At 40.8% G+C, this 144179-nt stretch overlaps 5 protein-coding genes across 15 annotated transcripts in view; all 5 read left to right on the top strand.

Moving 5' to 3' along the window:
• The first annotated feature begins 45384 nt into the window (after window positions 1-45384).
• colec10 (collectin sub-family member 10 (C-type lectin)) lies at window positions 45385-59404 on the top strand. Its single transcript, XM_030392718.1, has 7 exons — window positions 45385-45624; window positions 49569-49640; window positions 54433-54504; window positions 58187-58240; window positions 58334-58429; window positions 58675-58886; window positions 59047-59404. Exons 1-7 carry the CDS (start codon window positions 45525-45527, stop codon window positions 59278-59280), a joined length of 840 nt encoding a protein of 279 aa, XP_030248578.1. The 5' UTR covers window positions 45385-45524; the 3' UTR covers window positions 59281-59404.
• A 796-nt stretch (window positions 59405-60200) lies between these two features.
• Window positions 60201-64367, top strand: LOC115566750 (CD209 antigen-like protein D). 2 transcript variants are annotated; one of them, XM_030392720.1, is made up of 5 exons: window positions 60201-60557; window positions 61430-61515; window positions 61706-61774; window positions 61887-62105; window positions 63664-64367. In XM_030392720.1, exons 1-5 carry the CDS (start codon window positions 60535-60537, stop codon window positions 63957-63959), a joined length of 693 nt encoding a protein of 230 aa, XP_030248580.1. In that variant the 5' UTR covers window positions 60201-60534; the 3' UTR covers window positions 63960-64367. The 2 variants fall into 2 exon arrangements, with proteins under 2 accessions (XP_030248580.1, XP_030248579.1); XM_030392719.1 differs by having other exon boundaries at window positions 63580-64367.
• Window positions 64368-68163: 3796 nt separating this feature from the next.
• mal2 (mal, T cell differentiation protein 2) lies at window positions 68164-76258 on the top strand. The gene is made up of 4 exons (XM_030395061.1): window positions 68164-68529; window positions 70315-70485; window positions 72965-73165; window positions 74368-76258. The coding sequence occupies exons 1-4, from the start codon at window positions 68413-68415 to the stop codon at window positions 74437-74439; spliced, it is 561 nt and encodes a 186-aa protein (XP_030250921.1). The 5' UTR covers window positions 68164-68412; the 3' UTR covers window positions 74440-76258.
• Window positions 76259-80010: 3752 nt separating this feature from the next.
• On the top strand, window positions 80011-133936 carry LOC115567557 (protein MTSS 1-like). Of its 9 annotated transcripts, none has more exons than XM_030394263.1 (17): window positions 80011-80572; window positions 82538-82599; window positions 87585-87658; window positions 115288-115372; window positions 116934-117025; window positions 117241-117315; window positions 119022-119033; window positions 123646-123803; window positions 124078-124185; window positions 124406-124503; window positions 126153-126282; window positions 127707-127820; window positions 128192-128434; window positions 128684-128896; window positions 129660-129819; window positions 129908-130165; window positions 130349-133936. In XM_030394263.1, the coding sequence occupies exons 1-17, from the start codon at window positions 80501-80503 to the stop codon at window positions 130891-130893; spliced, it is 2499 nt and encodes an 832-aa protein (XP_030250123.1). In that variant the 5' UTR covers window positions 80011-80500; the 3' UTR covers window positions 130894-133936. The 9 variants fall into 9 exon arrangements, with proteins under 9 accessions (XP_030250123.1, XP_030250119.1, XP_030250116.1 ...); XM_030394259.1 differs by having other exon boundaries at window positions 126021-126282; XM_030394256.1 differs by having other exon boundaries at window positions 126018-126282.
• Window positions 133937-135733: 1797 nt separating this feature from the next.
• The window catches only part of LOC115567676 (transmembrane protein 65-like), a 44412-nt gene continuing 35966 nt past the window's right edge, over window positions 135734-144179 (top strand). The window contains exons 1-2 of one of the 2 annotated variants that reach the window (XM_030394496.1): window positions 135734-136144; window positions 136367-136702. In XM_030394496.1, the coding sequence (XP_030250356.1) occupies window positions 136408-136702 (295 nt within the window). In that variant the 5' untranslated portion in view covers window positions 135734-136144; window positions 136367-136407. The remainder of the gene's footprint in view (window positions 136145-136366; window positions 136703-144179) is intronic. The other variant, XM_030394495.1, reaches the window with a different exon arrangement.

Genomic DNA, 144179 nt, shown 5'->3' with positions numbered 1-144179 from the left:
TCCAGGCTGTTGGACCTGGCTGCCTCAATTATTATTGGCAAATGTTAGCCTGCTAAGCTAAAATGGTAAACATGGTAAACATTATATTTGCTAAGCATCAGCATGTTAATATAGCCCTTTCTAATCACAGATCTAGCAGATAATAGCCTACTGTTGTAAAGACAACCTATCATCATCGTAAAAGGCTTCCCCAGTGTGTGTTTTCAGATATCACATGTGTTTTGAAAGGTGTGATGTAACAGCGTCTACCTCCCTGCCGGCTCCATTATTTAACACATACGTAGATTTGACTGTTATCGCCTTCACTGACAGCTGAAAGGCGGAACAACGATGGCCTCCCATTCTGTGTTCGTAAGTTTTATACAGAACAGCGAGGCGGAACAACAGCAACGTTCCCACTTTGAACTGGCTGTATCAAAGAAAATAGCCTTATTTTACGGATGTTACGGTCCCTCATTAGCAGCTAGCTAGCAGCTGTGCAGTACAGCCTCACAGAGCTGCTCGCATGGCTGTTAAATCCTCGAGTTTTTTTTGCAGGAAGTCCAATTTATTCATCCTTACGCAGTGCTGTAACGTTTATGTAGTCCACACTGTTGCAGCTGCTACCAGGAAATCCAACTGTCTGTAACTGTTCTGTTTACTGTTATTTTCATGTTAGAAACACACCTACTCTCCAGCAGTGGCTTTCCACTACATGCATGCATACCATATATTCAAATTAATGGACTTCAGTTCAGTGTTTGTCCCGTTTCCAGTTGACCTTGACACTTTCTGGCACGCACTGCCTCACTGAAGTAATGCACCGAACAAGATATATATTCACATTCCTGCCACTGGTTGACAACCTAATAGGGGGCTTTTCTGGCGGCACAATATATTAAACAATCTGAAAGCCAGCAGCGTGTTTCAGAATCAAGTCTCATCAGGCGAAAGATAAGAGAAGAGAGAGAGAAAAGGAGATTGCGTAATTAAAGGAAATCGGAGTTGATGTCAGAACAACACATGTATTGTTTTGAATGGGAAATGGGATATTTATGTTGCCCGGCCATTATAAACTTTGGTGTGCACTAGACCGTGGACTATGCACTAATAGGAATTTAGATTCAAGTTAAAAGCAGCATTATTTATGAGGCCCATAAAGTCAGGTGCACTGTAGCATTGCAGGCCTCACAGGACAGAGGACTGAAGTGTACTCATTTTTAAGAATGAGCCGTTTTTTACAGACAATTTTACATCTTTGCTGGGAAACTCCCCGATACTGTTATATGCATCTCAAATAAAACTACCAGTCGGATTACAAGGACATTCTACAGTGCTTTAATTATTTTGCCGCCAGCAGGGGAAAAGTGACGGTCAGGGAAAGTCAACAGACAAGAGGCAGCGGCCCGCTTCCCTGTTTGTCTAGTTCCTCTCATGAAAGGAGCGCTGAATGTGTGTGTTTGTGCGGAATGTTTACTGTCCCAAACGAGCGCGTGGCAAAGAACTTCTTACTCACCGGCCACAATCTACAGTGGCGCTGAACCAAAGTAAAGATGGCCTTACTGGGCAGCTACTGTACTTACAGTGTGCGCTACAAGGCCTCACCCCTGGCGACCTCAGTTACACCTCCACAAAGTAAACCCAGTAAAAATACAACACATACCATAAAGAAAGAGGAAGTCTATTTTGGCAGCTGGCCTCTAATGTGACACATCATTTTGGAATATTACTGTTTCAAGAAGGAATAGTTCATGTTTTACACAAACCAAAACAGATATGCAAGATTTGTGCCATGATAAGCTGTAAGTCCGCTTTTGTAGGTGACAAGATGATGAAGTACCTATCTCAACATCGAGGTTACGCCATACTTTAGGTCCCTGAATTCAGTTTGACATCTAAAAAGAACATCTGACTATCGAGGAATTAAACAGCTGCCTATGTAATCTTAACATTGCTACATGAACCTGGTAATGGCCCACAAATGAACTACCTTCAGTTTCTGGGAAATTTACGTCACATCATGTTACTCATCAGAGCCACGCCAATACTTGTGATTAAAATGTAGATGTACGGAGGTGCCCGTGGTTTTGCAACAGTTTGGTGCTGATTGCATAAAATTTGACAAGCGGATCAGCTGCACGCAACATCGCGCCAATTAGGGACCGGCTGTAAGAGATGAGTAAAAGAGAAGGCTGTTAGTAGTAGCTACTTACTAAATTCTGTGGATTACAGAGCCGGTAAGAATCACTCCATCTTTCTCTTTGATGCCATATACGGGATACAACCTTCATTTCTGTGCAATTACACGTCAGCTGCACCAAGATTGCAACGTGCAGCTAAATTGGCATCACCACACCCGAGGAAAATGCCTGTTGGCTGGTGCAACGCTGCATTCTGTCACCAAAATAGCCAGCATGAGTAAACTCCAAAAATGGACTCACACAAGGACAGCTGTGAACATCAAGGACATGCAGTGGTTCTGCCCCTGCCACTTTCTGTAGCTTGCTGTAGCGTAGTGGCACAACAAATCGGAGGCATGTTGTGAATTTCCGCACAGAGCCTACGTGTACTTTCGCCGCCGACAAAATTCACGTCACGTTGAGCCTCGCCCTTTCACGGAAGTATAATTGTGGTAACAGCCACAGAGGCTTTGCGAGTCTTGTACTTCTGGTGGTTAGAGTTAAATGAATGCTTACATTAACATGCTAACAAGCCCACAATTGCATTGCTAACATGCTGATGTTTAGCAGATATAATGTTTACCATGTTCTTAGTTTTGCATGTTAGCATGCTGATTGGCAACAGAAAGCTGAGACCTTTGGAATGTATTGAGTTTTGCAGTCATTTCACCGTAAACTAAAGTATTGGAGAAAAAAGACATGAAGTCAGGAGACTGACATAGGGGCATGGATGCTATAACCAAATCTCATGGCAGTCCATCTAGTAGTTGAGATATTTCTGTCCAGACCAAAGTGGTGAACCGACTGACCAACTGACCAGCACTGTCATCGTTAAAGCCATGCCGCTAACATGTCTGACAAATTGGTCAAAACCAAATTGAAGGATTATCAAATAAAAATATTTGTTTCCCCCCATTGAGAATAAGTTTAAAGATATTGAAAAGCCTGCAGGGCTTACAGCTAACCTGAGAACCTCTGACAAGCTTTTGAAAGGACTCCGAGACCACAGTTTGGCCAATGCCTTCAGCCAAATCGCAATGTAATGGTTATCACAAAAATATTTTGTTTGTTTGTTTCTGAGAAATGTAACCGCATGAATCAATTGGGCTACAAGTGCAGCTGTCCTGGGCAGGCAGGGGGATTATCATGCTCTGATAAATGGAACAAAAGTAGTTTGAAAACTTCATTAATGCTGTTTGATTCTTAAGACCAATTACAGAAACCGCACCCAACACTTACTTGGGTTTTCTTGCTCTTCTTTTTTTTGCCATGCTCTTCATGTCTGGGGATCCAAGACCTACTAACATCCCATTATTTCAAATTTAATGTGAAGTGCTTATTCAAAAATTACATAATCAAGACTTGACAACAGGGTTTCCACTTGAGCTGAACATTTTCGCTTTGTTGTCTTTTTCCGTCATTATCTCTGTGAGTATTTTCCACTGGGTTAATCTCCTGCCGCCTCTGGTTACCTTGGAAAGGATGACAAACAGCCTCTGAAACAGCAGCATGTTTTCCTGCTCTCTCACCAGGATGCCACTGGCATGTCGGGGCCACCGGGCCTTCCCAGCACTGGGCTCTTAGGTCTGCGCACAGGAACGGCCTGTCTGCATGCAAGTGGGTGTCGGGGAGTGTGTGGGTGGGCGTGTGTGCTGTACATGCAGTCAGCGGGTAAGAAGTGATGCAGACGGTTACCAGAGAAGGTAATAATGTGTGTGGAGAAGAAACAGGCGACATTTGTCAGGTGCTGAACTTCTGGAATACATTTTTGACCCTCACTTTTGTTGTCTTGCCCACTTCACCTCTTGGCATTCTAAACATTGACATACAGGCCTGTTTCACTGAGTGAACAGAGCCAACATCTCTGCATCCTTTGACATCCCTTCCCAATCCCGTAATAAAAATGACAGGATAATGACATTGCGCCATGCTGAAAGCAATCCCAAGCTTAATATTCCTGTAATTACTGTGATTATGATTATGACAGGAAGAGGGATGGTGGGGTGTAGACTGCTGAATAATACTTTAATGTTATGTCAGCAGGAGTTTTTCAGTTAGTTTAGCTACGAGAAAGCAACAAGAAAAGCAACCAAAACTGTGTTTAAAAAGATTTAGCTGATTTTGTTGAATAAAATTGAGCACATGACTAAAAGCAATGTTATCTATTCCTAATGGGTGGGTATGGTACTGTAAACTGGCCAAAGACAATGCAGACAGACTTTCTGATATTTAAAGGAGGCATAAATGATTTGATAAATGATCATTTTCAGGTTCATAATTTTATTTTGGGTTACCACTAGAAGAGGTTTCTATGATTTAAAGCACAAAATAAACAACATCAGTTTTCCCATACTATCCACTGTTGCAGCACTGTACTCTTCTCTTCCCCCCCCCCCCCGTTCTTAAAGGCTCTGTTTTGGCTTCTCTTGTTTTTTGTTTTCTTAATTTTGATGTGGGGTTGTAACAGGTACTTATCCCTAGTCAGTGTATTTACCTGCAGAAGATGACTGTCAGCTCTCTCCCCGTGTGGAGAAGCAGCGCGTAGGAACAACAGGGAGGCAGAGCATTGCACTGCTAAACGACATGACGGAAGATCGCACTGTGTTTTAGCTGCCTAAAAGAAGGCGCCCCTAAAAAAGTTTTGTATGTGCTGGTGTGGCGCATGGTCATCTAATGCAGGTAATGCACTGACTAGGGATAAGTACCTCACACAACCCCACATCAAAAAGGCTGAACTATGACTTTATAGGCAGGACTACTGATTGACGTGTTTCAGGAGCAGATTCATGAAGAAGAGAGGAGCTTCTGTTTGAGAGGACTTTGACCTATTTAACTTCCAAGATCATGTGCATGCACAAGAACCTTTTTAAAATACTAAAGGAAAGGGGGAAAATAAACTAAAAAAGCTTAATCGGTCTCCTTTAATAGAATAATGAGGTGCAATGTTTGCAACAGGAATTCCAACAGGAGCATTAACAGTACATGCACAGTTTCATTTAAGTGAGTCACACACCTAATAAAAAAAAAACTGTGGAAAATGTGATGACCTCCAAGTTATCCCACTCACCCTGTAGGAATCACCTGACTCTGAAAAAAAAAGAGTCACATGTCAATGAATATCGACTGCACTTATCTTACTGACTAAACGTCCGTATACTGCCTGAAGACATACACATCGTTTATTAATCCAGCCACCCTGACATATCTTCCAAATCTGAGTCTTATTAGATAATAAGAGACTTATTTTGTGAAGCAGAAGAATGCTAAAAATCTGGAAAATGCGAAATCAATGATTTTTGGTTTTGTTTTATTATTTCTAAAGGCTCAGCTAAAACAGGTCTGAAGCCAGAAGCACTCCTCTGAGACCAGGCCGCTAAAATATAGAGTTCAAGTTCACTTGAGGTCGAACACAGGCCGGCGGGGTAGATGAGGCAAACGTATCCGACACTGGCCAAAAAGTCCCAGCAGGCTGGCAGGGGGTCATAACAGGCATGGAAAGGAATGCAAAAACAAAGCACAATAGGTGATCTTACAGGGAATCAGTGGAAGTGGGAACATATACAGTACAGCACTGTATAAGCTGGGCAGATGAAAGTGGAAACAGGTGTGCAGGTGGGCAGTTAGGGACAGGTGATGGGGAATAGCGGGAACACCGGTTACTGCAGGGCACGAGGGAGTGGCAGGATGTAAAAACATCAGGAGAGTTATTACGTGACGGGGGGGGAAAACCTGGGAGGGAAAATATGACACCAAGCTGACTTTGTGCCAACCATCAATTTTACATTCATAGAAATGTTCATTATGAGAAGCCATTTTACTGTCTTCAATGTTTTTGTATGTTAATTGTTTTTTTGTTTAGTTTTTTTTTTTTTTGTTCAGTCCGACCTGCTATGATGACATTTTTACCCACCAAGTTGATTTCTCAAAGCTGGGAAGACAGCAACATCTCATCACGGATACAGGTCGTCATTTCTCCTGCGATTGGTTGCCTGTTAAGGAGGTGGGTCTTATCAAATACAAGGCAGGCAAGAGAGAGGGGAAGGACGAAAACACAAATGGAAGAATGTTGCCGTGGTGGAGATAAACATGTAGCCAGGAACTTCCTTTCGATGAAAAGTTATTTTTCTAAGTGGCGCAGCGGGAGAACGGGCCGAGCTCTGCAGTACCTTCCATGCCGGGACAAACAATAATTAGGTCCAGTCAGGCAACTAAGGTAAGGGTAGAGGTTAGGGTTATAAATGAACTCTGTTTTCTCTCCAAAACAAGGAACAATAGAAGGGTTGTTAGCCGTGCGTTTGATTGTCTGGATTGTCTTGTTGGACTCCCCTCTAGAGATGTCGTCACCTCCCCCAAATCTCTGCAGTTAAGTTGGTGAGTAAAACATTATCGCAACTGTTAGGGAAATAAAGGTCGTAAAAAGAAAATCCCTAAATTATGGGCCCTTCCTGATTTCATTTGCTCATTCAGACAAGTATATATGAATTTTTAAGGAGGCCCAGGGGCCGACACAGGACTTCCAGTCAACCTCTCTCTGTCGTTTACAACCAATTATTCTTGTTTGCTTTTCTAATGAGACTTAAATATGCTCAGGGTAATTTTACACAAACGTACTGAAATGCATAAACATACAGTTGGATAGACACGCGCTTTTCACATGTTCAACTGCCAGCAAGGACCGTGAGCTAAATCCACAGATGGGTTCATTACCAGTAAACGGGCGTTGAAAACTATATTTGTCAGAACTGGGGTCTGACTGACTGGAAATGGCACGGAGGAAACCGTTGAATCCTGCAGGAGAGAGAAATTGATAGGTGCACTGATGGAAGAGTGCCACAAATATGAAAGACAGAGAGGGGAAAAAAAGAGTGGCAGTGAAGGAATTCCAGGAAAATAAATACAAGAAAAGTTAATCTGATATATAGATCTCAACTCAGAGATGACAAATAAGGAAAAGGAGATCAGTGGAGATGGGGAATGAATAAATATCAATGAATGTGTTCCTTTGGGCTTTCACCACACCGTGCCATGTTTGTTTAACAGAGGTTGTCAGGAGGAGAATTTTGTTAGACTGCGCCCCATCCATCCACGGGAGGTTTTCTTTTCAGCAAGGTCTCCCTCTCCGACCACAGCAGTGGTCTACTGACGGTCACACCGCGGCCAAACCCTCGGGCCGCTCGACTTTCTTGGAAGCGTCATCACGACCACATGAAGGGAAAGAGGGAATACCGTATTGTTCTGTTATAAGAAGAGGAGGACCTGTAGGCATGTGTGCATGGCAAGCAGGCAGGAAACATTTACACACTGCACACACACAAAAACTGTGTGGACAAATGACCTCTTACGCTCACAGAAAGAGGTGGGATGGGAATCGTCACCAGAACAGCTGCCTGCCAGGAATAGTATCACCACTGTGTGTGTGTGTTTGTGTGTGTTGGTGCACGTGTGAATGATAGAAAGAGAAAAGGAAGGGAAGCATGTGATCCTGTCTCCGGATTGTTATATTGTCAGTGTTTGTCTGATTGCTGTTATTTACTTTAATTACTGTGGATGCTGTTGCTAATGTGTTTAAGCGACAGCAGATGTGCCCTCCACCTGTTGTCAAGTGGGAGGAAGAACAGAGACGCGGCTCACACCAACCCTCATCATAAGACACGAGGACGCAAACGTAAACAGCTCCACTGTTTCTTTCCTTTGATACTAAAATTGGGATTCAACATCCAAGTCAAGAGCAAGACCACTCAGCCACAGCTCTTTTTATGCAGTGTACGTTGTCATGAAGTGACATTGTGTGACAGAAGTTACAATGTAAAGAGAAGCCACAATTTATCCAACTTCAGGTTTCAAATCATTTCTGAAAGACCAGTGGTCCTGACATCAGAGGCGTGCTGTGAAGGGTGCAAGTGAAACTGCACAGATCATAATAAATACAATTGATTATTAAAAAAAAAACATATATATATTTCAGTCACCTGGTCTGAGCAGCTCCTTTCAGTGCGTTGTAGACCAGGTATGATGTGTGGCTGCCAGGTTAAGATTGCTCCTAGAAACACATCCCACTTCTGGTTTGCATCCTGATGATCCCGAGCGTAGCAGCTCTTGATCCAGCTCCAATCCTGGTGATGCTTTCTAGAGGGACCAGTTACATTCAACCATCTTGTCAGTCCAGGTCTGTGGTCAGTGTGATGTCTTTGACAGATGCTAACTGTTGTGCACAACCTTGTGTGTTTAACGAGGCACTCAACTAGCTACCTGGAGACTGGGACAGGAACAGTTTTATGGAAAGTACACCTAAACCTGGGTATCCCAGACACCCTAGGAGCAGGGGGTGCTGTTTGGATTGTGTTTTGTGGTTTAGGCCAGGTCGGTTCAGGTATTTAAGATTTTTTTTCTACCTTTTCTCATTTATAGACTTGGCACAAGCTCTTTTTAAGAATCTTCTTTTGGTCACACTTTTCTATTTTATTCCAGCAGCACCCACAGGTCCTTCTCATTCTCCTGTGCTTCGTGACATTTGACATTTGTAATCTGAGTAACTTGTAATGAATTACTGTATTTTACCAAATCCATCTGTTTTAATGTTGTTTTCCCTTCCCTTAGAGAGCTGCATTGTAATATGGCTTATATTACAATGCAGCTATGAGAAGCATTTAAAAAATGTCCGACCTCGGCGACTCCCATTGTTAGTATAATAAAGGCAGCGGCTGGTGGCAGTCTATGCCTATACACCCTCTCTTCACCCCCTGTATTTATCTTTTGGACATTGACAGTGAGGGACTCAAAGCAGTGCATCAGATTTAATCAAGATGTTCTAATTTCTTTCTACAAACTCTGGTTTTATTGTTTTTGTACATAGTTGAGTCACGGGCCTCACGTCTCTCTCAGCTCTCACTGGATGAAGTTAGATTTGATGACTTTTGGTTTCTGTAATGTTCATCTTGGAGCAGGTAGTAGGTCGTAAAACTGTCTTAACTTTTGTGTCAAGCGTCTGACACAGTTACTGCACATAGTCATTATCCAAATCATTGCTTGGATTGAAAAAGTCCTTCAAGATTCACATCTCTGCTAAGTTGTATTTTGAGCTGAGAGCGTGGCGTAATGAGACAGCTGTTAAAGCTGTAATGTATTATTTAGGCGGTGCAATGTTTTCAACGTTGTTTATTTCCAGAGCTTCCAGACAGACTCGTTTAATTAATTAATTAATTTTAGAGCACACGTTTCAGATTATTTGTCACATGCTTAATGAAAGGAATAATCTGAAACACGTGTCTGATTTGAGTGAAGGCGGTGTATTCCTACAGTACTGTATGTAGAATTTCAATAACAATTCAATCTTAATTTTAAACAACCAAAGACATACATTTTCTGGTCACACTGATGAACAACACTTGTTGACGTCAGGATTGAACCTCCCTGTATTTCATTGTATAGACTTTAACAGAAGACGTGTTGACATGTCGCAGTGGGAAAAGTGATTTATAATTAATTACGTAAATCGAGGATGGTTGAATTCCATTTGACTGCTCCAGTTTGAGGGTCCTGGTATTGTGCATGTTGGCTCACTGCCATACTGATAAGACTTACTGGGACACTTGAATACAACAGAGGTGGACAACTGTACATTTTCATCCAGTAAAACTAAATAGTCTTAAGTTTCTTCTCACAAGAAATAGACTAAACTGTCACAAATGTCAAAAATGTGATGATAGCATAATTTAACTTTTTTTGGCCAAATGATTGAGATTAAAACGAAATCCCATGTCATGATGAACACAGCTCCTCTTTGAGTTGCGACAACAAAAAACAATGTGAACGTGATTATTAGTCAAACATGTGCGTTGCATCTCCAAATTAAGAGCCTCTGCTGTCACAAACACGTAAACAGCCGTCACCTAAGATTATCCAGATTTTATGTTTTTCATTAAACTGGATGCGTTCAAAGGGTGGGATGTTTGGATTACTCCTATTTATTTTTGCTAATTTCCTGTAAGTTTCTCTGTGACCTTGGTTGTTAAAGTAAAAATATGTCTCCATAATTAGAGAACATTGTTAGCAGCCACGACAGCGTCAGCTGGTAATGTTTTCAGTGTGTGTCTTTGTGTGTGTGTGTGTGTGTGTGTGTGTGTGTGTGTGTGTGTCAGTGAAAGCGATAACTCATGCACGTGTCATTTAAGCTCCAATGGTATTCCTATTTGGGATGGTAGCCACCATTGAGTGCACTGAGATCATGTCCTCTGTATTTTTTTCTGTCTTTGATATGTAGTTGTGTATATATGGGAACACTTTCTAAAATTTGTCACATCATTAAAATAAACACATTTATGTAAAAAAAATGTATAGCAAATGAAAGTTAAGTTAACAGCAATGGAATGCTTTATTAAAAAAAACATTTATTATAAAGGGTTACCCATGTCAATAAGTTCTTTTTAGCAAATAAATAAGTTAAATACATTTAAGTCAAAATTGGACATATTTGTTACTTACTTAACTTAGCTAATAGTCTCTTCTCCTCCTGTCTTCTTGGCCTCGCAGCACCTCAGCTGTGACATATCTCTCTCCTTCTCCGGCTGTCTCTCCTTATGTTTCTTTCCCCCCTTTCAGCTCTCTCCAAATGGGTACAGAAAATCATCTAGGGTCACTGGGTCCTCATCTCACACTCCAAATTTGAAATGAGGTTGGAGTATGAGCTACAAGACAATTTGACACATCAAAAGAAGCCGCTTAAAACAATAGGTGTAGTATGATACCACATGTCAGATGCTGTCAGCGCTTTTGGCCCTTGAGTATTTTGCCAGGTGTTGTCTATGGACAGATTTTAGTCACAACCATCCACGATGCCGTTAAAAAACTTGACAGGAGTGTAGTTCAGATCAAAAAGCCCACAATTGAAAATGGGCATGAACTTAGCAAGGGGGCAGTAACTGGGGAGGTAGGAGGTACCATGAAGACACATGAGTACTTGGAACGTGAAAATCTTGACGGGTGCCGTAGCTTTTATCAGCTTGTACAGTACTTATAAAGTAATCCCATATGTCCATGTCAATCCAGAAAATTCAACTTCGTAGTGGGAATGACACAATTTGAAACTTAATTCTTGAGTTTTAAGTTGTGAGATGCATATCACCAGTAAAAAGATATTTTGGAAAAAGTACAAGATAATCATTTCAGTATTTTGTCTGAGTGCTGCATCCACACCAGTCAAACAGCTGTTCTTCCCTTTCTCAAGGTTTGGATTAATATGAAGGTCTCGAATTACAGACAGCTATTTGGGGTATTTCCCTTGAATTTGCCTCTCTGTAAAATATAACCAGTCTGACCTGCTCGAGAGAATAACTCAACATCCTTTCTCAACATACAGTAGGTCGGACACTTCATTTTGTGGAGGCTTAGGACAGCTTGAGGTCATTCGATGCATTCCTATTGCGGTAAAGCAGTGTAATCTTATTGTTTTACCATCTATCCTGTCATCTCCATGAACTGCAAGCACAGGAGGAATGACACAGGGAAAATACATAGCATTATGTAGAAGTGTAATATGAGCTGGATATGAAATTCCACTTTGCATTTGTCATCAATTTAGTGTATGTGCTTAGAGTTCATAGACTGATTATTTTGTTTTTCCTCTTTGTTGCCCAGAAGTGATGTCGAAACAGGACTTGGTGTTGAAACAAGGAAATGAGCCTCCATCAGGATTGATTATAAGGAGGTATCCTCTCGGAGAACACGTCCGCACTGTAAACAGTTAAACATTGTAAATGCAGCCTTGGAGGCCATAATCAGCAACGCTCTGGTGATGCCCCTAAAAACAGTTTAGCGAACCCTGTCTGGTCGGAAACTATTTATTTCCACATTCAAAGGCAATGGGAAACATAAATGAATGCTCTCCCGTGGAATCACACAGTGGCTCGGTGCTGGGAAGCCAGTGTGGGCCAGCCAGGAGAACAGTCTGGTCAGGAATTGGTGTGTGGGCCAACCAGTGCTACTGCTGGTAATGCAAAGCAACGGGTGGTGGAGCGGAGGAGAAGACTTACAGTATGTGTCAGAGGTGAATAAACAGCGAGGTCTGCTGCTGTAATGGTTGGCAGAGATTTCTCATCGCCTTTATTAGCTGCATCACAGGTAATTAAGAATAACCACAGAAAGAAGCGTTCTTTTCTCTTCTGGTGGCAAAGCGGTTTTAACGTTCGTCCAGCACGGAAAATAAGCTACTGCAAAATGATTATATACTGGAGACACAAAATCTTTATTCTGTTAGTCTGTTTGGTTGACATCTTGTCCTCGCTGTGGTATGTTTTAAGCCACGCTTATTCTGTGACTTTGCGGATATCACGGGTGCGTTCCTATATCAAATCTGACTGCTCTACATTACCATAAGAGTGTGGTGGTTCAAAGAAGTATATTGTGCTCTTAAGTTACAGGTCATTGTTAGTGCAGGTTAGTGTTTAACCATAAGTTAACCCATAAGTCAGCTCAAAAAAGATTTGCTCATTGACGTTAGCATTTCACCACAACACCTGGACAATGACCGATACCACTAAGCTGACTTGAGGAAAACAAAATAACTTCTTTGAATCGTATTCAAGACTGTGTTGAATTATTCACTGTCAGTCCACAGTTGCTTCACTTTGGCTTGCACTGTCAGCTGTTCGTAAAGTGTTAACTGCCAACAATGCAATTTGCCACATGAAGTCAGACCATCTCCGTTTGTGATCAGGGGCTGCCAAAACATGGCATTTTACGCCAAACCATAATGTTTTCCTTGCACTTAGCAAGTGCTTCATGTGCCGAAACCTAAAAAGAGTATCAGGACAGCATTGACGAGAGAAAAAAAAAATTTACAGTTGTAAAGTTGCAACATAAAGAAACACTCAGTTTTAAAGCTCCTGTTTGTAAGATGGTAAAACTGACGCTTTGGGTTTCCCAACTCGTCAGATACTGACGCTTTAGGATTGTAGGTCGGGTCGGCCACCATCTGAAACCGTCAGTATCTGACGAGTTGGGAAACCCAAAGCGTCAGTTTTACCATCTTACAAACAGGAGCTTTAACTTATCTGTGCTTAGAGACTCAGTTAGCTAACATATATTTGGGCGGTTGGGTTGACATTTCACGTTCTCAATTTGTTGATTTAAGAAGGTAAATGCAAGAAACATTCCCATCGGCCTCAGCTGGACGCTACTTTGTGTTTAGTAGAAATAAGCAAAAGCTAGCATGCTAACATTCCAGGGTCGAGTTTGACTGTGGTAAAGAATTCTGCCAAACATGAGCATGTTAGCATATTTTACGTGAGCGTAGCATTAGCATTAAGCTAAGTGCAATTGTTTCTAGCTCATAGGTTGTATATAATTATCTATATGGCCTACAATCTATGGTACAGCCTCACAGAACTGTCTTCTTACACTGCATTATAACACAAACATTATAGAGTAGGAGAGTAACTACAATTATTTTAGTTCAGCTTACCAGAAATCATTCTCACAGGTCTGAAATGTCTTCAACTTGTGCTCCCCTCTTCCTCTTTTCAGCCATGTTTCTGCTCAACTACTCTACAAGCATGTCCAGAGACAAACAACGGACACCACACTGTTATTCAGAGAAACAGCTTGCTGCTACTGATGCTGTCTTATGATAATGTTTAAGCAGAATGCCTTGGCCTTAATAATAGGCAGTTCAGATTGGGCCCATAAAGCACAGTGTGGGCACTAGCTGGCATGATAGCTTGTAACTTACAATAACAGCAGTAGAGTTAGCTTGTATAATTGGTGATTAAACATGGGTTTGCTACTGTAAAGGCTGGCAGATCCGTGTGGCCTGGAACACATAATGGCTGGTGTGTGTGTGTGTGTTACACAGTACTCCAAACCAATAAAACTACACCACAGAGCATTAGTTTGTACCCCAGCAGAAGACTAGCTGAAGCGTTGTTTCCTCGGGCAGGACTTTCAAACTCAGTAAGTTCAATGGCTGCTGAAGGCCTCATGCGGAGCTCTTAAGCTGATTTTTTTCCCCCAAATGTTCTCCAGACTGTGAGTTTGATTAAATTGAGGTTTGGCCTTTGGCGAGATTGGACTCATGGTGGACAGATGAAACAGATGTAGAACAGTGTTTTTGCATTGCTGACAAGGAAATGACATCACTAAATCTAGTACAAGGTTAGACGAAAGCTCAATTAACAACAGCATCACCTACTTGAAGAATCAATGTCAGACTGCACTTAACAAAAACTTCTTAGCCTCCAGCAGTAGCTAATAATGGTGCAAAAATCTTGACGGTGAGAAAAGTGTGCAAGCTTAGTAAAGGTTAAATAGAGGACTGAATGTAATACTGGGATACATTAACATTGGCAGTGTATGGAGAGGCAGAATTGCTGAATTTGATCAAAAGTGACAGGGTACAAATGATGAAATGTTTTGATTTCCTTTCATTTCACAAGCAATCTGTGCTTAACAAAAACACATGCAAGTAAAGGTTCATTATAAACACTTTAGGGGGGAGGGTTCTGCTACTTTCCCAAGTTGTTCAATGCAAACTCACAAATACTGTCTCTGTGTGCACTTCGAAGGTATGTTATAAGTTGAGTTTAATATCCGGATGTAGCAATAACAAGGCTGAGAAAGAAACGGCTGTAAAACAGTGGATACATTTCTTTGAGCATCACAACCCCCGCCAAATGTCTCGTTTTACATTCGGTCCAATAACTGAGCCTGCAGACAAGCAACTATGAGGCAGTTGGCCAAGAATTTGACCATTTCCTTGCTCAGTTCATCAGTTCTGTCCCTGAAGCTGATACATGTAAACAGGAAGTAGAGTACATTGAACTATCCTATGAAGGCTGCTCAATGGCACATGAAGCCGAAAAAGCTTGACTTCCCAGCTTAATAATTACCCTGATTGTCCACATCGTCAGGCCAATGGACCTTGCGCACTAGCGACTTCCACCAGTGGAGCCGGCTCACTTCCTGTTTGGCCCCTTCATTTTGGGATCGGGATAGACTGTTTTTTTATCGTTTTAGTACCACTAGACTTCCCAAATGTTAATGGACCAAATTCAACAATTTGTGATGGCAAAACAAGTCATTTGGCGGGGCTTGTGATGCTAAAAGGAATGTATACACTGCTTTACAGCCACTTCTTTCCCGACTAAAATCAGCCTGGCCCTCTTCCACCTCACAGCACTAAGTGCGTCACTTGACATTGTTTGGTTGTGTTGTATCAGCCCTCATCACATTGTGTTTATTGTTGTAAGTCAGCTCTTTCATAGACTTGTACATGTGCGTCCCAGCGACACCTCACTCGGGCCGAAGCAATCTTCTAATCTACGGTGTCTTAAACTGATTCAACTGTTGGGTGCTATAACAAATTATTGTTTATGTGTTTTCACAGAGTATCACAACTCATTGCTGTGTGGTTTGCCAGAAACGGGGGTTACTGTTTGTTTTGGAAAACGGGCCCTCTGTATGCCTTCAAGGGCTGTTCCCAGTCAATCACTGTTGACAAGCTTACTTTTCACTTACAAAATGTTCTGCTTAGTACATTTCTAAAAAGCTATCGCATAAATGTTAATTATCTCTGTTGAAATCACTGGGCATGGCATCCTCTCACACCTGGCTGTTGTGAAATCTTTGCAAAATGTGCAAAATGTTATTGAACGTTGTGTGATCACAGCAAGGTCTCATGCAGGAGCGTGCTTTGGCATAGCTACAATAGTCATGAGGGCACACCTTCAACAGATCTTCTGACAACTACTAAATTAAGCCCCAGCCCCCTTTTCATAACACAATCCTACTCTTAATGTACACAATCTGAGTCACGACTGATCTTTTCACACTGTTGCACACTTTCTGCCATGTTTGTCCTAATTACTGCCATGCTTGTATATGTTTGCAGTTGGAGAACGCCTCAAATTGGAGTTTTTCCCCTCACGTTTCCCTCATATCTGTCGTAAACATGACCAAATGCATTTTCCCAATTTTGTTAACAGCCAAGGTGTGTTTACGATGCTAATGCCAGCCAACAAGGGTTTTCACTCAGTTTTATGCAGACGGCGCTTGCTGTCATACATCGTGCCCTCTGCAGCTCACCTCCAACCAAGGAGAGCTTGATTCACAGCACTTCTGCCAGATTCTTAAAACAGAAGTGATACAGCATTATAACGGATCAGCCTTTCCATCTATTTCATCTCTTATCTAGTTCATCTATCGGAATTAGGTTGGATTCAAGACAACTGTCGGTGTCTCATTTAAAAAAAGAATCTAGCAAGGACAGATCTGATTACTCAAAGGCAAACAATTCATGTTCTGTATAGTTAAAGTATGTCCAGCTCATAGTTTTGGTTCATTAGGTTTAGTGATACAGACAACAAACAATCATCAACCAAGAGACAATGTGAGAATGTGTGTTTTTACCTAATACCCATTAACACACACAGCCACACATACAGGAACATACACTTATCATCAGACAGTACATTTGAGACTCTTGAAGCAGGAGACAGAGCTATGCGTTCAACTGGGGCGATCGCACAGAGACACATCGCCAGGAACACAATTGTTTTCTTATGGCACAGCGTGACTGGTAGGCAGCAAATAGGTCTAGTGAAAGTAATACAACTTCAGCAGCTGCAGCTAGTATGCAGTGTGAGAAGGAGACTCAAAGTTACTGACAGCAGTCTGCTTTCACAGAGATGGCAGATGTCTCACCTCTCCGTAGCCCTTGAGGAAGCATCGACGTGTGAAATCTCCAGTAAGTTTCTATAAATCTCGCCAAGCTTTAACAAGACCATTACTGCAGTGACAAACACAAGAGTCAGAAGCCAGATATTTCATAAAGGTTATGAAGTGGAAGGGAGTGGTAAGCCTTCCTACTGAAACCAAGCTCTTCATAGTCATACCGTACAGAACACCCTAACACAATGTGTGTGTGTTAGGGTGTGGTTCTTCGAGGGTGTGAAAGCACAAACCTAACCAAGTGGCATGATTCACTGACACAAACTCGCTGATGTGAAAGTGTCCTATCTCCTCTGTCAACGAACCAAGACAGGCAGGATATCCTTGGTGTATGACTGGACTGAGACACCACATATTTAGTGGGTGAATCATGGGTTTCTCTGTGGCTGAACATTTTCACACTGTGATGTTAACCAATCCCTATTCCTGTTGTATTTCCCAGAAGTCCTCCGAACAACATCGGACTGGTAGCCAGAACCACTGAGCTGGGTTCAACTTGATTCAGGTCTTTTTTATTTCACTTAGATCAATTAAGGCTCATTTAGGTGGGCCAATCTCATTAAAAGAAAATGTTTGACGGCTTTAAGAAATTTTTGACAAGTTACATGAGATGAATGATACCAGTGTCACGTCTGTACGTTCAGGTTGGATGCAGAGAAATCTGGCTCAGCACTGTCAGGAAGCTAAAAAAAGCTGAAATATAAATCTCACTAATTAATGAGTCTCAATAAACAAATCAAAAATGTCAAAATTCCAACTTGTGGTTTTCAGGGGGTTAGAATATGTACATTTTCTTGGCAAATGGCAGCCGGGCGCAGTCACTTCCAGGAATCAGTTTGTCTGAAGCACCAGAGCACATGCGCGTGCGAATGTGACGCATGAGCGGGCTGGCACGCACATGGTTACATTATGGCTCGAAGGTCGGTTCCTACAGTGGCACATTTGATTTACGTTTGTTTCTTGTTTTGTTTTTCACTCTCTTGCATGGCAGACGCTTTAGTGATGATTGGCAATTCACATGTGATTAACATATATATGTGATTTTCAATCAGATTATGAAAACTGTGAACATTTTATTTCCTCACTTTGAGAATCACTGGTGGAGTGGCACTCCAGTTTGCTCCGACAGAACTACACCTATCGTACAAAAGCATGCGATGGACCAGCTACCTGCCAAAAATTACAGTTTGCATGGTGTGAGTAAAGCTTGCTGAGAAACATTTCAGGTGACGTTTGCAGTTTGGCTAGGTTTAAAAGTTTGGTATTAGAGAAGATCATTAACATAAGAATGTTAGTAACATATATAAGTAAAGTATGCAGGTTATTTTACGTATGTAAAGTAAGTATGTTGACTCACGTACTGTAAGACAAAATGTTACATTTACTTTCACACAGGACATTAAACAGTAGTATCCTGGATTAAATCTTGTATTTGACCCATTCATCCACCCCGACTTCCTCCCTTCTCAGACTTTCGTGCAATTATTCTGGCAACACCACATAACTACCTCTGCTAGACAGTGTGATTTGTCTATTTTGGTAAAACTCACCTATAGCTGCTGAGGGTCAGAAAGAGGCTGGAGCCTTCCCAGAACGTTTTGGGTAAAAGGCAGGAAAAGAGCCTGGATATGTTCCCACTCTATCACTACATCAGCAGCAAAATACATTAGCACTTATGGGCAATTTAGAGTGTTAAATTCAGTTTCCCCACACAAACGTGGGTGAAATATAGTCTTAAAGTTAAGCATTAATTAGTCCAGCCAGTCTAACTTACTATTGTTTGATCATGAATCAACAATTTTGCAATCCATGACTTCACTGGCTGACATTCATGTCATTCTCTAGCTTGGTTTATTGTACTGCTCACTAGTGATCCTGTGGAGGCAGACTGCTGAGTTGTACTTTGTCAGAGGCCTGTCAAGTCAAAGTATTCAGGCCAAAGCCACAAATTACATTCCCTCATTGGGCTTTGCAATCTGCATGGTGTGCGACACCCTCCGTCTTTAGACCCCCAATTCGATTAAGGAAAAACTTCCCTCCCAAAAAAAAACTTTCAGCAGGGGAAAAATAAAATGGAAGAAACCTCAGGAAGAGGAGGGATCCCTCTCCAAGGAAGGAGAAACATGCAGTAGATGATGCTTGTACAGAACAGAGACAGTGAAACAGAACAGAGACTCCAATGACAAAAAGTCTGACACAAGCAGATTGTAAAATGTATCTGAAGAGTGTGGATACAGGAGGCTGACTGAGCAAAGAGCACAGCACAGCACAGCAGTGAGTGTGGTTTTGGTAATTCCCCAGTGAAAAGTCTAGCCACCTATTAAAACTGGCCTAAATGTTTTTGACAAGCTTATTTTAGTTATTTATCTATTTATTTATTTGGGTTAAAGCTTTTATTGCAATTCTGTTTTGATTACTTTATTTTTAAGATGTGCTACAGTTCTTCTGGAAGTATTTCTTGGCTTCAGCTGTACAGCAGTTGTCAGAAAGTGATTACATTCACAATGATTTTGTGCAGGTTTGTAAGTGAGATGCCACCAGAGAAATCAAAGCTTGTTTAACTCTCTTCACATGTTCAATTAGTCTACACAAAGTCCACCTTTAGTGAGCATTGGACACTGTAGAACCGTCTTGTTCTAACACATGTTGCAACTCAATGAGTCACACAGTTTCTTTGTCTAAAGTAGCAATTGTTTCCATTTCTTGATAAGAAACAAGCTTCAGGGGGCATGAATCCAGTCAAGGGGCATTCCCTGCTTTTTGCAACCTGCCACACTACAAAGAGCTTCGTTCAGCCAAGCCTCAAAATCAGCCAGCTGCGTTGGGCCTCTGAAGGCAACATCAGAGAGCAGAGTGCGGTTGCTAGTGGCTAACCAGTAACCATATTATGAGCTGAGCTCCTAAGTCTTTCTCTAAACCTTCTAGAGGTTCAAAGCAGTGGTGAGGTTTGGGGAGAAGGCCACTCCGTCATGCTCCCATTCAGATGGCTGAGTATTGTGGTCCAGCGTGAGTGGATTGGCCAAATCGGGTCCATAGTTTATCAATGAACATCTGGAAACTGCGTGTGGATATAGGTTCAAATGGTCATTGATGGTCTTACATAATTTATCAATGCTTGGGGTTCGGGAAACAATGTAAATATAGCCTTCACGGAGAGAGGAAAAGTTTGAATGGGGTGAAGTGTGAGAATTGAGCGACGGCGTGGGAGGCCGCTCCCCTACAAAAGTTGTGTCAAGAAAGTCACTTCACACCTCGTATCGAAACAAGCTTTCCAAGTTTCACAGATTTTCTGTTTTGGTAGGCAGCTTCCCATAAAACGTGAAAAAAGACTTTGACGTTTATTGTGTGTGCTGAAAGTGAAAGCCCTGTTTGAAGTCAGGTCAGCGAGAGAACAGAGTAGTACAGCATTACCCTTAAACAAAAAGAACAAGCCTGATTTAATTGTGGGGACATTACCAGTAAATACTAAGAGATACTGGTCATGCATGGGTGTCTCTGAGGTCAGGCCTGTCTCTCCTGCCTTTAAAGATCAGAAAATCCTTGAAATTTAGACAAGAAATGTAACAGCCCTTCAAGGGCAGCCAGGGCTCCTCCCTCAGTCTTTCATGTCATTTCCTTCTGACCGACGCTGCCCTTTCATCGATTGAAACTCTCTCTCTGTGGCCAAGAAAGTAATAATCATATAATCATCTTGTTAGAGTTTTTATTGTTAATGCAGTTTCTGGTAAATGTAGGACACACACATCCTGGAACATGCCAGTGCCAGTATGTCCACACACGTGTAGATAACTTCCAGTGTTTCCTTGTCATGCGAGCGCCATGTGTGTATCCTTGGGATTTTGTTTTTTCTGCAAACGCTCTGATCTCTGTGCGTGTCTCTGTGCATGTATGTAGGCTCCTGCGAGTGTCGATCTGTACAGTGTGGTCACCGTAGATCCCTGTCCCTCCTAGAAACGTGGCTTAGATGTCCCTGATTCCTGCCACTGGGTCATTTTCTTCCAAGTTTCTGCTTTAGTAATTAACTTCACTCCTCCGGGGCAGTGTAATATGATTGAAATAGCTGCAGAAAAGACTAAAATATTTTCTTAATTTACCCCAGTCTCTGTGTGGATTCTCGGAAGTTAAGGCGGTTGATGTGGGTTCGTGATCCGTCGCGGTCGCTACTTGTCATGGTCACGCCTGTTCGTTTTCAAAACGTCGCGGTAATAAGAAGACTTGTGTAGCTGTCCGACAAATTGGACACATTAAGCAGTTGCCCACATTATTGCTACCACCTTGTTTGAGCTAAAAAAAAGTTTCCCTCAAGATGGTATGCATCAATTTTACTGATGCTGTATGCTGACTCCTGTTAACAGGTTGGCTGCTGGATGGGATCTACCTGTTTAAGAGATCCAGAAAGAGAGAGTGGATGGAGAGGAGGAAAAGCAGAAAGCGAGCGGGAAATCACATTCCTGCAGCCTCCATGTGTGACACGCCCCACTCACCCTGCACCCTGCCTGAGCAGCTGGCCAGCTTGCTTGCGAAAGAGGCGCTGCCGAAACCCCCTTTTGTTTTTCTGGCTTTCCCCTCCTTTTTAGTGGGGCATATTAAAACTGTCTATGGCCTTTCTGTGGTCACACAATGTTCCAATTTCCTCCTCTTCACTTCGAGTCCTCCTCTCCTCCCCTCTGCTCTCACTGTCTTTCTTTTCTGCCATCACATCACAGGAGCCGCCAAATTAGACGTCTGAAGTCAAAGCTCTAATCATGCTACCGGTCCACTTTCACTGGGTCAATTGGAAGAGCAGCATAGTTGTTTTGCTCAAGAAAGTTACAGGAAATTTGGATTATAAGTTTGAGCTGCATACAAGGACTGACCTTAATATAAGGACAGAGCTGTAAAATCAGATAAAGGTGTGTGTTTGTGTGTGTGTGTGTGTGTGTGTGTGTGTGTGTGTGTGTGTGTGTACTGGCCAGTCATTGGCCAAGAATCCCCAGTGAGTAGGAGAGTCAAGGGCTGGAAATTGCTTCGTATTGTGATGAAAAAGGAAAGGAAATTAGGGGAAAAAACAGATATTGGAGAGCTTGATATCCCTCGAGGATGATAATGATATGATGATGATACTGAATGATGATGATAATGATGTGTCCTTGATCCTCCTTATTCCTGTGGCTTTGTGAAACAAAAACTGCAGCACGTGCATCCAACCAACCTACAAATGCTATTCCATTACATGGATTAATATTTATGTTTATGCTGTCATGTTATTATTATGGCCTTGGACGACAGAACGGACAGAAGGTAAGTCGGTGAAACAATTTCCAGTGGATGGAGGAATAGAAATATGCACAGAGACAGAATGTTCTCCCTGCCACGGCTGTCTCTCTTCCAACTTCCAAGCTCTAGCTGCACTTTTTAAGACCAAGATTAAAGGAGCAATAGAGGGAGAAAATTTTGTCTAAAAATGTAACTGCAATTTTAAAAAAGGATGCGAAGATAAGCAGCTGTGTCGACATTTCCTTGTGTCAGGGATGTCTGCGATTTGCCGTGCAAAGATGAATATCAACTACCTCACCTCAAGAGGCGCCCCCCCCCACGGTGCTCCTAGCTCCATGATTGAACTGCTATAAAACGACCAGCTAACGGCTACAGATAGCAGCAGTTAGCAGTTACTCTGGTAATATTCTGTCCCCTATATGCTTGGAGTATGAACATGCAAGTAGCCAATTCTAACACAGTGCCAGCTTCCAGTTTTTAGCAAAATAGGAAGATTGTTCACTAATGCAAATCAACATTTTCTGTAGGGGAGTCAAAAAGTAAACACTTCTGAATTTTGAAATTCTGAAAATTTCACGAATTACGAACAAAATCTGATTGTTGCCTTGAAAGATTCAAGTGATTTACACTTGAATCTTTCCACTTACTGGTTTATGAATTAGGCCTTTCTCAAAAGCACTAAACTTCCCCTTATATTGGTTTTGGCAACGCGCAAAAGCCCACCACACCCACCAGTAAATCAAATTCAGCCAAAAGTACAAGAACATACAACACGACAATTAGCCAAAACGGGCCTCGATGATTTAGATGGCGTGAAAACAGGCCCATAATATTATATGAAGCTTTGCATGTCAGACAAGTACAAATGCAACAGATTTATCGATGTTGCAGATTTCTTTAAGTAGATGAAATGTGACAGACGGATTCAGTAGGCCAACTGTTTGTATGTTTCTCACAGTGTTTCGGCATATACTGCTTGTGTGTATGTGTGTGTGTGTGTGTGTCCGTCTGTCTTTGTGTGTTTGGCTGTGACAGGGGAGTTTCCAGACTCCACAGACCCTGATGAATGGGTCACTGTGTGTCCACGTGTGTGTGTGTGTGGTCAGCTGAAACATTTGCACAGTCGTTTTCTCATCAATGCAAAATATTCTCCCCCTCAAAAATACTGATCCTCTCTCATCACTGGTCCATCCAACACACACACACGCGCACACACACACACACACACACACACACACACACACACACACACACACAACACGCTCTGTGCTGCATGTCACACTATTACAGTACCAACACTCATTTCTTGTGCTCAGTGTGATTCACCGGAGGTGAATTGTTGTTTCACCTGCCAGGCGTCGCTGCTCCTGTCATTCTCCGGATCTTTTCTGACCCATCAACCGCTGAGGCCACTTCGTGACTCACACCCACCTACCTAAGTGGCAATCGGCTCACCCTCCAGACACGCGACCATGACTAAATATTAACAGGGTTCCAAGCTACTGTGGCTACCCGGATTAACAGGCTGAGACTGGCAGAAACCTTTAAACCCCAGTCAAATATGATGTCTTAGGGCCAGCTATCACCACAATGATTTTGTGCCCCGAAGCAAATCCTTGTTTCTAAATGAAGACCATGAATCTGTGCGAGGGTGGACTTTGATCCTGCCACTAATGACCAAAATCATTTTCAGTTGTTGCGCTTCGGGACTTTATTTGTTCCAGGAATGTGGCCAGAGTCCATTAAATTACTGAGGTTGAAAGTCGCCATTGAAACATGTCCATGTCCTACATTTCAAAGGGTTGTGTCACAACTCTACTCTCTGAATAATGGAAATGGGAGCAGTGCAGTAGCTTCACCTATTCTTCTACATATCTGTTTTGTTTTTAATACATCATGAATACAAACAACAGAGAGAGGCAAAGTAAAAGGAACAAGATTCAGTGACGTAGAGCTTAAGTGACTTAGATTCAAATGAGAGGATCATAGAAAGCTTCTATTTAAGTCTGCTTTACCTTTTGTGCGTATGTGATCAACACAGCAATTATAAGGTTACCGTGCCCTGCCATCAACCAGTTGGGGTTCAGATATTATTCACCGTTTGCTTGGTACCATCTGCGATTTGAGCAATTCACGAGTTAGCCAATATGTTACTCCACATTGTGATTTCAACCATGGGCTGCCGTACAATGTGCTGCGGTTACAGTACAGCCCATTGAAGTGAGTTTTTACAGTCTTGTCATTTGCCATCACCACATCTGGGCCCATGAAAGAGAGATGTCTAATGCTAGTTAAACTTAACCGAATTCAGTGGCCTCATGCCCTGGGGACAGAAATCAAGCGGAGGGCCTGGGGCTCCTCCCCCATGAGAATGGTTGTCAGGCACTTCATTTGTGTGATTTTTTTAATGCACATATTTGTGCTTTTTATACATCACTTTCTGTTATGACAAATGTAATATGGCAGCCACAAGATTTAAAGGTTCAGAATTTCTGTTATCCTATGAAAAAAAAGTTAAGTAATTTAACACAGCTGTGTTGTTAAAACATCAAACGACAGGTTGCCATTTCTTAGTCAAATGATCATGAGGCAAAATTCATGATGACGTTTGTTCGTCCCAGAGCATCCCTGGTGCATCTTGACTGACCTTTCTGCTCTGCTTTGACGACGTAATGTTTTCTTCCTAATGGTCCCTTTCTCCCAGACAACTGTAGTGTTGCCAGCGCTCTGTCTGCTCCTCTCATCAGAACCAGTGAGACCAGAGCACAGTCGCTCTCTGTCCTCCTGCTTTTTTTTTTTACTGTGGCGCTCTGTTTATTTCTCTAACAGGACAGTGACAGATTTAGCCCATCAGACAAGAAGAGAAGGAGACACCGGCTGGTAGGAGGAGTGAAAATAAGAGCAGATGTGTGCGCGAAAGAGAGTGGGGAGATGGTGAAACGATAAAGAATGAAAGCAGGAATGGAGGAAAGTTATTGTAGCTCCTGTGGCTCTAATTTGTCCACTTCCAGAGAGTCTAAACAGTCTTTTGTCAGTGCAAATGGGCTGAACAACCGCTATGAGTGTGTGTGTTGTTACAGCTATGCTACGGTGATGATGTCGCTTGGTCCCAGTCAGAAGCTAAACAAGTTAAGATGAGAAATAATAATTCTGGGAAATGGATGGCAGAAAAAGACAATGGTGTGTGACTGGAACTGAAAATATGTGGATTGTGTTAAATGAAAAGTTTTCCCAAGTCAAATAGTTGAGACTGTTACACATAGGAGTATGCTCTATTTGTGTTTTTGTCTGTGCGATTTGCACTGGTTTGACAGGGTTGATGGTTGCACAAGATTATATCACACACTTCCACAGTTGTTTGCTTAAGTTGCTAACTCCTGTCAAACAAATCTGGTCAAAGAACACCCACCGGAGGCAGATTGGCCGAGTTTTGTGTTAATCTTGTAAGGAATACATGAAGGATACATTCACGCGAAAAAATTTAAATACAGTCATTATCAACTAACCCCCGTGTGGATGGAAAGTCGGGTGAAGTTTTGTATTCCACAAAACGTGTCAGAGGGCGAGAGCAGCTGAAGAAGATAGGGACTTTTTGATAAATAAAAAAAAACAAAAAAAAAAAACAAGCAAAACAAAATATAAAATGACTCCATACAGCTTGTTCAGCATAATCCAGACCTCTGGAAGCCCGGATATCTCAAACTGATTTGACGGGATGTTGTTTACACCCCTTTATTAGCTTAAATCTTTGCTTTAGCTTCTTAGCAGTGAGAGTTAGCGTCCACCCTGTCTGAACTGGGCGCACAAGGTCGAACTTTGGTTGAGGTGGTAAATAATGTCTTTTCAAGTCAGTTTAGGATGTTGGGGCTGCCGGGGACTTGGATTACCTTGTATGGCTGTTTTTTTAATGATTCAAAGTAAGTCTCCATCTTCTTCAGTTGTTCAAGAGAGCGCTGCATCGTCCCAGAAATGTTTGTTGGAGTAAAAAAAAACTTCACCCGACTTTCCATCATATTTTTAAGTTTTCATAACCTTTAAACATGTGGAGTGAATGATCAACATATATTGCATAGAATTGCATGATTTGACAAAAACATTAATAATATATAATATCAACATCTCCCTGAGTTACCTCCAGTGCACGGAGGGAATCCCATTGAGAAACTGTTGAAATAGTATAATGTAAATTCAATCTAGACGAAGATCAATCATGAGGACCATTTCGCGAAGACGCGGAGCCGAAATCGGTCTTGGCCCAGCTTTTCAAACGGGACTGTTTTCTTCAGGTGGTGAGAAACTTTCAGCGCAGCATGTGACAAAGATTTACACAGAGAAATCACATTACCACATGTTGTGGTGAAAAGTAGCTCAAGATGTGTCTGTGTCGAACAGCACACGCCTATGTGTAAAATGACACATCCATCTGAGGACCTGAAAATCTCTTCAAAACTGTTGCATTTTTGTCCTCTGCAGTATAATTTATTAGTTTTTCATTTCTCGTGTAAAAAAAACCCACTCATAATAAAACTCTTGATTCCTGATCCTCCGGCCCAAGTCTAGATCTCTCCTTAAAAAGACGGCCCAAAACCGGTGACCAATATGCTGTTAGTAATCCTGATTTTATGGGGAACATCGAGTATTCCAGGAGTGTTAAATTGTCCAGGATCCTAATAGACAGCAGTATAATCCAGAACCCAGAGTCGACAGCATGAATGAACATTTATCTGACGGCTCCAATGTTCCACAAAATCAATCATCCATACCAATCAGCTTTTTCGTCTTTCCTGCCTCGCCCCTCCCTTCCTGCTATTTGCTGTATCGTATGTTCCACCATAGGCCCCGGGGACGGAGAATATACGCAGACTTTCATCTGTGTGTGACATGCTGTCATCACAGTTTGGGTGGAGGAGGTAGAAGATGGACCGAAAGATGTAGAAGCAGTGAATATTTAGTGAAATGTATTCAGGGATGTCACGGTGTGGTGGGAAATGTGCACAGATCGAAAAGGAAAAGTTTGTTTCTGGGGATGTAAATTTCAGGCTGAACTTTTCTGAAAATATATGATTTAATCATTACTTGTTACGCGCAGTCAGTTTTTTGATTTGTGACCGTACACAGCTGAAAAGCAAGCAGCCTCTGTATGTAGTGCCTAACTGAAGATGCGGTATGGAAAAGAAACGTTCTACAAGTGGCTTTAGGTGCTGTTGGGTGGGGGCTGTCGGCCCTGGAAAGAGCCGGCCTTGGCAGTGTTGCGGTCACAGATTTTGACAACACTGAAGGCCCTGATGAGCACATGTTAGTCCATGAGGTGGAATGTGAAATTTGAACCAGCAGGCTGATGGAATGAGCACATCACAAACATTACCCAAGTGTTCAGTGACGACCTACCAAGCCCATCAAATCTCTGGAGAAAAGCTGATTCACCATCATGACCCTGAGCCAGGGAAAAGGATATAAAGCACAACACCCTCATCTAGAGCGCGGATGGAGGGAGCTCATGGTGGCACCTTGGCTGGCAGACACAGTTTGTAGTGCCATGTGTGTTAGAAAAACCAAAAGACCATTGTTGTGATCCAGCCCGTCTTCACAAGAAGCTTACTACAACCCATATGGAGTAAGTAATGAGCCTGAAAACACGGAAATCAGTTAGCATTTTTGCACTTCAAGGTCCCTCATCTCAGAGTCAAGGGGCTGTTTGACTGGGCTTTCAATAAAATACCTGAAATAGGCGTGTGGTTTCGGAATGCTTAAGATTTATTTACAGGTTTTGTTGCTAACAAGTGGCTAAATGTGGCTACAGACTTACTAGTCCGTCTTTACTGGTGGACTTTACCTCTCGAACTTGAACTTTATGACTTGCAGACTGATTTTATTAATAGTGTAATAAAACGCTTAGTGGTGGCGACGTGTAAGTAGGATTGCCAACCGTCCCTTGAAAAACGTAATCGTCCCGTATTTAGAAAGAAAAATTACGCATTCCTTACTGAGCTGAAAAGGGACGCACTTTGTCCAGAATTTCCGTGAGAATCAAAATGGTCTTTAAAATGTCAATGGAATCAATGAATGACGTTTCGTTTTATATGAAAATTTACAGTAATCTTATTGCCAGCCCTCTCCTGCTCTGTGGCCAATGAGCTCACAGGACATTCATTCACAAGAATAACATTGCAGTATCCGGCTCTTCTCATTGGTCGAGGTACTGTTGCTTGCAAGAAGATACTGGGAGACAAGAGACTGGGGCAACTGGGGCAACCGGCGCACTTTTTCTGTAGCATTTTTTTGACGTGAAACAGCATGCTTCTAGTGGTGGACACATTAAAAATGTAAGGGACAACCAGGTGGACCCCTGACCGGTTTGTTGTCCACCAGGCACCAGAGGCAGATATGGTATGTACAAAAAATAAGAATGTCCAATAATGTCAGTATTTTATGCCCAAAAAGATTGTTTAGTGTAATAAACACAAACAATTGATAGATTAATACATAACATAGATAAATAAGACATAAAAGTAATACATAGATGAATAATAGATTAAGAATACACACTATACTGTATACATACATATATACAACCTTACACATCAAACACCCCATCGATCGATAGATGTAACGTGTATAATTTATACTGCACAGGCAGTTGATATACTACACATGAACTATAGGCTATATCAGTAAGATATTTATATTTCTATTGTTTTCTGTTATTTTATACTGTTTTCAGTTAAGTAGGACAGTTCTGTTAAATAAATATTTATTTTATTCTGTCAAGTTTAGCAGGACATCTCTTTGTAAAAAATTTTTTTTTTTTGCACTAAAAAATACATTGTTGAATAATATATTTTTTTCTGTGGGTTATTCGTATCACTCAAAAACATGCGTGAAATTAAATTTAGATTTCAGTCAAATAATTTAAAAATCGTTTCACACTCACAAAAAAAGGCAAACATTTTTACCAATCGGATCGGCCGGCCCTGCCAACTAGGTGTCCCTTATTTATTTTTCAGGGAGTTGGCAACCCTATCTGTAATGGCGGGTACACACTACAGGATTTTTCAAACCTTCACAGATTAGGAGACCACACACTTGATGATAACAAAAGACAGATCGCACAAGATCTCTCTCTGCTGATCTTACAGTGTGTGGTGTTCTCCGTAGTGCACACCACACACTAACCGATTCTTCAGCAGAGTATCAGCTTCTTCATGCTAAATATTACAAATCTCGCGTGGTCAAACGTGACTTCAGTGTAAACAAACATGGCGGACGAACTGAAAAAACAAAAACAAAAACAAATCGGCTATGGAAAAAGTCATGGAGACGGCGAGAGTGTGGGCTGTATGCGTTACAGCGCGAGTTGGAGGTGAGTAAAAATTGTCAGAAGTATTACAGATAGCTTCGACAGCAGCACTGTACGCTCTGGCCCCCGGTACTGCGGGTAACCATGGCAACAGGTAAACAAAAGGCTGACGGAGAAACACAGCTGACTCAGCTCGCGTCTTGATTGGCTGTTGGTCCGGTACACGTGACATCACACGCTGTGCGTGATCGGCTCCGCTCGGAACACCCCACACACTACAGGATTTCTAGTCGCAAATATTAAACATGTTCATTATTTACGATCTCTCCTTCCGACGCCTTCCGAGAGGATCCGACCGGACAAAATCACTCTTAACACACCCCACACCACAGGACAATCAGACACGATGTCCTTTGCACACATCAGATAATCGGGCCTTTGCTGGCTTTGATCGTAAGGGGGAAATCGGGACAAAAATCGGCCCGATTATCCTGTAGTGTGTACCCCCCTTAAGTCATGTGACCGCAGTGCAGTCCGTTGAAAGGCTAACATTAGCTTTTTACTTCTAGTGATTTAATTTATGCTTCTAAAATCACAAAAGTGGTGTTTACCTGTGAATTTTATCTCACTGAACAACAACAACATGCTTCTGCAATAATCCAGAAACCAATGGAAAATCCCGTTGGCTTTTTGAAGGGGGAACCATGGCGTTGCTAACGTCCTGGTAAGCCAAGAAAAGTGCGTCAAACCTGCACCACTCTATCTATTTAAGTCTGTTGTTAGTTGTTAGAGCATCAAAGTATACTGAGTAGGCGGGGCTGGATGGATGGGTAAAACACATCCAGACTTACGCACAGGAGTTTTTCATGCCCCATTTGAGGGAAAAATATAAGGCACCACACACTTCTTGTGGGAGGCCGTACCCGCTCAACCCAAGTTACACACTGGGGTGCGCTCTAAATGAATATAAAGAAGCTATTTTAAAGTAGATAGAAAAGAGACGTATAATGTTGCTTTAAAGAGTTTTGCCGGTGGAGAATTTTTTGGCCCTCCTGTTGGAGAGTAAGCTAATCATTAGCATATCCAGCTAGCAAGCTTACTATCTACTACCTACTAACCTAATACTTCCAATACCAAGTAAGACGTCACTGAATAGAATGAAATAACAGTTTGGTCTGACCTAATTTCTCATCGTATGTATATTACAACAACTCTGTTTATTCTGCAGAGCTGTTTCTTGATTTTTTTGTTCACTTGCACAGCTTCTCTCTGCTGAGGGTGTTGTCTCGTTGCCGTGGACATAGTCTACAGGTTTAACAAACAAACTCTTAGCTGTAGCTAGCCAGCTAATTTGCTTGATTCTAAAAATACCAGACAGTAAAGTCGACAGTCCCTGCCCAGGGATCAGACGCCTGTTTTTTTTTTCTTTCTTCATACCTCTGTCAGATATAAAAGACCTATTGTTCAAAATATAACAAAGACCTTTGTGTTGTAAATTTGCCATTGTTATCATTTTGGTTTGCATATGTGAGAATGGAAAGTTTGACGGTAACTGGGGAAGGTGGTTAGTGAACGCTGACTAAGAATCAACATACGCCTCTGGAAAAGTCTATAGGCTCGAAGCAGTGCAACAAATTAGCTAAACAAAGTGCAATTACAATATGACACGATGATGACTCCAAAATTAAAAACAACTTTCCCTGAGGTTGGAAAAGGCTTTGGTCATGATTAAATGAGAAACACTTCAGCTAAAGAATAAACATTTACTTAATGTACAATTAAATTTGGCACTCGTGTCAGAGTTAGACTTTCCATCGCACTATTTCAGTGTCACTTACAGCTCTTAGTTGTGCCTGTTTCACATAATCCTCAAGTGAATTAAGCTTGTATTTGAGTTTTCAGTCATCACGCTCATTTCATGACATTTCATGGGAAAAGTAATAGGAAGGATACGGCAGTAATCTATGTTTGGAAACAAAGATGGAAAGAGTTATTGAGCACTCATCATATGATGTCTGCAGACCGTCTTAGCTTTAATTGGTGCTGTCAGGTTCATAAAGTACCTCTTCTCCTGCAAAGCTGTTATTTTTTTCAAAAGTTACTGAGTTTACACTTAAGATAGACAATCTCACATTTGAAGTTGAAGTTTTAGTTTAAATTTGGGACATAAACCACCATTCAAGCACCCTTTTAAGTACTATTTAAGTCAACGACATTGTATACAATTTTATCCATAGGCCTACACACTCCATAAATATTCCAGGGTTCGTCTTTTACTAAGTTGTGCATATGTGTGTGTGTGTGTGTATTTGCATGTTCTAGTGTATGAGGATGGATTTCTGCTCTGACACACGGGACAACTTAATGCTGATTTATGCCACTCTTTCTCTCAGCAGTGGAGAAAACGTTTTCCTGCTTCACCGGAGTAGGAACAAGAGAGACAAAATAAGGAAAAACACAGTGAAAGAAATATTAGGCAAAAGGAAAAAAATACAATTTGGAACCATGGCAAACGGGGACCATAAGGAGAAGGAGATTAGTGTTATTCGATCTTTAAAAAAAGACTTTGTATGTAATAGCCTTCTGTTGTCAGGAATAAAAGCAGACACAGAGCAGAACCAAAACACTAAACCTCAGACATAACACACAGGAAATCTCGCAAAACCAAAAGAAAACACAATCAGTGGTTACTTTTTGACAGGTGAGTTTCAGTCAAATTCACTCTCTTGTAGAGAAATGTAATTTTATGAGCTCTTTCCCAAATCCCCTTTTTCATAAAGCTTTATGACCACTCAAAACGACAGTGAGCTTGGAAGCCAACTTAATGGACATTGATAACTCAACATGTACTTGCAGTGGGTGTTTGTTGATCTTTCTGTCACAAGGAAAAGTAAAGGTTCATTCACTGAAACCAAGTTTAGTCCTATTATGCTACATAACAGAAAACAGAAAGACAAGCTATTTTATACAAGTGAGTACAGTGGATGAATTGAGGAGTATCCTTGGGCTTTGCACAGACTTCTTAATTCACCGATGTCACTTATGCTCGGTAGATAGGTAGGCACCAATGGTGTACCGGGTGGTTTTGATCACCTGCTGTAGAGCCTTCCAGTCCTGACTGCCAATTTGACCTGTCTGGGTTCTTTTCTGAGGTCCAACATCCAAATGCAGAGTCTGGTAATCAAGCCCATATTCATATTTATCCACAATAGCTCTTTACAAATTACTGTTGGTAACAAATACTATGTCTGCACGGTGTCATTAAGGTGAATGAAGCCTAAAAAACCTGGTCTCATTCCCACACTGTCAAACACCTTCTTGTCATGTCTGCTAGTCTCTCATACAAACTCAGATAGTCCGCTCATCTGTATAAGACACCAGCTTGACACTTGCTCCAATCTGACACAGGACTTTCATTCAGGACACGGTTTGTGTCCCAAATGAAACCAAGTATGAAGGATTTTTTTCCCCAAACCTAACCAAGCATTTTTGTGTCTAAACCTCCCCAAAGTGCAATTTCTTATTAAGCATGTGGCTTTCTGGCAGGAAGGGTTGTTATGTTACACAAAGATGCTCAGGGGTACCTTGTGTGTCTACACGAGACACTGAGGGGAGTGACAAAGTGGCGTTAGTATTTGACGACCTGTGAAATTTCTCTAATGCACTCCATGCAGTTTCTATGGAAAGTCTTTTTTTCCTGGCAATGCCCGAAAATTTGAGTGAAGAGTCAGGTGAAAAATGATGTTGAAATGGGCCGGACCTTGTGGATTCACCATTTGCCAAGATTAAAGCCTGGTGTATGTGAATACTATTCTGTCATATAGGTGACAAAACAAAACGAGAGCCTGCAGCTCTCCAGAGATCATTTGCCTTCTCAGTCCATACACTTTGTAGACCAGTCAGGGTTGGAAGCATGACCAATATTTCCAGTAATTGCTTCAATTTCTTTTTCTTTTTAACAATTCTCCATTGGAACCAATTTGTTTCAGCTGTGCACCATCAAAAACCTTTTCTCTCCACCCTTCTTCTTGTCACAGTTTAACAATTCAGCTTTTGGTTAGATTTATAGGGTGAATGTGGGTGCAAAGAGTAAAGTAGGACTCTCTCGCAAACTGTCACAGACATGGACCCATATTTAAAGCAGCCTTTCAAACCACACATCACAGTTTCAACCCACACATCATGATCTCAGCCCACACATCATGGTACAAACCGTAGACGGCTGCCTGCCCGGCCTTTCTACTGTAGTTCATTGTCATACTGGTCATACAGAAACTGTCACACAGGGGTAAACCTTGTTTGTGTTTGTGCGTGATAACACAGCAGTGAGGTGAACATATCAGTGCTGCATACGTGAAACAAGAAGTTATGGCTGCTGCTGTAACTCTGATCCCAACAGAGAACATCAGATCCATGTTAAAGACACACACACACACACACACACACACACACACACACACACACACACTCATGCAGCCCTAGCTGTGCCTAAAGCAACACTAGTGGCTCCAACCTCAGCCTTCAAAAGCCGCTCCAGCCTTCTGTTGTCATTCCATAAGTCATCCACCACAAATTACATTTTCTGTGTCAGTGATTTATGCCGTGAAGAAAAAGCCATAAAAATAAAGATCTCTGTTTGAGTCCAAGGACTTCTAGTAGTCTCCCCCGAAAAAGTTTTATTTTCTTTTCCTGAGAAATCACAGAACAGCATGTCAATGGACATCCAGCGGTGTGTTTTGTAGGATTGTGTCATGTTAAAGTCGTGTATTTGGGAGAAAGACGATGCAAAGACAAAGTCTGTTCCTTTCAACTTGCGTCTTTGTTGTTGTTAAAATTTACGACGATTTTGATGGAACTTCATAGCTTAGTCAAATGGGGATGAGGAAGTAAGATACAACCTCATTAATCGTGTTGTTTAAACAGATATCAATACCAAGAAAAAAAGAAAACATGAAATCCAGAAATGTTCTGTGTAGGGCCGCAGTGTGTCAAGCAGTTCTGCTCCAAATGGCGGCAGCTGTTACGGCCCCAATTAAGAGAAACTGAATCGTGTGACGTGCTCGGAAAAGCTTCTTCAATATGGTGATTACAACTTTCACCAGCTGGATCACTATCACACGTTGGCACACGGTGCATCGGTAACATCACCGTTTAGGAATTAATGTGGGGAAACGGGGAATTTCTACACCCTTTAGTTACAGGGGAGAGAAACCGCTGCTCCAACCACTTGTACGGACTCATACAGCAGGTGCATTTCACATCAACATTTTGAGCTTTATTTTGAGAATGATCGTACCCTTACAGCAACATTATGTAACCTTAGAATAACAGCTTCAAAATCATTTTAATGCTTCACTGACTTATAGGGTGAATGGTGTCTCTGTCACAGCTACTCCACCCCTGTAGATCTTGTTTCGGCGCTATGTAACTCTGGTCAGTGGGTAGGATCACAGTGTGTCACACACAGAGCACCAACATCATTGATTTTGGCGAAAACTTGATCGTATTTTTATGGACGTTTGACGTCTTCTGGCTGCTCTGCCTCGGCTCTGTGATTTACGAAGGTTCCTGAAAGCAGCCCGTAACTGCTGTGCTCTGTAGCTACAAGTCAGCTCTGCCCGAGTCAGGCGAGTGGGCGACGGCACCGGACTCACCAGCCTCTGCAGACGTCATGACAAAGGTTTAAGTTACGTTAACTCGGCCTGCTGTGAGTGTGCAGCGCTTGTGCAAACTTTGACAACTTTGGCATGGCTTGTTATGACCTGCTGAGTTCTGTTTGCAGTTGGCACATAGCAAAACATCACATTACATCTGACAAATTCGTACAGAAACCTTGTATTTATTTTCATGTTCTGCTGAACTCAAATGTCAGGGGCACCAAATCGCACAAAATGCAATTTACTACAAAACATTTTTTAAAAAGTAAACAAGCTGAAAGTCACTGCCATTTCTTCAAAGATACACGATATCATTCTTCTTTCATTTCTGTCCACACCTATTCATCAGAAGTGGAAAATAACTTACACAGAGTTCTGTACAATTTTGATGGAATTTACTTGAGGATATCTGTTTTTGGGTACTTTGCACTTCTTTGCCGCTGCATTTCAGAAGTAAATATCATTTCCCTCCCTTAGTTGAAAAAATAAATAAAGCTACCAATTATTTTTCTGATTCATGCTCTACATATAGCCCCTAAAATATATTCAAAATAAACATGTATAATACTCTCGTACTTGCACTCGTAACATCATGAATGCAGGACGTACGGTACTCGTAATGGAGTATTTTTGAAACGTGGTGTCACTGTTACTTAGGATCTCACTTCCTCCTCCACCTGGACGTGGTCATACGTGTTTGTGTGTGTGTGTGTGTGTGTGTGTGTGTGTGTGTGTGTGTACTTGTCCCTGTGGATGTGTGTGAGACACTGATGTTGAAATCAGTCATTCAGTCACCCTCCAAAGACTCGGCGTGAGACAAACAGGCCGTCCTGCCAAGACACTGATGTAGAGGACCGGGAAGCCTTTTAACTGCAACCAAACCACTTTCACGGCGTGTTCAAGACAGCGAGGGGGAATTCTCCAACGGACAAACTCGTCCACAGTGACATGGAAGTACTGTTGAAGGTTTTCCATCATCTTATTTTCAGTTTATTCCATCACATTGTATGTGGGCTGTGTTTAACGGACTGTTAAAATGACCAATATGACTAATTGGCTGAATCAGCTCTCCCAACAAAAAAAAAAAAAACAGTACGATGAATAGTGAGCTGAACAATGGATAGGCTTGAATAGAAACACTGGATACAAAATGCAAAAATGATCTTTCATTATATACGTAGAACACAACATCAAGATATTGTGTTGCTGTAGTAACCCGCCCCGAGGTTTTATCAGCACATGTCCACACGAGACAATCGCACACGGATTAAAGACTCATTTGTTTCTCTTAATCACTTCATCCGAGCTGACAACATGATTAGCACCAAAAATCTGTCTGTGTCTCCGGCTTTGTCTGGTTTGCACTCTAGAATACAAAACATTAAGTAAACATCAGCGGTTAGTCATAGCCTAAAAGTGAGACTGTCTACACATTCAGGAGGTTTACATATTAGGATGTATTGAAATTGTTCAAAAACACAGAGCCACCACTTTCACCTAGTGACAACGGTAAAAAAACAAAGGCATCATTTAAATGTTTGTGCTAATCTTGCAGGTTATAGCGCAGCAGCAAGTGTTACGTTGACGAACTTAAGCACATGAATCGGTGTAGTTTTTCTGCCCTTGTGCGACGAGGTGAGCAACTCATGACAAAGGTATTGGTAGCCGGGTATTTGCAGACACGCTTGTAATTAAAATAATTGTGGATCTAATGCCTTAAGTTTTGTCTGTATTTGCTGAGCATTAGGTATTAATAAATTATTGGAGGAAACGATTAAGCATGATGGGATGTGTGTCTAACTGGCGCTGATTCCCTGGTTCCTACTTGTCCTTGTGCAGAAGTTATTTCCAAACATTTAGGTGTAGTTCAGACACACATGCAGGAGGAATTTAATCCTAAGTCAATCATGGTGAACGAGAGGGATTTTTAATATTGAAGCGCAACCACAGGTCTGGATGAGGTGGACTATGAAAACAGAGTGACATCCAAAGCTAAGGTGGAGTCGTGAGAAACGGTGAGGGCTCCAGAGGTGGTTTTCTCAACACCCATCTGACTCATATCATTCAATATTGCCAGCTACTTGCACACGACAATTTGCGGCTTACAGCTCCCCTATCTAATGCAGCGTTTCACCTCGAGTGAGGTGAAGGCGTGTACGCAACCGCTCCTCACTCAAAATAGTGTCTTAAATCCTGTGAGGCTGCATTTCGAGGGGTTTGTAATCTCAGTGAGATTAGAATCTGATTAAAAGATTTCCTAATTCCTCACAAGGATAAATGTAGTCTTGTCTGCGTGCGCTGATAGTATTAGACAGCGTTGCGACACTGTTTGTTGTCAAGGAGGAGGAAATAATCTGAGATGTTTGATTTGTTACCGGAATGGGGTCTTATGTTGGCAGTGAATTCTCCTCAAGACAATTATGGAATAAATTGTATTATGCAGCACCCTGAAGATGTTAGATGACAGCATTCATATTAATAATAGTGAATCAGTTGTATTAATCCTGTTGATAACAAAACCAGGGATTCAGCGTCAGGTCATAAAGCCCACAGGTAATAATGATGGTGGTTTAGTTTATCATTCAGTGTATGTGCTCGGTGAGTCAGTGAGTGTGTTTATCTTCTCCTTTATATTTATCTGTCTACCTGAATGTCTGCCTGCCTCATCTGTCCGTCTGTCTGTCTGTCTGTCTGTCTTGTCTGTCTGTCTGTCTGTCTGCCTTCCGTGATTGTGCATTATTAATCTGTCTGGTAAAAACCCTCTCCTCTGTACAGGTAAACAAACACTCAATATTCTGAGTTATGCGTGCCCACTCCTTTCTAAAAATGGATCACTGCGGATCAAACGATGCAGGTGACCGCGAATCGGGCCCCACATCTGTGTGGATTTGCAAGCGTAGATGTGTTGTGAAAAGCATCCAAAAGTCAAATACAACAAGAGAATGCAATACCCCTAAAGTATTGATAATACATGTACTTATGTATCAAAAATAAATTATACAAATATACTACATATACTGTATGTACATACTAAAAACTCTAGGTAAACTGATTATCAGATTTGGTAGTCATCATTTTTCTGATTGTCAGAATCAGTGTTTTGTTTTTTTACATCTGATAGGTAATAAGATCATTTTAAAATGCTCTGCTTTGCCTCTGATGCAGCAAGTAATCTGCAAAAGAAACTGTAACTAAAGTTATCATAAAAAGTACAATATTTGCCTCCAAAATGTAGTGGAGAGGAAGTATAAAGTACTAGAAATGGAACCACTCAAGTAAAGTATAGGAACCTCAAAAATTCTACTTAAGTACTTTACTTTAGTACATGTACTTCAATCCCTTATGTAGCGGCATATATTTAACATTAATGTCATTGGCATTCAGAATATCAATATCCCCTTCAAGTCTGAAATCATGAAACCAAACAATATAAAGGGTCAGAACTTCTGGGCAACATGGCTACAACAAAATGACTTCACTTAACTATGGAATGAATACATGTTTGTGTTTGGTAAAGAAATAAGTAGCATACACAATACACACAAGAAGAAAAAAAAATATTCTCTACACATGACAAGGCACAAGCAATGACACTACTGCTGCTGCAGTGGCAATGTTTTTCTCCAGAAGCGTAAAACTATGTCCAGCAACTGGGTTTGATCAAGTGCCACAGAGTAAAATACTGACAGCACGATGATATAAACATTTGTTAAGCACACAAAGCTGTGACACATTTTATTTTAAACAACTCAGCAAGCTGTCTTTTTAAGAAAAAATGGGGAAATAATTTATATTCAGGACAGTTTTTTTTTTATGGTTTGCACAATGAGGCGTGAGTGGTTTTCTTTTAGGATTCGTATGAAGAACAAACAGATTCTGGCTGCTTTTTTCCTCCTTCATTTGAATAACTGGTTAACATTTTACTATGACAGCTCTGACATTTAAAGTACTGAAGTGAGTCTGTTCAACACAGTGCTTTCAGATTTCATGGCTGGGACTCAGTGGTGAGCATGATGTAACTATTACACATGGTGTCGATGACAAACAGGTGAAATGATAGTAACCGGTTAAGACAACTTTGGTTGAGGTTAGGATTAGGTGAAACCAATAAAATCTAACTTGAGGTTTCGCAACAAAACAGTTTATTTTAGTTCAGGAGGAAGCCACTGGTCATGGTCGAATTAGACAAACGTCTCACTAAAAAATGAAAACTTCTCGCAGTAAAACACTTCCTGGAAGAGCTGGGTACTGAACCAAAGTCAGCAGAGTTTAAGGCAGATGTAAACAGCCATCCATCACTCCGACCACAACACCATTACTCTCCATCACACCGCTTCCATGTCAAACAAATGGCTGATTCTGTTAAAGAAACATCATCTCCTCACGGGGAGGAGAAATGCACCTCTCTGGTTTCATGCAGGTACCACATACTTGCTGATTAAGATGTAATTTCTCGAGAGGCTGGTCTGAAAAGATGATATAAGAGTCTGGACCAAAACACTGCACATGTAGGTCAAAAGTTAAAGTGACATTTTAGACATCTGTGGTCATACAGAGTTGTTACTTGTATTATCTTGGCCTAGTCAAAACCTAAACTTCTTCTTGATATCAGTCGTTTTTTCTGATATTATTGAACTTGACCACACGCCTGAACAACCTAATTCGTCAAATTCTTAGAAGAGTTTTGCGTGCGTGTCAACAGTAAGAGGACCTGCATGTGCAGATTATTGTATATTTATTTGTCTTTCTTTCCTCACTTATTTAAACAAGGTCTCTAATGTTTAGAACTGCATCTACGTGTCATCTGTAAACTAGATATATCTAGCCCAGCCGCCAGAATCAAATGTTGGCCTTTTATGTTTCTGCAACCCATCGATACCTTCAAATTTGACATTAACATTTTCATTAAATCAGCATTTCTACAAATTGTGTCTTTATCCAGAGTATAGGAGGGGGTCATGGTTATTTTTCGCAAGATTACAAGCTGTGTTTATGGTGACATAGCAAGGCAAAAACAATATTGGAGATTGAACACAAGCAACTTAAAGCATATCTGTCATTTGCAGTGTGTACAGTGTCAACATTTATGTTGGCAGTTGGGTTGAGAATATAACGACATGAGATGTGTACAGAGGTTTTGTTGTCAGGTGAAAACGAAATTGAAACTATAACATATATTAACACTTGTCTTGACCATATGTCAAATTTCTTAGATGGATAAGTGCATCCAGGTAAAGTAGATTTTTTTTTCTTCACGTCATTTAATGTGTCTTTATGTGTATAAACTCAAACCAGGGGCCTCCTCAGCTGCTTGATGAATCACCTGAGAGTAGATTAACTTGACTGACTTTAAAGTCCTAGTTGACCTCAGATAGATGGATTCCTCTTCTGCCTCCTCTTGTTGCCCTGTGAGTAGTGTTTTGCACAATATTGTTTAATCTGGAGATGATGGCACACAGAAAATCAGAAAAATTGTTTCCCGTAAAGGCACTCATAGTTTTGCACTCACATGAAGAGTGATGAGAGCTAGAAATTCAAACCCTGGCTCCTGTCTCAACTTCACACAGCTGGCCAGTCACCGCCTGAAGTGGGTTTGAATGTCCGATAGTTTGGGAGGGTTATTAGGCCTGTCTCGAGGCTTATCGTACATCTGTCACAATATTTTCTTACTTGGCGGAGCACCCTTGCAAATGTGACCCTAGACAATGTAGTCTTCGCTTTGTTTATGTCACCAGCCACTGCAGGAGAGTTGGGGTTTGCCCACAGCAGCCCAAAGGAATGAAGATTTGGTGAGGACATTTGTGCCCTGTGACGCAGTTCACACCCGGGCCAGACATGAAGTGTCGACAACAACAAATATACTGTGAGTTCGCTCACAAACGTACGTGTTGTCTTTGGTTTCTTTTACTTGCTTTCCAAAGAAATCACAATGAGTAAAAGTGGGAAATCATCCTGTGGGAGGGGTGTTTTCTGGGAAATCGACAAAGAAATGAGTTTTTTGATGGGCAACGATGTTGGGAAGTGAATGTGTTGTTCTGACCACACTGAGAGGGTCTTTCCACAATTGGTAAGCACAATGAAGGGGTTTGATGCATCAGGCTGGCCCAAGGCCTCGATATAGGACCTATGACCATTGTGTCTGATTTGACTTAATTTGCTTGTTTACAGTAAAAAACATGCTTCTTAGGAAAAATCACACATTATCCCATTTGCATGAATATTGCCTCTCCAGTTTTTCTTTCCAAGCCATACTAAGTTCTTGTTGTTTTCCAGATGAACATGAAGATACATACAAAAGCAACACCTTTTTACATGTTGCAGTGGTTCCCTGGCTCCCTGGCTCGGGCTACATGTTGAAGTGTCCTTGGGCAAGAAAGCGAACCCCAAAATGTTCTGATGGTTGACCCATCAGTGTGCAAGTGGTTTTGTGAATGGCTGTGTATAGAAATATTGAAGTGATTCGCTTTGAAGATGCTATATCACTCCTGATACATATCAGGTTGGCAACTTGCAAGCCTCTGCCATCACTTGAATATCAGATATTTGAATCAAACTTCTAATTTGATATTTTCTAGAGGCAGCAGTACTGATTACTGAGACCACCAGTGTTTGAGACTTCTCAGGAAGTCGTCACAGTACACAGACGATTAAGTCTGAAGCAAATTAAAACATGACTTTAATTGGTTCCTTGTGAGGGTCGTTCAGTGATGTAGAGAATCATCTGACTCACTTCCTCAGAAAAGTGAAATCATAAAAACAAAGCATGATATCACTCAGTGTCTGAGTTTGGATGTCACCACTAGTCCTTGCGTGCCTAGCTGCTTTCCCGCAAGAGGGCTTTGTCTCTGCCCGTATCCCTAAATACCGCGGGGCACAGGCAGCGCTGTCGCTTCCACAGCAGTTACTGGGCCAATTATGACATACACACTCTAATTGTTAATGTGGTTCAGGGCAGAGGTTAGGTAAACATTTAATATGCTGATGTGGTTGTTGACGGATTTGTCACCGACACACATGTGGGCAGTTTATGCTACTTCTGCTGTTTTAGAAAACAGATGGTACTTTGCAGTGTTGTAAATGGGGTTTTCAGGCAACAGGGAAAACAGGGCCGTTTTGTGGTGCGGTTACCACGACGGAGACAACCCTCAATCCAGGAGTGTGAATCACTTTCTTAATTAGAGAACGCAATCTGAACCACATGTAAACAATTAGCCTTCGGGATAGCAGGGTTGTTCCTATGTGTGTGTGTGTCTGTCTGTCTGCGTGTTTGTGTGGTGTGAATACACATGTAGGAATGCTGCACTTTCCCCTGAACTGTAACAGTGTAGCAGAGAAAGTCTACCGAAATTGTGAGGATGATTAATAACTGATGGTAAAGGCACACACTTGCTCACACACACACACACACACACACACACACATACACACACACGCACACACACACACACACACACACACACACACACACACACACACACACAGACATGCAGTATACTATCTACTACTCGGGTCCCATATAATGCTCATTTTCAAGTTAATACTTATATTTATGGTGTCTACCAGAATAGGTTCAGCATTAATGTTAAGAAACAAACAGTGTCTGTCACTGCAGCACCTCCATTCACCCTCAGTTTGAACGGTCAGTTTTAGTGCCTTTCCCCTTTAAGTGCTCGCTCCTGAAAGGCCAAGTCTGCTCTGATTGGGCAGCTCTAAAGGGCCTGAGCAGGCCATCGTGTTTCCGGATCAGCTCTGCTGGGGGGGCTGTACAGTGGCTGTGCATTTGTGACATCACTACGTTACGGAAGTGTTGACTCCTCTTAAAGGCACAGTTTCTGAATACCGGCTGTGTGCATTTTTCCTCGGACTGAGCATTTGATATTGTCACAGCACTTACACAGCACCTGCTTTATGATTTAAAGGAAAAATTCTATCATCAAAATGGGAACTGTAAGTAATTTAACTGTTAAATATGAAGGGCAGGTTGGCTGAGCACACATCCTCTTTTATAGCCCATCATCTGCCTCTTATCCAGGGCCAGGTCACAGGCACTCCCTAACCAGATGAGCAATATAATCTCTGCAGCATGTTCTGCATCTACCCTGGGGTCTCCTACCAGCTCAATTGGCCCAGAGAAACTCCAAGGGAAGGCACCCGGGAGGCATCTCAATCAGATGTCTGAGCCACCTCAGCTGGCTTTTTTTTTTTTTTTTTTACCATGTAGGCCACACAAATATGTGCTGTTGGCATTGGTTGTTCCCTTTGAACTGAAATTGAAAAAGCCACGCTGGCTAGCCAGTTATTGTCAGCAACACCAAAAGCCAGAGCAGTAAAAGAGCTCTCGTACCAAAATACACATCTCTGAACAGCAAAAAATTCTTCAGCAGGAACAGTATAGACTTCGAAGCTTGGAGCAGACAGGGGCAGGAGCCAAATAAAATGTTCATTGTTGGACTCTCACTGATATCGAGGGTGAAATATTTTCGAGGCCGTGCATGTGTGCGTGGTTTAAAATGTGTTTCAGAGATAACCCAAAAGAAACACACATTAGAATCAGCACCAAAACTGATTAATGACTATGACTCGTCCAACTAAGTATCAGGCCTTTATTGTGTCCTTTGAACAGCAACAGTTGATATAATCTGTAACTTGACTGTAAGTAGAAAAGTCTGTTGTAGCTTCGCAGCCAGTTGTGGATGTAACTGAGAGATTTTTGTCTGTAATAAATATAAACAAAATTACAACGGGCCAACCACAATAAAGGCAAAAAATCACGTAAATCCTCTCCTCAAGATGGCCGCTTTTCAAAGTGATGACTGGCTCCTCGGGGAATAATAGCCAAGGTCTGATTGAGATGAATCTTCCTGTTATTTTCAGTTATCAGTCGTTCGATAACATCAGCCTCTCGCTGCACTTCAAAGAGCAGAGAGGACTAACACCCCTGATGACTCGTCTCACTGATGGAGAGCTGAAGACATCCCAGGAAGCATAACTCTTGAATAAGGAACTCTCTCATTGTGCCAAGATATGTGGTTTTGACCGCACTCTTTCCTCACTCGCTATCCCTCTTTGTTCCTTGCCTTTCTGTAATAATTCCTAATTACTCCTCACTATCTCTCCCTATTTGTGTCTCTCTGTCTCTTCTCTCATTTTCTGCCACCCACCCTTCAGTCCTTTCTCTCCGTCCCATTCCGGCCTCCAAACCTCTAATCTTTGTATGTTTGCACCGCATAGTGACAAACCAAAGGATGCAATTATGCAAGAATCTGTGTGTGTGTGTGTGTGTGTGTGTGTTCGTGTGTGCGGCTATGTGTATGTGCACGCATGCATTTTTGCACACTTTTTGTGTCCCATGTGTTTGTGTGCATGTACATTATATATATCTGTGTGTTTGTTTCTGTGTGTGTGTGTGTCAGTTTGAAACCTCTCCTACAAAATTGTTTGTGGTCTGAAGGGTGGAGGAAGAGTGAAGAGGAGGAGGAGGAGGAGAGGAAAAATGTTGCTACTCCCTTGCTGTTGATAAGAAAAAATCCCAGTCACTTCTGACTCAGGCTTGTTTAATATTAACACTGTGCGCCGTCATTTATCCTAAATATTTATGTGTTTTTTTTAACAGTCAACTCATCAAGACCTTGCAGAGATTTTGGAAATTTTTTGCACCATTGCTGATCGTTGTACTGTTGCACAACAATTTTTTTTATCATCCATCAGATGCAAAGCAATGTAATCACAAATACCATAACTGAAAACACAATTCTGTTTAAATGTATGTACTATGTAGTTTGTTTTTTAAAGTATTTCAAAGGGACCCGGGTCGAGAAATTCAAACTCAGAATTTCAATATTTACAATGTTAATGAGGTGAGTAATACAACCTTAGAAATATTTATTGTTTCCCTAACTTAATAAACAAGCTGTTTTCAGAGGGAAATAAGGTCCCCAGAGCATTGTTTGAAGCTTGAAAGGTGGCAGGGTCCGCCAAATATAAACAAAGTAAAACAGTAGAAGATCTTTCTCTTCTGAATAACAGTTCTTCCCCAGAACTACATAGTGCTCCTTTAACTTAAAAATTATCAAACGTACTAAATACAAGTAAATACACAATATTGTCTTTGTCTCATTCTGTTTTAAAAAAAATTCTAATTTTGTATTTGCTTGGTATCTAAATTATGTTATGAACTCAAACATGGTTTCAAATTTCAAGGAGGCATGCAGGAATGCAGTGATCTGTTAAGTGTTGTTTGACATTATGACAAGTAACTGATAAGACTTTATCAACAAGTGTGCATGTTCGTAGTCTCTGTTCTGACTCTCTCTGCAGTATGTTTGCTCATTAGTGCTGCACTGATCCTCTTCACATAGTCAATACTTTGATGCGGGCAACAACCAGCATATCTAACAATAAGGATCTTCTTCAGTGGCCGCTGAAGATCAGGAGATGACAGGACTGTTGGTGATCTGTGTGTTTGCCGCCGTATTCAACCATGTTTCTGCCTCTACAGAAGTCTGCACCAATACCCTCCTGCCTGGAGCGAAAGGTAACGCATGTCCCACAATGTGCTTGACTGTGCCTGAATGTTAAATCTGACTGTACGTTGTAAACATTTCATCTAGAAACCCTTTTAATCAAGCAGAGAAAAATATACATTTTGAATGTAAATCTGTAAATCTAAATCCAAACCTGGGTTAGGGTTAGTATGTATAGGCCTCCAATAATAAAAAAAAAAACAGTCTCGGTGGAAAAACCTGAGGAAACACCACCATTGTGCTTCAGGGTTTGCAGAGCTGATGATAAAGGAACCAAGCATGTAATGTCCTGTAGTTTATTAGCCAGGAGTCTGCCACCCCGTAGTCTTCTGGAGGGAATGCCTCCCTGTGTGTGTTTTCCATTTAACGACATCCAGTAGCTCGTTCCCCCGCTGATTCAGACAGACAGACCTAATAAAATACACAGTTAAGCTTCTCTTTCAGCTCCATCGACGCTGCCGAAAAACGTGCCTTTTAGCTTGGAGGTCTGTCAAGTGTTAATGAGGTCAATGATCTTAATTCAACAGTTCTTGAGCAGAGAAACATGTTGGTTTAAAACTTTTTGGGAAAAAACGCTTTAGTGTCTGAACAAAAAAGTCAAGTGGGGGCATGTGTATAAAGTGGAGAGGCAGCTCTAACAGCAAATACAAACAATAGGAAGTGAGCCCACATTTAGTCAGTTTTCTGCAGAATTTCGCTTTAGTGAAAAAGCCCCATTGTGACAGTGTGTATTTAGACAGCTGCCACTGAACTGAGCTGATTATTTATACAAGACTCATCCAAGATAGGACTGACCAGAGTCAGTATGTGTAAATGTGTGTGTGTGCGTGCATGTGCATGTGCGTGTGTGTGTATGTGAGTATGTATGTGTATGTGTATGTGTGTGTGTGTTTTCTTACGTCTGTGTGAGTGGGCAAATGTTTCTGTTTCATACACTTAAAAAACAAAAATTCCACACCACTTCTTAAACTGTTCTTCTTCATTTAACACTTTCAATAAACATACTTTTATTGCATTTACTGGTACTCTGACTTCAGCGTTTTGAAATAGATTTACCGGCATTTTATTTGATTTGATTTCTTTGCGCTGCGCCCTTTCAAAAACATGCTGTTCAGCACAGATTGTCCTGTAATGTGCGGGTTTTTACGGATCCGGTCTTGAGCCTCCCGAACTGCTCACAGATAATATCAAGCATGTTTGATATTTACAATTTAAAATCTGGATGATTACCAGGATGAGAGAGGCATGCTGGTGCAGCTGATGGTGCCGCCAAGCCTTGGTAAAAGTTCTAATCTTTGAGGCTAACATTAGCTAGCATAGTGTTGACAGAAACTTAAAATCTCACCGCCAGTTCTTGCTGGAGAATAGAGAACCAGTGTTAAGCAGGTCCTTCCACTCACCCAGACTTGATTCTTTGCTTTATTGTTAGACGGAGACATCAGAAAAACACTTGTCACATGACATACTTTAAAACATTTTTTCATGTAAGATAAAGTGCTACTAATGCTTATTAACATGTTAAATTACTGCCAGAATGCGCTATATTTTGCATGGGAAGTTTCTCTGTGATTTGACACCTTAATCACACAAATGAGCCATGTGCATAGTTTCATTTCAGTAGTCCAGAAATGGAAATAATGTTATGCATTCAGAAATACTTGAAATTGCAGTGATTTAGGTTACTTAAAATGTCTACACCGCCTGCAGAAATGAATAATCAGTTTTCCTAAATACTACTCCAGGCTAATAGAAGGGGTTTGTTACAATCCTTCGTTTCAAAGCCCAGCACTTAAAAAGATATAAAGTGCTGTTGGCATCAACAACTGGGACAAAATTACAGCTTTAACAGACACTCTGAAAGCTTCTCAGGGTTTCTTGCCAAAAGCTCTTTGAGCAGCAGACCCACCAGAGATATTTCTCCTACACCTCATCTGTGCTTTCAGCTCTGAAAACTATGTTGTGTCAAGTCTAAAAGTGGATACTCCTCTGGACTTCATAACATGTCAGAATTCTGTGAACTGTCACTGATTCAAATCTCAATTTTAAAACCCATATCAAGTCAATAAGTAAGTCAGCCTGTTATTATTATTTTTTTTATATATATATAGTTAGTTTTTGAGGATATGTGTCCAAACAGGATTTAGAAAAACAATGAATTCATCCACAGTAGGTTAGACTGCTGTAATGATCATTGCTCAGGTCTCTCCAAGAAAGAAGAAGAAGAAAGTTGTTGAGACTGAAATTACAATAAATCCCTAAATAGTTGAGGGCCAACATGCATTTCTGAACGACCTCTAGCATCTGGATTGGGGCTGATAAATGTTTCTATAGTAACAACAAAACACGGTGAAGCTGCATTAAGTTATTCAATCTGGTATCATTCCAAAGCCTGTAAGTGTCACATTTTGCCTTCCTTAGTGTGAAAAGTACACGCTCTCTTTCCGCAGTCAAAAGAGCAATAGTAAATGTGAAATGTCCATGATGACTTTGGAAACAAAAGTTGCAGGGAAACATGTCAGCTGACTGCTGTAGTTTGGTTCATTTAGGCACCAAAACTAGTAGGCCCCTCCCACACAGACTTTGTCGCTATTTGTACTGCATTTGTCCATTGCTCCTGTCTTTATTGTACCTTGTTGGTACTGCACCTTCTTACACAAGTGTACTCTCCATCCCCAGGCAGGAGAAAACATAAAACTGACAGGACATACTTTAATGTATTGGGGTCTATTAGGCTGCATCCAAATATCCAGACTGTCCAAACCCACAATCCATCCAGCCCCTAAAGAGCATCCAGCAGACTTCCAGACTTCAATAGATTTTATAACCCAAAATTCATTGCAATATCAAATATTTACTTCTTAATACGATACTTTAATAATGTAGGCCATAAATGGTATTCAGCCACCAGAAACATGTAGACGTACAGGCTATAGAGGTAATCAAAGGCATTGTATTATTGGAGTCCTCAGGCTGGCTTAAAGCCTTTTCGTGTTACGCCCTCACAGGCTTGAAATGATGACAGTGAACACGACACAGTATTATTAAACTGAAGACATTGAGGGCTCATTCTGCAAGTCCAAGGTGTGTCCACTGTTAGAACAAACCCCCAGAAGTTATTTGCTCCAACTGTAACTACTTTTGAAAAACTTGCAAAGGACTATTATGTCCGTCTCTGCCCTTAATTAAACATGCAATCTCTGTTACATAGGCACTGTCAAAATATTGGAGAATGGCCATGTATCTGTCTGTTTACACTTTTTTAATTTTCTCCTTTACTCTTCTTACCTGTGTTAGAAAACAAATCTAAGCACTGTGTGTCATGGTCCTGTCATTTCAGTTTTTTATTTACATTTTTGTTCAATGTGTTTTCTGGGTTTTTTGCGGTGTCTTTGTTTCCCTCCGGTGTTCTTGTGCTCCTTGCTACATCTCCTTCATTATCATCCCCAGCCCTGTCTCCAGTGTTCTTTCTAGCCTGCCAACTTCTTCCCTGTTCCACGTGTTTTTTCACTCATTACCCTCACCTGTGTTTCTGCACCTCTGCGTTTCATCCCCTCGTTAGTTTGGTTTGTATTTTGAGTAAAGTCTTTAATTTGGTCTTTGTCAAGTTATCTGTTGTGCTTCCTAATCCTGTTGTGTTTCCATGTTCCTTGTGTTGCCACTTATCCTGAATAAAACCGAATCCACTGATCTTCTCACCTGCCGTCTTCTGCATTTGGGACACTTTACTGATGAAGTTTTTAACCAACTGTTAGTGTTGACAATGTATCATTATCCTACGGTGGGTTTCATTGTGCCAACCTTGAGTGGGAATAAGCAGGTTTAATCCATAACACACTGGAGAAGCTCGCCAGCTGTATGCTACATATATTCAGGTGTCTTACAAGCATCTGGCAGGCCCCTCTGAACGAAACCATATATGAACCCTAATCTTTACTGTCTTTGCTTTTTAATCCAGGAGACCAAGGTGAGATTGGAGACGAGGGCGACCAGGGAAAACTGGGGAAGGATGGACCAGCAGGACTTCAAGGTATCCAGCATCCATACATCTAACATATACACGGTATATGGTGTGGGGGGAATGTTGCCTGGTTGTTAGTCATAGAAATGTGGACAAAAACAATGAGAGACAATTGTCCGTCAAAAAAGTACTCCATTACGCCAGACTCACAAAAGACTGATAAATAAAATGAATAAAATCGATTCAGCAGAAAGAGCACAGCTGCAGGTCTTCCCAAGTGGACAGCCATCTTGTTAAATTTTCTGATGACACGGCCCTACTGTCACTCCTCCAGGGGGCCCAATCAGACCATGGCTGTGCATTATCTTCATTTGTGGAATGGTGCGATGATAACTACCTGGACTTAAACGTGACAAAAACCAAGGAGTTAATCATTGACTTTAGGAGGAACCCTCCTGATCCTGCTGCATGCACTATTCATGGAGGAAAGTTAGAAATTGTGGAGACATACAAGTATTTAGGCACAATGTTTGACTCCGCACTCAAGTCTATTGTTAAACGGGGCCAACAACGTATCCATCTACTGCGGAAGCTGAGTTCTTTTAATGTTTCGAAGAGCATTTTATGTAACTTCTATCATTCTTTTATTGAAAGTTTGTTGACATTTTCTTTTATTTGTTGGTTTTATGGTCTATCTGTGAGGGAATAGAACTGTCTCAGCAGCATTATCAAAGTCTGTTCCAAGATCATTGGAATTGAGCTAACAGACTTAAGCTCCGTCTGGAAAAAACGAGTTATCCAGAAAGCCATGAAGGTCATTAGTCATCCTGACCACATCCTCGGTCAGGAATTCTGTTTGATGCCCTCAGGGCGGCGTTACCTAGCCCCCCCGAGGAAGACAAACAGATTTGCAAATTCATTTATTCTTTCAGCCATCAGGCTTATAAATGCTGCTGACAGCTAATGAACACAGGCCAGGCATTGTAAACCTGAGAGCCTTAATGTGTGTATTTATTCATTATTTATTTCCTATTGTTACTTGCTGCTAGCTCCGGTTGCCTATGCCAACCTGTGGTACTGACAGAGTGGATGCTGTATGTGTCTTTTGTTTTTGTTGTTTCTTTGTTTCTATGTGACTGAGGCTGCAAACTGAATTGCCCTGCGGGGATAAATAAAGTTGTTGAATTTAATTGAATTGAGAGGGATATTGTGTTTTTTTATTCCATGTGTTCTTCTTCCTCGTCAAAGCCTGGTGCCTGCATTACACAAAATGCAACAGTTTGATCCACATCATGCTAGAAGTGGCTAATGTGGCCTGAAGCTGCCAGCCCAAAGCAGAGATGTAGAGGAAGCTAGTGATCTAGTGAGCTCACTAGTCTCTAAGTCCACACAACCACTTTTTTTGCACCTTTGGTTTTAGTCTCCGTTGCCAACTAATGTGACATCTCTCCCTCTAGAACCACAACTTCTTTCACAGATGTAGTATAACTCTCCAAGATCAGGAGACGTGTTGGCGTTGCCCCATTAAGGTCAACAGTATAGTCAAAAAAAAAATAAAGTTTGGTTTGTTATCAGACTGTGGTTGAAGGTGATGCAGTGCTAAAATATTGGCACAATCACAGTGATTGTTTTAGTAGCACCCACACTATAACTGGATCACCTCATGAGTCACAGTAAAATCATAGGAGAAGGAACATGGAACTAAAATTACCTGGACCACAAACAGTGATACAGGCCAGTTGTATATGACTGTGTCCTAAACTTTGCAAAGTCACAGTGAGGTAACTGTAGCCAAAGAAAGTGCTTCTTTTTTGTATCGTATTGTCTCTCTAAAATGACACTCTCTTTGGCCTTTGGCGATTTTAGATCCTCAACCTCCCATTTCCTTCTTTGGAGTACCTCAAGGCTCAGTCCTTGGCCCTTTCTTATTCACCAATCATGTGCTACCTCTAAGTAAAATCTTTTATGGGAAAAAAATTAGTTTCATTTTTTATGCAGATGACTCCCACATCTATTTCTTATTTGATTCCAACAACAGTTGTGTTAACTGATAAAAATACAATCCTGTCTTACAGACCTTAACAACGGGCTATTTCAACATTTTCTTCAGTTGAACTAAAGCTAAACTATTCAGCTCTCATGTTATATTTTTGTTACAATGATATTTTATCTTATACATTAATTGTTAAATTTTAGCTACATATACCCTTGAGGGATGTATTACTAAAGAAAACAATGTGAGCTCCCCGACAGCCTGCATGACTTTGCCCTGGCAGCAGCTTTTGCTTTTTCCTGCTCCAGACAGCTTGCTTTGAGAGTTTTGCTCTGTTACAGACAGACAGACAGACATGCACTCTTGTGTATCTGTGGAGAAAGCAAAGCAACGGCGTCCCGCTTCGCCTTACTTGTTCCAACTGGGCTGGTAAAATAGCTGGCCAACCAACCGGCCATATCATATACAAACACACACACACACACACACACACACACACACACACACACACACTCTACACAATATACTATATGCAAACAAGGCATGCATATTGACACAAGGGGGCAGATGTACATGTATACAAACAGTAGAACTATGTACACATCCACACATGCTGTCAAAAGGACTGGTTTCTTCCTCTGACACAGGGCGTCACACACACACACACACACACACACACATGCACATCCTTGCAACAGCAAACACACACTTCTCTCATCAGACTGTCTGTGAGAGACAAAATGTCAGGAATGACAGAGTCTCTCCAAAAGCGTAAAGACGCAACAAAAAAAAAAAAGAAAAAAAAAAGGATGTGAACCTTCTTTCACCTTTCCAGCTCTGTGGATATTTTTCAACAGTATAGCAAACCCAATCATTATGGTTTCTCTGTGTGTACGCTTACTGCAGGAACGGACGTGAAGTTCCTATGACTTTGTAAGTAAGTGTACAGCTCAACAGATGACGCATGTATTCCCTCTTTTAATTTAAGCCTTTTACAGGAAACAGTTGCTTAATTTTGGAAGGTCAGAAGGGAATACATGACTGTGAATGCTCCAGAGGGCAACAAAAACAATTTGTTGCTCCAAGCTTATTGGCGTCAACAAACAGTAGTGCTACTTCTCTGCCTTTGTTAATTGTGCTTTGCTTAAAGCTGCTGGTAGAGTGGACTGATCAATTCTTGTGAGGAGCATGTGCAACAAATGGAAAATGTGACTCAGTGCCTATATTTCACATGACCCAGCCGAGCTCTATAAAGCAGAAATGTCGGTCTTCATATTTGCTCACTATGTTTGAGCAAACAGTGTGTAATGAATGATCTGCCTGGTATTTAATCTCTTGTATTTTAGTATCATTAAGCCTTGAAAACATTCAGTCCGTTGAGGCCACTGCTAGAGTTTTTTTTTAAATAGCTTAAGGTTGTTTGAAAAGTGTCCCAGGCTCTCTGATTGGAATGAAAAATGTGGCCTTCACCTTCTTTATCCTCCAGCAGCTGGAGAATCCAGACGTTAAACCAGTTGGAGGGGTTGGCCATTATAAAGAGCAACAGCAGTGATAGCAGGGACTGTTATCTGGACGTTTAGGTAGACGGTTTAACTGGCGAGCGTAAGCACTGCGAAAACAACATTAATCAACTTTTATAGACACTGAAGGAATAACAAGAGAGCCACAGATCAAATTTCTTCATAGCGCAAAAAACAAACACCTTTAATCACTGTCAACAATGAGTCCTCAGGTCCGTTTTGTCTGAATATTTACTTTGTGATGCTGCTTCTCAGGCACTCACACTGAAAATGAAGCAAAAATTGCACACAGATTACAGTGAAATAGTGACGTTTCCCATAGGCCAGAGCAAGACCTCACACAATCCATAAGACCTCACAGCTTTCGCCAACACTTCTCACAAATCATCAAGTAGAAGATCAACATGAGGGAAAATGGGAAATGGTCGTGAAATGCTGGCTGTGGGTGTGTGTGTGTGTGTGCGTGTGTGTGGCAAATCCCTCTAATAGCAATAGGCCTCTCCAATGCGTCACTTAGTATTTCAAATGCCATCAATTTCCAGTTGAATAGTTTCCTGAGGAAATACTCGTTCAAGTGCTGGCAGAGAGCCTCCATCTGCTCTGTAGTTTTCCCATACTCTCACACACACACACACACACTCACACACACACACACACACACACACACACACACACACACACACACACACACACACACACACAAAACTGTCTCTCTTTCACTCTGATACATGCACCTTCTCTTTTAACACCAACCTTGTGGTGACAGAGGACAGTGATCAAATTCCAGAGCAGAGAAGGTTTGTAATCTGTGACAGTCATTGTGATGACAACAAGTCTGATCAGAAGTAGTAATAAACAATCAATATGGATCACTTTCAACACTTTGTGGTGGACTATCTTCGCTCCACAATCAGCATTCTCTCCTTTCATTTATCTACTGGCACACTGATGACAGCAGAAGCGGCATCAGTTCAGGAACAAAACTATGCAGTGATTGTTGGAAAACAGCCTCAGGGCTCGCAGAGATCATCTTCAGAAGAACAGACAGGTGCATGCAATTATATTGATTAGGCATGAGAAAAATGATGAAAACAACAAGAAACAGTTACAACTGTCAAAATATGACAATATAATGTGTGCTGAACAATAAGAAGAAGGGATTTTACCATGTTTACTTTGTGGGAAATGTTCCCACTTTTATTATGCCATCCCATATATTATGCACACCTTGTTGGATCGGGAAGTCCTGATTTAAAACTGATATTTATTTATCTGAAAAACAATTAGTTCTCTCCATATGCTCCTCCTCTTCTCATCCACTGTTGTCCTGCTGCCTGTTCTTTCCCAGGAGTGCCAGGAGAAATGGGGCTTAAAGGCGAGATGGGCCACTCAGGGAAGATGGGACCTGCTGGAGACAAAGGTATAACAAAGGAAAATCATTCTAATGGACTTACCAACATCTGTAACGTTGTAAAAGTGAACTGTATACAGTTAGCAGAGATATGAATTTCAAAATAGGCGTATTAGTCGCTTGCGTTGACATAACCACCGGAACTATGAAGTAGAGCATGGATTTAATTAGCAGAGGTATCGTATGTAGTGCGGCAAACTCACATAATTTGACTTCCTTTAGGCTGGCCAATTGTAATCGCGGTACCGGTACAGATTATTTGGTAATGTGAGGAGTTTAGAGATTCAGTCTTAAGCTTGCTAATCAGGGCCGCCTAAATAATATCAAACATGTTTGATTTTTATGATTTCAAGCGGGGATGATTACATCTGTACTTTCCAAGCTGGACCACAACAACCAGTAAAAGAGGCGTCCTGGAGCAGCTGACGGTGCTACCAGGCAACAATAAACATTTTAGCCCACAAGGTTATTTTTTCAAAAATGATGTCATGTCCTTTGTCATGTTGAGTGAGAGGAAAGGGGATGAGAGAGGGGGAATGACATGCAGCAAAGGGCTGCAGGTCAGATTTTAACCCTGGGCTGCTGTAGTGAGGACAGCCTCTGTATATGGGGCGAACACTCCACCAACTGAGCTTCCAGAGTGCCCCGAGTTGCTCAAGAGGCTATCTCTGGCGAGCATATGACTGATCGACAGAAACTCCAAAATAGAAAACACCACGTTAGACTGCATCTTCCCTCTCATTAACACGTGTTTATCCCTCTGTCCCTCTTTACGTCTGCTTCCCCATGAGATCACATGAGAGGGATCACGCATGGGCCCAGCTTCAGTCTACAGAGCCATGAAGCCAGAGCACTGATGCCACACCCTGCTGCTGCTGCTGCTGCTCAGAGCGTTGTTTCCTATTTCTTCTAAATGTATTCATATTAAACATCATACGTGACCAGCTGAACCAAATTCAACGCTGTACCTCCTTTGGTCCTCAAGAATACACCATCCAAGTGTGAAGTAGATCAGATGAACAGTTCTCAAGATATGTGAATAACAGACAGACAGACAGACAAGACAGACAGAGAGAGAGAGAGATTCCTTGCTTTATAGTTAGACGTCTCTCTCTCATCTAGTTAACCCTGTAATACGGTGTTATCATTTTCATTAGCCTTACTAATTTCAATGCAACGTATACAGCGCAGTATATCGTGATCACAAGAGAGAGTGCGTCAGAGGGGATTCTTCTTACCCTCAGTGTCCTTTAGAAAAACTGAACTCCAAAATGAGAGAAAGATCGATGAAAATTGTGACCATCAAGCTTATAAATGTGTCCTCAATCCTGCCATGAAACGTTTTCAGTTGTCAACGAGTAGCAACAAAAAGTGGCAAAAAAAGAAGCGGTGTGGTTCCTCGGGACCTTAATGACTTTATAATTGTCTTAAAAGAAGAAATATAGCTCCCTGAACTCCCCCTCAGCTTGGACAGCTGCTCCATAACCACAGACTCAAAACATTCAAGACACAAATCAGCAAACTTAATTAGTCCCAAGACTAATACAAGAGAGGAGAATCTGTTTAAAGCCAGATCCAGTTTTTCTTTAAAAACAATGCATTTTCCCCCTTTTCTGTTATGTTTTAAGTTATCACCTCCAAAGATAGAAGAAAACATAATCCTGCAGTGTGATGTCATGCAGTTGCTTTGCCCGGGGTGGCTGAAAAAATTTCTGTCTTTACTTTTGTGGTTTTATGAGCAGTCATGTTCCCCTGCCTTTCTAGGCCTTCACTTTTCTCAGTATTCATTATGTTTAAAACACTTACAGGAAAGTAGCTGTGCATCAGCCATCTCAGGCGAAGGAGTGAGGTCACACGTTTGGATTTCTCCTTGATCCTGAGTGCCTGTAGCTCATAAAACACCTGGGGGGAAAAAACACATTTTAAGAGAGAACATCGGCTTTTATAGAATCTCTCGCTTAAAAATCAGTTACTCCAAAGAACTTTGATAATATTATGGGGAAAAGCCTTCATTTCAATGTCTACATAAACAAAATGTGTGTTTATTCGAGATGCATATGATTATTATGACTATCAAAAGCTATCAACTGCAAAACCTTGTGTAATTACTGAATTTACATGAAAAACCTACCAACTAACTGGAGCAGGACTGTTTGCGGTAAGTTGTCCTGTATTGCTGGCCATTATTTCTAACTTATTTCCTCTCAAAACATTAGGTAACATTACATACATTAGGTTCATTTTACTGTTGATGCTTATTAAGTGATCACTGCAAAGTCAGATACTTGAAATTTCTTTGAAATTACCCCCAAATAACACAATAATGACCTCAAAATGTTTTCAAATGTACCCCAATATGATTTAATCATATTATTCTGCTATTTTCTAATAAGCAAGTGGTTGGTAATTTATTTAATACATTTCCAGGAAAAAGTAGACACAAAATATTTGGAAATAAAACTGCAACAACTCACTTGGATTGAGTGGCCTGCCGGGGGGAAGTTGGAAAGAAACTAGTTGGAAGTTAAACTGGAATGATCAAAAAAAATTAAGCTGAAACCAGCTGGAAGTTTCCTTGAAATATGTTAGATTACAGACTACTTGTTAGACTTTTCTGTCACACAAATTGCAGCTTTGATCCCAAGTGCAATCCTCATTATTGTTTGTACCCGTGGTCCTGGAACCATTCGGTTTTCCATTTCATTTGATTTATTGTTTGATTTATATGGTACCAACAGAGGTGACAAAAATGAGAGATATTGGTCTCAGAAGAAGAATGAAGTTTTTGCATAGAATTATGAACACCATACGCTACATGCAGTTACAGCACATGGTTTTGCCAATGCTATGCTCAGGGTGTAACTGGCATGTGAAGTTTCTAAGCTTCCTGTCCGTGTTTTTGGGCAAAAGAAGGAACATTTTTAATTTCCGAAAATTGAACGTCCACAACAGCAGGTTGAGTCGTCTCGCTGCTTGTTGCTACTCGGTTTCACAGTCTTATCTTGTATGATAGAACATGAACATTTCATTTGATAGGAGAAAAAAAAATGCTATTACTTTCCGCTTATTCATTAGTGCTTTGACTTTGATATTTTTGTGCCCAAACAGTAGCTGTTTATTCCATCCAAAAAAACAAACTCTGTGTCTGGTCAGATTGAACAGGTACAGAATGTACCCGATATGTACATGTTGTGGTCCATCCTCATACAAAACCAGCCTATTGTGAGGTTTGTAATGCTGCAGCCCACTTCCCCAAAATCTACAACCGTCTTTTTCCTCAGTTAATCTTATGAATAAGTGACAGTGTGGTAGATTTCATTTACACACAAAACTTCCAAATTTACACACATTTCCACGTTAAAAAGAAAATCAGTGTCATATTACAGTTCATTTGGAACAACTAAATCTGTGTTACAATACTTTCTAACTTGACCGATTAAATCTATCCCAGTGTGCAGCCCTGTTTATATTGTTTTATGTGTGATACAGCCATCTGCTGGTAATCTTGTGTAACTACATCACAATATCGTCACCATAACACAAGAAGCTGTCAGTACATTCAATTATTGTCAGATTGACACTGATTGAACTGTCTTCATTCATATTTTAAGCGATTGCAAACAAGAGAAAGTTCATTTCCAGGACTGTAATTGTAGGAATTGTCTCACGTGTGATTTATATTCCTCTGCAGGTGACACAGGTGACGCAGGTTTGGAGGGGCCGTCTGGTTCTAAAGGACAAACAGGTGAGTAATTGAGACAGGTGAGAATTTTTTTTCTCCAAGTCCCCACTCCTGCTCACAGTCAAATCATGTGCTGACCCTTGTTTAATACTCCAGGCTCAACATGTGACTGTGGCAGGTACAGGAAGGTGGTAGGACAGCTGGACATCAATGTAGGCAAGCTGAGGAATGCTGTCAAGTTTGTGAAGAATGGTGAGTACTGAATGGTGTGATAGCTGTGCTTCAGGACACACTACAGTCAGTTATGTGGTGGCAGTGGATTGTTTGAGGGGTTGTGGCACCAGTTGTATGCTGTGTGGCACCAGCATGCAGGAAGGTCATGGTATCTATACATAATACACATTTTTGTGTAGTATAGTTTCTTTAAATATTTGCTTTTTATATTTTGCTGCCCTAACTCCGTAATGACCTTTATCCTGTAACCCTGCCCTGTGCAGTCATCTTGGGGCTGAAGGAAACAGAGGAGAGGTACTACCTGCTGGTGAAGGAGCCAAAGAGGTTCAGAGAGGCTTCAATGAACTGCAAGCTAAGAGGAGGCACCCTGGCCATGCCAAAAACCAGCAACACGAACCAGCTGATGGCAGACTATGTCGGCGAGGCAGGACTGACAAGAGTTTATGTAGGAGTGCAGGCTCAAAGCAAGGACACAGTAAGTGGCCTCCAACCCTGTTTCAGTTTTTTGTTCTTGTTGCTACTGTTTTCTAAAGTATGATGAGTATCAAGGACCGAATTCTCCTGAAATCTGGCTGCACGATGAAGATCAGTCTTTAAGTCTTTCTAATCAGTTATCTCATATATTTTTTGTTTAGGACGGAACAAGCAGTTATGTTTATGCAGACTCCAGTCCTCTGCAGGCCTTTTCATCTTGGAGCCCAGAGGAGGAGCTACTTTCTGCCACCACAAACTCCACCTGCGTTGAGCTGCTCAGCACTGGATCGTGGGCTCATGTGGAGTGTGAGGCGGCCATGTTTTTCATTTGCGAGTTCCCAAAGAGCAGACGAAGAGGAGGAGGAAGAGGGACACCTGCTGTGGCGTCATCATGAGTCAATGAGACATTCAGACTTGCGTGTAGAAGAGATAAAAGCATATCTACATCAAGTTTTATAGTATTGGCAGTTTATGTAATAAAAATAACTGCAATAAAAATAAGTTGTGCTTGCATAATCAGATGGTGTTGTATCTTAGTTACTATAGATCGGTGTGTAGATCAGCTGTTTGCTATCTATAAACTGTTGAAGCACTTTATTAGAAACATTGGAACCATTTGGAAAGATAAGATTGTATGTGCAATTTACAATTTTCAAGCCAGTTAATCTGCAGATTACCTTCTTGATTAATTGATTAATCACACACAGACACAAAACAAACACTGTAAAGGTACAATATGTACCTAATATGTAGGTGTTGTCGTTCTTCCTCATACTAAAGAAGCCTATTGAGATGATTGTACTGCTGCAGCACACTTTCCCCAAAATTGCAACCGTCAATTTAGTTTAAGAGTAAAGTGGCAATTCGAAGATTTCCAGAAAAAGTCAATTGCAGGTGTATTTTTGGTCCGCACTGCTTCCCAGAGATCCATGACTGAACTTTCAGCCTTCAGCTCTATAACGACCGAGATCTTACCTAAACAGTCTGGTCCCTTTATAGCTTTCCTATCATTATGAAGTATCTAAGTTATTCTTATGTTTTCAGATTTTTGTTTGTCGGGCAACAAAGAAGAAATCCACCTACAGTTCAGTGTTGTGTCTTTCTTCAAAACAAATGTTTTCTTTGAGCTCACACTGCTCGTTAAAAGCTCGTTTCATGAATCAACCAAAGAGCGTGAAGATGGAGAGGGATTAGTATGTGATCAAATCATTAAAGATGCCGTTGACTAAAGCTGAGCATCTTACAAGAGACTCAAATAGTTTATCCCTCATAGAACTTTTTCATTTCATTTTGCAATCCTAGCATTAGCATTTAGGTCAAAGTACAAACTCTTGTCTTATTTTATTATTTCTTATATAACGGTTATTTTATTGTTTGTTATTTTGCTGATTATTATTGACAAAAACACTTTCTGTCATCTTGTCTGTTCTCATTCATTGAAATAATATGTTTAAAAAAACACATTTTGGTGTTATAAATGGACAGAAAATTCCCCAAAGTCAAAGCAGCTCCTCACATGTAAAGTTTTAAAAGGTTCGTGTCAGGAAATTGTAAATTGTCATGTTTCGTTCCTCTCCTCCCCTCCCCGATAACAAGGGTAAGGGTCAAGAAATCCTTCCTCTTTTGCTGCTGCTGTTTCCTGCCTTCACATGTTCAGCATGGATGACTTCTAGTAAGTTGCTCTAGGAAAATGAATGGTATAGCTTTCTAAGACAGCAGTCGGTCGTGTAATACATGTAGGTTGTTTGTTTTTTTTTGACATGGCATAAATTCAATACAATCTTTATTTCAGACTCACATGTCTGAGTTGACGGCTACCAATATATTTGTGACACACATATGTATGTGACAGCCTCTGGTGGAGCGACGATGCCTGAGCCAGCTTTATTTACTCAAAGAGGCTGCCACAAATTATGGTGTCCCTGAATTGCATATTATAACAATTTAAGGTCGACAATCACAACCACAAATCATAATAATCATCGTCATTGTTGCTAGAAAGTGCCGACCTTTTCCAGTAGAAGTTAATGATGTTGTGTTTTCTTCTTTTTGCGGTTGTCTTTTTCTATTTTGGGGTTGTGTTTCACTATTTGCTATTTGGGCTTACATGATGAAATATGTATATTTTTTATAGTTTCAGTACTTGCAGGGCATATAACACATTTCCAGCCACTTCTCCCTATTCTTTGGCTCTGTGTAATCTGAGAGGTTACATTGCATACTATCACGGCTATCACGGCTACCTGTGACTTAAGAGGCAACGCCTTCATCACAGCATTTATATAGACCTGAAGAGGTTGTTTTTTTATATTCACAACAGCTAATTTTAAAAAAAAAAATCTGTTCTGCTGTAAACAGGACTATAAACCAAGGGGTTGTCTTTGCCTGAACATGTCCTACCCACAAGTTTGAACTTGCACTGTCAGCAAATAATGAGCCTAATAACAAGTGTTTGATGCAACTGAGTGTAGAGTGCGAGAGCTAGAACTGGGAGGGGAAAGGACACTGACCACAAATCTAAAAAATGTCACTGTCATTTAACAGCAAATCGGGGGAGGTTGAAGAAGATGGCTGGAATCTGATGTCTTCTGGCGGAAGATCAAATCATGGATGGCGTTCTCAGAGTTCAGGTGAGAATACACACCCAGTTATTCCTGCCAGAAACAGTAGCTGTAGTAATTACAGAAAGTTATTAAAGGCATCATTTAATAAAGAGTGAGTACTGCGATTGTTCTGCTAATTCAACTTTTTTGCAAAATGTTACTTCGGCATTGATAGTTTGAGATTTTCATTTCCTTATGGTGGTTATTTTTCCCGCAGTGTGTTGGGTTGGAGCTACTGCACTGTGTCTGGGGCTTCTTCTGCTCACTGTGATCATGGTGGCCCACAGTAAGTGCACTGATGCCAGACAGCAAAGTCAAAGTTGGTCATAAAGTCTTTTGAAATGTGACTTCAGAGTCATATTTGGACTAAGACTCACACTGAATTAACTTTTCTGCAGATACCAGTGCCATCAATCAGTGGGACTCAAAGTACACAGACCTGATTCACGTGCTCACTAAAGGCAGAGACGAACTGAGAGACGAGCGAGACCAACTGAAGATTCAATCCAGCAACCTGACACAAGAGTTGGAGGCCCTGCGGAGCCAGTACAACGATGTGGTTGACAGTCGAGATAAGTTACAAGAGGACATCAAAAACTTACATCGCAACAGAACAGGTGAGAAATGAACTTGAAAACTTACGAAATGTTTTGAATTGGATTCGCTGCTGTAGAAAGGAATTAAAAGCACATTGTCAAACACCAAAGTACTTGGGTGTACCATAAAATGCATGCTAGTGTACTGTCTTAAACATAACGGGTCTGCATAATAGGTGTATTAATTAAAAATGATACAGCGTCATTTCAAGTCACCCATTTACAATTTTCTGCTCGTCTTTATCATCAGCGATGCAAGTACAGGTCTCTAGAGTTATTGATGAATCCTACCAGTCTAAATGATCCTGTTCTGTCTGTTTAATGTTAAACCGAACCAAAGACAACACCAGAATCTTGCATCCAAAATAGCAACTCTCTGCGTCAAAGTTTAGTAAGCAGTAGTATTTTTGCACCAAACATGATATTAATCTGTACAACTGTAACTGTAACAACTGTCTAACTGTCTACAGTATTCTGCACAGTTTAACAAAGTGTAGGCTGACTGCATGATACTGGAGCTTTGAGTCTCTTTACAACAGACGGAAGCTTGATCATCATAATGACAATATTATAGTAATTATTATTTTAAAGCCTCAAACTGCAAATGAGTGTTGTCTAGACAGCAATTGAAGCATTTAAAGTTCAGAAAGATAGCCTCTTTTTGAAACCTTTTCAAAAGCAATAAACAAATGGACAAAAATGAGATGGATGGGTTGAAGACTGAGTTTATAATCTGACAGGAAATTGTTAGCATGTCTGGCTGACTTACTCCATCTAGAAAAGTGCTGCTGCTGCTGCTGCAGAGATGAGTATTAAAACCCTGTTATGAGATGGTATGTTTGCATTTCCAGTTCCTTCATCTAGAAGTTTAAGAGCTAAAAGATTTTTATGTTTTGTTCTACGACATTAAGTACATCAGTAAATACCCAACTTGATATATTGAGACGTTTACGTGTCTCAAATAAAATACTGAAATACTAACTAAAATACTTGGTCAGGTTTAGGAAACAAAAGATGTGGATAGGTTACTCATTATTAAGGTTGCTCCAGGGCCATTATTGGTTAGTTGGTTACATTTAGGGAACTAAGATTATTGGTTAGGTTTAGAGAACAAAAATACCCAGTTAGGTTTAAGCAAACTTTTTATTTCTGTCAATTGCATTGACACATTTGTGTCAATTACCTGGCTGTGTGAAACGCATAATTATCATAAACTTTTCAACAAAGCTGATTTTTTATAATCCAAATAATCACTTTGGTTTTTTTTGTCAATAGAAAAAAAAAGGGTTCTGGTTTTTCTTTGGTCCAGTCAAAGATTTGGCTGTCTTAACAGCAGTGCTTCAGGAGAGGCCAAGTCAAGAGTTGTAGTAACTAAAATTGCTTAATGATGGAGAACAGACCTGAGAACCTGGACAATAGCACCCATAACTTGGGTCCCCAAATCTAAGCAACAGTTTCGGTAGCACAGTAGTGAAAAGAAACTTCTGCTTTCCAGATAAATCTTGCAAGCCTGGATGGCTGAAATTCAACAACAAGTGCTACTTTGTCTCTCCATGTGGAACATCTAAAACCTGGGAAGGCGCCAGAAAAGACTGTCAACAGAAAGGAGCGGACCTGGTGATAATAACCACGAGAGACGAGATGGATTTTGTCAAGAGCAGTTTTGCTATAACCTGGATCGGTCTGTCTCGCCACGAGCATGAGGACAAATGGAAGTGGGTGGATGGAACCTTCCTGGATGGTGATGGATTCTGGCAAGACGGGGAGCCCAATAATTCTGATGGGGAAGAGGACTGTGTGGAGCTCTCACGTTCGGCAACAGCATGGAATGACGTGCATTGTAATCAAAAATTTTCATGGGTGTGTGAGGATTGAGGCCTGAGTTGAGTTTGTCTTTCGGTTGATGTCGTTCAAGGTCTTCACTGGAAATACTGTAGAAAGATAGACATAAAATGGTATGACAACAACTGTTCCTTTTCATTGTGTCTCTATATACTATACTACGAATATACTGTGTGTATTTTTCTAATTTCTTTTATGAAATACAAAGCATTAAAATGAATGTAAAGATGATTTATGCATTAGAGAGTGACACCAATTGGGTTTTCTTTAATCTTCACATTATTGCTTGTTTATATTTGGTTCCTGCTTTCATCTGTATAACACATCGTTAGGAGTGGTTCAGTAAATAAACATGCACACATGTTCTCAGTGTCACTATCCGTCCTTTTTATGAAAGGACAATAGCAGAAAATTAACAAATAAATTCAGCTTCAAACAAAAGTGCTTCATACTTGATTCATAATGTGTGATTAAAAATGTTTTGCCCCTGAACACATGTTTACCGGTTGTAAAATCAAAGGGGACACCGCACCTACAGATCACGTCACACTATCAGACATCCGATCATTGTAATTATCATAATAATACATACATACCAACCCATGATCAGCATAATTCACATAAGAAAATGCATGATGCCTCAACATAATTGTGAATCAATAAGGCAAATCTGTGAAATGCCTTCAACACGAATAAAGCTGTATCTTCTGAATGTTCTCTTCCACAATTTCCAAAGTAAAGAGTAAAAAACTTGGACAAAGGAATAATGGACTGACTAACTGAATGTTCCACAATGTCATTATATTTGCTTCAGCAGTTGAACAAGAACTAGTTGAACTAGTTTCGTCTGGAAAAATATTTATCTCTGGCTTCCTGCTGTTCAGGAAGACCCACCATGATAAATGTATTCTACAGGCTCAATGTGCTTTCCATAAAGAGTCCTTCCCTTCCATTTCCAGGGAGTCTAATAAACTTTGTCTTATATCATGTGATAGGATACTGGGTCTTATAGCGGTGGAGGAAGTATTCAAATCATTTACTTAAGTAAAAGTACTGACGCAACACAGTAGAAATTTACCTAAATTATTAAAAGTAAAAGATTTCAATGCAGAAAAATAACCTCTATGGTTGTTACACTGTTCTACATCATTACATCATTCTTATTCATGCATTACTGTGTAAGCTGGATTTTTACTGTTATAGTTGGTAAGGGTGGAGTTTGATTTTTGATTTTGGACTGTAACTATTGAAATGTCCTTTACAATTATCCAGAGACCATAGTCAGACCTTGGCAGTGCCTGTCAAGTAGAAAAAAAAGGGGGAAAATTACAAATACTTCAAAGGAATGCAGCAAATCCTCACATTTGAGTGATCAAATGTCATGTCCTCATCGATGGATTACAAATAATAGCAAACAATCAGGATGCCAGGTAGATCATACTGGGGCATAAGACCAAACTGCAGTGAAAGTTAAACTTCTGAAATTTCTGTTGTGTTCCCTCTGTTTTTTTTATCCATGCTAAGTAACATGCTCTGCTGCTGACCCGTTTATGATCTCCAGTCATGCTTCTGCCACAGTAAGTTAAACACACCAGTCCTACAATGATCGTTGGCATCCACGGATTTGTTTTAAATTGGTGCACAAAGTCAAACTCTGTGACTTATTATTTAACACTACGTTACACTCCACTGTTGCTTCAGTCATACCCTGATCGCCTGCTTATGTGATCGTCCACCACAACATGACGTCGGGCTACGTTTTGGCTTCAAGTTTTCTGTCATAGCAAGCTGGGTATTTTCTCGGAGCCCACCTGTGGCATGCACCACCGCATCCCCAAAACGGGCTACCCTCATTAAAATTAATAGGAAAAGTTGCATTTTCGCCACAACGCCAGATCCAATGTAAATCCAGCCGTAGGGTGTGGAGAGCATAGAATCCATCTGTCTAAATGAGTGACTCATCTTAGGTGTTTCATCACTGCAAAACACACCCAGAAGCCTTTTTATGACATACATGATTACTACCTTACAAGAAAACAGTGGTGATAAAATGATTTATGAGATCACTAAGTGAAGTAAGTGGAAGTAAAAGAAGTGATGTGGTAGGCCACCTCCTCTGTTCAAAGACGGTCGTTCCAGTTTGACATAGATGAATCCTTTTCCTCCTCTTTCATACAATCTGTCTCTCTAAACAGTTGAACAGAGGAGGTGGCCTACGACAACTTGTCACCCCTCTCCATTCAGTACCGAGTTCCTGCAGACATCTAAACAACCATTCACACCTGGGCGCTTATCTATACTAGCAACCCACATGAAGGCCAGTCGTGGCCCCCTTGAGGACACTCCCACACAGAGACTGAGCAAAGCCTGCCAACTCCTCTCCAGTTAGTTAAAACTAAAGAAGCCTCTTGGATGAGAGGTGAAACATCTTTCTGCTACTTCACACTTCCATTCAACTACATTTTGTAGAGAGGTATTACATTTTCTACTTTTTTTCCCAGGTTACATGCTGCATCAGAGCCAAAGAAGCATATTTTCAAATAACAAAAGAAATACACCGACCCCGATGTTCAGAAAAATGCTAATTATTTGAACAGATAATTGGCCAGGTCCATAATCAGTGTACCCCCAGTACACAGTGTATACAGACATGTTAACATATGTGTAACTTACTTTTACTTGTACTTCTGATACTTAAGTAAATGTATTGCCAGGAAATTACTATTGATACCTAGAAACAAGACCTTTCCTTATACTCAAGTGCGAAGTGCTGGAGCTGTCATGAATGGAAAAGAGTCTAGTACTCGTCTCCATTCATGACAGCTCCAGCAATATTTCCCTCAGAAAGGTAGTAGAAGTACAGAGTGGCTAGAAAAGAAAATACTGAGGAAAGACACAAGATAAATGTATTCATCACTGAACACAGTACAGCAACAGCTACTTCTATATCATTTGTCAGATGACAGTAAAGGTAATAGCATGTGGCTGAGGTAAGAATTGTCTTGTCTCAAGTAATTAAAATTTCTAGTTGAGTAAATGTACTTAGTTACATTCAAGCACTGCAGGTCATATTGATTCTAACAGCCAGCCACACGAAACTGAACTAAGCCCAGCGCCCTCTCAGAGGTTATGTCAACATTGTTTGACATAAACCAAGTCCCTAGCTAAACATTAACTGTGGCCTACCATAAGAGACTGCTCCTTCCGGTTGCTATAACAGCACAGCAGCTTCACCTCACTATTTGATAAAATCACACAAATTACCCTCCGACACTTGATTTCTCAGTTCCATGTTCTAGTGCAAATACGGTAAAAGGTGCTGAGTCAGTCTGCAAATCAGTTCCCCGCTCTGTTCAGCTCAGCTCAGCTCCAGCCCTTAAACTAATATTTACTCTTCAGACCTTTTCACTCCTGCACTGAGAAGGTTAACCAGCGCACACACCATTGTCTCTCAGCCCTCATTTCTTTTCTAACAGTGTTAATATAGAAATCAATCATGTGCTTTGACGTGACTCCGGCTATTTGACTTTTCCTCTCAGTCTTGTCTGCTGTTGGCAGCTCACATTGGCCGAAAAGCAAGTGCACCAAACAGACATGAGATTTAAGATTGATGCCTTCAATTGCTGTTGGAATTACCAGCAGTACACGGTGTGCACATGCCATGTGAACTGTTAATAAGAGTTAATAAGTTAATAAGAACTGACATTTAGGGTGTGGATAGCATAACAGCCAGGTACATGACTGGCTAAAGGAGTGATTCATCTGTGGTGTTTTATTATTGCAAAACACACCCTGATGCCCTTTACGTGATAATACCTCACAAACTTCTGATGCAAATAACAGATTTAGTCTTCCAAAAGCAATTCATAGCCATTAATTAACATATATTGTCACCACACGTGGACTGTTTTTCCTGTCATGGAGAAAATGCACGTGGTTGTCGTACATTATGCACGATGGGTTTTGTATTTTATAGCCTCCCTCTCTGTTTGTATAAATAAATAAATAAATAAAAAGCGTAGCTTAGTTATATTACTCATCTGCATTTAACCATCTTGCAAATGTTGCACATGCAGTGGTTGTCTGATCTCTACAGTTACTTCAATTAAAGCCAAGATGGAATATGATTTTATGAAAAAGTTTTTAAAAATCCATGTTTCGAATGTTTACCGCACAACTTGCTTTCGGAACAAATCAACCCGAGCTGTCATTATTTCTCCCGCTTACATACGAGCCTCACAAATGATCCGGATGTCGGGATGCAGGAGCTTTCGTGCGGACCGTGAACGCGGCACAGGCTTCCAGGGAGTGGCCCCAGTGCACCTGTCCGACCTGTTTGAGGGGGGGACACATGACTCCGGAGGAATTTCCCCCGCTGCTCTCGTCCTTTTGTTTAACGGGAGTCTTGTTTTAGTGGGAGCCTGTTGAAGAGGGTGAGAGCCAGAGGAGAGGGGGAGACAGAGAGAAGAGAGAGGGAGACACAGAGATGTCGGAACCAGCCACTAACCCCGCCGCCACCTCGTTCCCGGCGCCAACTATTTCTCTACCTTTGGGCCTGGAGGTGCTGAGGACTTACTCTGGAGTCCTCGTCTGTTTAGAAATAGTAAGTGTCGTTTCTTAAAAAATGTTATTTTATGATGCTCGGCTGCATGCTGTGTTATTAAAATGTGTCAGTGACCTTTTGCGTTGTTGTAGAGAAGTGCCCTGCAGTTAATACGTCTGTATTAATAATTGATGGCCTGTTAGTCCAGTTAGACTTTAAGCTGTTGGCTGTAACAGAGTGTGTCCTCCCTGTTTGGACGTCGCCAACAGGCTGATAGTTCCTGTGATTGCCGCGGGTTAACTTTTTTAAAGTCAAAGCAAGGGCAGACGTCACCTCGAGCGATAAAAAACACCTGCTCCTCACAACATTAGTTGAGTTTGTACCAAATATGATCTGAGCATCATCTCCCTTCATACTACTGTGTCAACTTAACTTTTCTCTCACTGCCTTTACAATGCTTCCTCCATCTCAGGATTATTTGACTGTTCATAGGATATATACCTGGTTGAAGGAGGCCTGTGTAGATAGGCCTTTAGATGGAAACAGGCTTTTAAATGTCGAGTTGTGGCTGTTTTCCAACAAAATGTTAAAGGGCTTGTCCAACATGCCATTTCCTACAACATGAATAGTTCCATACCATCATCTTCTTTAGATTTTTAATCATCATTTAACCCTGATTTATCCAAAATAAACCACACTGAAGTTATCATTGAAGTGTACATCCTGTCAACCATGTGACATTTTTATGGTAGAATACCCATCTCTGGAAAATATTACGGTTTCAGGGTATCATGGTATAATACAGTTATTACTGACATCAGTTGGTGGAATGATGCCTAAAGGTGCAATATGTTTAAACTGGCCAGTGTTGAATTAAAAGGAAAAGTTCATGTAAAATTAAAAATTCAGTCATTACCTACCTACTCATCTCCATGCTAGAGTCAGGTGAAGTTTAGTAGTCCACAAACCGGTCTGGAGATTCACAGTAAAGCTGGGTTGTGGCATGTTCCTAAACTCCACTGAATAAGATGGGGACTGGTTTTGAAATGTTAAAAAGGTAACAGAAAAAACAAACATTAAATGGTTCCATACAGCATGTCCGGTGTAATTCAAGTTTCTGGAACTCCCGAGACCCCGAATTGATTTGGAGAGATGCAATTAAGACCCTCAATGCACCGACTTCAGACGGAATGCACGCCAACGCTTTGACGCAGATATCTGTGCAAAACAATACTTGTATAAGTTTCACATATAGTCAAACATTCTGTGGATAATGTTATGAAAAGTTCTTAAATATTGTACCTTTAAAGGAATGAAATGGGTTTTTTTGTTGAATAAACACATCATTTTACAATATATTAAGTCCTGACAGACATGAAACTTTATATAAACTTGAAAACTGACTGTACTTACTATTGTGGTAGAGTTCAATAATGTAGTTAAGCAAATAACCAATCATTTTCATCAGCTTGAGTTGAGTTTTAAAAAGCAGAGTGTTTTATAAAGGAACATTTAAGATAATGCAAACAAATCTCACATTTAAGGATGGTAAAACACCCCTCAGTGGGGTGTACAGATTTTATATTTTGCAGCCTGAGAGCACTGGTATGGGATCAAGAGATATCGGAAAAGTGTCTATAAAGAAGTTAAAGACGCCATAGCATTATACATATGTCCAATTGCTATACATGACGTGTGCTTGCCTGTGTCAGCAACTGCCTGTAACTATACAATTGTGTCCACTGAAACATAATGAAACTGATTAAGGAGCTGAGCTTGATTTCAGCGTAAAAGAATGAAATCAGCTGCATCATGTCTCCAATGGGTGTCTGTTTACATCCCCAGATATTTGGTGCTCTGGTATGGATCCTGGTTGCCTCCTCCAACGTGCCCGTGCCTCTGCTGCAGGGCTGGGTGATGTTTGTCTCCGTCACCGCGTTCGTCCTGTCCTCCGCCTACCTCACGCTTCTCCTCACTGGCCTGGCTGACCGCATCAGCACAGACTGGAATTTCCTGGTAAGCTGTAGACAAATGAGCTGATGAGCCTGACAATTAGTCAAGCCCGTCTGACTGCAAACATGGGTAGGCGTAGATAGGCTGGATCTTGCCCGTCACAAACATTACAGGTGTGTAGTTAAGATGAAAATGAAGGCCAAGTTCAAAGATGTTGTGGTCCAAACCGTGAGTACAGAGTAATCATGCAGTAAAGTTGGACCATGAACGTGTAAATGGGGCGTCACGGCTGGTTTTGCACACAAAAACAAATTATGTGTTTCCTGGAAGCCTAATGTTTCAAGTGCATTTTTTATCCTCATAAAACAATTTCAACACATTTTTTAAATCCTGTGTTGTTTACATGTTCGCTAGCCCGCAATCGTTTTGCCTTTGCTTGCACATTGAAGAATGCCAGAGGGATACTGTGACGCCGCTGGTAGGATTGTGTGTCGTGCCACCCATGTGTGTACGCACACATGAGGGAACTTCAAATCTCCACAAGGAACCTTTTAAGATGGCTGTCAGTGTTCAATAATGTTGTCCTGGCATTAACTGTTGTTTGCAGCATGAAAGTCAAGAGTTCAGGATCACTGGCAAAATTGCAAATCAGTCTTAACGCAGCGACATTACTTCAGGTCGACTGGCTATTATGCAAGATCTACTATGAGGAACAAAAATGACTCTCGTGATTCCAACCACCACTATTTGGCATTTAAGTGTGGACTCAAAAATGCACATTTGTGTATTATATAACTAACAATGTCATGTTTAAAAAGAGAGAAGATTTTTTCACATTATGCATCAGAACAGTGTGTATGTACATTGTGATAAAGACTAAATCTTTTCTTGCCTGAAATTAAGCATCTCCTATGAAAAGAGCTTGCTACGCGACTGAAAAAAGGCACTTTATACCAGCAGTAGTTTAAAAAACGGGAGCTCAGTAATTCAATTGATTTGACTGCATAAATAGTTTCTCCACCATCGGGATCCGCATAAATCACATGAAGTTTTATGTCAAGACAAGCAGTTTCACTTCCTCATCTCAGACTCAGACATTTCCTAACAATCTATTAGCCATATTTTGATGACTTGCCAGTGGATACCACGAAGCCGGTGCTGTGACTTTAAGTGACTCCTTCATGAAGGTGGTTGAAAGTTTTTCTAGCTATAGCTGTACATAACAGCTGTAGAGGATTGTAATTTAGACATTAATCGTAACTTGAGTTGTGAGAAGCCGGCTGCTCTTTGAAAAGTTAACAATATTAGGCTGTAAAGTGTTTCTTTTGAAAGCTGGCAGAGAAAGTCATTAATCCCTGTTGAAGCCTGATAACGAGCTGATCATTTGAATCAATTGGGTTGGGGTTAGGGTCAGGGAAACATCTTAAACATGCAGGGCAGGGGGCCCCCAACTCCAGGACTGAAACACACTGTTTTAGGCAGATACTGTGATACACTATACAGTATATGTCATATTTTTAAACCTCCTTAAAAGCACGTCATGAATGCTAGGACTGGACGAGAAAAATCAAGATATCTCATTATCCAAAATCTATATAGTCTCAGATTACAATCACGATATGTTGCCCAGGCCTGGTATATATTGTAACTATAAACCTATTAAGCACAGCCTTCTTATTGTACATATAAAGGGATATATGGCTGAATGTGTTAATCAGTAAATATTGACTGACCTTCTTGTCCTTGGAACACGAAATCACTATTACAAGACAGTTGTTCAGCATTGGAGAGCATTTTCTATCAGTGCACTACTTATTATAAATATACAGTATCTATGATATAAGAAAAAGAAGACGAACGTGTGTTCTTGTCACTCATGTTATGTCACTGTAGTGCTGTAAAGTCTAGCCTTGCAGACAGACAGAGCCGGCCTCGCCTCAGGCTCCAGGCCCTGCTCCCAGGAGTAGCCAGGCGTGTGGGGTTGTTTGTTTTCGGCCGAACAATGAGTGACATGGATGATGAGCTCACACCGAAACGCCACAAAGGCCCGCCTGTAGTCCCGCCAGGCTCACACAGTCAGCAACACAAACTCTCATTAACCTTCTTTACTCCCTGACGCGCCCTCTTTCCCTCTCTTTTCTTCATCTCTCTGTGCCTTTAATCCCTCATTCTGCCTTCTTTCTCTTGGATATTCTATTTTTTTTTATTCTTTGACCTTTCTATTTAATTTCGCCATGTTATACTCTTCATTTAATGTAAAAGGTTGGTTCTTGGTCAGATAGCCTGGTTTGTCAAGTGATTGTCAAGGTACTCGTAGTTGCAGTGAGCCTTGCAGCTATTGTCTGATAATTGCCCAACGCCATAAAACCCACATCTTGGCCATTCTTTGTCCCTAGTGGATTGTGTATAGTGGAATCTTACAGTTGTTCAGCAAGTTTACAACAAAAACAAATCTTCACATTATGTCTGCAATTGTTTACACTCCAAACTCTGGAAATGCTTCATAGTTAATGTTAATGTGTCCTCTCTCTCTCTTTCTCAGGATGTGTTTTACCATTTCATGGCTCTGCTTTTCTACTTTGCTGCCTTCGTGTTGGAGGCAGCGACTACAGCAGCTAATGGAGGAGCCCACATCAAGCCCCTGATTAACAGCACTGAAGCGGTCTTGTGTATAACCTACCCAAGGGGCAATATATTCACAGTCCTGGATGATAGGCAATACAGTATTAATGTGGCAGCCACGGTGAGTATTGTAGATACATATATGTATATATAAAAAAGTAAATTTCATGAATTGACATAATTCAAAGTTTCCACTGTATGATTATTTTTATTCTTATTATCTAAAAGAACAGAAACAAAAACAAGAAACAATCTGACATCAGTCTTCTTTCTCCATTATAAGTCCTGTCAGAGAAACACCTTAGTTGACACGTTTGCACAAAGTCACCTCCCGGCTTACTAAAGTTTCGTTTTTGCTCATGTTTCAGTTTGAATTCTTTGCATGCACCCTTTGATAATGCAAAAAGAGTTTCCATGTTACTTCAGATAAACATGAGATTATATATGACGTGGTGTTCTGCTATCAGCTCAAGCTGATCGGCCATAAAACAGTATGATAGTCAAACTGTCCTCTTTGATAGAAGTGCAGTAGGTAACGTTAGGTTAGATGAGGTTAGGTCTTATTTTTGTAAACAGAAAGTACATGAACCTCAAACAGCGGTACAAACAGATGGTATTTACAAGGTACAGGGAAGAAGAGGGGTATGACAAACACTAGGGTTCTCACATTTTTGCCATACTTGTCATTTATTTTATTTTTACACAAGCGGTTATTGTGTTGTTTGTTGGTGATTGTTTTTGTTGAGAGTATTGAAAAAAAACAAGAAAAAAAAAACAGGATACACAGGAAGTAAGATAACCTATAGTACTAGGTACTAAGTGGAGAAGGGGTAGGAATTAATAAGCTAATGCTTCTTCCTACTCCTTTTCAAACATACAAGGGGTTTTAATGACTAGTGCTTCAAGTGTAATATATTTTTCACATGTTTGAAATAAAGCATTCATTCATTCATTCATTCAACCTCTGTACTAACTTTAAATCTATAACCAAAGTGGCTGTTTTAGATTTTATGTTCTGTATATATTGTATAATAATGAAAAAAACTGACATTTTAAAACATTATAAAAAGTTTGTACTGTTGTTGAATAATTACTTTAGCCAGTTTTTATGCAAAAGTACCAAACATTTGCTAGTTAGACTTGTCTTATTTTATACTGTGTATTTTTATGAATATTGCAGACATGTTTAAGATTCAATGAGTATTGAAAATTGATTTGGAAAAACAGCTAGATTCATAATTACAATTAAAAAAGATAATTGCAGTTAGCAAGTCTAATTAGTAAACATTTTTTTGCTTTCTTTCCTTCTGTTCTCTGTCCCAGATATTTGCCTTTGTGGTGACACTATGCTACGGCTGCAGTATGGTGATGGGCTTCAAGAGGTGGAGGATGTAACCAGAGAACCAGCACAAACTAGTCTGATAACCGCTTCATAACTTCAGTATGTCTTTATAAAACCTTCCACACCGTTCAGAGCTCCATAGAGAGCATTGCTGTTTAGGTCAGTTCAGTGTGAAAAAGTAGATAACAAAGATTTTAGATAAACCTGTCAAGATTTCTGGACCATAATATTCCTCCAGGAATTCTTCTTCTGAGATAGTGAAAGGATTGGTTTCAGTTAGGATCAGTCCAGGTTGTTGAAGGTGTTTTGGAGAACAGGGTTAAAGCTTTTGCCCACTTCCATTCCCTTGCTGCTTACCAGTGATTTCACTACACTACAGTGAAGAGATATCTGGAAGCCATTTTTAATTATATTAGTACCATGTCCCAGTTACCAAGTGGGGGACCCCCGAATCCCTGTCCACAATTCCACTTGATTATTATCTTTTTATATCTCTTTTGTTTTGAGATATGACCTCATACATTCAAAATGGTGGATGGAAGATGAGATGCACCACATACCTCGAACTGAAATAACTGTTATATCCTCCTATTATCAGTATATAAGTACAAAAAAATGTATACTTCCGTCCAGATTTTGCTCACATTTCTCTACCTTTTTCCTTTAATTAAAAATATATCTGTCAACCCCAGTGGGTGTAGAAAGGGTTATGTATATTAAACAGCAATATAAAATAGTCTTCAGATTTGATTTAAATAGAGGCCCACTTTATCTCCAAATAGGTCCAAAAGGCAAAATATACCTTTTGGTGCATAAAGTAGTAGATGTAGTTTCAGTCACAGGAAAAAGATGTACAAGGATTTAACAGTCACTCCGGAATCAATTTTGAAACCATAGGTGCGTGTTCTTCTCTGCAGTGGCCATTGACTTAGCTCCTTCAAAATAAAATAACATTTTTGACATCAATTTTCACCTTTGTAAGAGTAAAAACAGATATTGAAAAAAATCGATGTGGGGAAGTTGTGCAGGGACCTTGTATATGTTACAGCATGTTGAGGCTATACAGGGTGAGAGACGCATATGACTGTTGTGATTTTTACTTGCCAATCACTCATGTTAACCATACAAATATTGCCCCATTTCCTGAGTCATACCCCCATATAGCCATAGTTCCCATTTCCAGTCAAAGGAAAAACCCATGTACGCTGCCTATTGGTTTTGCATAAGAGAACAATAATGTGATGGTGCAATTTGTTCGAGAGACTCTAAAAGGCAACATGATAATTTTTCTGTCCTCCAGTTACTTTGGTGCTAAGGAGCAGTAGATTTAACATGACTGGTATTACATTTTTTATGTGGCCACTATTTAAAATAGGATGTTCGAGTTAGAAGTTTTAATTTGATGTGTGCACTTTCTGTCAAATTTTCTCAGCATATCCAGCATAACTTTTTTTTCACATTAATGTAGCTATTGTACATAATCACGTATTACATGCTACATATATGATATCACTATTCTAGTTAAAGCTACTCATTTAATCCGACCATCAGTAGAAATGCTTATGTCAGCTACTATATTTCAAACAATGATCTTTATCTGCTGATGTATTATTTAATTATATATAGTATTTTGTGTTTAGTGTTTAACTTTTATTGTAATTCTGTTAATGCATCGTAAATCTGTCTAAATCAATAACTTCTTACTTGGTCCATGATTTACTAGTTGTATTAAATGTTGTTATTAGGTTCATAATATGTTATTAATTTAAAATCACTGTAAATTATTTGTTTTTGTTTTTGACACCTGCTGTTTTTTTGACATTTTAAATGCATTTTAGAACTAGAGAAATAAACGTTTTGAAGAAAAAAGAAGTTCTTGTCTTTCAGTCATTACAGGGTGCATTGTTGTGTGCCAGTGTCTTTTTTGATGCCGGCACTAGGAGTCGCCAAAGTACAAAAATACATTTTGAATGTGCACTTAAGTACAGGGAATGTTCCTTGTTTGTGTATCCAATAAACTAAGCAAGAGAGTTACTTCTTATGCATATTGGCATATTTTCTAGTCAGCAGGGAATGTCATTTACTTGACCATCCTTGACTAACCCTAACCACTAAAACAGACTTTCTGCACAGCAAAATGTTGCTGAAGCAAATAAAGAGTGGAGTGTTAAAAAAACATGTATATAGTATGTAGGGTTGCCTGCAACTAATTACTTTGAATGTTGATGAATCGGTCAATTATTTTCTTGTTTAATGAATTGTTTGGTCTATAAATTGTCAGAAAATTGTGAAAATGTCAAAAATATTGACACTTTAGAAGCAACAAATCAATTAATTGATGTTGCAGCTCCAGTATATATGCAAATATTTAATCGAATCAATGCAGCATGTTTTAAGTCATTTTGAGAAAACTGAATAGTGTTCCATAGAATATTAGAGATACAACACCACATTATAAACTTTGGACAGACATGACTGTAAATGTTTCTGTTACCTGTAATCTCTATTTATATGTTGCAACAGATACAAATGGAAACGAGGCTGGATTTTTTTGGCTCATTCATTGTATATATTTTGTTTTCCTTGACACAAACTACCAAGGACTTGCTAACATGTATTGCTGCCATGCCAAGGAAAGAAAAATGGATCGGTATCACGCTATTCATTAAAGTAAATTATTTACTATATTAAGGATGTTTCAACTTTATAACAAGATAAATGTATCATGTTACAACAATAAACTTTTATTGTTGTAACAGTGTACTATTTATCTTATAATGGTAACAGCTTGCTGTGTAGGTTCACCCTTCTGTTCTGCTTTGACAAAATCATACAAACAGGCAGTGCTGGCCCTGAGTAATTTGGTGCACAAGGCAAAATCTTAGCCAGCGCCCTCTTGCATCGCAGTCAATTTCACAATGAATTTTCATACACTTACACAGAAACTGCATGTATGTATTTAAGATTTTCTTGCTTTTAAGTCAAAAATATCACACCAAATAAAAATTGAGGAAAGAAACAAGTGACAAAACTACAATATAAATAAGGCACTGTGCAAACATATTATCTCTCAGCCTCAGAGTGCCATCTCTCACTTATCTATTGTCATCTGCTTTGCAAAACGACCTCAGACTCCTTCCATGTTGCCATGTGGGTATTGTGCTCCCGGCTATCCTCATGAACCTTCAGCAAGTGGCTTGCATTTGTCCAGTCCTTTAGTCCTTCCGTATTAAGTCTGTATTCTTTTGGAGAAAACATTTAGCAGCAGAAGCAGTCCAAGCTATCATTTCTGTTTGAGTACATCAGCCAGCTTCTTCTGATTTTTTTGAGCATTGACTAAGACTCTGTTACAAAAGTCATGTTGACACACTCCCATCTTTGTTTTTGGGAAATGTGTCACTGCTTTTTTATTTGAACTGGTCCTCTGTGAACTAGCTCTCACCTCACTTTGTCAGTTAGAAGAGATGGCCAGTCAGCAGGTCTGTTGGTGCCTTTAGTCCTGATGCTGTGTCACTCTGCTGTGCTGAGGTAGAGGGACAGGAGCACCTGATGCTGTGTCACTGGGCTGGTGATGAAATATGTTAAGAGTGCGTTTGAAGAGAGAAGAGAAGTATATGTGACCACTGCATGTTACATTTTAATTTGAAAAAACAACAACAACAACATATGCTTGATGTGTGCTATACATAAGACCAATATAGGCTAATAATGAAAATGTGATGAGATTCATTCAACTTTATTGTCATTGAAAAGCAATATAGTCTAACCAGAGTGCCTATGAATGATATGGGAAAGGTGTGGGGTATTAACAGTAATACACTTTAACTGCACTTTAACACTGATGTAAACTTTAACAAACATAAACTGTGACACAATAAATCAAAGGTTCACAACTACACTATTACAAAGGGGATGGAAAACTAATAGCATTTTAACTAACATACTAGCAGGAAAGACACCTGTAAAATAACACCTGAACAGGTCTAACGTTAACTTTCCAAATGTCCCGGATGAATTTAAGTGGAGTAGCATTAACTCAGCTATTTGTTGATTATTAAACAATGCTGCTGTCGTCCGAAGTAAGCTAGCAAGCTAACACTCTGCTCCAACAACGATCATTGAACTATTAATTTCATTCACCTCCTCACATTGACGTTACTGTACCTGTATCTTCTTCACGTTTTCCTTCCTCTTCTTTCCTTCTTTTCCTTCACTGGATGCCGGATGGTTTCAGTCTTTTGGACCTTGTGGTTTTGACCTACAGTATCATTAATCTCTCTCTGGGTCTTGGGGTCTTGGTCCGGTCAGATTCAGGCAGCTCGCCTCTCGACCCGCCCCCCTCACAGAGGACAGCTAGGCGAGCCAGAACCCAGAAAAAAGGCCTCTGTGTTATTTAATAGTCCTTGCTATGACGTTACATTGCTACGGGCTTATATAATATTTCGAAACAATAGTATTAATGGCACTGGTAAAATATATATATATTTTTAAATATTTTATTTATTTATTTATTTATTTTCTTCCTACTACATACTGCCTATGCCCAGGGCCGGCTCTGCAAACAGGGTCCTTAAAATAAATTTAAATGTACAAGAAAGAAAGAAAGAAAGAAAGAAAGAAATTAAACTGGATTGTTCAACCGTATATTTCTGTGCAGGTATATTCTTGTATTCCTTATTCATTTTCTCTTCAATTGTGGAGCTGTGTCTTCAGTTCAGTTCTGTCTCAATGTCATAAGTGGCCTCTTGTTTCATTTGTTAAATCTTATCTGATCTCAGAATAGCACATAATAATGCTGTTGATAAAGTTTCTAAAGCCGATATGGTTACCTTTGACGGAAAAGTCAGTGCTAGTAGCAATTAAACGTGATGACCCTTGTATGTTGACGGTTTTTCGAAAAAAAAAAGTGACGGGCAATCTTCCATTGAAACTCCCTGCTGTGATTTCATGTTGTCATGTTTATGTCAGCCACTAGATGTCTCCCGTCATCTACAACTTACTGCTCAACTTTTTTCACATCAACCCAGATGTTTACACACAAACAGCAAAACGTCGGCATCAACAAAAAAGGTGTTTATGTCGCTTCTCTAGTGACGCGCGTATCATATCATGTACCCTCAACACGTATCTGGTCAGACGAGACTCGTGGTGAAGAATATATTTTTCTCTATATGCTTACAAAACGATCCTTCACAAAACGATGGGAATTAAGACTAGTCCATATATGCAGCACTTGTTTCGCGCTGTTTCTGTGCGGTGATTTGCTGCCAGATGAACTCAAGGACGCACTTTTCCTCCCCTACGCTCCGCCGCTCACCTCCGCATCTACTATCATCGTGGAGTCAAGCACACGATCGTACCGGAAGCACCACGGGTCTGACTTCACACTATAAGTAACAAGCTTTATGCCAAAAACACAAGTTAACGTTTTATCTCTTGCCATGAGCGGAATTGCATTGTCACTTTTTATTTGTTTTGTATCTAACCAATGCACACACTTGTATTTGTTTGCTCGAATATGAAAAGATCTCTCCGGGTCGACTTGAAAACTTTTATTTCGCAGATATCTTATTTTGGTGGCAAACACTTAACCGGAAGTGGGAGCCCATTGGGGCGGACTTCACTCTTGTTGTTTGTCGGCAAATTTTTCCTTCCACTCAGTCAGTGCTGAGCAGGCAGTGAGGATACTCTTAAGTGTCGGTATTTACCTGTCAACAAACGGAATTACGTTCCGAGCTGAGCATTATTTTCTAGTTTCGACTTGCAAACCAAGCTACGAAAGAGTGTGTTCAAGGTCCGGCCATGGGTCTGAGCGGGGCTGCGTGGAGAGGAGAGGAGAGGGGGGTTTAAATGTCTCTCTCGTCCCAACAGCTTCTTTTGATTTGAAGTAAAAGCGGAGCCGCTCGTGTTCATATACGCGTTTAATTGACTTGGAAAGTTTTTATTCGTCGGTTTTTCAGAGCGTCAGAGATTCTCACACACGGGCTCGTTTGTTTTTGTCCACATTTTTGGAGAGTTTTTCTGTTTGTGTTTTTTACTTTCCTGGAGAGCCGAGGTGGCGAAGTGAAAGGCGGCTCACCGAGTCGGGACTGACCGCTGGAGTTGGTCCTGAAAATGGAGGCTGTTATCGAGAAGGAATGCAGCGCGCTCGGAGGACTCTTCCAAACTGTTATCGGAGACATGAAGGTAAGCCAGGTTAACTGTGCCGCGCCAATTATGTTTGGTTTTTTGGGGGTTTTTTTGTCCAAGGGGAGTTAAGTGAGGGGTAAAAACGAATTATTCGAGCCAGTTAACTTCCCAAGTATCAGTTTATACCTTAGGTTTCCTTTAACGGTTAAACAGTTTACATCTGGTTAACCAGCCGTCATTGAACATTAGCTAGCTAACTGAGACCCACAGCAACCTTCTTCATGTAGCCTGTACTCAATGGCCTATACAGAAAATGTGGTAAAATGTATTATCAACAGTATTTTCAATTAATCTTTATGTCTGTTCTTATTATAACGTTATCTATTAACCTGCGTTAGTTTTGGTTTGTGGTAGCTCACGTATTATTATAACGTCATTTGACTGCACCCTACTGACTTCTCAATTTTTATTTTTATTTCCTTTTTTTTTACGTTCATTGGTTCCAGTTTGAAGTGGAGCAGCACCCAACATTGAAAAAAAATGCTAAATAGGGCAATCATCAGCCTCAGAACTAGGGCATCTTATTTTGATATATATATATATATATATATATATATATATATATATATATATATATATATATATATATATACAGCTTAGCTCGATGAGACAATTACTAGCAGATTCCCCAGCTGTTGATCTTGCCTGAAGGAATGCAGGGAATGTAGCTGTCAGGGTAGAAAATTACCCATAGGGTCTGAAGGCTTTGACATGTGTAGGTCAAATGTCCAGCCACCGGGTCATCTGGAGTCAGAAAGTTTGTTATGAATACTGCTCAGACATTCAGCACTTCTCAGCTTCCCATGTCCCACTTGACTAGGTTGTCCAAGATTCTCCTGTCTCTTAACTGTCAAGTAGCTATGTTATCAGATGATGAACAGATCCCATTAATGCTTAGTGTTCTTGCTTGAAATCTAAATGTTCTTTAAAAAGACATTTAGATTTTCAGCGATGCCTTTCACAGATGGGGCTGTGTACCAAAAGGATAAAGTGACTGCTCACTTTTATTTCTAGTCTAAGTGTCAACAAGAGGGACAAGAAATGAAGGGACAAATGGCGGTGTGTTTGATGTCCACGCTAAAGCAGTCAGAGCCGATGGTGGTGGCCTCCTCAGAAAAAGTAGACGAGGGAGAAGGGAGAGATTGAATAAACATAAGTGACGTAAGAGAGATTGGAAGAAAGAGGTACTGTAGGTAGAGAGAGTTGAGTCGGTTGTTGGGTGTAATGTTTGACAGCATAACATGACATTCCTCAGGCCCCTGACAGTAGTGGCACATCAGTGACAAACATGTGCCCCTGCTACATTCACCACCTAATCCTGTGCTGCCATACTACCACGTTAGCCTCTTCTTTTTGAAGCATTAGGCCACTTGTTCTCTGCAATAGTTTCGATAAAAGGCTCTTCAACTATTTTCAGCCCAGGACCTGAATTTGGTAAATTTAGAGTCCCATCGGGAACCAGGCTCATTATACCATAGTATTAGTGCCCTTGTTGTGTGGGGATCTTTCCAAAAGAGGCCTGTGACCCATTTTGCAACCTAACACATGCAGGACCTGACAATGTGTCTGTTTTTCTATAAAAAGAGTACACACAATTTGAAAATGTTAGATAAAACTGAACAAAATGAATGCCAACTGTTTGGAAATTTGGAAGTAATTCAGCTTATTCTGTGTTCAGACCTTTCTCATACTTTGCTCATGCACCCACCTACAATACCACTAAACTTATTTCCCTCCTATGGCATAAATTGCCCATTCACTCAGGTTTACTGGCAACAAGTTTTTTGGTTTGACATAACTGGGTCACATGTATGGGAAAGCCAAAGCTTTGGTTAATTCTGTTTAGCCCTGCAGGTGAGGTGAGGCATTGGTGTGGCCTCATGTTGGATGAACTCTTATGCAACTGTGGGAATAGTGAAATCTGTTCTGATGATTGTGTCATATTTGTTTGTGTCCTCACAGAGCAGCTACCCTATTTGGGAGGACTTTATCACTAAGGCTGGCAAACTGCAGTCGCAGCTCAGGTGAGAGTGTTTGTGTGCACATACAACACATTTGTATGTTTCTCTGTTTTTAATTGATAAAAGAGACAAAAACATTACATTGTATTAAACTAAAAAGAGGGGAAATCTGCATTTTCAAAAATTGGTTATAAATCAACAGATTGTATTGTTCAAAACACAATAGGTTTCTAGTACAAAATGTATCGTAATGCATCATGGCTCAGGAAATACCACTGTGCATGCTGCATAACATTTCTGATACCAAATGTCCCCTTGTACCCCCCTATACAGGAAAATCTCGTTCCATTGACTAATTTTGTACTTGATCTAGACTTTCACATTACATGTCAGTGTCAATTCCCTTCTGAAGAAGTTTTAAGTGGCCACGTGTCCTCAGACTAACAAGCAGTGACACTTAACATAAAAGCCTAATCTCTTAACAATACTGTCCAGGGGTCCTTCTCCCCATTAAGTTTTTCAAGCCTGATTTAATTTCTATTTCTAATGCTGTAAATTTACACACCTCCTGCCAAAATTATTCCTAGTCTTCTGCAAACAATGAATGCCAATCCCAGCTACCTCTCCTAGTTAGTTTTAAGTGGCCACGTGTCAGTAGACAAACAACTTTTGACAGCTGAAATAAAAGCTCATTGTCCAGCAGGTACTGTAAATACGAATGTCCCTCGGTCTAAATTATTCTTTGATTAACAATTCATGGCAGTTCTCTAGCCATTTAAGTGTCCACGTGTCCTGAGACAGACTAATACTGACAGTTGTATAAAGGCTCAGGGACTTAACAATACTTTGCAGGGGCCACTCAATGTCCCATTCTTCTATTTTACCAGTATTAAGGCTGATTAATGGTGAAATGTTATTCAAGTGTCTCCATCATTCAGGGGTTAAATATGTGACCCTGCCATGCTAACACTCAGGGGAGTATTTGTGGCCTTGTTGCTAATGACTGCATGTTTGGCAGTAGAGTGTGTGTGTGTGTGTGTGTGTGTGTGTGTGTGTGTGTGTGTGTGTGTGTGTGTGTGTGTGTGTGTGTGTGTGTGCGTGCATGTGTGGACACTGGGGCAATGACAGCCTAAGAACAAATGCACCAGTTATTGTAGTGATGAAAAGGTGAGCTGAAGGTACAGTATGTAAGTGTGATCTTTAAATCGAGTCATATTCGATGAGTGGCAGGTGGATAATGGAGATGCTTTTTGTATTCCTCCCAATGTATTATCTAATGATACAGGATCACGACACTGACTTTGACCCATTAGTTTGCAAATAGGTCCTGTTCTATCAGTATTAGTCAATAGATGCTCCCTAAAAAGATCAATTCCTACTCTATGGGATGAGTGTCATTCATAGAAAGAGTATTTTAGAATAGCTGTTGGCCGATAAAACTCGGTCTACGCCCTGCTCCAGGCTGCAGTGGTTGTAGCATATGGCTTGCTGTAACGATGCCCTTGTTGCTGGAGCTCTAATAAGAGTGTGCGATCTGGGTTTGCTCATGGTGACCTACAAATAAGGCTTTTTCTGTCTGCTTTAAAGCTCATCTCCAGCCGATACAAATTTGGCCAAACTAGCCCTTTTCGACTACAGCATATCCCCCCACCCAAGGACCTCTGTAATCTGTTCGGGGACCGGGCTACAAAGAAAGACACACATACACACTCAACTCAAACACACCCACCTTCCCTCTTTGGCCTGGATAAGTGACTAGCCAGCAGTGGTAGCAGCATATGTCTGTGTGTATAATGACGTTCTAAAGCAGACTACTCTGTAATTTAGACCCTCTGCTCCCCTCTTACAAAGCGAGTAGGAAATCAACCAATTACAGTGCTGTGGCTGTTCTGTCATTTGTCATTTTTTGGTCCAAATATGCCCCCCCCCCCCCCCCCCCCGGTTTTAGGCAGTCATTAGAAACACACACACATAATCACAGATACATGCATGCACTCAGTGCAGAGCTTTGAAGACATGTGGGGTGGAATATAAACTGGCTGATTTCAAATCACAGTCCTCTTTTAACTTGTCAGTATTTGGTCTTTTTGGTGGGCAATGGTTGGTGCAGCTGTGTCAGAGTGAGGCTTACACACAAGCCTCTCTCCTTCTGGTCTAAAGTTAATTCTTTGAAGACACAGACCACCCCAAAACTTCAAATTCAGCTATGAACTATATAATTTTAAAGCCTTTTGGGCTCAAGATAAATCCCTCAAATATTTAGGCTTTATAGACTTTTATATTTAGATTGATAGATGGATTAACAGGTACATGCAGAACACAGATATATATATTAAAACTGCTGAAAGCACACTCCAAGTACTATCTCTGTCACAATTCTTGATGGTGTTTGAAACACGTGTTAAACACATACTACATGTAGGATCCAGATTTTCTACATTCACATTCTAGTTTTGGTTGAACTAAGAATAGATGGGGGCAGCAGTGCTGAATTAATCATTGTCATGAAGAGCACTCTGTTGTTCTACACCAGAGTCTATAGGGAATTTAGATTGGCTTGGCCAAGGCCTTGCTGAACAGATATGTTTAAGTCATTTGTCTTGACTCAAGCACAGGGGCATTTTCAGATTTGAAGGCAAATGGTAGCAGTCAGGTCATTGTTAGAGCACTATGCAAACCTGAAAGCTTTTAGCGGCAATGTTTTTTTTCCTTTAAACTTACCTCCACAGACATCTTAAGGCTTACCGAGACTATCCAGAAAGCCTGGTTCTTCCTTTACAACTTTGTCATATTTTTATTTGTTGAGAAGTTACCAAATTTCACTGTTGATGAGTCAAAAACATTTAAAAGTGTGGGTTAGGGTTAACAGTTCTCTATAACTATAATTTGTTCTTTTCAAGGTTGTACTGATAAGAGTTTAAAGTGTAGTGAATGGATAAACCGGTTTAATTAGGCTTTAGTTGGCTTTTCTCTTGTAAAAGTGCGGAACAGATCACAGCATAGTATTGTGGCTAGTACTATTAAACTACTGCACATTGTACTCTTAGTGGACTGGAGCCATAGGCTTCAGTTAAAAACTCTTCCCACACAAACCTGTTTTGGACTAATAAGTCAAACTTGACTGAACAAGACTTTGTTACGTGTAAAATGTGATCCATAGAGCAATGTGTGTGTTCATGGTATAAATTAGTGGAGGCAGATATCAGTTGGAGGTTGCTGTGGTGCCCGCACTGGTCTTTAAATAGAAAGGAATCTGTGTGTGCCTGTGCGTATGTTTCTTTTTCCATTTGCAGGACCCACCCTTGAATCCTCCGGTCAGCTCTGCAACAACATAGCACTTAATAGCCAATATTTCATGAAATTTTTGAGCAATAAAGGAAATGAGTGTTACAGTATTGACTAAGGGCGAAGACTTGATTGTTACTTGAATATAGAAGAATATTTAACACATTTTTTGACATCAGGGATGTTTATCAGTTGATCAGTCGTACTCTATTTACCCAGTCTGTCAAGCTTGTCGGAGACCTCTTAGGTGTTAACTGTAACTTGATTTAACAACTTTAACAGTCTGGAGACAATTGAGATGAGGGTCTGTCTAGATACTGTGCAACTCAACAATCGAAAACATCTAATCACATTATTGTCTAATCAAAATTAACTTATTTTATTTTAAATCCTTACTTAAGTCAGTTTTAGAGTGCACAACACACTGTGTTGTGCACTCTAAAACAAAACTCTAAAACTAAAACTGACTTAATGTGACTTAATAAGTACATAAGATGACTTAATAAGTACATAAGATGTTTTCACTGTGGTTAGAGTTAGCCCAGGGTCGGACCCCCAAAGTGCTCCGGTTTTCAGTTTCTTGAGTCACCACTAACCTGTATTCAGCTATTGTTTTGTCTGGTTGTGAAAACTACCTGCGCGGACTGTTGGAAAATCCCAGGTTGTGTCATGATGGTTTTCTGTTTGCTAGTGGAAGATAACAAGTGTGTACAAATTAAGGTATTGGGTGTTTCAACAAACATGCTTTTGTGACCAAACATGCCTCAGAAATTTTCCAAGCAGTTCATGACAGATATGTATTCTTGTCTCCGTTGAGGAGATCATATATCATATACATGTACGTGTGGCAAGACCCTTTTAATATCTATATCTGTGATCTTAATCACAAGAGGTTTGTTGTTTCTGTCTGAAGTAGATGAGTCAGTATTTGCCAGTCAGCTGACCCGCCAATGAGACAGCATGTTGTCAGCTAGCAAAGTAACTGGTCTGCCAGGCAGTCAGACAGGCAACAAGTCAGGATACCAACAAGATGGTGTCTGTAATGAGTAAAACAGAGAGTAATCTTACACCACACTTCCACTGTGTTTTTTTTCATGACAGACTGGGTTTTGCCCTTTCCTCATTCTTGTGTGTATAAGCAGTATCTAATACTACAATTTGTAAATACTCTGTAAACTGTACAAGATGCCACAAAAGCAGGTATGAGTTGTAAACTTGCTACAGGTCCCCTTTTCCATTTTAAAGCTGAACAGAATAGATCCCACATTGATCGCTTCATTGACCTGTAAGTGTGGCAAACTCAGCTCAAGAGCTGCTCTGCTGAGCTGGACAGATTCCAGCGGCTCTAAGTAATCACATAGACATTCCTCACACAGCGGGGCACGTTCAAGTTTTAACTTACACACACACAGTATACAGACACCATCCGCACTTTAATTGTCATATAATCAGGGTTGATGGAAGCTTTTTAATCTAAAATGTACCCCACATGCATGCTCATACACATGCAACAGATGTTTTTTCCTGTATCTTACACGGTACATATTTTTCATCTGATCAGTTTATCTAGTCTTTGTCTGCCAATACTTGTATGTAATTACTGCAGTTGATCAGCAATGTTTATGTATCCTTTGAAGGATATGAGGCATTTCCTCTGCCATCATTATTGCACTATTCCATTTCCCTTTTTTTAAACATTGTATCATTTCACATCAGTAAAGTGTGATGTTAAGTAACCCTTTTTTTTGCTCTTTTCTCCATAGGACGACAGTAGTTGCTTTGGCTGCTTTCTTGGATGCCTTTCAGAAAGTTGCCGACCTGGCTACCAACTCACGAGGTAAGAATATGTACACAGATTCAGAGGTATGATTGTGTAAACAGTGGTCTTCTACTGCAAATCTATTCCTCATCTCTTAAAGGAATCAGTGTCATTTGCAGTTGTGTTGGACAGCTGTAGCACAGTGCTGATAAGGTTAAATGAATGAACTGTTAAACAGTTTGTGTGTGTCTGGGCACCTATGTGTCATTGTGTTTGTCTGTGTGGCCCTACTGTGCAAGTCCAGTCTTTCACCCAACTGTGCTGAGAGGTTATTTGGGTTGTTTGCTTTATCGTATAGGTAGTAAATCCATCAGCATGCTGTTTGAAGCTCTGCTGCTGACTTTGTCTTCAACCTCTACCCCTTTTGCCCCGCTTCCTGCCCCTCCACTCCGACCCATACTCCACCTCTGCTTCATCTGGACTATCTGTTAGAGTCTGCTTCAACTCTGTATGTGAGGGGAAAGAGAGAGAGTGAGAGATCTCATCCCTCCTTAGCTTTGACACCTCCAGCCCTGCTCCATACTATTAATAGGAACTAAGACAGACACACACATTCATCACCTCACTCACTGCAGAGAGAAGAAGAGAAAGGGGGAATAGAGCTAGAGAGAGAGAGCGATGGGGGAGTACAGGGAGTCATCATACTCTCTGTGTCTCTCTCCTCTTTCTCAAACACACACAATATAAATGTTTGCCTCGAAGGAGTTACATTCAGTCAGCTGAAGAGTGTTGCGTCATCTTTCATCTGCTCTTTCATCTGCTCTTTCATCACTTTTTCCCCTCCCAATTCTCTCCACATATTGTGTCTTAGGTTAGCAGTACCACATTACACCCTTATCATCTTTATGCTCAGGCTTCACTGTACGCCTGAGCTCTTCAGCATACAGGCAAGCATGGATGATGAGTTATTATGCACTTTTGCTGCTATCTGTATCACAGGTAGATAACCTGTCCACATGACAATTGTAGCAGGTCATCATAATAAGTCTTTATAGCCTACATTACAGACCAGATTTTACATTAAGGCTGCAGCTGAGTACACATTCCTAAAAGGTTGTGAGGGAGCCTCTTATTTTCACCACTTATGCCAGTAAGCTTTTTGGTTATCATACTTTGTAAGGGCTTATTCATGTTTTGACAGAACAATATAGTGAATAGCTTTTAATGCTGTATGTATTAGAAAGAAATGAACATCTATATAAGATTTTATGGGTTGTTTTTCTCTACTATCGTTTTTCTATCTCTCTTTTTCTTTTTGCAGGTTTGATTTATTGAGCCAATTCAGGGGAAGCTGAACCCATCGCAAAGTACATTAAACCGTTGCTTGTAGGCGAGACAGTGACTCTGAAAAAAAGAATGCTGTTATTTTTTTCTAATTGCCTCCAAAGCTAAAGCTGAAGTAGACAACTCTAGAGAAAGATAGTTGATTTTTGAGTCACATTCCCAGGTCGTCAAATACTGACGCTTAGGAGTTGGCCAGCTCCCCAGTGGCAAACCCAAAGCGTCACCTTTAACTTATTTTAAAGATACTAGCAATATGGTTTTTATAGTTTGCTGTGATATCTGGAAGTTCAGAGGCATGAAGTATTGGATAGATGTTTCAGTCAACCCCTGCAACACCCTTGATATCTGTTTGGGGGAAAATATTTATTTTTTTAAAAACTTAATCCGGGGTCTTATTTACCTGGGACCCATTTGTCACACAACCAAACTGCTCTGTTGGAATCTACTGTTTCTACAAAACAATTGTCATATACCCATAGAAGAGCCTGAGATAGTCGTCTCTCTACTCCATGAAGATATCAGCTTACTGTATTGTTCACCCACAAAGAAAAAGATCAAGGTATATCTTCTAAAGACATCACAGCCTGTGTGTGTCTCTGTGTGCGTGCTTGCTTAAACAACTTTGATTTTAGAGCTGTATGGTTTTGTGTCTAGATCAGATAAGGTTCAAGTTGACAGACACAGCACTCTCTGTTTGCCTGTCATAATTAGCCAGAGGCTGCTAAAGCCATATTATAGAAAAATGTCTTCTTTCTTTCATTTTTTCTAAATCCATCCATCTTCTTGTCCCTAATGTGTGCCTCCAAGTCCTAACCTGCTTCCTATAGCCATCACCATGGTGACGGCATGGAAATCAGGTGTGTGTGAGTGTATGTAAGGGGCTCAAGTAATTAAAGGCAACAGCCCTTCTCCCTACCACCACACAATAGGAAAGAATAAGACTAATAAATGTGCAAAATCATAGCATAATCAGAGTTTTAACAGCACACACATTAAAGGTCTATTCGCCTCCTAAACAGGATAACAAGGCTTTCAACCAGCTTTGTAATGGTTCATCTGTTATATAGCCTCGCATATATTGGCAGTGATGGTAGATCATAAAGAATCAAGGGCTGATCAGTAGACTCAGAAGACTTTGATGCGTGGCAGCAGTTATGTTGATAGGTGTTTAGATCAAAGTTACTTTGCGACTCTATCAGTGTTATCACTGAAACAGCATGATCAGAAGGTTGAAAAAGACAGTAACATACATTAGTCTTTTCAGAATGTGAACATTGGACTGTAATGTTACGTTCACATATGCATCTTTGTTCAAATATTAATATGATAACAGGGCTCTAGACTAACCTTTTCCTCTTGTAAGGGAAGTTCTCTTTCCATCCAAGATACTATATTTGCTGTTGTTGATATGGTGATTTGCTTGTCAAATACTGAAAAGTTATTGATATTTGCTATACCAGTAGCTTTTGAACTGAGGCCACCTCATATACCTCGTATGTCATCCTGTGGGCATGATAACCTACTGATTAAACATTCTGTCTTACTTATGACACACAAAACCCAAAACAAGACGCGAATTTGGCGAATCTGTCTTTATAACAACAGTACATAAGATGTTTTCACTCCAGTCCTTGAAAACATTTCTAGTCCTGAACACCAGCAAGAGCCCAGTCTATAGCAAAGAAGATTATTTTCATCGCTGGTTCCAAAAACTCTCCAATGAATTTGTGCTTCCTAGTATGTCAAAACACTTACTGATCTGTTAACCACAAATTTTTGTAGTCAAATTTTTGCTTTTCTCTTTTCAGTCTGTGTAATGTTTAGTGTGTAATTGATAACAAAATAAACATATTTATTGCAATCTAAATATTAATGTAAGTCGTTTTAATTAAGATATGTTTATTTATGATTAATATCCTGTAACTATAACTACAATTGCATCCTGCAAAACACAATGTGGTTGTGAAAAAGTCTCCCAGTGTCAACATCAGTAAATGCTCAGTGCATGAGCTAATCACTGTAGTGTAGTAAAAACCTTCGACTGAGTCTTGGAAATTATCCAGTGTAAGAATCTAGCTACTAATAATTAGCAACTATTGCATGATGTTTGTGTTTCTGCATTTTAAGTGATTTATGAGAACAAGATGTATTCAGAAAGATGAACAGAGGAGAAGAACCTAGCAAACTTGAACCTGCTTTTGCATTACATGGACCAAGACACCCAATTAGAGCATAGTTAGGGTTAGGAAAAAAAAAAGAGGATTAAGATGTAAGAACTAATGCATATTATCAAAATATACTAACAATGAGAGAAGTGCATATTCTTCCTTTTATTGTCCAGATTAGAGAAGGTTAAATCCAGCTTACTAGTTTACAGTTCAGTGAAATAAAATAACTGGAATGCCAAGTGGAGAAAGTTTGAATACAAGAAAGAAAGACGGACTTAAGTCTATAGACAAAGCCTTTCTTTTCCTCTGTTGTGCTCTGTTATTCAGAGTCTTTTGAAGCTGACAGTGGACACAGTAAAGGCTGGGTCTGCTTGCTCTGGTGGAATACACAAACATATAAAAATGTACAGTATGTACCACCCAACTGCAAATGAACAGACAGCTACACACTCATAGCCACATAGATGCTCGCACACCTCTACACATCTAAATGGGCTCATTCAGAACCAAAACACAGAGCGAGGATTAGCTGAAACCACCTGTTTCGCTGTGCTCTGTTGTGTTCTGTTGAGACTTACTGTATGCACAAAGGAGTCCCTAAGCTTTGTTGTCTTGGTCTGAAGTATATTGAAGTGTGCTTTGGCATATCCCCTTTGATTCTAGTTTTTACTTGTTTGACAGCTGCCTTTTGCAACTAGCTGTACTATTGATTCTTAATATGTTGCCCAAGAAAGGATTTTTACTGAACATTTTCATAAATAATGTTTTTTCTAAAAATGAAACTGCGCTTTTCCTGATGATCTTCCTCATATTCCTACAGTAATGTTTTTGTTTCCTGCATCCTCTTTTGTCTTTGCAGCTTTATGTATATAAGTAGTAGGTGCTGAGTATGGACAGCTTAACTTTAGCATGCATTTTCAAAATGGATCAGACATTTATTTCTGCATGATCTAAAACACTGGTTTACTGGCTATGTCTGTCAACAGTGAGTTTCTCAAGAAGTGATCTTGGCCTGGGTTGTCGACACTGGTTAATCATTTAAGAGACTGGGAGACTAAAATGGGATGGATCTTATTGGAAAGAGGGAGCCTTTTTATTTGTTAAACTTAAAGTCCGTGTAAAGCGGCAAAAAAATTGTGTTATGAGTTTGTCACACCAAAGAAACATGTATCATTGACCACTGAGCCAAATTTGAAAGATTAAAAAAATTGTTAAGTATATAAAATTAGGTCTCTAAATCATGGAAAAACAAGCACTTCTTTCTGCTGTGAAACGCTGGGGGCGTGTCAGTTAGAGGCGCTGGAACCACGCCCATGCGGCGGGGGCTACACGTCATGTTAATGACGTCGGTGTCTCCCCAGGTGTTCCCCAGGTGTTCCCCAGGTGTTCCCCTTGTCTATCTAAACCCGCGGACAGTTTATAATCATATAGATGCTGTTATAACGTGTATTGATTGAGATCCTGACCCACTAAACATCCTGGAAAGTGACGGAGTGAAGTTTTTCGCGCTAAATTACATAATTATACATAATCACCATCAGTAAACAGGACGCTGTCTGACTCTGTCACTCGCGGGGACGGAGGCTGTTTTCTGGGGGACAGTTTCCTTAAGTCTCGGTCAGGAGGGCTGGCGGTCGCGGTGATTTATTTTCGTCAAACACTCGGTGAGTTAAACACTCTTGTGAAAAGCGTGACAGACGCTGTTTTGTGAGCAGAAATGTGAGGAAGAGTCGGGAGGACAGGGAGGGGACGGACAGGAGGACAGACGCTTCTCCACATACAGCTGTGGGATTTGTTTTCCTCATATAAGTTGCTAAAGACAGTTATAGTTACTACGTTACTTTTGTTCGGTCATGTAACGTTGCTTTGTGGGACATTTCTCTGTATTTAGTTGAGTGAAGGACCTGTGCAGTTAGACTGTCAGACCGACACGCCCTCGCTCCGCGCCTCCGGATTATCCGTTCACACTGGGACGGCTCACCAATAATGCGGCCCTGATACTACCTCCACATACCGCCGGTGGGACCCGCCGTCAGCAGGACGGAGAGGGTCGGCTGCGGCGCGGCCACATCATGCCGGTGGGACCCGCCGTTAGCGGGACGGAGGGCCGGCTGCGGCGCGGCCACATCATGTCGGTGGGACCCGCCGTCAGCGGGACGGAGGGCCGGCTGCGGCGCGGCCACATCATGCCGGTGGGACCCGCCGTTAGCGGGACGGAGGGCCGGCTGCGGCGCGGCCACATCATGCCGGTAGGACCCGCCGTCAGCGGGACGGAGGGCCGGCTGCGGCGCGGCGGCCACATCATGCCGGTGGGACCCGCCGTCAGCAGGACGGAGGGCATGCTGCGGCGCGGCGGCCACATCATGCCGGTGGGACCCGCCGTCAGCAGGACGGAGGGCATGCTGCGGCGCGGCGGCCACATCATGCCGGTGGGACCCGCCGTCAGCGGGACGGAGGGCATGCTGCGGCGCGGCGGCCACATCATGCCGGTGGGACCCGCCGTCAGCAGGACGGAGAGTGTCAGCGGCGGTCAGCAGCGGTCACATCTCCTCGTTGGCGGAGGAGAGGATGCAAGCCGGGACGGAGTTGACAAGCGTCAATGGACTCCCCCGTTTCCTTACGTTGTCATCCGAAGGAAACTTAAATAAGCTAACAGCGCAGTCACCCTGCACACTGTGGCATCCAGGAAAGATGCAGAGCGATGTGGAGGAGACATGGCTGGTTAGCTGACTGGTTGACTGGTTAGCTAGCTGCAAACTATTGTAAGCAATGCAATCCGAAACTGGAGAGTGAGTGGGAGAACCGCTGAAGCCGATGCGCTGAACGTATTTATACCACTTCCGCAGCAGGGCCGGGTTTATGCAAATCATATGGCCGCGTTACGTAACGCGGCCATGATTTGCATGATTTCTGACCCGCCCATTAAATCTTGAACACAGAAATGTTGAAAAACTGTTTGTGAGCCTAGCTCCAAAATTAAATTCTACATGGCCGAATGGCTTTTACATGTTTTAAGTAAACACATTTATGACCCGTTTAATGTGTTTAGAAGAAAATGGCTGATTTTGGTTTACACGGACTTTAATGTCAATGTCTCATATCAACTACATACATATTTCCAAAAGAAGTATATAAGAATATTAGATCTTCGATCTTTGTTAACTACATCTTAGCCTTCTTACCCTCAAGTGTGGATTAACTACAGGTTAGGAAGTTTTTGAAAAACAAAAATGTGACATTATCATAGTCAATTACATGTAGGGGAAACCCTGACATATCAGTTATAGGTATCAGCCATGAGAAAAAGGTAATTATTGGGTTTTGGTATTGGCTGTATCCCTATCCATAATGTTTAATAACTCTTTAATTTACCAGTGATGGAAGCTTGTTGGATTTTCAGACCTACTAATAATGTGTGAAAAGTTGTCTTGCCTGTAGCAATTCATGTGACAAGGGATTAGTCTACATCCTCAGGAGTGTTCACATTATGCTTGTCTTTACACTAATCCACTCTCGCATTGTAACTGAGGAACATAATTTGAAAGCGTGTACCCTCTTTTGCTCCATATCTCTCCATAGTCTCTATTTTTTTTCTTTGCCCACTGTTTGCAGCTCCTCTTCCCTGTCTTTCTATCTATTGTCTTTGACCTTATTATCAGCCTCTGTACCTTTTGTCAGGGTTTGCTATTTTGTTTTTTCTTTATATGAATCTTGAACCTGTCCTTAAAGTTGACAAATTTATATGCTAACACTCACCTGTATCTTTGTACTGCTTGCACAAACACTATGCAGCCAAAGAGTTGCTTTTGCCTTTAAGCAGTGGGATAGTGTTTGCTCTCAAAGCTCTAATGGGTCTGTTTGATTTAAACTCATGTGATTAAATGTTAATGATTAAACATGTTCTGGGTCAGACCTGATAGAGGTACTCAGACATCAGGCCACATGGACCAATGTCCAGGAGACTGACAACAAGCTGTTAGCAAAATGCGTTTGTGAATTTAATTTGTTTAAATAAAAAAATGTGATATACCACGCAGTAGGGCAAGAAATGTTTAGTTATCTTGATCCAGAGCGACAGGGCCAGGCCAGGGTTTGATTTATTCCAAAATGGAAACAGCGTAGTTCTAAGTTGTGTACCATGATGTGTTACATTTATTAACAGAATCTGTGCATATCCATAACAATAACTTTCATCATGGTGAACTGAGTAAAGCTTTTATCAGTAGGGAGAATAAAGACACGTTTTAATGTTTTAGTGCACTTCTTGGAATCAGTAAATGAATCGTGTTTAAACCAAAACAAGTTAAATGAGCAGGATAGCTCATATTGATTCACATCACATTCTGTCAATAATCTCCTTACCTCATTATCACCTCCCCCAAAATGTGTCTTCACTACAGTACATCAAAGAAGCCATTCTTTGAATTGCAATGAAGTTAGTTTGTGCATCAGTGCTCAGTTTTTTAAGTGAGTATCATGATGTATGTTTCTTACCTCTACTAGGTAACTTAACAGTTCAGAAAACATTTGAAGATGAAGTATGTACTGCATAACTGTTATTTTAAAGTACTCTTGCATTCTATGAAAATTATTGTACTTTTTTGTTAAATACTCTAAAGTTACCAATGTTCTCTAAAATACTTTGGTAAAGCCAGAACAATAGCTTTTGACGCGCAACTTGGTATTTCATGATCGTCATTGTACACATTTCTTTTTCCGTTGTTGGGTGAGACAAAACCAGGCAATCTGAACCATATTCTGTCCCTCTGAAAACTTCAGCTGGTTGTTGATGAAGAGTGGGACAAAGCCTTATTGAATCCATGAAGAGAGAGAGATAAAGAGAGAACAGAGGCAGAAGAACAGAGAGGGCAAAAGAATAATCATTTCCCTTGTTTCACTGGTGCCAGTTCATGTTCCATGTAGATCCCCGCTGTCCCACTGTGTTGTATCAAATTATAGTTTCGTCATAGTTTCCTTCTTTGTATAATAGCCTTGTGTACGTGTCTGTTTGTGTGTACCAGTATGTGCATCTTTTTTTACTCATTTGCGTGTGTGTGTGTGTGTATCAATGCTCTGTCTGGTATTCCATTCACCAAGTAAGTGTGAAAGTGACGGAGTAGGTGGGTAGTGATATTTCTTTCGACCCTGCAATGGTGAAATAGCTGACGGCAACCTGGCTGCATAGGGAGATAAGGTCATTCCATAGACAAGGAGAGCAGAATTTAACACAGTAATGTAATTTTGACCCTTTCCAAGACTTACATATTGTTGAATTAAGAACAGAAATATTTGCTCAAGGGGTGTGAAGTCGAAGGCCATTATGAACTACCTCTCAGGCAGTGACTGAGCATACCAGTTGGAAGGCTGTTTAGCATCCTAAAATACATCTTCTTAGGTGTACACAGAGCAAGTTTGACCAGTTTTGAGACATAATTATGGTTTGTGTGAGCCTTCTGTTGACCCATCTTTAAACTCCAGAGCCTTACCTTCAAAACCGATGTCCTTGGGAAAGCCAACTTTTCGAGTAGAGTCGCGATAACTTGTAATCATGGAATATGTAGTACACAATTAGCATGGGTGAACAATGAAATACCATAAATCCTTGCCACTTTCCTGAAAAAATAACATTCGCACACATGCAAAACAGAATTTCTCATATCACCCATAGCATAATAGTTTGTTCACAGTTACAAAAATAACCAAAGCTGCATCACATGTTAGTTGGCAGCTGTCAGGACTCTGGCTCTGCACATAAAGTGAGTACTTGTGTGCGTACATATACAGTATGTAACAGTCTGTCTATGTCCGTGTGTGTGTGTGTGTGTGTGTGTGTGTGTGTGTGTGTGTGTGTGTGTATCCCTGTGTATATATAAATCTCAATGGCTCTGTCGAGTCTGTTTGGGCATGTCTGACTCTTTGGAGTTGAAATAGACACCTGACACAAAGCTAACATGTAGAAGCTTGTTAAATTGCTTTGGACCTAAAATGATTATGAAGTTGTAGAGTCATTTTTTCAAGGCGATAATTACTTGAATGCTCTGGTTGCCTAGCACAGTTCATATAACTAGAAATATTTTCATTTTGCATATATGCAGTTAGCTTCGTAAAATGCTCCCTGGCGTGAACAATGAACAGTATTTTTTAGTTTTGACTTTTGATAATATAGATGATAAACTAATTATTCTTCTAACAAATTGCTTTTTAATTACATTTGTATGGCTAAAAGGCCTAAGACTTCTATATATGTATAGTCATAGCCCCGTTTATGGTCAACATTTATATTCCTTGGACATAGACCCCTGGTTCCTTAGGTTTACAAGTCATACACATCCTATCCTAATGTAAACACTTACTGTAGCATTAAACATGAAAAACCAGTTCTTGCACACTGCCTGTCAGTTTGGACCAGTGCCAGCTATTGTTTTTATTATTTCAGCCTTGTTGTCATCATTACAATAACTGCTGTTATCCAGGTATACTTTATGTCTTATCAACCCAGTGTCTGTCCCTCTTCTCTGACTGCACGTGTTTTCAATTTGCATTAATTACAAAAAAGCCATGGCAGCCTCTTTTTTGCTTCAATCAGTGGTGAAAAACAAAACAACCAAATATAATCTAGCTTGATTTTGGACTGAAAGCAGCCCTGTATGTCTGAGCGAGCTGATGCCTTTATGAAACTTTATTGATTTTTGGTTTCTGCAGATATGGAAGGGCCTTATGGAATTGTTATGCTTAAGATGTGTTGAAGTGCTGGGTGTGATGCTAAATCCCAGATCAGAATCCTCATAATTAAATTGTTATAGTGTAATTGGGAATTTGGCTGGCAAACAATCCAGTGCTGCTTTCACTTTACTGGTTTACTGGTTTAGACGGCTCTCTCATTGCTCCATATTTGCTGGCTTGTGTAGTTGTGACAAAGTGGCTGTGCTTCATTTTCATGAACTCCATACACTGCCTAGCTTCAGCCCATTGTATTACCTCTCCCATTAACATCACTGCCATCCCTCCTTATGGAATAGCTTAGTTCCACTGAGGCCCTTGTGTGCGTACAATGAGTTCAACATCCGAAAATATCTTCCAGTCTAGAGGTGTGTATCTCCTTCAGTTTGAACTATCTGCAGTGTATTTCTTATGTTTAAAACAATTTATCTGAAATAGAAAAAAAACTCCAAATAGGAGATTACATGCATATTATATGAATTGTTGCTAATACTATGTTGCTGTGCTTAGCAATATTCAGGGTAAGTGGGGCTGTAAAGCCCAGATGTCTCTAAAGATTTACCTTCTACTATTTCCAGTCTGCTAATGCATTTGGTGCCGCTGCTAATACAGGAAAGAAGCTGTCACAACTAGAGTTGTCGCGATACCAAAATGAGTAACCACGATACTATACCAGACAAAGTATCACGGTTCCGGGTATTATCTCGATACTGCAGCCTTTTTTTATCATTATTATTTTCATGAACTGCAATGTATTTGTATAAGTTATAAATAAATACTTATTAATTACTTATAATGTTGTTTGGTGCATGATAAACATAATACTGGTGAAGCAGGAATTAGACTGAAACAAATATGTTTATGAATAACATTTATTAAAAAGTTAAAATTTTTTAAAAAAAGAAGGTATGGTCTTGGCCATGGGTTGCCTCCGTTTTGGGTTGGATGTCTCTCTCTGAAATAAGGAGTGGGAAATACATAACATGAATTAGCCTAATGGTCCTAATGGTTTTAGTTCATGAACAAAAGCATATAAGCAATAAAAAACAAATAAATGAAGTTAGAATTTATATGGTTGAAATCATAATCATTCAGTTTCCTTTGCACAATATTTATGTTTAACTAATAGAAAAACAATCAACTTAGGATAACAAATCCACTGTCTTTTAAAAATATCTATTTGACAATAATATAACATAATAAACCAAAGAGTACAAAATACAATAAACAGGAGCTGATTCCCTGTGAAAACTATATTTTTATGCATTTTCTAGGTGCTTTATACTTTGACATCCTTTAACTCTTCATTCCTCAGCCTGTACACGGAGCATATAGCCTAATATTAGCCAATGAGAAAATAAACAGGGCATACTAATCTGGTATTCGACATATAAATCTGGGTGACGACACTGCAGGTGTTTTATGAGGTTGGATGTGTTCCCTCCTTTGGCTCCTACAGCTTGGTGGCAGCGCCTGCACAGTGGACGGCCTCGTCTTTTGCTTTACCATCTGTGCCTTGTTTAAAGCTAAAATATTTCCAAATGTGACTTTTGGAGTTTGGCTTTTTGAGCAAAATTAGTGGTGCCGCTGACGACGCTGCCGCGGCAGACTCGCCGCTCGGGCCTGGTGCTTCTGCCATGGTGAGTGTGTTGTCTCGTGTTAGTGACTGTAAGCCGTGCGCACGTCTGGGCGAGACAGAACTTTAGCTTGCTGTTTCTTTTGAAGTGAATATCTGTCGAAGCGGAGCTGTCTTCATGGAATTCATTCTTGCGGGCAGAAACACACGAACAGCCAATCAGCTAACAGACGGGCGGACCCAGCGTGCGGAAACAGCCTATCATATCCCCGGACATCACCAGTAACAGGCAAACAGCCAATCATTCAGCAGCTGTGTAGTTCGGTTGCAGTAGTAAGCATGTGGGTTTGTTTACAAGGGAGTAGCATGCAGTGAGAAGCCGGGAGGAGAGTAGAGGCGGCCGCTATGTAGCGGAAACTGGCACCGGTAGTATAGTTATCCACGGTAGTACCGTCGTGTAGAATTTCTAGTATAGTAGGAACTGTTAGGATTTGGCACCGCGGGGTACCGTGGGTACTGCGGGTACTGTGCAACTCTAGTCACAACTGTTATCTGTTATCTATGCCCGTCACTTTTACTGGCTTAAATGACATATTAACATTTAATCGCACTTTTTAAACTTTTCAGTCTTGGTAGTTGATTCTGATGGTGTCGCAGTGGGGCCCATGAAGACTAAATCAGAGATAAAGGATTAGTAAAGGCAAGGAAATCGACCACGGGTGTTGGTTGTCTTGAGTGTGCATGGGTTGGACCTTTTGGATACATACAGGCAACAACATTCTACACATATTTATCTGTGTGCACATGCATGCCCTACTTGTTTCATCAAAGAGGCCTCTGTTCCCTCTGTCTCATACCTTTTTACTGAGTGACATTGGGCCATATAATTACTGTGAACTAGCACACATGCAGCCTATTTTGACTAAAGTAAAGACGTGATCCAGTTGCATAGTCAGAAATCAGTAGACACTCTGGTTTGATCTTGTCCTTTCCTTTTGAGCTGCACAAACTCCATATAACCCAGCAAGTTTTACCTGAATTCAGATGTACTTTTAACTTGACAGGCTCAAGAAAGAAGTGTCATTTTCTGTTAAACAATCACAGGCACACTGGCTATCTAAACTCTACTTGGAAAGCAAGGAACTGAGTTTTCTTGTAGAACAGAAATCAGTCTAATTCTGTCTGAGCATGCTCTGTGTGCTCTGCCATGGACAGACGACCATACAGCTCCATGGAAAAAAAAATCCTCTTTTCCCCTCTCAGTTCATGGCTTGGCCTTTGTTAGAGAGCAGCCTTACATTCTGAACTAGCCCACTGTCTCAATGCCCTCTCTGAAAGGACTCTGTCCTCTATGGCTAGTTTCAGTCCAAAACCAGCCTGGCCGTATACATTTCCCGTCCTCTGCCCAGTCCCGACCTAGATCCTATCCCATGGACGACCTGCGTGCTTCTCAATTCACCCTCTGTTCTCTACTATTCACCCTGACCTCATCCTTGGAATCCTACAGAACCAACTGGGACCAGCAATCAAATCAGTTAATGGGTCAAATACACACACTAACACAAAGACTCACAGACTAATTCAAGCTTGCACACCCTCATGTGAACATGCACATATGAGCATGCCTAGCACATGTAGAGATTCAGTCATATAGGCTAAAATGCACAAAATGACCTCTGCGTCTCATAGACTGACAGACAAAAGATTCTTCAGACTGATTTAGTGCTGCTCTTTTTCTTTGCTGTTTGAGAATTTATGGGTCAAACTCTTTTGTCACATCTCATGGTAGAGACTCTTGCCTTGTCATTTAGTTTGCACTATAAAACACATTCACATAGAAAATTCAAGGAAGCGTCTTTGAAAGATTTATCCGCAACCATCTGCTTTAATACGAACATCTGCCAATGGACAAATTCAGAGCTCTTCTCCAGAATGCCCTTGTTATGAGTTTAAGGACATAAATGTGTATGAGTGGAATAGAAAGGGTAAGACAGAAAACTCTCTCTAGGAGAGAGCAAGAATTAATGTGTATGTTTTTTTGAGACACAGGGGCGAGTAGGCCAAACACCGTTGAGTGTTTGAGCCAAAAAAGGAAGCAGAGAATCCTCTGTGTGCTTGGCTACGTGTGCATGCAATGTGTGTACACAAGTGTTTGTAGATCTTAGCGCGATTTGCGTTCTGTTTTTGTTTAAACATAAACCTGGTTTGACAGGTGAGCCTTGGATTTGGAACATCTGATCTCCAAGTAAACTCCAAATTCAGACTTAATCTTTTTAAGTGATTTGATAAGCATTTATTAATTAAGCTGCCAAATTGATTCTCCTTTCTGATGGAAAAAATGCATTGATGGACTAGGTTGCTGACATTTCCTAAATGTTCACAACTTATTATAAAGCGATAAGGAAGCAGTTGGCTGATAACATCTGTGTGTCTTCCTGAGAAACTGAGGGCTACCATGCTAGCCTGTCTGGACACGAGTTTCCTTTACACACAAGTGTTGTTGTAATTGCATCTGTCTGCTGAATGTGTGTGTGTTGTCGCTGTGAGTGCTAATTTTAGGTTTCTCTCTCTTTAAGCGTTAACATTAAACACATTGACACAAGACCACATCCCGGCAGCCAGGCTATGACCTAACAAAGTCTGCTTTTGTTCTAAACTACCATGCACACTCTTATAGACTCACACTGGATTTCATAGAGATGGGTAAGCTTACTCTCAGAGCATTGCCCTCCAAGATCCTGGTGAAAGGCCAAGCACTGTATGACTCAGAGGAAGATTAGTCTGACCCAATGAGAACTTTGTTTCAGGATATTTGGCTCTAAAGCCATTGCTTTTTATTTTGACAAAGACTTTGGAAGTCCTTGTAATGTTGATTTAGTCTCATGTTTCAGCCAGAAAACAGAAATGCAAAAAAATAGTTATATTCAATTTCACTTAATCACAACAGAAGTAAATGTGTTTATTAACTTGTTTTCCATTTTCCCTTCCATAAATATAAAGCAGACTCATTTGGGCATGCAGTTTCTTCCTTTTATTCAGTCTCACTATTTCACCCTCTTTTTTTCTCATTTAATTTCCTCACTAAATCCACATCCTCCTCTCCTCTGCATTTTCACCCTAACCTCCTGTGTGTGTGTGTCCAGTCTGTCAGGACCAGGTGTATACACAGCAGGTCGGTGACAGCATCACCAAACCATGTTCTGTTCATCAACAGGAACTTTCTGCTCAGTTTAAACTCCCTTCAAGGACAAAGAAAATTATGAGGGGACTGAGATAGAGGAGAGCAACAGCTAGATTGCAAGGGGAAGCAACAGAAATAAAAGGCGTTTGTGTCCTCAGAAAGCGAATCAAGTGCAACAGCTACACACTTGCATTAATGCTCAAAGATGGAAACATGCACAGTAGGATACCATCATCAGCTTGTTGCTGTGTAGCAGGGCAGGTGAGCCATCTGCTGCAGCGTGCCCATTGAAGGTGAACTTGGATGAAGTGTTACCTCATTCATTACTCCCCAGTCGCTGGAACATAACTTTATTCTTTGAAAATAAAGCAAGGCTTACCTTACTCTGCACAATTAAACATGTCAAATATGTCATTGAGTGTCTTGTCAACTGTGCTGAACAAGCATGTCGCATGCTGCTCTTTAAATAGGTTTTAATAGGTATGAGTTTATGATTGAGTGTGTTAGATAATACAGCCATTGTATTGGTTGATAGATGGATAAATAATGGTCAAGGTCAGTCATTCAAGTTACTCAGTAAGCGGATTGACTCAGTGAGCTTTCAGTGTCTGGATTGTTCCCTGTCGTCCCATAGACACTTCATAAAACACTCTAAATGAATGATGTGTTTGTGTGAAGAGTGTGTGTGTGTGTGTGTGTGTGTGTGTGTGTGTGCGTGCGTGCGTGTGTGTGTGTGCTGGCAGGCGGGCGGGAGGATGAATATGGGGTGACACTTGGGTGGAGAATGTCCCCTCACTAAATCTTTGACAGCATAAGGGGCTCTTACACATACACAAGCACACATGTGCACACATATGTGTATGCAAAGGCTCACACACACACACACACACACACACACGGTAGATGTAATCTGGTGGTCATTATTGCAAACAAGGCAGTGTTGTGCTGTACTCACAAACAGTTCTAGTGTGTGTCTGGTTTAAATTATGACCAGTATCTCACAGACTAGAGGCCTCTCAGTCTTTCTGCCTGCAGGCAACGAAAAGGTCATAGGCTCCTTCACATACTAAGTGCAGAAGGTGGAAAGCCAAATATTATAGATGCCCTGTATGGTTTCTAGTAAGTGTCAAGTAAGGCTAGAACCTGATCACTGTTGCTTTCATGTGTCATGTGTTAATTATACCACAGACTGCTGTCTTGTTTTCTAACCTTGCCAGGCAAAAACATGTTACTCTTAATAAAGAACAAGGAAAGATAGGTTGTTTATGTTGTGCTTCAGGGTGGATTTCCCCTCAGCAACCAAAGTTTCATCATTTTGTTACCTTTTTGAAAGTGACATTCATTAAAGATCATCTGGTCAAATGTTAATGTTTCTTCTATATCACTTTGATGTTGTTCTCTTATGCTGCAATAGTTAAGTGTTTTCAACCATACATTAAATCTGTCTTTTATCTTATCCTCCTGTTAACTTTTCCACATGTTAATAAAAGCAGCCCATATATTGATAGTTTAAATTGAATTGCTGATAAGATTATAGTATTGTGTGTCACTTTTCAACACTGTTTTATCTGTCTTTACTTTCTATCTGGCACAATTTCCCTGTGTTTGCATCATCAGTAACAAACAAAAGATGATGAAAGTGTTCCAAATAGCATTAATTGCTATGGGGCAGTAACAGATGTCCTATCCCTGTTGCTGCTTTGGCAGACAGGATGTTGTGTAAATATGAATGAGACTGTTATTTTGGCAACAGTATTGGAGAACTTATATTTCATACATTATTGATAAACCCTGTCTATGTAGATACACACAGTTTACAGATGAACATGCACAAGCCAGTTTTGACACTGGCGTTTACTATCATAGTATTATAGGTATTAAGAGTAATGTTGGTAGTATGGTATTTTTCTCTGTAGTCTATAACAGTGATTGGATCATTTACATAAATGTTTATTGCCATTCACCTTATCAGAATCAGAATCAGAATCACATACTTTATTTATCCCGGAGGGAAATTGTTTTGTTTCAGATGCTCCGTGCAAAGTAGAAATAGAAATACAACATGAATGGAAACAAGAGATAAAGATACAAATACAATTAAAGTAGACAATACAATAAAATAAAAATAAAATAATAAAGTAGACAATAAAATAAAATGATAAAGTAGACAATCTGGAAATATATAGAATATAAAGTGAAAAGTGAAATAATATATAAAGTATACAGTGAAATAGTTGTAGCGTTAAATTACAGTTTAGTTTAGTTTTAGTTTAGTTTAGTTTTTTGTTTTCTTTTTATATAAATAGCCATTTGAGTCCGATCAACAGAGGGAGGAGTTGTAAAGTTTAATGGCCACAGGCAGGAATGACTTCCTGTGCCGCTCAGTGAGGCATTTAGGAGCAATTAGTCTCTCGCTCTCTTACACACAATCAAGGATACTACAGTGCTGTTCCTTGTTGACACCCATATCAAAACTACATCATGGCTTCGAATTGTTACTTCCAAGTAAACCTCTTGCGTAAGCCGCTAGATGGTTTATTGACAGTATTCATCATGTGACTGTAATCTAAGACTGTAGTCTAAGAGCATGTGTCTACACGGTCTGAATTCTTTTTGATTTTTTAAGTGTACCTTCTGCACCCTCTTTACTTGAATTACCAGTTTTTCTCTACATGATCTACAAATACATGTTGTGACAAAGTTCTCTACTGCGGATATTTTTTTTAAGTTACATTTCTTTTACTCTTATCTATTATGTGTATGTGAGTTTTTCACCTACCTTAATCTTACTTGAATATATCTGCCACGTTCCCAATCTAAAGAATAACATAATTTAATAGTGTATGAGTAAGACAGGCTACTTTGACTGTGACATTAATTTGCATAAGGGTGAACGTGACTCAGACCCTGTGACTCAAACCTTAGTTTATTCAGTTGTTGTTGTTGCGTTCAGTTATTGCAGTCGAGATATGAACTTTTGCCCCCTTCCCTGTCAATGATTAATTGTGACATCAGAGATTTTTGCACATTCTGACCATGTGCCTACGTGATGCTGGTCTGCACAATGCACCGAACATCATCTAATTTGTCCAATATATTTGGAAAAAGGTTGCTTTAGCATTGACCTTGTAATGAATGGGTTTCATGGGATGATTGAAGGTGCAGTTATCATTGCCACTTATTCTCAATTCTGCATACTGCATTTAATGATGGCAATACTCAACCAAAAGAGCTATAGATTAACTTCGCTGGTAGAGGGTCCTAGTAAATCCTTTCTGTCTATGATCTGTCTGTGGAATGTGTGTCGGACCAGAAAGGGAGATTAGAGAAAAAGTGGGGCAGTACAGTGTGGAAAAGAGCAAGAGTGGGCTCTATGGTAATCTATTATCTCTCTGTGTGTGTCTCTCTCATTTGCGCTTTCTGTTCATCTTATGACTCGCTTAAACCCCCTCGTTGGTGGCTTTAATTGGTCAGAGTCCGGGTACATGCTGGGTCGAACAATATGCAGACACTAGCTATCAGAGAACATATCCCTATATTGTTTGTTCTATTACAACAACTGACAATTTTGAATGTAAGATTTTAGAAGTTATTTGTTCTCACCACATCTGGAACCTCAAATGTGGATGAGACTGAATTATAACTGCACTTGTGGTGATTTGTATGTGTTTGGTTGACCTTCACTTTGTCCAACAGTATAATGCCTGTAGATTCAGCATGTCATCAAAACTTGTGTATTTCAACACCCACACTTACCCAAGATTGGGCATTTTGGGTGAATACACACTGCTTAAAACATGCAGGTCTGAAGCCCAAGTGATGATTAGATGTTGACTTGGTGCTACTGTGAGTGGTAGACATTAAGCTAACATGGATCAAGGCCTATGCAGGCTTTTGTTATTAAGATATTTGCCCATTAATATATTGGTGTCAACAATGTTGCACATATTCTCTTTGATACTACACAGTGAAACATTACTTACTATTGACTCAGTAGAGCAAAAAATCTGTATGTCCCATGTACTTTCCCATGAGACTTTCTCAACCTCTCTTTGAGCATTTATTTTTGTCTTGACTTTGACCGCTCACTGAACTGGCCAACTGCTTACTGACTGGATTAATTCAGACACCATGTTAATATTATGGTACTACATTCACAGAAACATCAGAGACGATGAGTGGGAGCAGAGGACTAAGCCAGTACAGAAACAGACTAGAGAGAGAGAAAAACTGAGCACAGAAAGATTGGAGAGTACGATAGAGAACTAGATCAGAGAGAGCAGCTCAAAAGAATAAATCAAAGGAATACAGTGGAATAAAGGGGATGCAGAGGGGGGTGAAAATCCTCCATGACCTACATTTACATTGCAATCTGCAGCTGAAGCCAATATGTGCAGTTATGACATAGCGCTGTAAGAGTACAGTAAGCCAGTTAGCATGAATTTGCATACCAAGTCTGCCTGAAGACTGTTTGAAAGCTAAGGATTTGTGTCTAGAGACCACCCTCAAAGTATTGTCTTGTACTCCTCTTGTACATCTTGTGAGTTCCAGAGATTCCACTTCCATACTGTAGTCCTCTGCTTTACAGTTAATCTCCAGGCAGAGATGTCATGCTGTTTGATGATGTCTATAGTCAGAGAAATTAAACAGCTGCAACCTTTTGTGTTTGATGCTCTGCAAGGCCTGCACTGACACCATTCCTCAGTTAGTTCTTTTTTTGGGGGGCTTATCCATCAGTGCGGCCATAGGTAAGTGAAACACATTTTCAGTTGGATTGAGGTCAGGTGACCAACTCAACCAGTCATTTCACCAGTTGGGCATGAAGCACTCCTTGTTTGCATTAGCCGTATGCTCAGGATGACTGCTGCATTGTCCTATACATTGCATGTATAATTATTTCAGTGATAGATATCAGATGCAGAATATTAAAAGTTTTAATGATGATTTATTGGGCAAATGGAAGTCTCTGTAAATAAGGACAAGGGTGTGCAGCAAATATCCAAGATGAGCAATAACTTGCACAGCAGCACACCACAGAGTGTGACAGGAAAACGGATGGTGGCATTTTGTGGACAAGAGCAGTGCATTCTTGTTATCTTAATTGATTCTCATCCATTGCTTTAGCATCCATTCACGCCACAGTGCTGTGAGACAGAAAGAGTGAAAGAGGCGAAGAATAACAGAGGGGGGACGTATAGTAGCTCAGAAGCATCCAAATGGGATAGAGAGGGACCCATGGAGCAATGGGTGCATTTGTCAGGTATCTTTTCTTGTTTATGTGAGGCCTCAAAACCTTGTTAGCATTCACACTGTAGAACCACACAGAAGTGACAAATGACTCCTCTTTGTCATCTATAGACTTTCTCCTCCCCCCTGTCAACTATTGCTCTCCTCATTTCTTCACATCCATGTCCTTAACAACAAAAACTCAATATATGGCCTCTTTCACTGTGTTCTCCTCTCTCTCCAGGCCTCCTCTCCCACTCATTATGACACATTTTTCTCTATTTTCCAATTAGCATTATGTTAACACTGTAAAAATTTTACTAGAATTTGGCACAGCTTTCATTAGTATTCAGGCCACAGCTCTACAGTGGCACACTGACACACTTACTGTTACCAGCCTTGCTCTGTTTAGCGGACATCAGTCCACAACTCTTCCCTCTATAAAAATCTCTCTATACATCACTTATTTACCCCTGTGCATATCTATACTGCTTCTACTTCCCACACCAGCGATGAGAATAGAGTTGAGTGCAGGAAGGGCAGTTAAAGGGTGAAAGAGTACAAGGAATTTGGAAGACAAGGAAAAAGGGGATAGAATGAGAATAGTAGAGAAGAAGAAATTAGAACAAGGCAGAAGGGAGGGAAAATAGAAGCACAGGAGGGGAACAGGAGATAAGAGGTAATGTAGTTTCAAGTATTACTATTCAGGATGCATTTCACTGCATTGCAGTGGCACACTGACACACATTCACAACTATAGACTAAAGTGGCATCCTTATGATTATCTGAGTATCTTTGTTGAATTGCAGTCAGTATTACAATCCACTACATTGTTGACCGATTGCCCATGTTGATGACTACTGTCACTGAGCTACACATCCACCTGTAATTTGGCATAAAGCCACTCAGACATCAGCCTGCAGTTGTTTTGGTGCCTCATTTGATTATTATGCAAACCACTGACAAACAGCTTCATGGGTTTCAACCCGGCCAATGATCCACCATCTCCTCTGTCAGTCTCACATCTCTTCTATCTGTATTCAGTGAACATTGTGCTATGTAATAAGAGCGGCTGTTAGAATTATAATGGTCATTAGTTTACAGCCTTTGTTACTGTATGTCTTTTTTATAATCTACAGTATGCTCATGACCATAGGTTCAGTGCTGTTGTTGATGATTTTGTTATATAGTGTACCAGTTGTGATGTTGCACAATCAGTTCTGGCTCTTTCAATGCCATTCTTTGGTTCATGTCAGCACATTTTAGTAAAGTAAATTCAGATTTACCAGACCAGAGAAGAATTTTGAGACATCTGTAAACATTAAAGAGCAACAATTAACTGACAGAATTAACAGCAGCACTAATAATATGACCATAGTGCTCTGTTCTACTTAAGATACCCATCAACTAAAGTATGTCCCAGGACAGGAAGATCCTCATCCAACTGTACACAACTTGCTCTCCCTCTCCTCTTATCTTTCAACTCCTCTGCTCTCTGCTCATCTTCTCCTCCTCTCCCCTCTCGCCTCATCTTCCCTTCTCATGTCTTTGGGTGACAGCTGCTGGGAGCTGTAGTCAGACAGTCCAGAGCTTTTTTGTGTCAGCACTGGTCACACTGCAGCAGGTGCGTGTGTTTGCTCGCCCACACGCTTGCATGTGTTGGTGGCCGATGAGGCTAGACTTGCTGACTGTCGAGTGTATGTGTGTGTGTTTGTGTGTGTGGGCAGACAGGCAAGCTGACTTTCTGTCAGCAGCTATTGATGAATGAAGAGGTGGGCTTGGTTCCCAAGGAGTCCAGGCCAACTATTAGAGCAGGCTATTATAAGCCCTTGACCTTGGAGACCATGCAGATTGCTATTCATGCACTTCTCCTCACTTCACCCTTTAAATTGATATGATACAGAATACAATAATATATCTACTATGGTATAGTAGATTTTTGTGCCTGATTTTTTGATTGATCTTTTTGGCACATTAATTCCTACAAGATTCATTAAAGCTCTGCACAATGAGTCACTCAATTTATTGAAAAATGTAACTGTAGACTTACAGTAGGCTCCAGACTGACTGAGCAGAAATATAAATCAATGAATGAAATGCTAGCCTGTATCTGTGCTATGTGGGTGGCTCCATCTGGACATGCCAACTGCTCAGCTAGGAGTCAGTGGTGTGCGTGTGTCAGATATGTTTTCATAGACATCATACAAAGACAAAAGTATGTAATATGATTCAGGAATCAGGCCTTTTTAACAGAAGTGTGTCTAGAAGTTGCTTTACTTTAAAGTTACAGAGAACAAAGAAGTTACATTTGTTTAGTTTGTTATGAAAAAAAGGGGGTGACGTTGATATGAGATTATTCGTATATACGTGTGCATTTCTATCTTTTCTGATTCTGGTGTCTGACACCTGAATGACTGCAAAAATAAAATTAGACTTAATTTCATATATGCCAACTGTGATTAACGCACTTTTACAGTGGAGTGTAAATGTAATTCCCAGTTAATGGCTATAAAGTAGGCTGACAAGATAAAACGTATAATCAAGTAACTGGCATTGTGTAATTATCTGTTTTGCTTAAGGCAACAACACATTGGCTTCTTAACAGTACTCCCATGCAAACGTACATCATCATCTTGAAAAATGTCACTGCTCATTTTTTGGTGTGAAAGAAAAAGCAGCTTTTTTCCATTGGACACCGACATGAGTAAAAGATGTGTTTTTAAATTTAGCCAGCTTAGTGTGGATGTAGCCTTAGTGCTCTCTAATTAGCTCGTGAACAGATCGCCTTACCTCTGTCCAGCTGGGTGAGTGCATTCGTGTATGTGTGTGTGTGTGTGTATCCAGCTGTATGGTCTCCAGTCTCTTATCAGCGTAACCACTGGCCCGTAGTTAACAGAGACCATCTGGTGCCCATACAGAGTTGGTTTTAAGCTAGCAAGCCTCTCTGAACTTCCATGTCAAAACTACCCAAGCCAAATCACTCTCGCTCTTTCTCAATTTTTCCTTCTCCCCATATGTTTATCCCCTCTCCTCTCTAATTTGCTTCATTCTTTCATTAGAATGTATAGAAAAGCTATTTTAAACATTTACCTTTCTGACCATTCCCTCCTTTCTTCCCTTTCTCCTCTATCCTAAATCACTCAATTCTCTTTTCATATAAGCTTCCCATCCTCTAATGACAAGCTAAGATCTGTGGCTTAGTGTTTACCATGCTTTCTTAATTGGGCTAACCAGAAATGTAAAATGGTCCTGATTTTCAAAAAGGGCAAACCATAGGTTGAACATTAGCGAGAGTACCTTTGAGAAACCTTTACCATCTCAATATAGTATTTCATATAACAAATGTGGCATATTAAATAAAAGTTACCTCTTCAAAACCTCCAAATCTGCTTGTAACATAACAAATTTATTTTGTGAGAAGAGATGGTTACAGCCTTTTGAGACATTGGACTGCATACAAGTTAAAAAATATAGTTTATAATAGAAACAAGCTGAATAAGGTCTTATAAGCAAAAACGTTTGGATGTTGTTTGATGAATCAGTGCTCTTTATAAGGTTGTAGGCCAACAGTGTTGGTGCTTTGAAAAGTTGGAATTGTTTGGAATCTATGAATATTGCATTAATATGTTTGTTATTTTGTTAGACATTAGAAGAACAGTTCATACTATTATTAGTTACATCATATTAGTTTTGCAGTATTTAAACAAATTATATGATTGATGGTTCTCATGTTTTGATGTTGATGACTGAAATTGTTTATATTTGAGGAGATGTATCAAATGAATAGATTCTTCTCAATCACAACAAACACATAGCTAGCTATGTGTCAGCATTCTACAAATAAAGTACTGGTATATCGACATCTTACTGCTGTTAAAAGCTGCAGGCTTATAGGAAAGGATCCACGTCATATTGCTTCCTGCTGCATTGAACCTAGTGTCCTTTCAAAGTCCTTTCTCTCTAATGCCTTTATACAAAATGCATTAACACACACACACACACACACACACACACACACACACAGACAAACACAGACAAACAGACAGACAGACAGCTACACACTCCCTGTGTCAGCACAGTGTGACATTCCAAGGAACAGTCTGGATGGGGGTTGAGGACAGAGACAGACTTGGCAACTAGACATCAATTGCAATGCTATCTCTCACACACTCGTACACACACACTGACAGAAAACTATCACCTCTGTCACAGATGTCCCCATAGAGTCTTGAGACACTACTTTCTACAAACAGCTGAAATATCAGAGACCAAGAGACTATGCTTTGTTAGGAATATATGCAAGTAGTGATTCCTTAGTGTTATAACATACTTTTTCTACAACTTTCATTAATTACTTGATATAGTTTGAATGCAGTGGGAGATTAATAAACCCAAAGTGGGTTTAGTAACTAAATACAGTTGCAAGACAATCCATTAATATTTTACTCTATGGGACACTGGTTGATTGGTTACATATGGAATAGATGGTGTTTTTAAACCACTGACCAAATCATGCCAAAACATGCTGTTGCCAAATTTTGCATCTTTTTTCAAAGTGGTTGGGGTTGCCTACTTGCTCAGTAGGTTTTTCAGCATTGTTCATACACAGATGCACCAAAGAGTTGGCTCAAGTGTCTATGAGTGCATGTGTGTTTTTTGGACTAGTTAAGTGTTGGTGGTACAGGAATAATTACAAGCCTCCGAAACAACCATGTAACGCAGCAGCTATTTCTACTGACAGCAAGCTATGCTACTACACACACAGAAAGCAGCGGTCTGGCCTGGCAGTGAAGCAATTGAAGCTTGCGTGTGTCTACGTAGTAGACAACTGGGGCTGCCAATGTGGCTATTTCTATCCAGGGGTCACTTGGTGCTAGACAGAGTAGACGATGTGTGTTAGCAGCCACTTTATCCTTAGAGTCACGGAACAACTTTCAGAGTCAGTCAGTTTATACCTGGCAGAATGCAACAGGGTGGTGGTGACACTATTGGAGCCCAAGTCAGATTGTAGCAGGCACATGCATTATACACATATATGTATACGGTTTCCACAGTAACTGACAGCCATGGTAGAGGCTACATTTACTAGCTACCTACTATGAGAAGAAGAACCACACAAGTCTCTCCTGGATGTGGAATATTGGGTGTTACTGTATTTGTTTGGGTTAATTAATTTGTTTTTGACTGTCATGTAACTATGTATAACAGTTTTGTTGTTCAGTTATCTGGAACTTTTGCCTGTTTATGTTCATGGCATGGGAGGAGTTGCTTTAACATACCCACGTCTAGAGCAATGCTGACATCGGCACACAAATTTCTCTTAATTTTAGCAGTATCTTTTTTACAAATATGAATCCTTGAAAGGGAATGTGCAATTTCATGTAACTCTATTCAAATGGGAATTGGGGTATTGCAATAATCTCACAAAATCTGAGCTGAGCGTGAGCCCACAATGATGCACCTGTGTATATAACCATGAGCATGTTTTGGTATTTGAAAATGTCTCATATTGAATCCAGGAGTGTGGGTGTGGTATTGGCAACTGAATAATCAGCTGAAACCAAACTCTTCCCTTGACGGCATGCGCCAGACTCAAAAGTACTTTTTCTACTGAAAAAAACATTTGTCAGTGGTGTGGCCTCCCTGTGGCACTGTGGCATCAATCAGCCACACCCTCTAAAATAACAAGCAGTCAGAGTATGGCAGAGGTGGGTGGATGGATAAATGGATAGGATGACTAAACAAGTCAACGCAGGAATGAATGACGATTATGGTGTTGTATAACAGAAAGGTCTTTTATAGCAAGTGGTAGCCACACCCTCTGGAATAACAAGTGCACGCAGTGAAAGAGGAGCAGATGAATGAATGAATGGATAGAGGGAAAAATTGAAGGTCATAATGGGCTCAGTGGGACTGACATTAAATTATGTATTGTTGAAAGGTATGAGACAGTTGTAATTTGCCATCTAGAATAGCTTAATTCACTGTCATCCTGAATCTCTCTTTGTTACAGTTAGCAGTTAGAAGAGCAGCACAGAAGCAGACTGTTGGTTAACAATAACACAGAGGCTGACACTAAAATACGCATTTCCACTGGTTTAGTTTTGTAAAAGGTACAGGAATAGATACTGTTAAGTAATACATTGCATTAAATAACTCAAAACACTTGTATTCATAATTTCAATTTGAAGGTTTTTTTCAATTGACTATTTGCTCTTCTATTCTTTAGGAATTTCATGTTAAGAGGATTTCTTTCTGTTTGTAAAAAGTAGCAACCCAATCACCACAAGTAAATGTGTTGGAGGCCAAATCAGCAGTCTCTTGCATTTGTTCTGATGGAGTAAAGACAATTTTGTGTGTGTGGATGTGTTGTAAATCTCTGTGTGAGTGAGTGACAGCTCTGTGTGTGTGTCTCTGCATGCAGCAAGGACTGTGCTGACAGTAGAATGGCTTGCTCTGTTGGAGGGAATTCACACTTCACATCAGATCATCACAACCATACCGTCTCTAACACAGGCACGCACATACACACATACACATAAAGCCATGCACACACAGTATCACTTTGGGTCTACACAAAATTTCACAAGAACTCCCATAGTTTCATACAAGATCTCTCAGCTCCCACCCTCTTTTTCTCACATATGCAAACATGCAGACACACACACACACAGTAATGCTTCAGTCCCACAGAGAACCAGCTAGTCATACTGAGCAGTTAGACAATACCTCTGTCAATCAACGTCAAGTCCTTTCTTAGCTGTCCAGCCTGAGGCCTCCAGTAGACAGCTAGTTAGCCAGTGTGAAGGACACTGACACTGGCCTCAGGCACATTTACAAGGCTCTAGCTCTTACTTGCCATCATTTCTCTTGACCTGATTATGTGTGCTATTCGTAACTTAGTGTTTCCTGCTGATTCCCACAGTTTTCAGCAACAGTGGAGTGTTTGGGGTCAGTGAGTGCTTGTTACACGTTTCATTTAACAAGGCCTGCCACATTTTTACTAGCAGCAAAGTTACTCTCAATCTAGTAGGAAGTGGATTAATTAACAACATTGGCTGACTGTTGTATACTTTACTTCTATATACTGTAAGTGCAAACTGCTTTCCATGGAGTTTAGCTATATGTTCTCCCAGGCAAAAATAAAAGGAAATCCAAAATGTCCATGTTTTAGGTCTGTGCTAAAGGATTTTCTCCAGTTTGCAATATACTACAGCAATTCACTTTAATGGACAGCATTTTCACTCAGGTTAAGGATGAGAATTTTTTTTTAAATCTAAATCACAGTGAAAAAACTGCCCCCTAGCCTTCCTCTCAGGTTTTTCTACCCTCTAACCCTCTCTTTACTGTCAAAAACCACTTCAATGTTTGTACATCCTGCTCTTTTCCATTAATCTTTCATGAAGCTGATTCATTCATTGGCAGTTATCACATTAATAGCTCATCCATTTTGTTATATCATAATTTATGGGTTTTTTTGTATGTTTTTCAGGTGGTACCAGAGACATTGGATCAGCGTTGACCAGGATGTGTATGAGACATCGCAGCATAGAGGCTAAACTCAAACAGTTCTCTATGTAAGCAACACAACTCTTTCCTTGTCTCTAATCACCCACAGTACTTTTGACATTTACCAACACATGGGACCTGATATCATTTTTTCCTTGTGCAAGTTTGGTGAATATATGAGAGGTTCTGTGAGAGCAGGGATTTCATCTGGATTTCCATGTCAATAAACCCCATGACAGTGGTTTGGTTGAGCTAAAAGGGAATATTAACAGGGGGCTCATGTGTCCCAACAGAATGTCCCCTCTATGCACATTCAACCCCACCAACTTCAAATGATGTCCTTCTAATGTTACTTTCCAGTTCTGACAATAATTGTCAGCACTAAAGTTTTAAAACTTTCAAAGGTAAACATTGTATTGGGTTTATATCCTTTTGCAGTGCATCCTTAATTGGTAACTCACAGTTAGAGTACTTTGAACCAAGCTGTTTCCCTCATAGTGAAACTCCAATAAAATGGTCTTCATTTGAATCGTTATCTCACCATATTCACAATGTCTTGACATTTTGTGTGTGTGGGCGTGAATGCCCCCTTTTCATGGAATGCTGGGAAAGAGACGATTTGTCCAGCAACACAGGCATCTATAATGTTTCAGTGTAGCTACACACACCACATCTCTCTCTCTCTCCTGCTCTCTCTCTCTCTCTCTCCTGCTCTCTCTTTCTCTCTCCTGCTCTCTCTCTTTCTCTCTTTCTCTTTCTCTCTCTCTCTCTCTCTCTCTCTCTCTCTCTCTCTCTCTCTCTCTCTCTCTCTCTCTCTCTCCCTGTCACACAACACACACACACACTACACATAACACAGACAAGGGGCTCTCTAATTTCGGGTGGCATTTCAGTAGAGATTCCACTTGGATCTCCATAGCAGGGGCTGTACACAGGGGGGCCGTGGTCACCAACCACCCACTGACACACACACACACACACACTGGAGAGAAATGTCTGCAATAGGGAGAAATCTAATTTTAGTTTCATGCACTAAGCCTGCAGCTGCCTACCTCTCACAGTCACAGCCTCTTAAACACACTCACAAATACATCCCAAATACAAGACAGGCACAGTTGGGTAATGATTGACAGACATGACTGCACAAGGTTCTTACTACCTCCTGTGACACATAGTCAGACATAAGCAGCCTATTTCTTCTCTCAGTCTCCCCAGTTTCCTTTTCTTTCTGCCTGTCAGTGATTGACAGACAAGACCATACAGTGTTGAGACAGAAAGGGAAAGCAGACCTAATGATTTTTATGTTTCACGGACTGTCTGCTACTATATATTCAGGTAAAAGATATATTGACAAACCCCGCAAAGCAGAATCAGAAGCTGGTAGTTAACATTTTCTCCACTTGTATGATATGTTTATTCATCAGTTGTTAAACCGTTTGATTTGTCAATAAAACACATTTTGTATGCATATCATTTTTTTCCATTCTAAACCCAAGCAGATAATATTTTCAATGAATTTCAGCAGTGACAAGTATAGCTTATGTATGGTTAGTCTTAAATCTACTTGTAAATAGTTTTAATGATCAAGACTACCTCTGATTACAAATAAGTATTCTGCTGATTTCTCAGGGGTTTCCTCGAAGGTCTGATCAACCCTCTCCAAGAACAGATGGAGGAGTGGAAAAGAGGAGTCAACACTTTGGACAAGGACCATGCTAAAGGTAGGACAAAGAAAAATATAAAACCAACATGCTGATCCAGAAATTACTTTGATATCTTACTTTGATTTCTTAAAGCAATGTAATATGTCAGTGTTTCAATAGTATTGTTATTTCATCAGCTCTATTCACATTGTATTAGATTTTCAAAAGTGTATGAAAAACAGTACCTTTTTAACACAGTTAGTTTACTGATTTTACCTTTTCATCTTAACCAGAGTATAAAAGAGCCCGGCAGGAAATAAAGAAGAAGTCCTCAGACACACTGAAACTTCAGAAGAAAGCAAAGAAAGGTAACAAAAAGAACAAACATATTTCATTTTTTATTTGAAACCAAAGGTTATATGAATGAACAAAAATAACACTATGAAGTGCAGTTAATCTTATTATGATCGAGACAAATCTTGCACTAACAATGTTCTACCAGCGCATTAAAAGTTTGACCACAAAGCATGAAAAGCAAAGGAACGTCGCCGTATATCCATATCTTTATTGTGCAGACAAAAAAACTTGCTTAATATAGGGATCACACATTAAACAACTTGAAGCATTGTCTGCTTATCCAGTGAAATATATTAATCTCAAGTGTCTGCTAGAGAATTTTTTCAGATTAAATTCTTCGAAAGTAAATAATTAAAATGCTTTTAAGTTCCACACCTTAATCATGTTGCATGAAACTTGAGTCTGCTATGCCCCTCATGCCAAAAGATAAGCTAAATACATGTCTTTTTAAAAAAAAAGTAAGAAAAGGCATGGCTTCTAGAAATTCAGTCACTTATTTCACCATAGAGGCTACGTTTCTACTAGCACTAACATCACTAAGACCAGATCTAAGAAAGTTGTGATTTTGTTGACTTTCATCTGTGAAAAGTCAGCATAGAGGACTAAAAGAAGAATCAGATGATTGAAACAACTTGTTAATGAAAAAGCCATCTTTTGTTTTAAATAGGACAAAAGTCCAAACTATATTTAAGGCATTTTCATTAGACAGCAATGTGTGTCGAAGAAATGTGTCCTTTCTTATTAGACTTGAGCAGATCTTGTGAGGCTAAACATTACCTTACTTGGTAAACACTCTCTGAGGGGGCATGGGCTTTTTCCATCTGCAGCTCTCTTGGCTCAGATTCTACATACACATTCACCTACCTAGCTAGAAAAAAATATCATAAACAAAAAAGGAATTAGATGAAGATGTTTCCAGTAAGTTTTGGGATGTTGATGGTTACAGTAAACTACGCTTTTAATCAGTTGATGTCACACATTCTTCAAATTGCAGATATTCAGGAAAAAAAGTATAAGAAAGAAAAAGGTTGATGTTTTTTTCTCCTCCTCCTATGCAATAGGTTTAATTAACACTGTACATAGTGATCATTACTAGTACTGCTACATAAGGACTGTGCCATTCCATTAGAACTGTCTGCGTGACTTTGATCGTTATTGAAGCTATTTTGTTTTTGTTCATGAAGCATATCCAACAAAATACAATTTTGAGTGATGTTTTGATGATTTAGAATTCATTGCCCAATTGACCAGTGTGCTAGTGAGAGCAGTACTGTTTTTCAGGTGCTTCATCAATTTGTCTATATAGATGTGGCAACATATCAGCAGACTGCTAGTATCAGATAATGGCAGCTCTTAAAAACAAAACCTGCTGATATCTGGCATTTCCTTTGAATAGGAATAGAATTTCCTGCCAAAGATTTCTTTAAGAGAGGCATTTCTGTGGAGCTTGTTTTTTCGCACTCACATTTTTACTCAGATTTAAGCATGTCAGATAATTGTATTACAATGTCGTCTGGTACTGGGTGTGAAACACCTCATAATGGTTATGATGGGATTTATTCCTACAGTGCTCGATCAGCATCCAGGCACACAAAATTGCACTTATAGGTGTTGGGTAGTGTTAAGTATTGGCACTTTTTTAGTTGACTTGGATCTTTTTCCTCTCCCTTTCCCCATGTGGTATCGATACCATCCTTCTCCTTACGCTGCACTGCAGCTGATAATCTAGGTAAGTTTGTGGAACAGACACAGGTTGTTGCTTTCACTGTAATGTTTAACCAAGTATCTTGGTTGCATTGTGAAGAAGCCACCACAAATATTGAGTCTACTGCAAAGATGCATGCATGCTCAATGTTTCTTCACAAATATGGTGGCTATTGCTTATAGTCTATGGTTGTCACTATTTATTGATAAAGTCCATGACTCCATTGCTTACATTAATGTCACAAACTGTCTTGTTTATCAGCTCTGTGGTAGCCACGTTAAGTGTGGTCCATGCTGGCAAGTTTTTGTTACTTTGCTTCGCACACCTTGTTTTGTCTTCAGTGAGCCACGTACCTGATGATGAGACCATTTTGTTGCCAAAACAAAGCTTTAACTTTAGAAAACTATAAAGCTGTATAAAGCCTTTTGTTTTGTTTTACAAGCATTTTAAACATATAGGCACTGCCAGCTACCAGTGTAACACCATGTTGTGGTTGTCAGCCCAAGATGTGAGCAAAGACAACTTTACCTAACTGCGCCTGATTCACCCAAAAAGTCTGTAAATTAACACAGCACAGAAATACAAACACAAATAAAGTTGAAATACAGAAATTTAGGAATGAGCTGGTCAGACTATTTGAAAGGAAAGAACTCAGTTTACGCACAGTAATAATACCCCAGATGTCTGCTTGTGTTGATGATTGATATGTGTCTTGTGAGGGTGTTTTTCTGACCTGAGACCCCAGCCCTGCTAAGAAACAGCTTGTGACTGCAACCTAATGCAATCATTGGTCATGTGAAAGCTAGAGCAGCTAATCTCATTTCTCTGTGTGTGCACAGTTATCAACATGTGCTCAGACTGTGCAGACCCCCTTTGGTAAAAACAACTGTAGGATATCAGCAAGATCTCTAAAACTTTCGATCGATTTTCGGTTTTATATCAATAATTGTTAAAAAAAAAAAGGTTGAATATTAGATTGTACAAAGCTAGCAAAAAATATTCTGCATACAATAACATAATTTGCCATCAAAGAGGATTCTCCTTTTCTCTTACACACAGGGCAAAACCTTTCCTGCATGCTTCAGAATGAATCAGCTAAGTAGTTGTACAAATCGGATGATGGTGCTTATCTGAATGAAGTGGGAAAGAACTTTAGTGTACGTTAGGGTGTGTCTCTGGGGTAACCATGATGTATTTGGTAGACTGGTATTTTTAGCAGACAATAACAGACAAGGGGCATCTGCAGTAAATCATCACTTAGTCATCCTGAGGGTATAAAACAGCCAGACAGTGATATACTGTACCTGACACAAGTACTAACTTCCCTTAACTGAACACTGAAACAGTTTGTGAAATTTGCTTCAGAATGGATTTGTTTATAATCAGTCAGTGCCCAGTGACCTTCAGTGAACCTCAGTATTTGTCTGTGGTTAAAGAGAAAGGAAGTAGCCATCAAGGCCTTGTCATTCACGTATTTGCCCAAGTTATGGCACAGAGACTGGGAATGTGGACAACCCGAGGAACAGTAGAGACTAAGTTGTAACATAACAGAAGCTTAAGTTCAACACTAACAACCCCTCTGCTCACCACAAGATGACATCTCATGCCAGGATGCGCCTGCATTGTCTCAGCTCACATGTGTGTCCCTGTGGGTATGTGTGCAACCCTCCCTATCCCTGCAATTATGTTTTTTACATCCACAAAACAAGATGATTGAGAAATGGCAATGACTTTTGGCTGAAAACTAGATATATTCTAGTCCATGTGTGGTCAGTTCAAAGTAGCTTATATTATTTACCCTTTAAGGTCTGTATCCACATAAGCGCTGTAAATACCATGAGGGTATGTATGTTTGGAATTGATGAGGTCATGATTTGCCTTTTAGAGGGCTGAACACAGGGAGTCTTCTTCATGGAATAAAAATTAATAAAGACGCAAGGTGCCTCTAAAAGTGCATTTAGAAGCAAAGTGCCTCTGACTGTAATAATGTTCAGAACTACCCAAGGGTACTCATGGGCACAACCAAACCAGCAACAAAGAAAATATTTGGCTTTCCATCTGTCTCAGAAAAAGTACCTCAACTTACAGTAGCTTCTTTCCAAAACCACTGCGGTTATGTTGAGAAAACAGTCTGCCAAGTTTTGAACTAGTGGGAGACACCAATATGCAGTATGCTCATGGTTTTGTTGCATGCCAAGGAGACACCACAGCATCACTGGCTTTGGGACGTAAAAAGCTACTTTTCTACACTGAGGCCAACTAAGGCTTCAAGTTTGAATTGTTTTTTTTATTCAATTTGAAAACAGGGTTCATGAAAACACAGCTGTGGTGTGAAAGGAATATTTCACTGAGCATTACAACGGAGCAGACATTCACTCAGAGCCTCTTTTGGTGTCTTGCTGGATTGAACGATTTGCAATAAAGATGTACTTGATGCATTATTTCTCTTTTTTTTTTGGCATAACCTTTCAATAGCTATTGGCCAGCTGTTGATAACTGCTGATTTAAACATTATTTAAAATGTCAGCCCAGATTACAAGTAATTTCCTTGGCTACAAGAACTAATTTCTCCCAGAAGGAAATGAATAACTCTGACTTTTTAAACCAGATTAATGAGTGAGGCTGGCCTTGCTTTTTTAGGCTCAGCCATAGAGCCAGTTCTCCACATAAACCTTGTACAATGTAATTGTATACTTGTCTGCTCAAAGGTGGCCATTGGATCTACATATATGAGACTGAAAATATATACTGCAATTTGGACTTTCCAGTCTACAGTCCATCTATGCCATCATGGTCTCCATACTGTAATATAGTAGGAACTGCCATTAACACACACATAACTCACATTTCTCTCAGAGTTTCAGACACCAAAGTTACCACCAAGTTTGATAAAGTGGATTCCCTTTAAATGGAAAATGGAAGCTTGTCTTATAAGTAGTTCTAAGGAGCATCTAAGACTCCTATGTAGTTAAAAATTGGATCGCAAATTTGAATCCTTGAATTGACTGTGTAATCCATCCATATTTACCAAACAATATGAAGATAACTTGTTGTTTGATGGAGCAGCTACACTAGAAAAAACTGGTGGGAAAAAACTCTCCAGGATTCTCACATTTGTTTTCTTTAAAGAGCTGCATCCACCTGAAATACATAGTGTTACAACTTCACCCAATGTCAGCATTCACATTGCACAGTGATTTTAACATTTAATGAGTTCTCACTAATGTCAGCTTTTCTGATACAAATAGGCACATAATGACAATCAGAGTCTGCATTTGGTGCTTTTCCATCAACTAAGTTTGTGTGTGTGTGCTTGAAGCCATTGCTAATTGACATTGTTACTGTGGTCTAGTTGACTGATTGGAGATAGAAAGCAGTGGAAACAGAACTTCCCACATGCTGTGTCATGTATAATGTATAGACTGCAGTGACCTATCAGAAAGGAAAGAGCTGATGCTTTGTCTTCAACATAGGACATGCATCCTTATGTTTTACATTTGAAGTGAGGACAATTTTCCTGTGTAACTCTAGCTAAGTTTCTCTACTACTGATTTGCATGATATAGGTCCTCTCGGCTAATGTCAACGAAAGACGCCAGTTTGTTATCTGTGCCCAGACACAAGAGCGGGCCGACAGACCACAGAGTTGTTCACTATGGGTTTAACCTTGATGTAGCTTGATGTAAGTCAAGACTGTGTGTGTATATGTTTGTGTGTAAGTGTAGCTTGAGTGGTTAGATAATGCCTTTGAGGCCTGCTGTATGTCATCTTGAGCAGTCGCCAGCCATCCTGCCTCTAAAGAGAACTCGAGAGGGCTTGATTTGGCTTCAGGGTATCCTTTCTTAAACACACACGCACACACACACACACACACACACATACACACACACATACAAACACAAACGGAAATGCATGCAATCACTGAATAGTGCTAAATAACAGCATAAGCTTGGTATTGTCATTGCTTTAAGATGTATTTATATATGCATATTCAAACCCACACATAGACACCAGGTGGTCTTGGAGGTACCTTGCTGCTTGTCATTCATGAATGCACACTCATTCTCACACACACACACACATAGACGGTGTATAAGTGTTTGACAAAGGGCAGTGAAGTGATAGTCAAAACTCACTTTTGGTTATCTCAGCAAGTTGAAGTTTTTCGAGACAAGCACCAGTAGATAACCTTCTCGCCACCTCTGAACAAGAGACAGGAAACACTCTCATGATGAGAGTGGCCCTTCATGCCGAGATGATAGCCAAAAAGTAGTGGAGACAGTCAAATGTAGGCTTTGAAGATAGCCATGTCCACAAGGAAAAGATAACACATAGAGCAGTAGTAACCATCCAAACCAACACCAGAGAGAAATGTTCTTTCACTGCTACATGATCATATTGTTTGTGATTATCCATGCATGTTACAGCAGCATAACTAAATGTTCTTTGTGTATGTGCTGTCAAGGAAGGCTAAGTGGTCAGATTTATCTCAGCACCTTGATTTTTAGATATTGTAAAGAAATAAATAGAGCAGTTTTTGTTGATTTGTGAGTTGTGAGGTAATTCTATTATAATGTAATCCAATGATGTATATATTCTGTCTGTGTTTGTGTGTTTGTGTCCATTATGTACCCAAGGTCGCGGTGATATCCAGCCCCAGCTGGACAGTGCCATGCAGGATGTCAGTGATAAATACATTCTGCTGGAAGAGACAGAGAAGCAGGCCCTGAGAAAGGCTCTTATAGAGGACAGACAGAGATTCTGCTGGTTTGTGGCCATGCTGCGGCCTGTAGTGGTGAGTACAGCTGGGCAGAAAGAAGTCAATGAGTCTTCAGACTGCATTGAGTGAACAACACAGTCCCCTCATTCCACTGTTTCTTTGCACTTTGTTTTAGTCCAGCAGACTGGAAAGACGAATTGTCATACACTCTACTTCATCACATGCCAAACTATGTATATTTTTTTCTGTAGACCGTTTTTCTAAACAACTGGTGATATCTAAAGAGGACCTTTTTCAACTCATTCTACCACACAAAAATCTCTTCTAACTGTGTCATTTATTCTTTTAGGATGAGGAGATTTCTATGTTGGGAGAGGTCACACATCTCCAAGCGATCTCTGATGACCTCAAAGCGCTGACCTCTGACCCCCACAAGCTTCCCCCTGCTAGTGAACAGGTGAGGAAAAAACAACAGACATAAAAAGACTTTGAACAATGAACTGAAAATAAAACCACTCACCTTCATCCAACTGACACAGAAAATCATGTTTTTGTCCTGTATGATTTTTTGTTTTGTTTTAAGGGTTACATTCCTTGGATTAAAAATGTCTTTGTTTAATGCATTTCAAGAATAACAAGAATGAATAGGGGGTATGACTAATTTTCCTCCTGCTCAGGTGATCATGGATCTGAAGGGCTCAGACTATGGTTGGTCATATCAAACACCACCCTCATCCCCCAGCACCACTATGTCCAGGAAGTCTAGCATGTGCAGGTAAGCTCCTACAGCTACAACAATACTCATGGCCACAAAGAAATGCAGTAGAAGCTTTGTCTCTCAAGTACAAATTTACCTGCTGTACATATACTAACTTGTTGAGATACAAAGTGCTTCAAAATGATGTTGAATGGAAAATGAAACTACTCCTGTTATTTTGGTCAGCCATTGAGGTGAAACCACATACAATGTCTATATTTGGTCAAGTCAGAGATTATAGTGTAGCCTGACATGTATACTTGCACTAAAATGGGCAAATGTGTCTTGTTGACCTCACCAATCATTATGAATATTCTCAGGAGACTACTAACATCAGTGTTATATGGTGGGTAACAAGGACAGAGAACAAGTTTCATGTTGCCCAATCTATGTCTGCCACCCAGTGGTCAATATGAGCTGGAGTGGTTAATGTGAAAAACAGTTTTAAGTAGACCTTAAAGGAAGAGCACACCAATATTTTTTTGATATTGCATGGTTGGTAGAAAAATGACAGAATTGGATAAAAGAAAAACTCAGGATTAGAGGTTAGAGAATGTGATGCTCTTTTGCATTTGCTGTTCAGACAGTGTCTTCTATCGTCTGTCCTCCATGCTTTTTGTGGGTCTCGCAATAATTTTCCTGAACTGTTCTGGTTTATAGAAAGACATTTTATGCCTGGGTTCTGTATTGCTTTGCATTCATCCTGTAAAAATATGTTAACATCAGTTTTCGGGTTGTGGGTTTTTTGTCATTGAATCAAAACTTATAATTGCCTCTAATATTGAAAGGCCTTCCAGGCTGTGAAAACATTTCAAACTGTTATAGAGGAACAATTTAAGTCTCAAATAAGTTATTTTCTTGATCTTTACATGGATTACTCTGAAAACTGTTCCGAAATTCACTTTCACTGAAATTGACAAATCATTGTGAGACAGCAGCTTTTATGATTTTAATTCCTTGCAATATATAAAGCATTTTGAGTAGTTTCACCTTGTTCTTGTTCATTTTTTTGTTAAGTTTATACATGATTTAATACATATTGTATGTATTTTCCATAGTGTAGAATTTGCAGTACACCATCTTCTTCAAATTGTTGCTTTCAAGTCTCAATTCACACAATAATTAGACCTAGTGTTTACGCTGTTTTTGCTTTTCATGATTGTTCTGTGTGAAGATTCTTAAAACGCTGTCTCAAAGGCATGAAATCTTGTGATTTCTTGCCTGTAATTATTGTCATTATGATATCACGCCTCTTCTGTTGGTTTGTTTTGTTGTTTTGATTGGATTGGCCTCAGTCACTGCCTGCTGCATCTTGGTGTGCTGTGTTAATTGTTTCCCACCCTGTCTCCTCCACATTCCCCCCAACCCTTTGCCTTCATTCCCTCCCTATTATTTCTTTTATCTCTTTCTTATCCTTCCTTCTTTTATCCATGGCTTTTGGGTGCTCTTGATTCTCTTTACCCCGCCTGTCACCACCAAACCTCTCCTTCATCTGGTCCTCCCCTAATCCCTCACCCCTTCCCCTTTCACAGTAGTCTGAACAGCGTTAACAGTAGTGACTCCAGGGGATCCAGTGGCTCTCACTCTCATTCTCCTTCCTCCTCTTCTTCCTCCTCTTCCTCACACCACCTCTTCCACCACCATCATCCTCGCCATCGGTACCGCAGCTCCACACTACCCCAGCAGGCTCCAGTTCGACTCTCTAGCATCTCCTCCCACGACTCGGGCTTCATTTCTTCATCACACGACCAATACACGTCGTCCAAATCATCCTCGCCAATGCCAGCTGAAACAAAGGTAAGAAAAAAACCTCAGCTACCCACACTTAACCATAGTTTTGGCTCTAAGTATGCACACATGGTTGAGACAAGACTATAAAACCACATATGCTCTATGATTTACAAGTCATTGTAGTCGGAGACAGAGAGAAAACCCCAAATCAGCGATCCACACAACTATTTTCTCACACATCTCCCAAGCCACAAAGAGAGGCAGTTAGCTGGCAGCAGTAAGTGTATGTGATCATGGTGAAATCATTTCACTGCTATTATTAAAGCATAAATGCACAGGAAATTAGTCTGCCTTCATTCTAGCCCAGGGCAAAGCAGGTCAGGCCTATCCTGCTATTAAAGAGCTGACCGCTGTGACAGAGTGTGGTTAAGTTAAACTTGCAGAGGCTTGACCGTACTGCGTATTGTATTTTCATTAAATGTATCAGAGTGAAATGACATGTTACAGTGTCAACAGAATTACAAGAGCTGAGGACGTGCCTCTATCAGCAGGGCTCATTCTGTCAGTTTTATCTAACCATCTGACACAGGGTTTCAGATGATTATCTATGTGATTGCCTGGGGGATTGTCCGCGTGGGGTTTGTGGTTTTGAGATCAACCATGAGAGTGGCTGCACTAGATGACGTTTTGTAAGCACGCCAGCAACCACAGTTCCCCTGTCCAGAACACACTGGTATAGTCTGACTCCAAGTTTTTATGATGCAGTGAAGGTGGTTTGGCAAGTCCATACCCGACCCATTTACAGTACTGTCTCAGGAATCAGCCGTCTGATTGCCTCATTCTCAGTGTAGTTACTGTAGTTGAGGATTGAAAGAGAACAGTCTCATGGTTAAACAGGGATTTCAGGAGTTTACTCCTTAACCCAAGACCAACAAGGCAGCGACACAACATACACTTCATGTTAATCTCTTTATTTCCATCCATTTTGGACAAACCTTTATGCAGGCTGATGTTCTGTAGCTAACCCCAATCCTTAACCTCCCTCAGGAGAATAGCATGGATTAAGTAGCATATTATTGATGTTAATTAAATAACCAGGGCTTTAATGGCTAATAAATCCTTTTTATGTGACACATGTTGAGTTGTTAGGAATACATCAATAAGAAGAAGAATTTTGCCTGTGCTTCACTTTAACAACACTCAAACACTGCTAATGTCCCATGAAATAATGCTGGTATGACTCCCAGTGCACCTTCTCTACAGCCTCTGCAGTCACTTGGCTGTACTCACTCACTAACTGCTGAGAACTGTGGAAAAGTCGCCACTGCTCTCTAACAAACTGCTTCTCTCTGCTTATGCTGTCTACCTGCTGACATGTCTGTCTTTGCAATTCCTCCCCTCTGTACACGTCTGTCCGTCTCTCTCTCTTTCTCCCTACTTCTGCCTGGTCTCGTCTCATTTCCCGCTCGCTGCTGCACTCGCTGTTCCAGCCGTATCCCACTTCCAGCTCCTCTGAAGTGTCAGAGACTGGGCAGCTTCACGGTGACTGCAGCTCCCCCTCCTCTCTAGCTGCTGCTACTGCACCTCAGCATGCTACTGACAAGGTGAAACACACTCAGCCACTATAAACCCTACGCTGTTCCTCCTCTGTACCAGCATTACATGCACTGCTACCTCCTAATACTAAACTTCAAACTTGGCTACACATTTCATCGACTTGAGTTTATCACAGAAATGTTGAAGGGCCCTCCAAACTCCATGTGCATGTGCATCCATTTCTCCAGTTTTCATTCAGTTCAGCATTTGTGACCATTTCCTTTGTTCCGTATTGGATTCCTTTTTTTTTTTTCCTTTGAACTCTTCTCCTCAGTGAAGAGGTCTATTTTGATTTTTTTGTCATTTCAGTAATTTATCCCATGCTTTGTTTGTTCTGTTGTGTTTGTCTGTTACCATCCCTCCTCCCACCGGCATCCAGTTATCCAATGGTTATGACCACTACAGTCCGGCCACTTCCCCATATCTCCATAGCAACGGGGGGAGTTTGGGGTCAGGTTCAGGCACTGCATTCCCCTTCTTCCCTGCTTCCTCTTCATCCTCCACCTCCTCCTCCAGTCCCACCCGTTCATGGTCACGTCCAGCCTCAGCCTTGCTCCCAGACTACCCTCACTACTGCACATTGGGACCCATGGTACCCTCATCACGAGTGCCCAGCTGGAAGGTTTGTTCATCAGCTCGGTTTTGATGATCAACTTACTCCCATCCTTCTTGTCAACAGTTTGTGCAAACTTTGTTCATTTTTTCCTGACTGTATAAATTCATTTTCAGTTATTTAGTTTGATTCTTTTCTTCAGTTAAATCTGAAGACTTTACAATTAAGAACTGAACAAAAAGGGGGAAAAGATTTGTATCTGTTCCAAAGCTGAACAGAGAAAGGTAAAGCACAACACTGACATGTCTGTCTTTACAGGACTGGGCTAAGCCGGGCCCGTATGACCAGCCCATGGTCAACACACTGAGGAGGAAGAAAGACAAGGAGAGCCCAGCAGTAGTGGACACTAATGGTAGTGTGAGTAATGACAGCAGTTCAGCCTCCATCTCAACCTCAGGGCCAGCTCCGACTGTGCTCCAGACGTCAGCATCAGTGGAGGAGAAGAACAGGACTGTGGCTGCACCTCTCAAGGTCAGTTTAAGTGTCATACTGTTTGTGTTGTCTGCAGCAGCTCTTTGTCTGAATGTAATTAACACAGCCTGCCTTCATTTAGACAATCTGGATCTCAGCCAGACAGGTTTTTGTTGTTTAGTCTCTCTTTTTTCCAAAGCACATAGCACACCTTTGTGTTGTTCTTCTTTAGGGACAGTTTTACTTTGCCTGTATTATTACCTTTCTGCTCCCCTTGTGGACTCTAGTCATGCTAATAAGTCACTTTTAATAATAGCATGTGAGAAGTTGCTGTCAGACTTAGCACTGCTGTAGGCTCTCTGTGACTTGTTGATTAATCTGATGAATAGTTTTTGATGTTTTTTATTATTAGATGCAAAGGAGCTCCACATGTTTTCAGACATTCTGTCCACTTTTATGCTTCTTCGCTCTCAATTTTGTGCTTGAAAACATCACTACTTTACTCCAGCCGATTGCAAATTCCTACAAAATATCGCAGTTTACTTTTTTAAGTCTCCCATTACCGGACAAAGCACAGTAACAACACAGCAACTGTGTCTTTAAGGTGACCTCACATTTAACTTCTAGCAGGCTGATGTTTTTGCAGTCATGCCATTTAGCGCAAATGAATGAGCCCTCCACTGCTAATCTTCCCATCTAATGATTTTAATGAGTTGAACCTAATGCTTTTAATGACCTGAATGAATTGTACCTGACTGTATCCAGACAGCCAAACTGTCTGACCCTATTAACAGATGTTTTTGTCACTGGGTGATTTCTCCAGGCTGGTGATATCCAGGCCCATGAGGAACTGGCTCTAGCCTTATCCAGAGGTCTGGAACTGGACACCCAGAGGTCCAGTCGCGACTCCATCCAGTGTTCCAGTGGCTACAGTACGCAGACCAACACACCTTGCTGCTCTGAAGATACAATACCTTCACAAGGTAAGACACCCAGCCAACAACTTTTTCCTTTACCCTCTACTATCAGAATATACAACATCTCATTATGTTTTTAATTTGTTCTTTTTAGTATCAGACTACGACTATTTCTCAATGGCTGGAGATCAGGAGCCTGAGCAGCAGCCGTCTGACTTCGACAAGTCCTCCACCATTCCCAGAAACAGTGACATCAGTCAGTCTTACCGGCTCATGTTCCAGAGCAAGCGGCCAGCCTCCACAGCCGGCCTGCCCAGCACACCGACTGCTTACCCAGGACAGGGGGCCTACCCTGCAGGACCCTATCCCTCCACACCTGTCCACACTGGAGCTTATCCTCCGACCCCTACAGGTACAGGCTGCACTGGAAGTTTAACAGTTGGATAGTTACGCTACAGTCTATTTTTGCCTTTTTAATGATGTGCATTAGTTGGATCTTGTCAGTAACAGCAGCTGCTCTATAATGCACTGAAATGTATTTTATTAGTATTAAAATCAATTTTCTTAACAGATCTTTTGGTTTCTGTCATTGCAGGCTCAGGTCAGGGCTTTTATTCTGGATCAAGCTCCCATAATGCGTCTGGCTCCTATTCTGCAGGCCACGGTCCAGTTATCGTCACTCCTGGAGTAGCCACAATCCGCCGCACCCCCTCTTCAAAACCTTCCGCCCGCCGTTCAGGCTCAGTTGGGGGCACAGGCCCCATCCCTATTCGTACACCGGTCATCCCTGTAAAAATCCCTACAGTGCCTGATATGCCAGGAGCAGTTAATGGGAGCAGGAGTGCAGAGGAGATGGGGGGAGGAAGAAGAGGAGTGGATGACAGTCCAGATTCTCCGACTTTTGCAGGAGGCGGGGATGCTGGCACGCTGCCTATGGTGTCCTGGAGCGGTCAGGCTACAACCAATCCTCCCAGTGTACCCCTGCCTAACCAGCAGCACCTTCAGAGTGAGACAGGACAGGAAGGAGAAGGAGAAGAGGGAGGAGAAGGGAGAGAAGGCAACATGCTGGTGGCCATTCGCAAGGGGGTCAAGCTCAAGAGAACCCTCACCAATGATCGCTCCGCACCACGTATCGCATGATGACATAATATATAAATTGAGGATAATCGTTCAGCATACGTGTAAATGAAGTCAAAGGCTTTGCGGATAGAAACATGATGTACAGAATCAAAAAGCTTATTCTGCTACTATGAGAAATCAATTACACCTGTTCTACATATAGTGTTTCTCATCCTGTAAATTTCCACATGTGAGAATACCTCACTGCAGACAGCATCTGTAACAAGTCTCAAGGAAGAAAATGTATTGAAAAATTATGTGAAGCGAGGTATGTTGACATATTGGTTTGGACCTTAAGTGGATCACAGGCCTACTTGAGGTAGATCCTTGGATAAGTTGAGTAATTGTAGAGGCCTGTATACGTATAAGGATACGACCTAGTTTCTCTCATTAGTCCTCAAATAAGCACTACAATGTTTTCCAAATCCGAGCCTGCAGCTGCGTAATGAAAAACATGAGGATGTTTTTGTAGCATTACACCACAGTGTGTTTGTTTCTTTAAGAGGACACTGAAGACATATTATACAGGCATGTATCCAGTATTCTCCCTGAGGCAGAGGGCTGGATAAGGACGATGTGTATTCTCAGTTTAAAAAAGACTCAACTGTATTATTTGTACAAACTCTTTGTTTAGTGAGTGCGTTGCACGACCGTGGGGTGAATAGGCATTCCAACTGCCAAGCGACTTGGCAGAAGGAGCACTACAGCCAATGCAAGTACTTCACAGCATCAAGAGAGCAATATTCAGGTGCGCTAATGGCTCCAGTGGTCGACCATCGATCGCGCCATTTGCATCTCCTGAAATGCTTTGACTGCTTAAATGGAGGGCAGAAGGGTGCCGTGTTGTCAAAGCTGTCTTCCACTAGGACACTTGAATATGTGAGATGTCCACAGAGCCAAGATGGGCAGGGCTGTGACCAATAACTTGTGTTAGGAGACTTCAGCGCGACTAAAGCGTCACATGGTTGATGCTGTCACATTAAGAGACACTACACATCCTGTTTTGTTATAGTTGTTTTAGTATTTACATGATGTGTACATAATTTTTGCACGTCTCTGTTGCTGAGGAGTGTGTCGGTGCTTCTCACTGTCTGTATCTTTGCTATGTTTCCTGCCTCCATGGTGCCAGAATCATTAAGTTCCACAGCTTTCAACAGGTTTTCAGACAACGATCATCAAACTCCATTGCCTTTGGATGTGAATCAGTTTTTATTTCTCCATATTTTTTTCCAGTATGAATAAAATTTGCATCATCTACATGCTGAGCTTTGTAGAACTCCTCAGTGGTTTGTGTTTATATATTGGCCCTTATATATTCTTTCATAAAGCATTTACTAGCCATGCTGCAACCTGCTGCGCCTCGATTGCTCATAACATTACTAATAAATGTCAGAGTACAGATGTGCCATGTCCAAACTCAATTTTAATTCAAATGTATATGTATAATTAAACATTTTATAGAAGTTATGAGGATAAATATTTTTGATGTTTTGAAAGACATGAGTAGAAAGGTGTAATTGGTAATGCCATACAGTTTTTATTGTTCTGCCCGATGGCAGTTATATGAACTCTTTGTTGGCTTTGAACCGCATGTAGTATGCATGCTCATGTCCTTTTAATTTATCAAGTTTTTCCATCCATCATCTTCAAGTTTTGGTCTTTTGATTTTGTTATGGCATCAAATGTGACATGTCTGATATGTACAGATATTTTCTAGCTAAAAATTAGGAATATACATGAACATCCAGTGGATAATTTAAGAAATTCATGTCACCCAGGGCACATTTAAATATCCTGTTTTTATATGGATATTAAGATCATTTGCAGATATGGCTGCAGCGTTGTGAGACAATAGGCAAAAAGCAGTTAATATCCCTGAGTTAGTCTGTACTTTAATTTGAATTTCAGTTCAAGCACTGTGAGACCATAGCTATTACAAGATATATGAAAGTGTAAATGTTAATTAGCTGTACAAGTAAGTCCAAAAACTCACACAGGTTTTATTTATTTTCTCTTTTTTCTTTCTCAGCCTATCTATTTTTATACTCGTATGTAAAATATCCGATTAACTGAGTTGTTTCCTCTCTCCGTGCATGTACCATCTGATGATGTGTTGTTTCATCAGTGAATTCTTCATGATTTTTGTCCTTTATTTCACACATACATGCATAAACTGCATTTAATAATCGCAGCACAGTGAGTTCCTCTTCTAGGTACCAACGGAAGTCAGAAATGTGTTTAAAAAGTTAAGTTTAAGTTGTGTAACAGAGAGGCTCGCATCAGTATTATGGGTTCAGATTTAGAGACTAATGGTCATTTGCATGATGCAGAGCTGATCTCTGTTCCCTGAGTGTGATTCAAAGTGTTTGTACCCCTGTTATTTGCAACTGATTTCAGGTAATATGTTAAAAAACTGTTTATCTGATAGGCATCTTATAAGATTTGAACAAATGACACACTGTTATATTCTGAGTCTCCCAAAGACATCTGAGCATTGAAATCCAGTTTGTTTCTTTACTTTTCACAGGTCCCTTGTGTATTTAATGTAATTGAAAGTTACAATAGGAGGCATGACAACAAGACGAAAACTAATGATATCATCAACCTATTTGCATACTAAATTAAAATACCCCTTAACAGTTTAATTTCATCAAAGATGATTTTATTGCTCAGATGTTTTGGGAAACTCAGCATTCAGTTCTTGAAATTGTTTCATGATGTTAATATGTTTTGTTTTTGTACGTTTTTGGGCCGTCCACCTAAGACTTGTATTATAAACCTGTAATTTCCATATTTAAATTGCTAGCATAAATATATATATTATATCAGAGTTGCCAAATGTCAGTATATCCTATGAATAAGAAGTTTATAGTTTGTGAGGGTTTTGAAAGTACAGTTAAACCTGGTCTCTAGTTTAGATTTTTAGCTTCTGTTCCCCTCTGAGGAGAGTTGACCTCTCTGTCTGTCCCTGAACGGCCTATGATGCAGTTTGTTTCAGGAAGTAAAAGATTGTTATTTTTTGTGTAATGACAGCTTTAGCAATACAATAAAAATATAAATTTTGCTTTGGCTCGCTGACTTCTTGAACTTGTCCAGCCTCAGTGTGTACCAAGACTGTCAAATACTCTGTTTTTCTGTAACTGAAACTAGGAGGCTAAAATCTTCTATACTCCTTTACATTCTTACTTTATTATACTTTGCAAAACACAAAATGTTGTGGAAAATCAATCGAGAAGATCTTTAGAAGTAAAATAACCAGACACAAACCAGGCCACTTCATCACACTGACGCAAAATAAAATGTTTTGTATATTGTCAAAAAGTACTCCTGCTCAGTGATCAGGGCAAGCTACCATGCTATAAAGGCTACAATCAGATTCTTAGCATGAAGAACACAGAGAAGGCCATGTGGGGTCAGCTACTCTGGGTTTCATCATCATGTGTTTTCCTAACACATATTTAACAGACTCTAGGATCCCAGTACTGTTTCAAAATTACAAGTTTATATTAACCTTTTGATGCTACATATAGGGGATGCCCCGCAATCCAGACTAGCTGCCAATCCAAGTGTTTTTCTGGGATCATCATACACCTGAGTGACTGCATCTGTGCACATATCAACACATTAAAGAACTCCTCTCTATATTATCACCGTCCCGTGTTTGGGCAGCCTTTTTCCACTGTTTCCCATTTATAAATGCTGAATGATGACATTTGTATCAGTTTACGTTCAAAATGTTGCACAACTATAGTTAAAACGCATTGTCACAACCTAGCGTTCCTATTTAAAGTTATTAAAGACCCTATATCTATATTAAAATGTATCTCCTCCGGTTGGCTCCTCATCTGACGCTCCTGAAGTCCTGACAGGCTGCTTTCGTGTTCACCTGTTTGGCCTCAGTTTACAAAAATCTGACATTTTCATTACAATTTGTTCAACATTTGAATGGAAACTCTCTGCTCTGGGAGAAAAAAAACAAAAAACCCAGACACTTCAGGTCAGCAAGCTCGGTGCTCGTTGGAGCGACCGCTCGTGTGACAAACAGGTGATGTTCCTAGGTGTGGCCACCAGGGGTCGCTCTTGCCTGAGCTCCTCTTTCAGCACTTAAACCTGATTTCCAGCTTCTCCTCCAGCACTCCTCCCATCCTCAGAGGCATTAGAACAACTGGCCTGATCCATACATGCGCAGCCAAAATCGTGGATCTGCTACTCTGAGGCAGAAAGCCATGAAATAAAATCAGGAAATAATAATAATAATAATAATAATGTGGGGGGGGGGGGGGGGGGAAGCCATTTTTACCCATGTTGTGTCTTACAGGCCTCCTCCTTTGACACAAATAACTTCCACATGGTGTCATATTTTCTCGGGGTGTGGACCGACTGTGGCCCGGATGAATAGTTCAAATGCCCCACGTGCATAATAGCAGAGAGGGATGGGCACATGTCAAGCACACACACACACACACACACACACACCATCCACACCTTCAGCTAATCCTGAAAATCCCGAGATAGCCTGTCTGTGATTATGTAGTATTATCGATTTTTAAATCTCAGCTGGCTTCACTGTAAGATGCCCCTTTCGGTGCCCTCAGATAAAGTACAATATTCATTTTTAGGGATGGCAAGTTAGATAAAGTTCCAATGAAATATCACAGCCGGGTGGGATATTTACTGCATCCATGATGAGAAAATAAATCACGTGTGTAATCTTTGATTCGCAGGGGAAATGTTCTCTCCTCCACCACGTGAGTAACAGCCGCCCGCTCCGCTGTGCCCTGTGCGCCGCTGGCTGTACGTACGCGTGTCGGTGCCGTCAGAGTTACGCGCGGAGGAAAGCAGCGCTGCTATTGGGCAATATTTTCGGGTCTTTGCCGGAGCCCTCCCATCCGCCTCTCTCTCCCTCTCCCTCCGTATCACCATCCTGTCAGCCAGAGGTTCTCACACCATCCGGGATTAACGCTCGCAAAAATGTGATTTTGGACCGAAGCCCACAGCCAGTCAGCTGTTCGAAACGTTTCGTGCTCCTAATCTGGACGATCTGCTCCTCTCTCTCTCTCTCTCTCTCTCTCTCTCTCTCTGTCTCTCTCCCTGCGGGCGGATACGAGCCGGAGCAGCTCCTCTGTCGTCCTCTAAGGTTTCCTGTGGAGGTTGTCGGACGGGACAGCGGAGCATCGACTTGAGGTGCGTCCGATACGACAAGTTGCGGTTGGATTTTTGTGGACGGCTGTCGCATCATCTCCTGCCTTTCTTGAGCTTCCATCGACATATTGTCAGTGTTGTGGATAGTGGTGGTGTTGTTGTTGTTATTGCTGTTGTTGTCAGGCCCCGTGTGTGTTTTTGCCCTTAAATAACCCAGGCTGCGTCCAGATGGAGGCTGTGTTGGTGGGCGATCGATTCAAATCGTAGCTGAATCCTCGTGTCTTGTGTGTGTTTTTTTAGATGAATCCAGGCTCAGTGTGTTAACCGGGCCTGTTGTGTTGTCCTCCATCAGGTCATCTTTACTCTACACCACCCCCTTCCTCCGTCCCAGAGATGCTGCCCTGCCTGCGGAGAGTGCTGCGGCCCGCCCTCTCTCTGAAAGCCGGCGCCGGGTTGGCCACAGCCGGGCTCAACAGCCACCAAGCGTCCCCGGCGCGGTTCGCCCCGGAGCCCCACTTCCCGGCGCTGGTGCAGCGGTGTAACCTGGGCACACACCCGCTGAAGGAGCCCGTGGAGCCCCTCAACTCGCCCCGCGGAGCCAAGGAGTTTATTTATAGCCTGCATCCGACTGAGCGCACCTGTCTGCTGAGGGAGCTGCACAAGTTCGAGTCCATAGCCATAGCTCAAGGTAGGTGATGCGCACAACACAAGTCATGAGTGCACAACATATACACACCTTCTGTTAATGAGTGAAAACCCTTCATCAGAGAATGACTTATTGAAAAGAATCTTCATTTAAAGAAGTAATAATTGATGTAAATGGCTTGTGCATCAATATTCACCTATCAGCCTAATTGTCATTGATCCAGTTCCAGGCTGTGGCTCTGAGGATCAGGCTGTAATAACACATGGAGGGACTGATTTGAATCCCCTGAAGGTTAATGGAAGTCTTGAGAGAGTCCAAAGTTGCTGTTTTAAAGAGTTGTTGTTGTTGTTTTTTTTAAAACATTACCCCATTTCCATCATGTAGGACAGCCAATTCCCAGAATGCAGTTCAGCGGCTGACCCTGATCCCTGACCTCTGACCTCCGTGTGCGCCGAGAGAATCTATCGCCGGCGATCAATATTAGTTTGTTTCAATCGCTGTAGCTCTTTTGCCCAAGTCTATTACTCGTTCACCACTCACACAGTGCAGCACAGTGTCCGGACACTCACATGTTTAAATACTGTATCAGATGATTCCTGGGTGAATATACAGTGCTGGACCAGGATGCAGGATTAGTTTCCTCACCGCAGGATGCCATTAGCACCTGCCACTGCCTGCCAAACACAGGGTACATGTCGACAATGGCAGGTACGAATTTCAGGTTAGGATATTTGGAAAATCAGTACTCAGGGTTTAAGGTTACGCAATATATTCCATATTTCTACTGTCAGATACCACCGACAATTTCAGCTTGGTGGCAGGCAACAAGATTGAGTTCAGTGACCTGGAAAAACTTAATTTCAGAGTCTGGCCAACACAACAAGAGGATGCTGGTCTGGTTCCCACCCTCTTTGTCGACGTGTTAGTCGGGCGTTCTGGAAACTCCAGCATGCTCGTTGCTGTGAATAAACAGTGTGTGTTGTGGACTGTCCGTTCTGTCCTGAGGAGAACTTGGTTGGTGATGTGTCCTCTCTGCAGAGTGAATCGATACCTCTGACACAAAAATGATGTTTCCATCAACCATGCACACAGGCTATCTGTTGTCCTAATAGTTGTTTTTCCTTTTTTTTTTTAACAAAGCTTCTCCCATTTCTTCCCAAAATTCATCAATCACACCATCCTCTAATGCGACGCTGTACCGTCGTTCTGTCTGTGTTCAGTATCAGCTGGACCGAGGGTCATACTCATTTAGAGGCTCATTCCTGACCTGTCCACCTCTAGCCAAGTGATTTTAACCCACTGGCCAAGTACAATATTTGATTCCTCCTAGTGCAGCATGTTAAGGTGGTCTGTTTCTCACTTCACTGTACGAGCGCAGAGTCGAGACATAAGACGGGCTACACGAACCGGGAGAATGAGATCATGAGCGTGTAAGAGAAGGAGGACGACGACGGCGGACGGCCCCCAGAGGGAGAGGGAAAGAAGGAAGTGGGTCGATCGATAACTGAGATAGAAGAGAGTAGAGGGAGAGAACGAGAAAAGACATGAGTGATGGTGGAGACACCACAGTACACGAGGCTCTCTCTGGGTGCACGCTGCTACGAGCTCCTGTCACCCTCCGTATTTCTCTCCGGCAGTAGAATTGCAGAGACTGGCGCTTGGAAAATAGGTTCTCATTATTTTTGTTTTATCCCGGCCACATTATGGTGGAAAGTTAATCGATGCTACTCACACTTTGTCAGAGAAGATATCGATAAAGATATAAGATTCATGGCCCTGGAATTGTGGATAACAGACGAAGCCCTTTTTGCTCGTGGTGGACGAATGATTCCCCTTCCATGCAGGGTACCTTCAAATCTTTCCGCCAAAGTTACCTCGAAAGAATCCCCCAAAACGTCCTCATCAACGTTTTGGAGCTCGTCCCCTCCTATATGACGTGCTGTTTGTTCACTAACTAAACCAACAAACTGGCTGAACTCGCTGTACGCTGAACCCCCGGCTCATTTAAACCGTGTCACGACAGCTTGCTGAATGTTGAACATACATGCATCTGTTGCTATTCATAGCGTCGCGTCTTCGCTGTCTCTTGTCAGCGTACAGTATTGCGAGGCTCCGAGTAGCGAGTGGCAACGACGTGCACAAACGCTGACGCCGTGGCTTGAAAAGTTCCACGCTCGCTCAGTATATATGAGTTTCTCTGGTCTTTCCCACCAAAGACACATTCTCCACAAGTCGTTTTTCACCTCATCGGAGGAGGTTTGTGCTGCATCATTTCTCTGTTTCCTGGTGTCATAACCCTGCATCAATATAACAACAGGGGGGGGGGGGAATCATGATGCAGTATGTGAGGGATGGTATTGATTCTCTCTCCATGTATGATAAAACCGGCCTGTGGTGCTTTCCGCTGACTTACGGCATCTTTTCTGGTTGCAGTAGTCATTTCAGCAGTCATAATAACACAAAACTGGATGGCAGAGACATCGTGCGGGGATGATGGTTGAGCTCAATGGTTATTTCTCTAATCACATAAAGGGTGCTGTTGTGTTGCCGTGTAGTGGTCACACACCTTTAGTGAAGGTTATTGCTCAATCAAATTAGATCCTGTTTCGATTTCTCCACACTCCTCCCAGGAACTAAATTGCTTCCCACGCCGCGAAAGAGCCCAACTGACTTGTTTTCATAAAAGAAGAAACTCAGTTTGTCTCTCAGCTAATTTGAAATACCCCCCCCCCAGTCCCGATCACTCTCTCTCCCCGTCATTTTACAGCCGTTTAAATGAGATCCTCCATGCTCACCGACCCTCATAGTACATCATTATTTTCCTGTCGGATGTGGCTGATTGCATCCTGACCACATGCTGCGAGCCTTCCCCTTCGCGCCACAAACATCAACACTGAGCAAACAGTGCTAAATCCCCCATGAGCCTCGCCGTGGAGGGTTTTAAATCAGAAATAAGCTCACCACACTGAGCCACAGTTTCCGTTTTCCTCCTCTGAAATGTCAAGAAGAGTACATTAAAACGTCAACATTTTTTAGGATTCAAAACCACCAAAAACTCAACCAAAGATGAGAGATACATGTGAGCTAAAGCACCGGTGTTACTGCCCACAGAGGACAGATACTCTCACCTATGGTTCCTGCCTGGCTGGAGCTTGCTGACGTCCTCACCTTCGCGCTATAAACACCCTCAGGGATTGTCTTACCTACTGTATATGGGGGCTGCGGACGAGCTGAATCAGTGATTGCCGGACCGGCCGGCTCGCTCTCTCCCTGCCTAAGCGCTGAGTGATTGATTTTTTAGACAGGCCTATCAGCATCCATCATCATTCCACCCCAGAGGACACCTGAAGCAAAACCTTTTTTATTCTTCTTTTTTTTTTTCCTGAAGTTTCACATGCAGGGGAGGAAGCTGGGTGTCTGTCTGTGGCTGAGGCTCACTGACCTATCTCAGCACTGGGTAGTCCTCTGGGTTAATGGATGCTCCTGCAGTATGTCTGTGCTCAAAACAACGAAAACAAAGTTTAGCAAGGGGGTCTGCTAGCATAAGCTAAGGACCAGCTTCAAGCGCAACACAGAAGTTCCACAGAGCCCCTTTTTAGAGCTTTATTCACGTTTAGTCACGTTCGTTGACTTCCTGCTTCACTCTGCGACACAGTATTTGGTGACCCTCTGAACGCTATAGCGACGGGCTATATATCTTTAATATAGATAGTTGATGGATGAGTCTCATTCGTACCTCCTCAAATGGTGACGCTTTGGGTTGGTGGCTGGCTGGACCTACTACACCAAGTGTCGGTATTTGGTACCTTATAAATTGGACCTTTAAACCCTAACAATTAATGGACTTTTTGGCCACTTTGGGGCAGCGCATCAAGCCATAAGCACAACAGCTGCTTATTTAAACATCTGGCAGACTCAGAGCAACATAAGCATTCATTTCAAATTGTACTTCTGGTCATTTGTTGAATCTGAGTCCGTACAAACCAAAACCAAAACCACAACCACAACAAGGAACTGAAAGATGCTTAAAAGCTCTACCGAGCTGTGGAGAACTGAATAGACAGTGGAAGGAACATTATCATTCGTCAATAGAATCAGCTCCTTTTTACATTAACATGAATGCTGATTTAAGGTAGCAGAGACAGGAAAATGTCCACGGAGCATTTCTATGGGGAAACTCAAGGACCGGACTTTAGTTTGAGTGGAGACAAGAGAGAGGGATAAGAGCAAGCATGTTGGGAGTGAAGGTCAAAAACATGCACAATCACCTGTCCGGGGGGAGATTTAGGGTCCACTTTAGAAGAAGAAGAAGAAGAAAAAGAAGAGGAAGAGTTTGAAAGGGGGCAAATGAGTTGGGAGACAGAGGTGAGGTGGGGATGCAGACATTCAGAGGTGGATGAGAGATGAGTTAACAGGCAGGAAGGAAAAAAAAGGGTGGAGAGGAGAACCATAAAAACAATGAGGGAGCTAATTAGGTGACTCAGACATATTTAATGAGAATATCGACACCAGCTTTTTCATTTCTAGGACTATTGGATCTGCGCTGAATAGATTGACTCGAGCCTGAAATGGAGAACGAAGAATGAGCTCGTGAGAGGTGTTTAAATGTCGATGAATTACCCACAAGGCCCATTTTCTGATTGACTTCTTATGACGTGGTGTTTTATGACAGCACAGAAGAATAAAACCCACCACGGCTGAAAACATTCTACGTTTGTGACCCACAGCACAGTTAAAGTGTGCATTATGACGACTCCTAATTGTCGTGTTTGAGATCTCAGTAATAACGCTGTCGGAGAATAAAGGCTTCAGTTTAGTCATTATTGCGCTGCTCTCACAAAACAAATGAACCGCTGTGGCTGAGGCAAAACATGAATATTTGAAATAACTTCTAAAATTCATATCAAACACAGAAATGATGAATTATTAAACGAGGAGAAATGCGAGAATGCTCTAACGATGTTGAAATCTCATTGCGATGGTATAATGTAATGATTACAGAGGGCGGAAATAAAGGGACCTCACAGTGGTGAAGCATGGTGATGAGAATATTTCATTCAATAAATGTAATGCATTTATTTACTTGAATATCATTATTTTCAACCCGGTGCATGTCTGCTTGGAGCCGAGCACGCTAGCTGTAGGAAATGGGACTGTGATATCTTTTTACTTGATTCAGTCTTCATTTAATCGTCTCATGGAGAAAATCAAGAGAACAAAAGAATATTCACTGAACACGGTAAGCAAACAGAAGGAAAAGCACTTTGGGAGCACTTGAATATGTTTACATATTTACATGTGCTAAAACACATTACCAGTCCTGCAGCACTGTATTCTCCTTTCTGCCTGAAGCGCTCTGTTTGAGCTCCTGTCTCTTTAGATCCCTCCTGAATACACAGTCTCCTCTGATTGGTCAGCTCACACACGCCTGACCCAACACCCCTAACAACAACAACAACAGAGCAGCCGTGCTAAATCAATTCTTACAGTGCCAAACTAACCGCTCGGCATACCTAATGCAAGTCTGTGACACAGTGATGAAGTGTGATGTCAAGAAGACAGGACTGACGATGCATTTCAGGAGCAGTCTTTTCTGTGGGAGATAAGAGCGTCTGACCTTTTAACCTTTTAACTTTTCAGGTTTTGAAGCACAGTCAGTGCGATATTCAACATTACACAGCCTGTAAACACTGCAGCAGACAATTCTTTTGTTAAAGTAACTTTAGCTACAGTTAAAAAAAAAGTCCTTTACATAAGTTTTAATCTAAATCCCGTATCACCAGGAGTAAAAGCTGACCCATGCACATTTTTTATGATTAAAGGAAAAAACCTATTCCTCAAACCTATCCGACAGGGAACATATTTGCATATAAAAGAATCTTGTTCACCTCACAAAAAAAAAAAAAAATCAAGACTTGCTATAAAATAAGGTAGAAGCACGGAGAGAGGGGGCTGAAAGATTTAAAGGAGAAGTGAAGGAGAAATGAATCAGATAAATGAATGAATAAGCCACCAGAGATTCTTCTGCTCCATCTGGTCCTCTGCGATCATCGACGCTCAGTTATCGAGTGACTCAGTGACATCCGCGATACTAACAATGTTTTCCCACCGGCCTGCTGTTGAGGAGGAATATGCGAGAGGAGACGAGATAGAGGCAATTTCCCTTCATGGCTCGACGGACGGAGGAGAGGCGGTGGAGGGGAAGTTAATTGGAGATGCAAAAGAGGAGAGAGAGCAGCGGGAGGAGGAAGTGAGACGTCTTTATAGGGTTGTTTTTTCGAGGCTGCCGTACAAATCTCGCAGAACAAGCCATGCTGCCTCTTTGTTTCGTCAACCTGTCTTGTATTTATTATCTTCTATCCTAAAGTTGAAATCTTCTTCTCCATCATCTGGATCTCGTCTTGAACCACCACCACATTCAGCAGATATAATAAATCCTGGATCAGAGCTCTCATCCTCTTTCCTCGGGTATGCCTGTTGTTGAAGGGAGGCCTAATATGCTCTACTGTATGCTCAGCTCGGTATATTGCTTCCGCAGTGCCTGGTGGTGATATTTGATTCCACCTTTTATGTTGAAAGGGGAAGCCATATCCTCTATCCGCCTTTCAGATTATAGCCTTCTCGCCTGAAATAAATGACAAAAGGAGAACCTTTTTCATTTTCTCTATTGTGCTGCCGCTCACACAGTATTGTTGTCATGCAGATGTGCACGCTGTGCTGCATCACCGTAGCCCATGGTGACATTTGACCTGCTGTGACCCGCACTCAAACAGAAATGAATCCATGCAGTATGGAAAAGTCGAGGCGTGAGTGTTGCGGCGCCGCCATCGGGCTGACATTCGACTTCCTGAAGAGCAGCAGTGACTCTCGCAGAAGTACTCGAGCTAATAACATGCCACACACTCGGCTGAATCACCGCCCGGTGGATGCTGTCGCGGTGACATTTCTGTGGTGGTGATTTGTGCACAGATAGCACCCGTTCATCACACACACTGTAATAGCCTTGCGTCCCGCTGTGTGTGTTTATTGAGCGCATTTTGCTGCCAGCAAGAGAGATGCCTGCAACCATTAATAACTAATCACTCTCATTTTGCCGAGGAGACTTCAGACTCCTTGTGGGGTGCTGAACTTATTTGGTTTGTGAGCTCCCTGAAAGAAGCCAAAACAAAGTTTTCCACTTAAGCGCTGCAAACTCGGACGTCTAAACACATAATATAAAAAGACTGAGGCTAACAGGTCAACCTCACTAGTTGATGATCCACATAGAAGACAGGTACATGTTGCCATGTATACGTAGCTAGCCCTAGTGTTGTAAGCGTGGGTCATTTGATTTCATCCCAGCATTTTCATTTTCAGCCTTTGCTTGCCTACTTGGACAAGCAAGGTGGTTAGATGTTTTTCAGTTTATAACAGGTACGTTCAGTCATTAAACATCTGGAATAAACATTCCCAGTGTCAACACTGCACCAGAGCTGCTAACATTAGCCTTAATGGTGACACAGTTGCACCCAGGGCCACA

The sequence above is a fragment of the Sparus aurata genome, chromosome 17, assembly GCF_900880675.1.
Source record: "Sparus aurata chromosome 17, fSpaAur1.1, whole genome shotgun sequence".
In the NCBI taxonomy this organism is placed as follows: Eukaryota; Metazoa; Chordata; class Actinopteri; order Spariformes; family Sparidae; genus Sparus; species Sparus aurata.
This window is presented reverse-complemented; position numbering and strand designations above follow the sequence as displayed.

What these genes read in the sequence shown, in the direction of transcription:
- colec10 (XM_030392718.1), top strand. Translation starts at nt 45,525, where the DNA reads ATGACAGGACTGTTGGTGATCTGTGTGTTTGCCGCCGTATTCAACCAT. An exon ending in TGGTTCTAAAGGACAAACAG is followed by an intron (nt 58,241 to 58,333) that starts GTGAGTAATTGA and finishes TTAATACTCCAG; the next exon opens with GCTCAACATGTGACTGTGGC. An exon ending in AGGCTCAAAGCAAGGACACA is followed by an intron (nt 58,887 to 59,046) that starts GTAAGTGGCCTC and finishes TTTTTTGTTTAG; the next exon opens with GACGGAACAAGCAGTTATGT.
- LOC115566750 (XM_030392719.1), top strand. Translation starts at nt 60,535, where the DNA reads ATGTTCAGCATGGATGACTTCTA. An exon ending in ATGGCGTTCTCAGAGTTCAG is followed by an intron (nt 61,516 to 61,705) that starts GTGAGAATACAC and finishes TTTTTCCCGCAG; the next exon opens with TGTGTTGGGTTGGAGCTACT. An exon ending in TGTGATCATGGTGGCCCACA is followed by an intron (nt 61,775 to 61,886) that starts GTAAGTGCACTG and finishes ACTTTTCTGCAG; the next exon opens with ATACCAGTGCCATCAATCAG.
- mal2 (XM_030395061.1), top strand. Translation starts at nt 68,413, where the DNA reads ATGTCGGAACCAGCCACTAACCCCGCCGCCACCTCGTTCCCGGCGCCA. An exon ending in TCCTCGTCTGTTTAGAAATA is followed by an intron (nt 68,530 to 70,314) that starts GTAAGTGTCGTT and finishes TTACATCCCCAG; the next exon opens with ATATTTGGTGCTCTGGTATG. An exon ending in GCACAGACTGGAATTTCCTG is followed by an intron (nt 70,486 to 72,964) that starts GTAAGCTGTAGA and finishes TCTCTTTCTCAG; the next exon opens with GATGTGTTTTACCATTTCAT.
- LOC115567557 (XM_030394256.1), top strand. Translation starts at nt 80,501, where the DNA reads ATGGAGGCTGTTATCGAGAAGGAATGCAGCGCGCTCGGAGGACTCTTC. An exon ending in AAACTGCAGTCGCAGCTCAG is followed by an intron (nt 82,600 to 87,584) that starts GTGAGAGTGTTT and finishes TTTTCTCCATAG; the next exon opens with GACGACAGTAGTTGCTTTGG. An exon ending in CCATGCTGCGGCCTGTAGTG is followed by an intron (nt 123,804 to 124,077) that starts GTGAGTACAGCT and finishes TTATTCTTTTAG; the next exon opens with GATGAGGAGATTTCTATGTT.